Raw genomic sequence first — 125,773 nt, 5'->3', positions numbered from 1 at the left:
AAAATTATGTCAATACCAAAGTTAGCCAAAGGTAGTACAAAGAAAAGAAAATTACAGGTTAATATCTCTCATGAACATAGGAAGCAAAAATTGCAACAAATTATTAGCACATCAAATCCTGCAATACATAAAAAAAGAGTAATATGTAATTACAAAGTAAAACATAAACCTGGAATGCAAAGCTGATCAAATACTTAAAAATCAATGTCATGTGCCATACTAACAATCTAAGAAGTAAAACCACATGATCATGTCAATTGATGCAGGAAGAAGCATTTGACAAAATTCGATATTCATGATACAAACTCTCAGAAAACTAGAACAAAAGGGAACTTCCTGAACTTGATAAAAGATATCTACAAAATCCTACACCAAAAATCATACTTCACAGTAAAAGATTGCTTTCTCCCTAAGATCAGGACAAGGCAAGGATGTCTACTTTCACCACTCCCATTTAACATCAATATGTGAAGTCCTAGCCCTCGCAATAAGGCAAGAAAAAGAAAAAGCATACAGAATGGAAAGAAACTGTCCCTGTTCACAGGAGACATGATAGTCTACACAGAAAATCCCAGAGTCAACAGCAACAAAAACAAAACCTCCTAGAACATAAGTTTAGCAAGGATACAAAAACTGTATTTCTATGTACTAGCAATGAACATCAGAAATTGAAGTTGAAAACACAGTCGCTCTAAAAAGCCATAAAATATTTGTCAGTTTTGCTATGTTAGTTTTTATTTATTGACTTGTTTATTTTGAGACAGGGTCTCACGCTGTTGCCCAGGCTGGAGTGCAGTGGCATGCTCACTGCTCACTGCAGCCTCAACCTCCCCCGGCTCAAATAATCCTCCCACCTCAGCCTCTTGAGTAGCTGGGACTACAGGCACACACCACCATGCTGGATAATTGTATGTTAATTTTTAAATGTCTTTAAAATTGTATCAATTTACATGCTGGCTAGCAGTTACCATATTATAGCCAATTTTGGATATTGTCACTATTTTTTCGTATATCAAGTCATTAAAAAATAAGGTATATAGGCCAGGCATAGTGGCTCATGCCTGTAATCCCAGCACTTTGGGAGGCCAAGGTGGGCAGATCACCTGAAGGTCAAGAGTTTGGGACCAGCCTGGCAACATGGCAAAACCCTGTCTCTACCAAAAATACAAAAATTAGCCAGGGGTGGTGGCACATGTTTGTAGTCCCAGCTACTAGGGAAGCTGAGGCAGGAGAATAGCTTGAACCTGGGAGGTGGAGGTTGCAGTGAACTGAGATTGTGCCACTGCACTCCAGCCTGGGTGACAGAGCAAAACTGTGTCTCAAAAACAAACAACAACAACAAAAACCAAGGTGTATAGTATTTTTTATATACTAAAGAATTTTTATGTGTGTGTATGCAAATTATAAAGCATGACGACGAACAGGTTGAGGAATGTGAACCAATTCCTCACTTGGAAACTAAAATATTTGAATTAACAGAGATAGGCCAGGCGCAGTGGCTCAAGCCTGTAATCCCAGCACTTTGGGAGGCCGAGACGGGCGGATCACGAGGTCAGGAGATCGAGACCATCCTGGCTAACACGGTGAAACCCCATCTCTACTAAAAAATACAAAAAACTAGCTGGGCGAGGTGGTGGGCGCCTGTAGTCCCAGCTACTCGGGAGGCTGAGGCAGGAGAATGGCGTGAACCCGGGAGGCGGAGCTTGCAGTGAGCTGAGATCCAGCCACTGCACTCCAGCCTGGGCGACAGAGCAAGACTCCATCTCAAAAAAAAAAAAAAAAAGAATTAACAGAGATAGAAAGCAAAGCTGTGTTGGCCAGGCATAGTAGCTCACACCTGAATCCCAGCACTTTGGGAGGACAAGGTGGGAGGATGGCTTGAGCCCAAGAGTTGAAACCAGCACTGACAACAAGACCCCCATCTGTACAAAAAATTTAAAAATTAGCTAGGTGTGGTGATACATGTCTGTAGTCCCAACTACTTGGGAGGCTGATGGGAGAGGATCTCTTGAGCCTGGTAGGTCAAGGCTGCAGTGAGCTATGTATGATCCTGCAGTGAGCTATGATCCTGCCACTGCACTCCAGCTTGGGCAGCAGGGCAAGACCCTGTCTCAAAAAAAGATAATGAAAAGAAAGAAAGTAGAACTGTGGTTGCTAGGGTCTGAGGGGAGGGAGAGAGTTACTGTTTAATGGCTACAGAGTTTTAGTTTTGCAAGTTGAAAAGAGTTCTAGAGATAGATGGTGGATAATGGTTGTACATTTATATTGCACAACAATGTGAATGTACTTCATGCCAGTTTAGTTTCACTAAACTGTACACTTAAAAAGGTTAAGATGGTAAAATTTATGTTCTGCGTTATTTTACAATTTAGGAAATATGTGGTATATTTCACTTTTTTCTGCTCAGTATGACATTCATAAAATTTATCCATGTTACATGTACCTGTAATTCTCTTATTTGCACTGGTGAATTTGTACTGGTGAGAACTTGTAGTTCTCTTATTTGCACTAGTATTTCACGTGACTGTAGCATAATTTATGTATTCATTTTTTTTCAACAGACGTTTGGGTTGTTTCCAGTCTTTTTAGGGAGGTGGGTGAACATAAACTATAAATAGTCCTGTGTATGTCTTGGCACTTATATAAGTGGAACAGCTAGATCAGAGGCTATATGAATGTTCAACTTTACAAATAGATCTAATTGTACAAAGTGGTTCAATTAATGTATGCTCCCTCCAGCAATATTTAAAGAGTTTCAGCTGACCTACATCCTTACTGACATGTGATATTATCAAATATCTTATTATTTGGGAATCAGGTAGGTATAAAAGGATATTTTACTGTGGTCTTAATTTGCATTTTCCTGATTACTGTTCATTATTTTCATGTGTTTGTTGGCCATGAGTTTTTTGTGAATTGTTTGTTTGTGCCTTTTACCTACTGTTTTTGGCTTAAAAATTTTTCCAAGTAGATTTGCAGGAGTTTATATATTCTAGATACTAGTCTTCTTTCAAATATTTATCATATGAATAAATATCTTCTCCAAATTATGGCTTGTATTCTTTACTTTGAGATATCTTTGAGCAGAATTCTTGATTTTAATGTGTTAAAAGGTATCAACCTTGTCTTTTATACGTAATGCCTTTTCTGTCTTATTTCAGAAATTCAGCCAAGCACAGTGGATTTGCCAGGTGTTGGGATTACATACCTATAATCCCAACAATTTGGGAGGCCAAGGTAGGAGGATCACTTGAAGCGAGGAGTTCTAGACCAGTCTGGGAAAAATAGCAAGACACCATCTATACAAGAAATTTTTAAAATTAGTCAAGTGTGGTGGCATGTGCCTGTAGTGCCAGCTACTTGGGAGGCTGAGGTGAGAGGTTTGCTTGAGCCTAGGAGTTTGAAGTTACAGTGAGCTGTGATAGCACCACTGCACTCCAGCCTAAGCAACAGAGTGTGACTTCAACTCAAAAAAATGAAAAGATAAAAAAATCCATCCAGGTGCAGTGGCTCACGCCTGTAATCCCAGTACTTTGGGAAGCCAAGGCAGGAGGATCACTTGACCTCCAAAGCTTGAGACCAGCCTGGGTAACAGAGTAAGACCTTGTCTCTACAAAAAAAAAGATTTTTTTTAATTAGCCGGGAATGGTGACTCACACCTCTGGTCCCAGCTACTTGGGAGGCTGCAGTGGGAGGATCTCTTGAGCCTGGGAAGTCAAGGCTGCAGTGAGCCGTGATCATACTACTGCACTCCAGCCTGAGTGGCAGAGTGAGTCCCTGTCTGGAAAAAAAAGAAGAAAAAAAAAAAGAAAAAAAAAAAGAAAACAGAAGAAATTCTTCCCTAATCCACAATTACAAATATAATCTCCTATATTTTCTTCTGGTTATTAAAAAAGTTATCTTTACATATAATTTGGAATTGCTTTTTATGTAAGGTGAGAGGTGTGAATCCAATTTTGTTTTTCCATTCTTCAGTGATTTTTAATGTCACCACTGTCATATGTCAAGTTTCTATAATGTGTGAGTCTGTTTGGCGGCTATTTGGTTTCATTGCTGGATTTGCCTATTTCTGAATCAATATGACATGATCTTAACTATTGTCTTTTTTTTTTAAAGATAGGGCCTCACTCTGTTGCCCAGACTGGAGTGCAGTGGTGCCAGCACAGCTCACTGTGGTCTTTTTGAATATGATGCCTGGATATACTGCAGCTATCTTGTGACCTGAGGTCTCAAGACTTGGGAATAAAGTTAACATGCTGAGGATGGGAGAACAGAAAAACAGAAAGAAGCTGGAATCTTTTTTTTTTAAACTTAAAAATACGTTTTGGAGATTATCCCATAGCATTCCATAAAGAAATTTCCCTTTCTTTTCCCTCATGCAGTAGTTCATTGCACCACACTTTAACACGTTTCCTACTGAAAGCAGATTGTGTGGTGGCTCACACATGTAATCTCAGCACTTTGGGAGGCGAAAGTGGGAGGATCGCTTGAGGCAAGGAGTTCAAGACCAGCCTGGGCAACATAGTGAGCCCCGCCTACCCCCTACAAAAAAACAAGAAAAGAAAAACAGAAAGGACCTAGGCTCTTGACAATACCAACACTTAATGGGTGTTTTATATATATTAACTGTTTTCATTCTTACAAAAACCTTGAGATAGGTGTTCTTTTTTTTTTTTTTTTTTTTTTTTTTTTGAGGCGGAGTCTCGCTCTGTCGCCCAGGCTGGAGTGCTGTGGCCGGATCTCAGCTCACTGCAAGCTCCGCCTCCGGGGTTCCCGCCCTTCTCCTGCCTCAGCCTCCCGAGTAGCCGGGACTACAGGCGCCCGCCACCTCGCCCGGCTAGTTTTTTTTTTTTGTATTTTTTAGTAGAGACGGGGTTTCACCGTGTTAGCCAGGATGGTCTCGATCTCCTGACCTCGTGATCCGCCCGTCTCGGCCTCCCAAAGTGCTGGGATTACAGGCTTGAGCCACCGCGCCCGGCATTTTTGTTGTTTTCTTTTCTTTTCGAGACAGAGTTTTAGTTTTGTCGCCCAGGCTGGAGTGCAATGGTGCAATCTCGGCTCACTGCAACCTCCGCCTGCTGGGTTCAAGTGATTCTCCTGCCTCAGCCTCCGGACTGGCTGGTATTACCGGCCTGAGCCAGTATGCCTGGCTAATTTTTGTATTTTCAGTAGAGATGGGGTTTCACCATGTTGGTCAGGCTGGTCTCAAACTCCTGACCTCAAATGATCCGCCCACCTCGGCCTCCTAAAGTCTGGGATTACAGATGTGAGCCACTGCGCCCAGCCCACAGTAATATTTTTCACTTTATTATTTTTAACACAAAAATCAGAAATAAACCTAAATATTAAAAATTAGGAGATTGGTCTAGAACATTATAGTACAAAAAGCACTTTAAACCTGGCTGTTACCATGCTCACGAGCTATATTACCTTGATAAAAAGTAGTCTAATTAAAATTTGGAGCTAAAATGGTATGGCTTTATTCTCTTTATTCTCTTCTTTATTCTCTTAAACTTGGAAGATGAGCTACTTTCAAGTGAAAGTAATTCTTGTTTTTGAGACTTGAAAGCTGAAAGGTACCTCAGGTACTTTGTAGTTACCATGTATCTTTGTGATTCTTCAAAACTGAAATGGAAATTATGATTGTGTATTTGTAATAATATAATTATTTTCAAAACAAAATAATGTTATAGTACAGTCATACAATGGAATATTTATTTTTGGAATTTTGATATGGTAAATGCTTAACAATAAGGAGAACTGTTGATAACATATTATCAGTTTTGTTTATTTTTTATTTTTTATTTTTATTTTTTTTATTTTTTGAGATGGAGTCTCGCTCTGTTGCCAGGCTGGAGTGCAGTGGCGCAATCTAGGCTCACTATAACCTCTGCCTCTGGGGTTCAAGCGATTCTCCTGCCTCAGCCTCCCGAGTGGCTGGGACTAGAGATGTGCGCCACCACACCCAGCTGATTTTTGTATTTTTCGTAGAGACGAGGTTTCACCGTGTTAACCAGGATGGTCTCCATCTCTTGACCTCCCAAAGTGCTGGGATTACAGGCGTGAGCCACCACGCCCGGCCATATCATCAGTTTTAAAAGGCAAATTGCACACAATCACTCTTGAAAATAGTTGGGCAATCCCTTTCAAAACTGAAAATGAACTTAAAATACAACCCAGCAATTGTATTTTTGGTGATTTATCCCAGAGAAATGAAGAATGTCCACATAGGAACTTGCAGGTGAATGTTCATGGCAGCTTTATTCGTAATAGCCAACAACTGGAAACTACCCAGTGTCTTCCAACTGGTGAATGTTTATACAAACTGTACATCCATACCATGGAATACTGCTTGTAATAGAAAGGAATGAAATATCGATACATGCAACAACTTAGACTACCCTCAAGGAAATTGTGCTGAGTGAAAAATCCCATCTCAAAAGTATAGGCCGAGTGTGGTGGCTCACGCCTGTAATCCCAGCACTTTGGGATGTTGGGACAGGCGGATCACTTGAGCTCAAGAGTTCAAGATCAGCCTGGGCAACATGATGAAACCCCGTTTCTACTAAAAATACAAAAAAAAATTAGCCAGGTGTGGTGGCGCATGTCTGTAATCCCAGCTACTCGGGAGACTGAGGCACAAGAAAAGCTTGAACCTGGGAGGCAGAGGTTACAGTGAGCTGAGATCGCACTACTGTACTTCAGCCTGGGTAGCAGAGCAGGACCCTGTCTCAAAAAAAAAAAAAATGTACATACTGCATAACTTTGCTTATGTAACAATCATGAAATAACATAATTATAGAAATACAGAATAGATTAGTGGCTTCCAGGAGTTACAGATGGGTGGGATGTGTGGCTACAAAGGAGTAACACTAGGAATCTTGTGATGTTAATGGTACACTTGGGTTTCTTGATTGTGGTTCTGGTTATGCAAGGCTACCTGTGATAAAATTGTGCATACACACACACACACACATACACACGGAATGCATGTATGACTAGTGAAATCCGAATAAACTCTATGGATTGTACCAATGTCATTTTCTTGATTTTGGCATTGTGTCATGGTTGTATAAAATGTTAGCACTGCAGTAGTCTGGGGGGAAGGATGCAAGAGAGAGAAGGGGATACATTTCTTTGTAACCTATGAATCTACAATTATTTCAAAATAAATAAATTAAAACCAAGATTTATGAAATAAAAACATCTATTTAAAAGAAAATTATAAAATTATAAAGCATTACATTTGGGGGTTGGTCATTGTTTTTTAAGAGACAGGGTTACTCTGTCACCCAGGCTGGAGTGCAGGGGTCCAATCATAGCTTACTGTAGCCTCAAACTGATCCTCCCACCTCAGCCTCCCAAGTAGTGAGGACTACAGCTACGGGTGTGGGTCACCACATCTGGCTAATTTTTTTTGTTTATTTTTTTTTGTACATACAGGGTCTTGCTATGTTCCCCAGGCTAGTCTTGATCTCCTGGCTTCAAGAGATCCTCCCATCTTAGCCTCCCAGAGCACTGGGATTACAAGCACGAGCCACTGTGCCCAGTGAATGTTTTAAATAACTCTAGCTGTAATTGTTAAATGACACATCGCTAAAATACATCCCAAAAGAGGCTGCTTAAAGTCTCTCTCTATATATTTTTTAAGACAGAGTCTGGCTCTGTCGCCCAGGCTGGAGTGCGGTGGCACGATCTTGGCTCACTGCAATCTCTGCCTCCCGGGTTTAAGCGATTCTCTGCCTCAGCCTCCCGAGTAGCTGGGATTACAGGTGCCTGCCACTACGCCTGGCTAATTTTTGTATTTTTAGTAGAGACGGAGTTTCACCATCTTGGCCAGGCTGTCTTGAACTCCTGACCTCGTGATCCACTCACCTCGGCCTCCCAAAGTGCTGGGATTACAGGCGTGAGCCACTGCACCCGGCCTAAAGTCTATAATTTTTTTAAAGCAGGATGTAAAAATAGTATATTTGGTGGGACCTCCATTTCACTGTAAAAATATATGTTCTTTGTATATATTATTATGTATAAAAATATACACAATACACATACTCTTACATATACATATATATGTATATAGATGTGTGTGTGTGAAGTGTGTATAATGACATATACGATGACATTAACAGTGACTATCTCTGGATAGTATGATTACAGGTTTATCAGAGACAATTGCTCCCAAAGCCACTCTCTCCCACTATGGTAACAGAGTTTTAGCTGGGGCAAATAGCCACCCAGAATAGAAACTACATTTCCCAGTCTCCTTCACAGGTAGATGTGGCCATGTGACTATGTTCTTACCAATGGGAAGGTGTGGAAGTATTAATATTTTGTTGCTGCTTCTGAGAACCTTCCCTAGGAGATAGTTGGGATGGGTCTTTGGCCTCTTCATCACTTTGTCTTTCTTGCTGCATTTCTGCTCTGCCAGCTTAGGTGATGAGGATGCAGGTCCTACTGTAGGGATGGCAGAGGAGTGAGCTAGAAGGAGCCTGGACACTCTGCAGTCTCTGTGGAGTGGAGCTCCCATACCAACCTGGAATATTTACCTTTGGGCTTCATACAGCTGAGAGCTAAATAAACTTCAGTTTTGTTTAACTTCCACAGTTATCTTGGAGTTTCCATCATTTGCAGTAACACCCAACTCTAATAAAATGCAAGAATGATTTTTACTTTTATTTGTGTACTGTTCTGTATTTTCCAAAATTTCTACAATCAACATATGCCATTCATAATGAGAAATATAAGTTATTTGTAAGAAACATAAGAAATCCATCAGGCCCATTCTTTCAGCCAGAAATATGATTATGTTGACCAAATCTTCCAGATTTTCCAGAAATGTCCCAATTCCAAACATTATGGCTGATTGTCTGCATAATTATCAAATAACAGTTTCCTGGACTTAATTTGGAGAATACGGTGATTACAATGATAATTCTCAACTGGGGGCAGGGAGGCTTACTAAAATGTTTGTGTCTTTATCCTCCTGTTCTAAAGAATCTCCTTTAGGCCATAGGATCACTTCCTTTTCCTGAAGGCCTTTGACTCAACACTTGGGCATGTGAATGCACTACTGTTTTTATCCTTCTCTGATTGTTTTGGTGGATAAGTCATGTCTCTATGCAACCTGAGAACAAGTGCTATTGTAGTAGACACCTGTTGTTTTCGTCTGCCCTGCACCCGCTTTCCGTTGGGAACTGCCCTTCCTCATCTCATGTGATTTGGGTGGAACTGTCAATCCCAGCACCTCCTCGTGCCCCAGGTGGCCCCTAACCACAGGCCTGGCCCCCCACACCTGGGACTGGTCCATCATCCAACTTCCACGCTGATTGGTCATGCAAAGTCGTTCAGTCCTTTCCTGTGATTTGCTATATGGACCCTGGAAGAAAGCAGGTTTCTGTCCTCATCTGCTGCAAAGAGTTTGGCTTCGGACTGGCAGTGGCTACCTTTCTTGCCTCATGGGGAGAGCTTGTCTAGTGTAGAAGAAAGTCAGCCAACTGCTCCAGGAGAAGCAAGTAGAGTCCAGTCCTAGACAGAGGGAGAAAGAACAAATGAGCTGATGATCTGAGATGAGCTGATGTGGGCCCTTAGATCTAGCCATGCCTGAAGGTAGGGCCACCCTTGGACTTCTCAACAAATTCCCCTTTGGCTTAATTTTTGAGTTGCTAGAGCCTTGACTAAGCTTCTTATGTCCTCCCAGGAGCCCCATAAGTTCGTTATTTTATTGCTTCTGTTAAACAAGAAACTAATCTTGCTCTAAATATGGATTTATATTTTGTGGCATCTGGTTCTGCTCTTGAGCTTCCCTGACACTTGATCATGGTCAATTGCTAGGAATTGTTTTTTGTGTGTGTGTGTGTGTGTGTGTTTTTGTTTGTTTTTTGTTTTGTTTTGTTTTGTTTTGTTTTTGAGAAAGAGTCTCGCTCTTGTCACCCAGGCTGGAATGAAATGGTGCAATCTCAGCTCACTGCAACCTCTGCCTCCTGGGTTCCAGTGATTCTCCTGCCTCAGCCTCTTGACTACCTGGGATTTACAGGCATGTGCCACCATGTCCGGCTAATTTTTGTATTTTTGGTAGAGATGGGGTTTCACCATGTTGGCCAGGCTATTCTCGAACTTCTGACTTCAGGTGATTCACCGGCCTCAGCCTCCCAAAGTGCTAAGATTATAGGCATGAGCCACTGTGCCTGGCCAATTACTAGGAATTTGAAGGGCAAGTCTAACGACAGACACAGGTAGTGGAACCAGGCTACGTGATTAGAAAAAAAAAACAATCTTACCCTATTGTTAGTAGGATCGTGTATTAACTGTTGCTCTTCATAGATCAACATATCTAACATGTAACAAATATTTATTATGCACCTTTATACCAAGCACCAACACTGCATACTGGAAAACAGGCCCTGTACAAGGAGAAACTCAATACTAATAAACAGATCATCGCTTACACTTTAGAGGATTTTTGCTTTTTGGTTAGAGACTTTCATTTTCCATATCTCTTTTGGTGTCTACAATGGCCCTACGAGATGGGTTGGTTCTGGTCAACAGATAGTTATTCTGCAATTGATAGGGCCCTTCTGCTAAGTGAGAATGTCCAACCATTTAGGTACACAAAACAATATAGTCTGTGATTCTGAAAGAAAAAAAAAGTGGAAATCAAGGCCCAATAGCCAGTTATTCTCTTAGTCACTGAATGTTCAATCATTTAAAAGCTGGGGTTTGGAAGTCACACACATCTCCTAGAGTGTACGCCTCACAAGCCGGGTGATCTTGTCTGTCAGTGGAGATGTTAGTAACAGGGACCTTTGATAAATGGTAAGGATCTCAAATATTTAGAGACATGTACTACTACTGACCTTTTTTTTTTTTTTGAAACAGAATCTCATTCTGTCACCTAGGCTGGAGTGCAGAGGCGCGATCTCATCTCCCCGCAACTTCTGCCTCCTGAGTTCAAGTGATTCTCATGCCTCAGCCTCCTGGGTAACTGGAATTACAGGCGTGGGTCACCATACCTGGCTAAGTTTTGTATTTTTAGTAGAGATGGGATTTCATCATGTTGGCCAGGCTGGTGATCCACTGGCCTTGGCCTCCCAAAGTGCTGGGATTGTGGGTGTGAGCCACAGCGCCTGACCTACTACTGATCTTTAAAGTAGCGGATCTGGATACCCATTACATGAGAGAATTTTTAGAACTCTCCATAAAAGGTGATTCTGGTAGACCTGGTTGTAATTTCAGACGGGATAATTCAGAGAAAAACAACATCGACTTCTATTTTGATAACTCCTCTCTTTGAAGGACTCCCCAGTTATTGTAACTACCTGAGAACATCTCTCTCAAGGACTCCTTGCATGGTGGTGCAGCCCAGTCCAGATGCCTGTGTCCTGGGTCCCAGCAGATTCCTGCCACTCTAGGAGCAGACATGACCCTCAGTGACCAACCTGCAGGCAGTGAACCCCAGAGCCCCGGAACTCCCTCACTGCCATCTGACACCCCTCTGTCCCAGGAATAGTTTCTATCCCTGGTTTGATAGCCATGGCCAGGAATATTCTAACAGTCATGTCTAACTTCAGAGGGTAGTTTGATTAACTGGTTTCTGAGCAGGGTTTTCGGGCGAGAAGGCAAAACTTCTCAAGCTGCTCTCTCCACTGCACAGAATGTGGAGGTGGGGATAACTGAGGTCAGAAAATTATTTCCAATCTCAGGTAATTTCCCTTTCTGGGGCTTGAGGAAGAAGAATCACAGTGGCCTGCACTGATGAAGCACCTGCATTGTGCCAGAGACTTTTTATAATCACCTCGAAGCCTCCCAGGGCTCTGTATGGTAAATGTTAACATCTTCATTTTACAGCAGAGGAAGCTGAGGCTCAAGTTGAGTGGCGTGCCCATACACCTAATGGGGACCAAGTGTAGGTTCTAACCCAGGGTGTCCATCTCCAGAGACTGCCACAGTGCCTCCTAATTCCACCATGGCCACATCCTTCTTGTTAGAATGGGAGGAATGGCCTTGAGAGGGGTCAGACAGGGGCCAGGCTCCCACCAGCCTCTGAAGCCTTCAGGACTTTGGTGATAGAAGCTCTGCGTCCCTCTCCCGGCTCCCTGAGTATGAAGCCGACAGATGAAACTGGAATGGGTGCCGAGGAAGCTGGGCATCAGGCTTCTGAGAGCCAAGCCCCAGCCTTGATAAGATGCCTGGCACACACCTGAGAGCACCGGGGAGTGGACGGGAAGAGTCCTGCTGGGTTCTGAATGCAGGGCCGCCAGTCCCTATCCCCTAAGGGAAGAGAGCACAGAAACTTCCCAAGGCTCATAGGCCCCAGCCTGGGGTGGACGGCTCTGCAGAGCCCAGTGGCCAGTCACACTCCGTGGGAAAGCCTTGGCCCTGGCCCGCCCGGGAGCCACGCTGGTGCCGCCTCCTGCCCACGGCTTGGCTCAGCGGGTTCCCAAGTGGCTTTACTTCCTCCCCCCTCTGGCTCCCACCTCCCACAGTCCCGAGGGAGACAGGGAGGCCGCTGGCAGAGTTGACCCTCAGTCCCTGAGTCCCACAGGTCCCTGCAAGTCCCTTCCCCCACACACCTCAGAGCCAGGCTTCCCCAGGAGGAACAGGAGAGGGAGGACTCTACCCCTCCCCAAGAAGCCCCTGCCCCAGGTCCATTTAGGGCTGGCCGGCCCCATCCCCACTCCTTCCGCTGTCCACTGAGGCTCCACTCTCGGCTGCAATAACAGGGCTTTGGGTATGGGCTGTTGTTTTTGCAGCTGGGATGGGGCGGAGCAGCAGCGGGAAGGCGTCTCGGGCACTGACCGTCTGAGAAAGCCCCGAGCCCACATTCCCACTAGGCCCAGGGCAGCCCCTTCAGGCTAGTGACGGAGCTGTTCCTGGGGAGAGAGGCCCATGGGTGAGGCCCAAGTATAGAGGGCAGGCAGAGAAGGCGGCCAGCCAGCAGGGCTGAGAGAGTTTAGGGGAGCCTAGGAGCCCCAAGCCTCCCTGAGCCGCCCCTCCCCAGCAGACTGTGGCCTCCCTCGTTTCTAACTGCAGCTGGACCCAGCCTCTCCCCGCTCGCCCAGCCCCCGCACACATGTGGGAGATGCTGGAGAAAGCTTCCTTAAAACCAACAACAAACACAACAAAACATCTCATTTACTAAGGGGAAAATGCTGGAAACTAAAAAGAATAAAACCAAGATCACCCCTAGTCCCTTCACTCAAAAATATTCATTATGAACATCTTGACATATTTCCCTATAAGCTATTTTTAAAGTTGTGGTAAAATAGAGATAACATAAAATTTATCATTTTAAAATTTTTATTTATTTCTTTATTTTGAGATGGAGTCTTGCTCTGTTGCCCAGGCTGGAGGGCAGAGGCGCGATCTCAGCTCACTGCAACCTCCACTTCCTGGGTTCAAGCAGTTCTCCTGCCTCAGCCTCCCGAGTAGCTGGGATTACAGGCATGTGCCACCACACCTGGAGAATTTTTTTGCATTTTTAGTAGAGATGGGGTTTCACCATATTGGCCAGGCTGGTCTCGAACTCCTGACCTTATGATCTGCCCACCTCAGCCTCCCAAAGTGCTGGGATTACAGGCATGAGCCACCACACTCGACCCTAAAATTTACCATTTTAACCATTATTTTGTGTACAGTGGCATTCGTACATTCACACTGTTTTACAACCACCATCACCAGCCAGCTCCAGGACTTTTCATCTTCTCAAACTCTATACCCATGAAATACTAACTCCCCATTCCCACCTCCCCCTAGCCCCTGGCAACCACTCTTCTACTTTCTGTCTCTCCAAATTTGGCAACTCCAGGTACCTCGCATAAGCAGATCATACAGTATTTGTCCTTTCCTGTCTGGCTTCTTTCACTGAGCATATAAGCTTCAAGGTGCATCTATGTTGCAGCATGTGTCAGAATTTCCTTCCTTTTAAAGGCTGAGTAATATTCCGTTGTGTGTCACATTTTGTTTATCCATTCATAACCTGTTTTTCAAGATTATACTTTGTCAGATGTTAAATATCCTGATTTTTTTTTTTTTTACTCAGATGTTGCCATGTCATTAAAATTTTTTTCTCAACATGATTTTTTTTTTTTTAAGACAGGGTATCACTCCATTACCCAGACTGAGATCATTGTGGCATAATCACAGCTTACTGCAACCTTGACCTCCCAAGCTCAGGTCATCCTCCCACCTCAGCCTCCCAGGTAGCTGAGACTACAGGTGCATGCCACCACACCGAGCTAACTTTTTGTATTTTTTGTAGAGACAGGGTTTTGCCATATTGCCCAGGCTGGTCTCGAACTCCTGGACTTAAGAGATCCATCCTCTTTAGCCTCCCAAAGTTCTGGGATTACAGGTGTGAGCCACTGTGCCTGGCCCTCAGCATGATTTTCAGTGCTGCGTTTTCACTCCTTGTAGATGGAATAGCGCATAGTTTACCAGTATCCTACTCTTAAATACTGAGATACTTTCTCTGTCTGCTTAGTTTGTTTGTTCGCTATTATAAATGGCCCCAAGAAAAACATCTTGGTAGACATTTTTTGGGGGACCCTCCTGTGGCCCTGCCTGACTTCTGACAGCTCAGGTGATTTCCCAAGGGAGAATCCCAGGAGTAGAATTGCTCATCAAAGTGATTAACACTCCTCAGTCTCTTGATAAATATCCCCCCAAACTTTCCAGAAAAATCATGCCCACTGCTCCTCCATGAGCAGTGTAGGAAATCCAGAGGCTTTTCCTTTGCTCACCACACATGCATCAAATTTCTGAATCCCCATGGGCTTGGCCCTGAGGACCTGGGATGCTATGCTGTGCCTCATCTCTCCCTGGAGAAAGGTGGAGACCTCTACAAACAGGGGTTCAGGGACCCAACCATCTCCTTCCACTGCCCCCCGCGACTCCCTGTCTTAAATCCTTGATACCAGTGCCCCCTGCAGCTCCCTGTCTTAAATCCTTGATGGCCATGGAGCCAAGTGGCTCAGGAGAGAGCCAGCCTGGGCAAGGAAGCAACTAGTGGGGTGGGGGTACAGCATCTTTATCCCAGGTGTGGCTTAAGGTTGGCCTAGTTCCACTCTGCAGACCCCTTAGTGGCTGCCCGGCCAGCTCCACGCAGTGGAGTAGCTATGTAAATGACAGCTGTTGAGGGTTTACTATAGGCCGGGCCCACTGACTCCTCACACAAACCCTGTGCTACAAGTACCTTTATTATCTCCATTTTGCTGACCAAGGGACAGGGTTCCATTTGGTACTGTGTTTAAGGCACACAGCTGGTGTGTAGTAGAGCCGGGATTCATAATCAGGTCTAACTCCAGAGCTTGTACTCTCGGTGGTTGCCACATCTGCTACTTCTCCTAGGGGCTCTCCTGGCATCCCAAGTCTGGGAGAAGAAAAGGAAGCGCTGTGGGCCAGTGATGGTCTGTGGGGTGGGATTGGCTCTGCCCTCTCTGCCCAGCCTTGCTGAGCCCTAGGCCAGAGACCTCTGGCCACAGGGAATGAGGAACACTCCATGTCCCAGAGGGACCTGATTAGGGCAGGAATGGGGCAACTAGGGCAGGGCAGCGGGATCCACGCTGCACACAGAAAGCCTGATTGTGTACAGACTGTGCTCTTTGGAAAAACAAGAATCATGAAGTTGTCTTGTTTTGGACAATCTGATGTCCCAGAGACCCAATGCCAAAAAAAAATTGGGCTGAGGAACTGGAGCCAGTGCCACTGAAGCCTTCAGGTGAAGCTGGCCCTTCAGGGGTCGGGAATGGGAGCTCCTGCAGGCTCCCAAGCTGGAACCCGGTACTGACGACTCCTAGGGGTCCAGGCCTTGGGCTGGGGAAATTATTCCACATACAAATGGGAGCAGATCAGAGGAGCTCAGAGTCCTCCGCCAGACCACAGCCTTGAGGGCCACGTGCAGAGGGGCCTCACCATATCCAGGAAGCACCAAGATCTGCCTGAGCCCGAGGAGCAGGCGCAGAGGCAGCCAGGCTGGGGGCCGGCCAGGCCTCCGGCTGTCAGAGCACCCTACAAGGCAGGGAAGGCTGCTCAGCATGAACCCAGGCGGGGAGGGAGATCTTTTTTCCAGAACAAGACTCCCTGTGGGGCGCAGGGCAGAACTCCGTGGGCTCAAGAGTCTGGGACGTGCCTGCCTGACTCCGCTCAGGTCAAGAGGGCAGCCCACTGGCCTGGCCTCACCAGCCAAAGCCAACACAGGAAATGCCAGCCAGACCTCAACATCCGGGCACCCAATTTGCTCTGGTTGGCAGGGAGCGCTGGCCTTCCCGGGCTCAGTTGTTGGCAGTGCCGGCCGGAGGGAACCATGGTGTTAGTGCTCGCTCAGGGGATGCAGGGTCCCCGGGCTTGTCCTTGTGGGCTCTCAGCGCCAGGACAGGAGGAGCTGGGCAAACACACAGGAGACCAGCAGACAGCAGGAGGGAGCCAGGCGTTTCCCTGGACGGCGGCCATCGGGCTGTTGTTGGGATCCAGTTTCAAGCTCCTTCGAGGAGAGCCGCATGGGGTCATCCCCTCCACGACGCCCCAGGAAGGAGACTGATGAGCAGACAGTTGTTAACGCCGCGCCGCCGCCGCAACCGTGGTGATTAAGGCCGCAGTAATTGGCCTCACAGCCAGGCAGGGGCCGGGCCTGACAGCCGGCAGCCGCCAGGGTCTGCAGAGTAGGGGAGGGGGCAGCCCGTGCTGTAGCTGTGTGCACTGATGGGATTAGGTTGTGAACTGACACTCAATCCTCCTTAGTGATTTCCTTCCTGGGGCCCCAGCCAGGGCCAGGACTGTGGGGATGGGGGTGGGCTGCGGGCAGAGAGCAGACCTCAGCCTTTCCAGGCTCCTTTTAAGCTGGCCACTAGCTGGGGAGGGAGTTCAGGGTCTTCATCCAGGACTAAGCTTGGCCAAAGCCCGCTCTGCAGTCCCTCTGCAACTGCCCAGCCAGCGACGTGTAGAGGATGAGCTTTTCCAGTAGGGATCCTCTTTCCCACATTCCCACTGGTGCCTGGCACTAGTTGAGCCTTGCAGGTGGCCTCCGTACTCCCAGCATGGAGCCTGGCACAGAGTAAGTTTGCTAAGGATATTGGCGAACGGAATGGATGGATGTCCTCTTCCCTGATTGGCCTAAGTGCCTTGTGGGAGAATCTCCATGACCCCCTCCAAGGTCTAGGTGGTACCTGTGGGAGCATTTTTTTGCAATCTCAGGAGTGAAGAGCTCTCCAAAGACCACCAGGTCCCTGGCCCTGCCTCTCTAAGAGCATCCCTCCAGCCCTCTCTGCTGGGCAGCTGTTCTGCCCTTCTGAGTTCTCCCCTCTGCATTCATGCCTGTGTGCATGAGAATGTGTGTGCACGCATGCACCTGGGGACGTGAGCTTACGTCCGCCTAGGAGGGACACTGGATATTTTCTTCCCCATGCCTCCTCTGTGTCCTCTTGGCTTCCCGGGGTCCCTCCCTTGGAGGTCCTAGGCAGGAAGGAAGGAGGAAGGCTAGGTGTCTGGTGTGAAGGCCTCTGGGTCACGAACTTTCCAGAGCCTTCCTTGTTTACACTTCAGGCCGAGGCCCAGGCCAGATCGGCCTCCCACCTGCTTGTCCCCTCAGGCTCTTCCCTGTGGGAGTGCTCCAGGCTCCCTGTGAGTAAGAGCTGGCTCTTGGCTGCTCTGGGCTGTGGCTGGAATAAGGGGCATCCCCTCCACTGCTGGATGTGCTGGAGGCCAGGGCGCTAGAGACTGCAGCAGCCGTGAAGGGAGCACACAGGCCCAGCTGTCAGCCTCAGTAGGCAGCGGCAGAGCCAGCTCCCACTGGTGGTGTTGGGCAAGAAATGCCCCTACGGCCTGGGGAGACATGTGCACATCCCAGGCACGTTCAGGCTGAAATGCAATCCGTCCTGCCTTCTTGCCAGGTTTGCCTTGAAAACCCCTCCACTGCCAGCTGCCCAGCTCTGCCCAGCTCCCAGGCTCCGCTGCCTGAGGAAAACCTGGATCCTTCAGGGAGGAGGGGCACAGCCGCATTCCAAGGAGACCTCACACCCTCCCTCACCTGCCGCTGCTTCCTTCTCATTCTTCGGCCCCTCTCCCCCATCCCAACCCTCCCCCAAGGCTTTTCTCGCCCTCTTCTCGTGACATCCCCCCGCCCCCCAGGGAAGAGGCTGAAAACTGTGGTAGGATGAGCACAGGGCCTGGCTGTGGAGCCCGGGACAGCCATGAAACCTCTCTGAGCCTCAGTTTCCTCATCTTTAAAATGGGAGTGAGGAATGTCCACACCCTAGTTACTGGCCTTGGAAGGATATCAATGATGCATCGCTGAGCAAAAGCAGCAGGATGTAATTCAGAAGGCACTGGAAATGCTCTGGCAAGATAGCCAGTAAGTTGCAGTCAGAGGCTACCCCTGGAGTCTGGGGGTGGTGAGAGAGGGACAGAGGAGTAATGGGTGTGTGGTGGGGAGAGAATTTTCACTTTTTACTTAGCATATCTTGAATGTTGTTTCAGCAAGTGTGTACCCCTTTTGTGATAAGAAAAAAAATAAAGATGTTGTTTTTCAGAGCTGTTGCCAGCTTTAAATGTGAATGTGTATTTGAATGACAGAAGGAGCCCGGGCATGTGTGGCTGGGACAGGCTGCTCTCCTTCCCCGGAGCTAACTGACTCAGGTCTCCTCACTTGTCCACCTCCTTCCCTGAGGGGGTTAAAGCAGCAGCACTTCTGGAACAGAAAGAAGGGAGCCCAGAAGCCCCAACGAGGCCAGAGGCCCACTAGGCCACAGTGGGGTGGCATGGAGGCGGCACCCCCACCCCGCCTTGTCCCTCCTTGTCTCCTGGCTGCGGTGGCCGCCCACTCTGCCCGGCTGGAGACCTGCTTCCAATTATCCATGAAATCTGAGCTGGAAGAGACCTATTAAAGCCCCATTTAGTTTGATCCCCCTGGGGGCCGGGGATCTTTTCCGGCGACATCCCCCTCCTTGTCCGACTGGGACTCCAAGCCCTTTGGATGTTATCTCCTCCTGGGTCAATACTGTGACAACTCCAGCTGTGACCCAGGCCACCCCGGAGCCAGAGCTGGTCTGGGCCTGGCCTGGCGAGGTGCGGGGAGGGGGGTGGGGGAAGAAACCCAGCTCCCTTCCCACCTTGAGATTCCCGCTACCCACTCCCCTCCTTTCTCCTTTTTTTCAAAAGCTGCAGCAGGACCATTCCACCTCCAGCCAGAGCCCAGCCTGGCCTGCGCCCCACGTTCCAGGCTGGTCCACAGGTTGCTCAGTGGCTCCTGGACCTACCTGGTCATCCCGTGGGAAGCTCTTACTGGTAGGGACTATCTTTCCCATATTCCCAGTCGTGCCTGGTACGGGGTTGCATGTTTCATAACACCCCGTTACATAAGAAATAATAAATAACGGTGATTAATGACCTCCTCCCCTTGTCCCTGGACTCGCCTGGGTCAGACTTCCCAAGGAAGGCACAGGGGCTCCTGGCGGAGGAGGAGGAGGGAGGCGCCCGCTCTGCCTCCACATCCTCCCCAAGCACCTCTGCATATCCTCCCCACAGGCCACTCCCTGGAAAGCAAGAGGAAGCCACCAGAGAGGGTAAGCAGAGGCCCCAAAGCCCCCCAAAAAAGGGAGACCCCAGACAGAGGGAGGCCTCAGGGCTCCTATGACCCTGCCCGCAGGGTGCACTCTCTCTGTTCACTTGGCCTGGTCTCCTCGAGACCACCCTGGTGGAGGGATGATGCCTACGAGGTCCCTGGCTCCCGCCTCCCTGCAGCCACACCCGATTTAGGCCTCTAAGCACCTCTCGTGGGTGGGACGGGGCTGGGCCTTTGGGGGTGGTCCGCTGGGGGAATTTGTGGCTTCTTTCCCAAACTCTGGAGCAGCAGGGAGGGAGTGAGGAAGCCACTTTGGGGGCACGGCTGGGGCAGCCACTTGGAGGTGAGAGGAGGGCAGCAGGAAATGGAGGATGAAAAGGTTCTGGAGGAAGTAGAGAAGGGAAGGAGCTTGGGAGCAGTGCCCAGAAGTGTGCCTGGCCAATCCTCCCCACCAGACTCCCCTCTGGGTCCCCATAGAGCTGCAGAGACCCCGAGACAGAGCCGGGACTGTGTCGGGAGGGAGCACTTATAAAGGTCATCCCAGCCAGTCTCCTGCCTCCGACCACCTCCACCAACCCCATGGGTGGATATGGATCTTTTTGTCCGGATCTTTGTGGACACAGATTTGTGGCCTTTGCCACTGAAGGACTCCTTCCTTAAGTCTAGCTAAACCTTCTTTGCTGCACTTTAACCCTGTATTTCCCTGTTCCATCTAACGTGGGTTCACGCAAATGGATCCTCCTGCACCATTAACCTATTGCTTTGTTCCTCCAAAGTTCACTCCCCAGAGGAAAGATCACCATTTGATCTGGCAGCTCCTGGGCACTCTGGCCCCACCACCATCCCCACCACCAGGCACAAACTGGCAGGCCCAGAGAAAGAGCGTGTTGCCTGGGGACCAGGGCAGAGCCATTACCCTTTGCTGAACCTGTCCTGAGTCCTCCTCATCCTGGGTACCACTTCAGTGGGGGACAGGGTGTGCTGAGGGCTGGAGGCCAAGGGCCAGGCCACCCTGGGGCCAGACCCCTGCCACTCACAGCTGCTCCTTGCTTCAGCCTGGCAACCTCACAGGAATTTCATTTATCTCTGTCAAAAGTCAGGATGCAATGTGAAGCCTTCCTCACTTCCTTGGAGGTTGAGGGTGGCGAGGTGCGGAAGGCAGACTGGCCTTGGCCTTCCGCAGTACCCCTGGGCTGGGCAAAAGGAAGCTCACCAGGACACATACACCCACATGCACATACAGATTCACCAGCATGTACAAGCACACACTTGGAATGCACATCTATGCATGCACACATTTTGGCATGTCTTCACAGGCCACAAAAACATTCACATGCACAGGCACGCGCCTACTTTCACACATCCACAGGCACACTCATTTTGCACATAGGTCCTATCTCCATGTACATGCTTGCTCATATCTTCACATGAACATATGTTCATCCACAATGGCACGCTCCGTGTGTGCGCACACAGGAACATTAATGGGAGGCTGTTCGTTACTGCTTCCTTCAAATTTGTGGAATGTATCCTGGAAGTTGTTCAAAAGTCCATAGAGAGCAGGGGCAAGGGGAAGGAAAAGAAGAAGAACACAAGGCCCCTAAGGGGGGTCTCTCCCATGCCCTTTGGGAGCCACTGGCCTCCCAGGACACCAAGAGATACCAGGCCTTGCAGAGTGGAGAGAGCTGAGCATGGTGAGCATGGTGGTAGTGCATTCCGGGACAAGGAAACTTGCAGAGTTTCAAGAGGTGAGCATGGTGGTAGTGAGTTCCAGGACAAGGGGTGGCCTGAGCGGGGGATGGAGTGGGGAAGGTTCAGGCCAAGTTTGGTGGAAGGCTAGGAGACCACTTTATTGGAGCAGAGGGTTCTCTGGCTCAGCCTAGGGAATGATGAAGCCAAAGAGTGTGAAAGGGCTCTTCGTAATGGAGGCCGTGGAACGTTTCTAAGCAGGAGACTGGAAGGATCCGAATGGCCCTTTGGGAAGCTTCATTCACTCTGTGCCTCCTATGTGCTTTGTGCTAAGGGAGCACAGAGGGGAGATGGATGATTCTGCCTGGAGCAGGTGGGAAGGGCAGGAACAGCTCCCCATTTGACATGGGCCTCAAAGGATGGATCAGAGTCATCCAGACAAGGAAGGACAGGAAGGATGACCAAAGCTGGCAATGGAACCTGGCAGCTGTGTGTATGTGTGGTGGGAAGGAGGGCTGTGCTCTTCATTCATGTGTGCCCCACAGAGCCAAGCACAGGTTGTCCTGAGGAGCTGAACACAGTGTCCGTGCCAGAATCCACTAGTCCAGGCAGCTATGACGGTCCCCCAGGACGTGCAAAAAGAAGCAAGTGAACATTGCCTGATGCTACCCTGGGCCAGGCTGACCTGACCCTAGGGAGCAGAGGAACTGAGTGAGTGAGAGTCATTAGGGAGGACGCAAGACAGTTGCCAAGGCCAGCTGGCTGACCCACCAGAGAGACCCATTTAGGTCTCAGGGGTAACAGCCATTTATTTCCCCACCCAGATAGAGAACATGTGGAGGTATGGGAAGCTACCTGGCCCTACTCCTTTGACACCTCCCCTCCCTGGGAAACCTCCACCAAAGACATTCCCACCAGCCCCCCCACCCTACCCCCACCATCCTGCTGTGGTCAAGTGGCCAAGGGCCCAGCACTCCAGGCTCCAGCCCCATCACGGCCCCCTCCAGCCTCTATCTCTTCAGAGCGGGAAACACCACATCCCAGCTGTCTGTCCCAAATCCACCTGGAGGCTGGCCAGCTTGGCCAAAGCCCAGCTTAGTTAGGCCAGACCCAGGAGACACTGCCGGGAAGAGGCAAGGGCTGGAAGGAAGTGGCTGGGCCAGAGACGGGCCCCTCTCCGGGGCTTACCCAGTAGGGTTCCTCCTGGCACACCCATGGGTTTGCCCATTGCCATTCACTTCTGAGCCCCTGGTCCCTTGGGCTGTGGGCTCCAGGCCTCTCCCTACAGCCCTGAAGAGATACAGGTTGCCATGACAGCTGGTAGCTGGACTCCACCCTGATCGCAAAAGGTTTGCGAGGCCTGGCCTTGGGCCCCACTTGGGACAGAAGTGAATCTGGTTAGAAACCCAGAGGTCCTGTCCTGCAGACTTGAAAGCTTGTCAACAGGCTTACACGAGACCCTCACCCTGAGAACAACTCCCTCCTTCCTCCTCGCCCTCCCACCTTCTGCAGCCAACAGCTTGCATCAGCAGCAACAGCTGCTACAGGCCCAGGGGCAGCCTGGGGCCACCACCACCACAGCGGGAGGTGGAAGGAGGCCAGGCACTTGGGGCCCAGGGCTGCTCCACCCTCCCCGTTCTGGGCAGCAGGCAGCGCTCATCCTCTGGACCCCAGTCCCACGGGCCTCCAGCTCCTGAACAGGCTCCTCTCTCCGTTCCCCTCGGCTTTATCTTTTACCCACACCGCTCCCAGCTGGGAGACACTTTTCTGCTTCCCATAGCAACTGGGGGCCACAATTAGAGGCACCTCCAGAAATGCCCTCTGACGGGATGTTTGCCACATTCCATGCAAATTCCTTCTTTCCCCCTTTTGCCTACTAAAAAGAAGAGCCAGAGAAACCCAGGGTCAGGGGTCAAAGAGCAGGACAGGGACAGCCAGAGGAGGAGCGAGACAAGCACCTGAGAGACAGTCCCCAAAGACTGCCTGGTTAGAGGGCAGGAGACACCAGAGACGACTGGAGACAGAGGCCCAGGGTTGGGCGACACACAGTGTGGGGAAACCTGGGCACTCCTGTGGGGGACAGGTGGCCAGTGCCAAGACAATCTAATGAGGGCAGCGAGCTGGCCCCCTCCCCTTCCTCACTGCCACTCTCAGCCAGGCCTGAGGCTCTGGGTCACCTGCTAGTGCGGGAGGCAGTTAAGGGTGTGAGCTTTGGGGCCAGACACTAAGGTCTGCCCCAATAGGCTGTGTGCTGCCACCTCTCTATGCCTGGCTTTCTTCATCTGGAAAATGGGGCTCCTATTGCACCCACTCTTTTTGTGAGGCTTAAATAACTGAACACGTACGAAGTGTGCAGCCGAGTTCCCGGCACCTGGAAGTCATTCTACTCCTGTTTTCTGAGCCTTAATTTCCTTGTTAGTGAAAGGGAGGTGAATAATACTCGTAGTCCCGGAGCTGTGGGGATTGAGTGGAGACCCTCAGGGTGGTGCGTTCAGTAGATGTCAGTGCAGATCCCACCCCAAGCCCACCTGCCCACCTCACACCCCAGCCCCGCTCCTCGCTCTGCTGTGGAGGCCCTGGGGCAGGCCTCATGCCCAGTCAGTAACAGGTGGCAGAGCCGGCAGGGCACAGGTACAGCATTGCAGGGGATGTGGGGTCGGTCCCTCCTATTTCCTTCCCCCAGCTGCTGGCAGAGCAGGCTGTGTCTGGGAGGAAGGCTGGGTGGAGGGAGGCAGCAGGCCCAGCCACGTGCAGCCTGGGCTGAGTAAGCGCCCCACTTCCTGCCGCCACTGTCAGCAGCTTCAGCCACCATGGCCAGCGGGAGGCTCACAATGCTTGCTGCGGTAGGAGCTTGGGGACTGGGCAGGGTCACTTCCCTGAATTGTCCTCACCGATGGCTCCTCCCAGCACACCTGGCCACCCGCCTGCTGCCTGGGGAACCATGGGGGTGCCTGGCCCGGCCTGCAAGCACCATCCTGGGTGGTGGCCGGCACCCAGGCCTCACAGGCCAGGAGGCGAGACCTTGGCTGGGCACTTGCTCTGGGGTCTGGACACAGAACAAGGCTGGGACCACAAGAGAGCCGCCAGGCTGGGTCTGAGTTTTGGCCCAAACTGGCTGTGCCTTCAGCCAGGCAGCAACGTGAGTGACCACTATGTGCAGGACTCTGCATCAGGGCTAGGCTCGGGCCTCACTCCGTGCAGCCCTCCCTGGCAACATCTCCCACTATCTTGGTGGGCTTCGGGCATTAAAGACCCCAGCAGGCACACAGCCAGAAGAAATGCAAATGGCCAACACTCACACAGAGAAATGTTCAACTGGACTAGCCAATAACCGAGGAAATATGTCCAGAGCCAACCCTGAGGCATGACTTTCACGGAACTCATGGGCAAAGATGTCAAAGAATGATAGGACCAGGGACTATCAGGGTGTAGGGATCTCATCACTCTTAGACGTTGCAGGAAGGACTGCACACTAGGACGACATTTTTGTAGGGCAAGTTGACAATAAGTATTGAAAGTCTTTGACCCATAAATTCTACTTCTAGGAATTTAAAGGACATGAGCAGCAACTACATATAGAGATGCCCATCACAGCATTGTTAATAATGGAGAAAACATTAGGTATACCCTAAATGCCCAATTATAGGTGAGTTTGAAAAGAAAAGTTTAGCCGGGTGCAGTGGCTCACACCTGTAATCCCAGCACTTTGGGAGGCCAAGGTGGGTGGATCATTTGAGGTCAGGAGTTCAAGACCAGCCTGGCCAACATGATGAAACCCTGTCTCTACTAAAAATGCAAAAATTAGCTGGGTGTGGTGGTGGGTGTAATCCCAGCTACTCGGGAGGCTGAGGCAGGAGAATCGCTTGAACCTGGGAGGTGGAGGTTGCAGTGAGCCAAGATGGCACCACTGCACTCCAGCCTGGGCAACAGAGCGAGACTCCATCTCAAAAAAAAAAAAAAAAAAGGAAAAGAAAAAGAAAGAAAACAAAAATTTAGCCATGCAGTTGTAAGTATTCCCTGGGTAAGCGATAAGTATTTAATAATATGTAAGTGTTAAGAATGATGCCAAACAGTGCACTCTCAAACTTCAATGTGCACAAGAATTCCCTGGGAATCTTGTTAAGATGCAGATTCTGATTCAATAGGTCTGTGATGAGACCTGAAGTTCTGCATTTCAACAAGCTCCCAGGTGATACCAATGCTGCTGGTACCCAGACCACAGTTTGAGCGGCAAAGCTGCAGAGTTTTCACCATTGATATGAAAAGGCCTTCCCAAAATATGATAAAACGAAGAAAACCATGATGCAAAACAGATGTCATTGTATTTATTTGTTGTTTATTTATTTACTTATTTGAGATGGAGTCTCACTCTGTCACCCAGACCAAAGTGCAGTGGTGAGATCAAAGCTCACTGCAGCCTCAAACTCCTGGGCTTCAGTGGTCTTCCCACCTCAGCCTCCCTAGTAGCTGGGACAACAGGCATGCACTGCCACAACTGACTAATTTTTAAATGTTTTTGTAGAGATGAGGGTCTCGTTATGTTGCCCAGACTGGTCTTGAACTCCCAGCCTGAAGCAATCCTCCCACCCTGACCTCCTAAAGTGCTGGGATTATGGGTGTCAGCTACCACACCTGCCATGATTCCATTTTTACAAGGAAAAAAAATATGCATACACAGAAAATACCCACAAGGATATAACAAAATATTAATAAGGGTTTTCTCTGAGTAATAAGCTTGGATAATGTTTGTTTTATTATTTATGCTAATTTGTATTTTCTACAATTAATATATATTAATTATTTAATTAAGACAAAGTTAGTGTATTTTTACTGCGGGGCCACACTCCTGAATGTAAAGGGTAGTTCTCACTTGAAGGGGAGGCATTGGTGGACCAGTTATGAAAAGTGTGTCACTTGGCGCAGGAGTCAGCCCTGAGCTGGGAAGGCCTGGCTGGGCAGAGGTCTAGGAACAGGATTCTCTTGACCTGGACCATGAAGTTTTGAGGAACTTCCAGGCAGTGGACAATAAGCCGAGCTGTCCACATGGAGGCTGGCACAGGATGGAAACTGAGGCCCCCAGCCCTTGACACAGGAGGGCAGCTGTCTCAGGCTCCAGATGTTGACCCATTCCCAACCCCTTGGCATTTGTTTCCCCTATGATCTTCCTTCCCTTGAGTAAACACTGGGACCAATGAGTTGGTAGCAGCAAGAGTCCGAAAGAGAGAGACCCCCCCCAAGGGAAGGTGAATCTGGTTTTGAGGGCAGATATTGGATTCCCAGGATGGCTGCAGAAGTTCTTTCTCTAGGACCAACCTCTGAAAGTCCACATTTTGCTTCAATGAGGGACAGGTGTCTCTTACAAAGTGGATACTACATGCTCCTGCTTGAGGATGATGTGATTCCAGAGAGGGGCGTCACGCATTTGCTCAGTATTTTGTGGGATAACCTGCTGGATGACCTTGGGTGGTCTTGGTCCCTGGAAACCTCATCTGCTGAAGTTTCTCAGCCATAACAGAAAGTACTATTTTGTGTGCTTCACAGGGCTGTGAGCTTCAAATGGCTTTTTTGTTTGTTTGTTTGGTTGGTTCGTTGGTTGGTTGGGTTTGTTCTGAGACAGGGTCTCGCTCTGTCACCCAGGCTGTAGGGCAGAGGTGTGATCTCAGCCCACTGTAACCTCCGCCTCCTGGGCTCAAGCTATCCTCTCACTGAGCCTCCTGAGTAGCTGGGACCACAGGCACGCACCACCACACCCGACTAATGTTTTCTATTTTTGATAGAGATGGGGTCTCCGTGTGTTGCCCAGGTGGATCTCAAACTCCTGACCTCAAGTGATCCGCCTGCTTCAGCCTCCCAAAGTACTGGGATTACAGGTGTGAGCCACCGCACCTGGCCTCAAATATATTTTTTAAATTTCTGCATGTGGCCAGATGCAGTGGCTGATGCCTGTAATCTCAACACTTTGGGACGCTGAGGCGGGCAGATCACTTGAGGTCAGGAGTTCAAGACCAGCCTGGCCAACTTAGTGAAACCCTGCTTCTACTAAAAATACAAAAACTAGCTGGGCATGGTGGCACATGTCTGTAGTCCCAGCTACTCAGAAGGCTGAGGCAGGAGAGTCACTTGAACCTGGGAGGTGGAGGCTGAAGTGAGCCGAGATCACATCACTGCACTCCAGTCTGGATGGTAGAGTGAGACCCTGTCTTAAAAAAAAAAAAAAAAAAAAAAGAATCAGCCAGGTGCAGTGGCTCATGCCTGTAACCCAGCACTTTGGGAGGCAGAGGAAGGTGGATCATGAGGTTAGGAGATTGAGACCAGCCTGACCAACATGGTAAAACCCCGTCTCTAAAAATATAAAAATTAGCCGGGTGTGATGGCATGCGCCTGTGATCCCAGCTACTGGGGAGGCTGAGGCAAGAGAATCACTTGAACCTGGGAGGCAGAGGTTGCAGTGGCAAGATCACACCATTGCACTCCAGACTGGGAAATAGAGCAAGACTCCATCTCAAAAAAAAAAAAAAAATTAGCCAGGCATGGTGGCACGTGCCTGTAATTCCAACTACTCAGGAGGCTGAGGCATGAGAATCGCTTAAACCTAGGAGGCAGAGGTTGCAGTGAGCCAAGATTGCACCATTGCACTCCAGCCTGGGCGACAGAGCAAGACTTTGCCAAAAAAAAAAAAAAAAAAAAAACTCTGCACATTGTAAAAGGATGTGCCATGGCTGAAAAGTCTCCCTATACTTCTTGTTCTTTTTCAGAGAGAAGATGGCAGGAACCTTCCACATTGCCCTCGGTGGCTTGCCAGCTGAGGTTCTGCTCTCCTAGATATCACCCCTACCCAGACCATGAGCTTAAGATGTTTATTTTTCTATGTCACTGGTTCATCTCAAGCATGAACATATGATATGTTTTGGGGGAGTGTTTAAGATGAATTTAGCTGGACTCAAGCACAGCCTTTAATAACATTGAATCATGGAGTGAGAAAGCTGTCCCATTTCCAATTCTCTTTCCAATCTTTTAATGAGCCAAAAGAAAGCCTTGGTTAGGAGATAATATGTCTATAACACCTCACTAACACTTGCTAATTTTCCTTTTAAACAAAAAGAAAGTGGACTTTGGGCTTAGATTCTCTGCCAGCAAATCCAGCTACAATTTATTTGATTTTTATAGTTACCTTTCTATTTAAGGTAGTGATACAAAGGTTCTTTTAAAAATATTTTTAAGTAAAAAAGAGTCAATTAGCTTAAACAAATACGGTAGTCCCCCTTATCCAGTTTTACTTTCCATGGTTTCCGTTACCTGTAGCACAGTACAGTTTCTTTTTTTCTGAGACGGAGTTTCTCTCTGTTGCCCAGGCTGGAGTGCAGTGGTGCTATCTTGGCTCACTGCAACCTCTGACTCCTGGGTTTAAGTGATTCTCCTGCCTCAGCCTCCCGAGTAGGTAGGATTACAGGTGCGTGCCACCATACTCAGCTAATTTTTGTATTTTCAGTAAAGACAGGGTTTTACCATGTTGTCCAAGCTGGTCTTGAACTCCTGACCTCAAATGATCCACCCACCTTGGCCTCCCACAGTGCTGGGATTACAGGCTTGAGCCACCTCACCTGGTCTTTATTACCCCCCACTCCCCCCCCCTTTTTTTTTTAAACAGATACCGGGTCTTGCTATGTTGCCCAGGCTGGTCTCAAACTCCTGGCCTCAAGCAATCCTCCGACCTCAGTCTCTCAAAGTGCTGAGATTACAGGCATGAGCCACTGAGCCTGGTCTGTTCTATTTTATTATTACTTATTGTTGTTAGTCTCTTACTGTGCCTAAATTTTTTTTTTTTTTTTGAGACAGAGTTTTGCTCTTGTTGCCCAGGCTGGAGTGCAATGGCACGATCTCGGCTCACCGCAACCTCCACCTCCCAGGTTCAAGCGATTCTCCTGCCTCAGCCTCCCTAGAAGTTGGGATTACAGGCATGTGCTGCCACGCGCAGCTAATTTTGTATTTTTAGTAGAGACGAGGTTTCTCCATGTTGGTCAGGTTGGTCTTGAACTCCCGACCTCAGGTGATCTGCCTGCCTCAGCCTCCCAAAGTGCTGGGATTATGGGCGTGAGCCACCGCACCTGGCTACTGTGCCTAATTTATAAATTAAACTTTATCATAGGTATATGTAGGTATAGAAAAAAACAGACTATGTAGGGTTTGGTACTACCCATGATTTCAGGCATCCACGGGGGGGTCTTGGAACATATCCCCCGTAAATAAGGGGGACTACTGTAAATAAGTAATACTATAGATGGTGATATGGTTCAGCTGTGTCCCCACCCAAATCTCATCTTGAATTATAGCTCCCATAATTCCCACATGTCATGAGAGGGACTCAGTGGGAAATAATTGAAGCATGGGGGCAGATCTTTTCCATGCTGTTCTCGTGATAGTGAGTCTCACGAGATCTGACGGTTTTATAAAGGGGAGTTCCCCTACACAAGCTTTCTCTTGCCTGCCGCCATGTAAGATGTCCCTTTGCTCTTCCTTCATCTTCCATCATGATTGTGACACCTCCCCAGCCATGTGGAACTCTAAGTCCGTTAAACCTCTTTCCTTAATAAATGACCCAGTCTCAGGTATGTCTTTATTAGCAGCACGAGAACAGACTAATAGAGATGGTATTTGGATATGGCAAGCATCATGAATGTGGCACATGGTTATTGATAGTTTTGGTCTCCTGAGATGCAGACATCCCTAGGAGGAGTGATACCGCCAATGGACTCTTCTGAGACCCCTGCCAATTGCTGCTTTACTGTCTCTGTGTGATTCCTTGACTTTTTCTCCTTTTACTGCTGAATTTTCAGCTCCTCAAAGGCTGAGAGTGTGTCTTAGGCTTCAGAATCTCTCCCAGTACCCAGCACAGGGCCTAGAACAAGGTAGATATCATTCAAAAAGTGCTAAGTGACCGAGCAAGGTGGTTCACACCCGTAATCTCAAGACTTTGGGAAGCTGAGTCAGGAAGATTGCTAGAGCCCAGGAGCTCAAGACCAGCCTGGGGAGCATGGTGAGACTTCATCTCTTCAAATAAAAAAATTAGCCAGGCATGGTGGTGCACCCCTGTGGTCTCAGCTACTAGAGAGGCTGAGGCGGGAGGATCCCTTGAGCCCCGGAGTTTGAGGCTGCGGTGAGCTGAGCTCATGCCACTGCACTCCAGGCTGGATGACAGAGCAAGACTCTGTTTAAAAAAGAAAAAGTGCTAAGAGGCCTCAGGTCAGAAATCAGACTCCATGCAGCATAAGGAGACTGAGTTCTGGTTCTGACCCCTAACCTTGCTAGCTGTGTGGGCCTGGACAAGTTCTTCAGCTTCTCTGAGTCTCCATCTCCTCATTCATCTGCCTCACAGCGGTGTTTCCAGCACAAAGCATATGAAAGGAGTTTGAAATCATATGTCTCTATAAGGGATTATTAATACTATTATTGGTTGAATCACAAATCTATTGTCACTGAAAATCTTTCCAGTGCAGACAACCAGAAGTAAAAAAGAGGAAAAAAGGGAGGTGCTGAGAGGGGATGAGAGGCAGGAGGCCTGGAAAGGGGAAGCTGAGCCCCTCCTTTACAATCTGATCTGGGTGTGGGACCACCTGCAAACTGCCTGATATGGTTTGGCTGTATCCCCACCCAAATCTCATCTTGAATTGTAGCCTTCATAAGCCCCACATGTTGTGGGAGGGACCCGGTGGGAGGTAATCGAATCATGGGGTGGGTTTTCCCATGCTGTTCTCGTCCTAGTGAATAAGTCTCACGAGATCTGATGGTTTTGTAAAGGGCATTTCCCCTGCACACACTCTCTTGCCTGCTGCCATGTAAGACGTGCCTTTGCTCCTCCTTCCCCTTCTGCCATGATTGTGAGGCCTCCCCAGCCATGTGGAACTCTTGAGTCCATTAAACCTCTTTTTCTTTCTAAATTACCCAGTCTCGGATATTTCTTCCTAGCAGTGTGAAAATGGACTAATATACTGCCGCCTGTGACCTCGGCATAGGCCTTCCCCAACACGGGACCCCAGCAATGCCTAATACAAAAAGCATGGTCTGGCATCATATAACTAGTGTTCAAGTTCCAGCTCAGCCACCTACTGGCTGGGTGACCTGAGGTAAGTTACTCAACCTCTCTGTGCTCATGATTCTCATCATTAAAGTGGGACCAATGCCAACCTCTCAAGCCCGTTGTGAGAAACGAATAAGATCACACATGTATACATGAGCCCTGACACGTAGTAAGTGCTTGGTGAATATGGGTTCCAGGGAATTCTGCAGGCTCCTGGAAGAAAGATACGGAAATGATTCAGGTGCATGATGTCATCTGGAGCATTGAATTCATCATCTGGGAGAACTGGACTCCCAAGAGCTTTCCTGACCTGAAGCTAAAACTGGAAAGCAAGAGAGTAAAATCGCAGATGTCAGTTTCCAACTCCACCTCCATTCTCACCCCACACCCTCCCACCCCCACCTCATTACACCCAATCCTGCCCCTTAGGATCTCTTGGGCTATCAACTCGAGGCCTTGCTCTTTCAGATGAAGGAAGCTGGAGGCAGAGGAGGATCTTTGGAGAAGCAGCCAAGTGTTCTTTGACTCATAGAGGAGCCCAAGGCCCAAGGGGCCAGCTGGAGGTCCACTGTCTGCCTGCTGAAAGCTCTGCTAGACTTTCTGTCTCCTCCACCCCTGGAGATCCAACCATAAGAGGAATTAATCTGGCTCCCCTCTGCACCCCTTGCCCCCAACACAGTTTCCTTCCTGTGCTCCATGGGAGATGAGAGCTGGAAGGGAGGGATGCATCTGGGGAGGCTGGTCTAACCCCGCTGGACCACAACATCTGTATCCTTAACTGTGGCCTCCCCGTTCCTGCTTCAAACTGGGAGGGAATGGGAGAGCCCCAGTTCTTCGCAGGAAACTGATGTGACTCACTTCCCAGGATGATCCATGGAAGAATGCAATCTTTTCTCTATGACACTCATATAGAACCATGGGACTAATTTTCTCACTTTTAGAAGGCAAAAATGGGAAACAGCACATTTTAATAGAAAACTCCAAAATAATAGTGGTTTGAACAAGATAGAAGCTTATTTCTCCAACACATAATAATGATTCTGGATGTAAGCAGGTCAGGGCTGGTACGGCAGTTCCACACAGTTTTCAGGGTACCAGTTTCCTTGAACTAATTCTCATGGCCCAGGATGACTGCAAGAGCTCCTACCACCATCAGGTTTGAGTTCCAGGCAATGTCTGGCAGATAGGGAAGCAGTGGGACATGCTCCTTCCTTTAAAGATACTTCCCAAAGGTCAAGCCTAACACTTTCACTTACACCCAGACCCTAAGAAGTTCTAAGGGGTCAGGGATTAGCCAAAACGTAGTTCCAAGGCCACAGCCAGCTCCAAAGAAGGCTGAGAAACAAATTATTTTATCAGGATGACCCTGAGTTCCATCCCTCTCCTCCCATGGTCACTGTCCTGATTCAGGCTACTCAGCTCTGCAGTAACCACAGGTCTTGTTTTCCTACCTCTGGGCCAAACCCTTCACCTGTCCTCAGTTGTTTCTCCAAAACACACATCTGGCTATATCACTCCCCTGCTCAAGAATCTGTGATGGCTCCCTGGAACCCCTGGAATAAACTGTGAACTCTCAGTGTGGTCTTCAAAGCTCTTCTCAACCTGACCCCAGGCAGCCTCACCTCCAGGCATAGCCCTTCCCCTCCCCTGCACACAGTCTAGCCCCATCAGATTCCTAGATGTTCCTCAAATAACCCATACTGTGTCCAGCTTCACTCCTTGACTATAATACCCTTTCTGCCCTTCTATTCCTCATAAGCTTCAATCCGTCCTGTAAGATGCTACACAAGCATTAGTTTCTCCAGGTGACGACTTTCCTGACCCCTTTCCTGCTCCCTCTGTGGGCCTCCTCAGAAGTCTCTTGAACACTCTGTCTTCCACACACCTGAATGTGCCGGAGGGGACAGGCCATCCGGAACGTGCAGACCTGCTCAGCTGCCTGTAACCACGAGTCTGTATCAGAGCCCCTGCAAGCTCTTTTTTTTTGCACAGACTTGGTATTAAGCCATTGTTAAGCTGTACCTCCTGGACTGGAAGCTGCTTGAGAGCCATCACGGTCTTGGTGTCCCCAGCACTGAGCCAGAGCTGGCACCATGCAGGGTCGAATGCAGGAAGAATCCCCAGAACACTCAGTTTCTTGTCTCCTTCCTCCTTAGCTCAGGCCACTCCTGCCAGGAGCCTCTGCTCTTTGTCAGGAACGAACGCAGAACCTGCCATGCAGATGCTCTGGTCCTGTGGAATCACCCACTCTGGCCTCCCTCTCTGTGAAGCACAGAGGACAACTGACCAAGCTGTAACGCTCCAAGCGATGACAGTAAAATGGATCAGATCTGGCTTTCCCAGAGTCCTCACCCAGATCCATGCTGCTCCAATTATGAGTTTAGTCCATACTGTTTCCACTGACCTCCTATTCCCTAGCAGAGACAGTGTCACTCCCAACAAGCACGTTAGCCCCGTGTCATCCTCCAGGATCCCCAGATCAGGATGAGCACTGGATCTCCCGCCAAGTGGAGACTCCAGACTTTCACCCCACTGCCAGTTCTGGGACACCGAGTGACAGCCTTCGGGGCCAGACTGGCTGCCTCCAGACTCCACAGCCTTTGGACACAGTGTGCGGAGGGTGAGGGGCCGCTTCCTCTGCCTCTGAGACATGGGGGACCCCAAGCCCCTCCCACAGTCCCTCAGGGAAGTCCTTCAGTTACCACCCAGAAAGCAAGCATTGCTTTTTTCCCCCTTTTTGGGGGAGTCCCCTGAAGAAGACTTTAGTCACACTGCCACCTTGAAGACATGCTGGGGCATTAAGACCTCCTTCTCCAAGAAGCCTCAGGCCCTGGTCCTGGGGCCCATCTCCTCTCCCTTTTCACAGAATCTTCTAGCAGGGCTTGGATGCCTTCCTTAAGGGAAGGGCTGGCCAGGATTCACAGGCCAGGGAGATCCAATATTTATTTTGATCCCCCACCTTTATACACACATGCGCACACGCAGCCTAGCATCATCTTCCCCACCGTTTATGCTTCCTTAGCACTCTGCACCTTGGCTGTGTTCATCAGAGGCTGATTCATAATTTTCTGTGGTTGTCTAGGAACTGGGCCCGCCTCTGTCTCCTTATGTACCTGGCACAGAGAACAGGACCCATGGACATGGGTGCCCTCTTCTATCTCATCTTATCCCCAGATCCTTCTCTCCGGAGAAGAAGGGTCTTGGAGGTTGGCTCCTCCCCTTGGAGGGCTGAGAAATAACCCAGAGAGTCTCCTGTTCTGGGATGGCTTCCCTGACAGGTGACCAGGGTGAGGTCTGCTGGAAGCTTGGAGGAAATGTATTTTCTCCCAGAAATAATTAAGATCACTAAAGTTATTAAGCATTTACAACGTACTGTGCTGCATGATTGGCTTCCTCTTTCTTGTTTAAGCCACACAGCCCACCTCTGAGATGGGTTAGGAAGCTGCAAAGACTTGCCCGAAGTCACACAGCCAGTAAGAAGCAGGATCTTAATCCCTCCCCGACACTGTCTCCTTGGTCATCCTCAGCTGATCCTTGTCCATTTCTCTTGCTTCTGTTACTTTTGGGCTGCGGGACCCAGGACCTCGCATAAGTGACTTCACCTCTCTCGACCCATTTTCTCAGCTGAAATGTGGGCACAATAATACTTCCCTTGAAGGTGGTTGAGAGATTTCCAGGTATTGAACATGTTAAGCAGGGAGCCTGCACACAGTAGGTGCAAATGGCAGGAGCTACCACCTGCCAGCGTCCCCCCAGGCCTCCCCAGTGGAGTGGTGGCAGAGGAAGGGGTGATCGACTGCCCCCTCTGAAGAGAACCACCCAGCTGTCAACCTGAGGCAGGACCGCCCCGAGCGATCGCGGGGCTCTCCATTTCTCCAAAGGCTCCATTCCTCATCACAGCCAATTAGTTACAAATAGCTTCCTCTCCTCGTGTATCACTTACACAACAGAGAGAAAGGGGTGATTGTTCCTGAGGAAGAAGGTCTCCCTGGGCCCCTCTCGCCAGAGCAGCTGAGAGCTGCAATGGGGATGGGAAAAGGGCTTAGGAGAAGAGGGGCACAGTCCCGGGAACTAAGATGTGGTGGGTCCCAGGCAGGTGGGAAGGGACTGGCTGAGTGTCCACCCCTGGTGGGCAACAGACAGGCAAGGGTCCAAGGCTTAGAAAGGGCCCTATGTTGTAAGAGCAGAAAACGAAGATAGCTCAGAGGTCTCACTCCTGAATAGCAGCTCACCAAGCCATCCCCAGCTGGGGAGGGATTGTCACCCTATGGGGTACCTGGAACACAGCAGGTGCCCGGCCTCTGGATTTCAGGAGAGCTTTCTACACCACTGGGATACAAACACTATCTCTCAAATCAGCCATCGCTGGCACTCCGGTCCTCCAAGTTTCCTTCTTCTTTCTTTTTCCTTTTTGTTTTTTGTTTTCCAGAGATAGGATCTCGCTCTGTCGCCCAGGCTGGAGAGCAGTGGTGTTATCACAGCTCACTGCAGCCTCAACCTCCTAGGCTCAAGCAACCCTCCTACCTCAGTCTCTTGAGTAGCTGGGACCACAGGAACATGCCACCATGCCTGGCTTTTTTTTTTTTTTTTTCATAGAGATGGGGTCTCACTATGTTGTCCAGACTGGTCTCAAACTCCCCCTAGGTTTCAATAAAGCCCAGGTTACTGAAGCTGGGTCCTGGAAGAGCCTGGGAGGAGACTCAGTGTTGAGGAGGCTGTCTGGACATGAGGTGTGGGCTGTGGCTCCCAGAGCCTCCCTGTGTCCTTGACGGTCCTTGACTTTGCTGCCACCATTAAGCCAGGTCCCTCCATTAAAGCTTAGGGCCAAGCACGCACAGAGTCCCCCTTTGTCACCGCTCTTAGCACAGCTGAGACCAGCTGGCATTTTCACAAAGGGCTTTACTAAATACTAAGGGAGAACAAAAGGGAAATAATTACAGAAAACACGAAAAACCCAGCCCTGGCTGCCAAGTTCCCAAAGTACAGGTTTCCATTCCTTTGGTGACGACACGTCGCCCCAGAAGCCTGGGACAAGGCCGTGGGCACCTCGCCTGGCTTCCCTTGTTCCCAGCTCTTGTGGCAGATGCCATCTTGTTTCCCACCCCTGGGAACACTTGGTCACCCATGGGCTCTTCTCCTGGCCCCCTTCCAACAGGGCCCCACCCCAGGCCTCCCACTGGGTTCTGGTCTCTGGCCTGAGACATAAGCCTTGTCCCTTGGCGGCTGGTGGGGCTGTGGTGACCAACCCAGCGCATGATTACACAGTAACAAAAGGTGGTTCTCCCACACTCCCCATCCCTCACCATCAGAGGGGCCCACCCAAGTTGATGGTTCTTGAGTATGGGGTCTAGGAGTGGGCACCTCTGAAAAGCTGAAGGGCATGTGAGTAAGGAAGGGCCAGACTCAGGACATTTTCCCCATGGGGAAGGACCAGTCTCCGAGGATTGATCCAACTCAAAACATATCAATTTAAGGCCTACTATGTGCCAGGCACTGAGCAAGGTGTGGAGGCTACAAGGGTAAACAAGAGACACAGTACCTGCCCTCTTAGATCTTACCTTCTGTTAGGCAAGACAGATAAGCAACTGGGCAATTATGATACTGAAGGCCAGGTGCCATGATGGAGGGGAATTCAAGGTACTGTGGGAACCTGGACCAGGGTGTCTTACCTAGTGCTGGTGGCCAGGGAAGCCATGGAAGCCTGCCTAGAACAAGTGCATAAAGAGAAGAAGAGCCCAGGATGGAGGTTGGGGTGGATCCACAGGAAATCGCAGCCCAGGAGGCAGGGGGAGAAGGCAAAGGAGCTCAACCAAGCATCTGCTTGCTGGCAGCTTTGAATAGCTGTTGCCTATAATGTAGGTTCAGTCTATAAAATGAAAAGGCTGTTGGCCCAGAGCTGCCCACTGTTGCCCTTTCTACCAGCCAGGATGAGGAAGATTTTAATCCTTGGATGCTACACTTCTCAGCCACCCAAGTCCGGGACTCAGGAACAAGGTCAGAGGCAGAGGGTGTTTACCCAGGACCACTTGAGACACCTCTCCAGAGGCAGGTGCTGAACTGTCATTAGGAGGGGACAAGTCATCACTAGGGAAAAGTTCAGAGGGCCAAGACAACAAAGAGACTAGAAAACGGGAAAATGGCTAGAAAATGGGAAAATGAGTCAGGAAGCTGAAAACCTACAAGCTGGGATGGGTTGGGGCAGGTGTTTCAGGCTAACACCATGACTAATAGTATGGGAAATTGTGTTTGCAGGATGCCTTGGGGGCCAGGGGCTGGCCTGCAGACTGGAAGCCATGACTGCTCAGAGTCCACTACATTGTTGTGGCCCAGTGTTTCTACAGCCAGCCCCCCATGTTTATCTGTATCTGCCCGACTCCCCACATAAGAGTCAGCTCCTGAGATCAGGGCTCCTTCCTTCCACACATCAACCATCCCAAGTTTGTCAAGCATCCATTCTGCTCCAGCATGGGGAAGACCCAGAAACAGCTCAAGACTTCAGCCCTTACCTTCAACGTCCTTGCAGTAAGATTGGGAGCTAGCGCTTAGGTTCACTGGAAAGTCCTTTGGAGAAAGATCTCAGCTTGATCACCATCACTGTTCCTTTTTTAGTAGCTAAACAACTATTGGAAAATTACACAAACTCCCTGGGCCTCCATCTTTCCATCTTCAAAATGGAAATAATTAAAACCTACCACTACAGGGTTGTGATCAGAATTCAGAGTCAAGGTGGTTAGAGCACCAGGCACACTGTTTGGCATATAATAGGTGTTCAATAAATATTACTTCTCTCCCTGAAACAACAGCAAGTGATTGTGGTGATAAACAGTTAAGTGTTGAGCTGGGGGCACTGACTGCCACCCCTAAGCCCCTAGGTCTACTTCCAGGGCCTCAGTGACAGTTGAGGATTGAGAGACTGCACTGTGATGGTGAGAATTAGTGTTTGTGTGCACCTATGCAAATCACTCCATTTTTTTCCTCCACTGCCACAGGCAGAAGCATAAGATTCTTTATTTTCTATCTCATGTCCATGCTACAGGACTCTGCTCTGTAACTGTAGTTGGTTTTTTTGGGGGGCGTTTTTTGAGGGTTTTTTTTTTTTTTGAGATGGAGTCCTGCTTTGTCACACGGACTGGAGTGCAGTGGCACAATCTCGGCCCCCTGAAACCTTTGCCTCCTGAGTTCAAGGGATTCTCCTGCCTCAGCCTGCCGAGTAGCTGGGATTACAGGCACCTCCCACCACGCTCGGCTAATTTTTGTATTTTAAGTAGAGATAGGGTTTTATCATGTTTGCCAGGCTGGTCTCGAACTCCTAACCTCAGGTGATCTGTCCTCCTCGACCTCCCAAAGTGCTGGGATTACAGGCGTGAGCCACTGCATTCAGTCTAACTATAGTATTTTTATTTCTCTAATACAAGTCAAAAATTAAATTAGAAATCATGCCCAATTGCTACCATTTTTTGCACCACAGGTGCTTTCTTAGTCCTCGCACAACCCTATGAGATAAGTACAGTTATTATTCCCACTCTTACAGATGGAGGAAGCTGGGGCTCTGAAAACAAAGGAAGTTGTTTGAGGCAATGTGGCTGGTCAATAGTGGGGCCACTGTACAAAGGAGCACAGCCTAGGCAAGATGGCAAGACCCTGTCTTTACATTAAAAAAAAAGTTTTTAAATTAACTGGGCATGGTAACACACACCTGTAGTCCCAGTTATTCTGGAGGCTGAGGCGGGAGGATCCCTTGAGCCCAGGAGTTGGAGGCTGCATTGAGCTGTGATCACACCAATGCACTGCAGCCTGGGAGAGAGAGCAAGACCTTGTCTCTAAAAATTTAAATTTAAATTTAGAAAATTAAAAAAAAAGGGTGGAGCAGAACTACTAGCACAGCTGCTCTGGACTGGATGTGAGCAAGAACAAACTTTGATTCAATCCATGGAAATGTTAGAGTCTCCTTGGTCTCTGCCACTGAGCCTACCCTAGGCTAATTCATCTCACAACCCAGGAAGCTGGGTTTAGAAGGGTATGGTCCCCAATTTAGTGATGAAGGACTGAGGTGCACTTGTGGGAACCACAGACTTCACCCAAAGTGTGGAGTTCACTCAGGAAAGAGAACTTCGGCATCCCCAGCCATCGGTATCCCCCCACTCCATTAACATAAACTTAGAGAGACCCTCCGTATCATATCCCTAGCACCTAGAACAGTGCCTGGAGCATAGTAGGGCTCAGGCAACACTTGCCAAATGAAAAAACAAATTAATGAATACAGGCTGGGTGCGTCTGGCCAACATGACAAAAACCCGTCTCTACTAAAAATACAGAAATTAGCCAGGCATGGTGGTGTACACCCGGAATCCCAGCTACTTGGGAGGCTGAGGCATAAGAATTGCTTGAACCCATGAGGCAGATGTTGCAGTGAGCCAAGATTGCACCATTGTCCACCAGCCTAGGCAACAGAGCAAGACTCTGCCTCAGAAAAAAAAAATACAAACTCATACACAAAAGACACATCCCATGCATAAGTGCTAGAAACACTCAGTTATAGATAAGCATATATAATGAAGATACTTAAGCACATGCACACACAGTTGTGCACAATACACACCTGTGCCCACATACACAAATCCATACCCAAACTAAAGACACACACAAACACATGCATATGTATACAAAGATGTTATGGGCAACATATACAATACAGATATGCACAAACACACACCTACTCACCTGCATACACATGCACAGTGACCCTCCACAATGACCCCGGGCCCAGGAAGGGGTTTGTCTACCCCAAGAACCCCAGCTTGTTTGAAGCTCATCAGAATATTCCTTGCAGACCCCACTTAGCTGGCTGGTGACTGGCCTCCACCTCCTGAACCTCCAGGCTTAGGGACGGCCAGGCAGGCAGGCTGCATCCTGGCAGCCCCTCGTGGGTGGGCAGGCAGGCAGGCAGCAGACACAGAGGTCACTGGGGTGAGAGCTGGGGCTGCCCTGGCCTCCCTGCTCCTGGCTGGAATGTAAGCTGTAGGGGCCACTTCCCAGGCCTCCCTCCTCCCCCACAGCCACCCACCAGCCCCAGGCCCAGCCCAACTCGTGACTCCCAATCCTGCCAGGTTCCTGCAGCTTGGGAGCTGGACACAGAAGGCAGTGAGAGGGGTGGTGGTAAAGAAAGATCCAGAACCAAGGGAGGGCACACACAAACGCACAGAGAGAGGCACGGTCTTCACCCACAGAGACAGATATACACAGGCAGGCATGCAGACTCACAGTCCCATTGAAAGATACACATTCAGACACTTCCAAACACACCCAGACACACAGTGGATACGTACAAATCACACAAGAATACAGAGATAGAGAGACCTGACCCCCACAGACAAATACAGAGTCATATTTGGATGTACAGTAGTCACACGCACTCAGACCACACAGAGGCTCGGACACACAGCACACGTGGATATTCACAGACCCGCAAATGCCCGTGCACATGTGCAGATACACGCGGACCCCCGCGCAGCGAACAGTTCCTCCTCGACCAGGGACCAGGAGGAGATGCCTGGGTGAGGCCACAGGGAGGGTCTGAGAAGACTGTTTCCCAAGGAGGCAGCAGGCCTGATCCTCCAGTCAGGTGCCCTGAGGGGTTTCCTGTGGGCCGCCCACTGTGTCCATGCCTGGCTAGGAGGATGGTGGGTCGGGTGAGAGACGGTTCTGGAGTCACGTAGGGCTTGGGTTTTGTCTCTGCCAGTTTCTCGGACACACAGATGCGCGCACACACACAACACACACACACACACACTTTCCAAGAATGCCTATGTCCATTCGACATACGCAGGCAGGGGTGCTCTCGGAGCCCCGGTTTCTTCATCTATAAAACGGGGCTAGGAATCCCTTGGCCCCCGAGGTGTGTGGGCATGGCTGCCTTCCCAGGGATCCGGGACGGCCCCTCCTGCAGAGGCCGCTAGGACATGAGCCTTGACGGCTGACGCTGGGCTCCACACCTGGATGGTCCCATCCCAGGTGACGGCCCCGAGAGCCGAAGCGGGGCTGTGGGCTCTGCGGGCGGGCGCGGCGTGGCCCGGGGAGCTGCGGGCTGGGCTCGTCGAGGCGTGCGCATTTGCCGAGCGCCCCTCGCAAGCACTGCGGGCTCCGGCGCTGCGGGCTGGCCGGGCGCTGCGGGAACTCGGCTCGGGAACCTCTTCTGCTGTGGGCGGGGCAGGCCCGGAGCCCCGCCCCAGCTCAGCCCCTGAAACCCAGGCGCGGGCCGGCTGCAGTCCCAGAAGGGAGCTGCTGTCTGCGGAAGAAACTGCATCTTCGGACGGCCGCCCAGCTGCGGGAGGACCTGGGGTGGCACTGGGCGCCCGACGGACCCTCCCTGGGACCCGCCTGCCCCTCGGCGCCCCGCGCCGCCGGACCGCTCCCGGTCGGGCTCCCCAGCCATAGCCTTACCTGCGGGCTCCTGACTCCCCACGGCTTCCAGAAGATGCTCGAACCACCGGCCGGGGCCTCGGGGCAGCAGTGAGGGGGGCGTCCAGCCGCCCACTCAGCTCTTCTGCTCCTGTGCCAGGGGCTCCCCGGGGGATGAGCATGGTGGTTTTCCTTCGGAGCCCCCTGGCTCGGGACGTCTGAGAAGATGCCGGCCATGAGGCTGTTCCCTTGCTTCCTGCAGCTCCTGGCTGGGCTGGCGCTGCCTGCTGTGCCCCCCCAGGTAAGAGCTACCCCCACCTAGCCCGGCTCCCCTGACCTCCCTATCCCAGCACTGGAAGCAGGGGACTCTGAAATCACAGACTCGCTCCAGGGAGCAGCAAATCCAAGGATGTCCACATACTTCCTAAAGGCCAGGCTGGACTTCTTTCGTTTGGGAAGAGACCTCAGGCTGGCTGTCCCCCAGGTCCTGGGGGCTGTCTTAGTGGGGGCAGGGAAGCCACAGGGAGGGAGGGAGGGAGGTTTCCTGTCTGGCCTCTGGAGCCCTGGTGGCTTTGCTAAAAGCATCTGTCCACTAATCCCAGGCGGGTCCCTGGCCTTGTGGTCAGGGTCGAGGCCCCATGGCCAACCAGGCGTCCCCAGGACCTCTGACCTGGCCTGGTGGGGGTGGTGGAGGAGCCAGCTGAAGAGGCTGATGGTGGGAAGGCTGGGCCCTGCCCCCACCAGGGCTCAGGACTGAGCCGTGGGCTCCTGGGTGGGCTGGGGATGAGACAAGGGGTCTCGCTGTGCCTTTTCTCCTGGGTGGGTGGCCGGAGGTCCTGAGTGCAGGGCCTGGGGAAGTGAGCAGGGCCCTTTTCCCAGGAGCCGGGTGAGTCTGGCTGGGAGCCAGCTTGGGCAGTGAAATCCTGACAAAGCCAATGAGCTCCCTTCCCACTGTGTTGTCCCACTGCCCTGGGAGTCCCCAGCCCCAGCCCAAGAGTAGGAGTGGGCTGGGCAGTCCCTGAGGAGCCCGAGCAGCCCAGCCACCCGCCTGCCTGCTGCAGGGTTGGCCAGAGGTGTAACGTTACCGGCTGCACCAGCTCATGGCGCCACCCGCTCCAACCCCTCCGCTCCCACCAGCTGATCACCTCCCCCTGGGCTCTGGCACCCAGCCAAGGCGGGCTGTACAGGGCCCGGCAGGGTTGAACTGGGGGGGCTGGGTAGAAGGGAGACCCACAGGATTGGAAGATCTTTGGGATGGAGCAGGCCAAGGGTCTCCAAGAGCTTCTAGCCTCCCATCCTTTTCCAAATGAGGAAAACTGAGGCCAGAGAGGGGTGGGACCTAACCTATCTAGGGTCCAGTGAGTTTTTAGTTGTGCTCAGGCTGCTCTGAGACAGGGCAGAGCCTGTGCAGCAAGTGGGAAGGAATCCAGAGGGGCCCCTACCTTCCTGCCATCACACTTGGCCCAAGAGTGCAGAGCCCCAAGGTGTCCCAGGCTCATCTCTGTACCTTTCTGTCCACAGCAGTGGGCCTTGTCTCCTGGGAACGGCTCGTCAGAGGTGGAAGGTAAGCTGGCCAGGCTGGGGGTTTGCATGATCCCCAAGCCCCTCTCTTCCTTTCTCCCAAGCCCAGGCGTGGCATAAAGTGTGGGTACAGGTTGATAAAAGTTGGGGAGAGCCTACGAGCTAGATATCCTAGCTGATGACTTTGACAGGGCCTAAGAGATCCCCTCATGGTGACCCAGAGACTAGAGAGGTGTGGGCTGGGGTCATCAGCACACAGAGAGTGGGACTGGGGCCAGTATAGCCAGGGTTCATTGAGCTGGCTCAGAGCCCTTCCCCAGCATGATTTAAGCGTATGGATGGGGTCTTGGAGGACAGAGTGGGGAGTGAGTGCCAGGGGCCAGAATGGGGGTCTGGGAGCTGGATGCAGTGTGCAGTCAAGAGGATCAGGAATGGGTGAGGGGCCCTCCCCAGCAGCCCAGCCCTGGTGGAACTGCCTGGATCTGACCATGCCTTTCCATTGATTATAAACAGACAGAACATGAATCGTGCCCTCCCTGGCTCCTCCACTCCCCACCCTGGTTGCCTCAAGAGGGAATCTTCAAAGGGCAACGAGACGTTTGCCAAAGAGACATACGTGCAGGATGCCAGGCCCCCTACCTCGCTCCTCCCTCCCTGCCTCTCCAAGACGTGCAGAGCGGCCACACGCCACCGCTGAGGCTTCCCCTGCGCCATGGGAGAGGGGGCATGTAGGAACATGCACACGCACACGCGTGATAGCCATCTGCATGCTGGGAACACCCTCTGCTGGCCTTGCCTGCCTGGCAGCCCGCCTCTCCCGGGCCTGGTCATACTCTGACACCTGAGGCTCAGGCCCTAGACCCCTGAGCAGGTAGAGGAGGCAGCTGCCCTTGACTTCATGGATGCCTCCCTTGCTGTGCCTCTGGAACCAGCACAACATTATGCTCCTTGGGATTTGGGGAAGGACCCATCCCCTACCTCCACACTATCCCCTTTTTGGTGCTTTTAGTGTAGGTCAGGCCACAGCTACCAAAGATGCCTTAGCCTCAGTTTCCTCATCTGTAAAATGGGAGCCTTAGGCTATGTGATGTCTATGGTTTCTTCTTTTTCCGAGATTGAAAAAGGGACCTGTTCTCTAACTCCAGGGAGGAGAAATGGGTGTACATATCACCCAGGATTCAAGGTGAGGAGGCCTGGAAGTGTAGGTTCGTTAGGTCAGCTCTCCTGTCACACTTATCAATCAGGGAGTGTGCAATCTGACCAGGAGAAGTACAATGAGCTTTGCACTCCAGCTCTCCAAATCTGAAAATGTCATCCCACCTATTAACACCAGAGCAAGAGGCAGCATGGCCAGCCATGGGCGTTGATTTTTACTATTACTATTCACAGGAACAGTGTTAGGCATTTTCTGTCATTCTGTTTTGACCACAGGCTGTGAAGTAGGAAGGCGATGTACTCCATTTTTACAGATGCAGGACCTGAGGCTCAGAGAGGCCCTGGGGGTCGCCCCAAGCCTCAGGCACTCCTCATGGATCTGGCAGAACCGAGTGCTCCCAATAGCTCCGTGGCTGATCAGGCATGAGCAGGGTGTCCCTTGTGGCAGGCTGTCTGTGTGCTCTGCCAGTGACCATGGAGAGGACACCTGTGGGCTTGGGCTGGTGGCCAGTGGCTCTGCCCAGCCCTGTGGCTCGTCCCCAGTGCCCTCCACAGAAACTTGCTCTCAGGATTAAGCATTTCTCTTCTGGAGTCTCCCCCATCCCAGGTGGTGGCAGGCAGGTGGGAGGCTCACTCTCAGGGCTGGCGAGAGAGCTGAGGGCCCACTCATGGCCTCAGGAGCAGCCCTGGGGACCACCCAGCTCTGGCAGTGCCTGAGGGGGCCACAGCTTCCCGTTGTTCTCACCCCCACCCCCTCCCGGAGCAGGTCTGGGGCCAGCGGAAGTGCTCTCAGGGACAGCTGAGCAGAGCTCTTTCCTGAGGGACATGGCCCACATCTGGGAGTGGTCACTGCACACTCCCTCAGCCTGGCCCCTCACCCAGCCCCTTTTGTTTCTCCCACACACCCATACGGGGGCCTTCAGGGATGAATTGCCCTCTTTCCTGGTGGCTGCCAGGTAAACCAGGCTCCAGCCCACCTCCTTCTCAGCCCTCCCGCAACGTGGTTCGGCCACGGGGCCAAGAAATTGGCAGATTCCAGGGTTTCAGGGACCCGGAGTCTGCATGGTGGGATGTGGGGTGAGGAAAGGAAATCCCTTCTGCCGCTGCCCAGGCCCAGCCAGTTCTGCCAAAGGTGGCCATGGCCCCGCAGCCCAGCTGGGTAGGCGTCTGTTTGCAGGATGGGAGGGGGCTGGGGTGCCCCTTCTCTGCTGCTGTCCCCTCGCTGATGACTGGTTCCAAGGCAGGAACCTAAATCTTCCGTGTTGTTTTGGCAGTTCGTTATTCCTCTGCTGTTATTTATGTTTTCCATAAAGGTGGAGATTAAACGTTCAGAGTCACGTAGTGCTCATGAAGATTTTAAACTAAACACACAGCTCAAGGAGCTGGTGATAGGGAGGTGCTCTCTGACCCTGGACTGCAAAGGCAGGCTTCCCTGCACTGTGGGCACCTTTGAGGAGAGAGGCCTTGTTTCCCACTGGGTTCCGGGGCAGTACCAGGGGCATGGAGTGGTAGAGTCAGGGGAGGCCTATGGATTCCCCCCACCGCCAGCCCCTAGCCCAGCCCTAGTGCCCTCTAAGCAGAGCAGGGTAGAGTGGAGCAGCAAACAAGCAGATAACACTGTTTATTGCCTCTATGACTGCCTAGCCAGCTCCACATGGACACACCGCCTCTGGGTATTTTCCACCAGTTTGCAGCCTTTCCCGAGGGCCTCTGCTAGGACTGAAGTTTATTTTTCTTCTGAGATTACCAGGAGGCGCATGTCCTCATAGGCTCAGTGGAATGGACTTTGGCCCCTTCTGCCTCCTAGGCAGAGGCCTGGAAGAAATGAGGGGTTGCTGGGAGAGGCCATTATTCCATGGCAGAGGCTGCAGGGCCCCGGTGAGCCAGCTCCTGATTCTTTCCAACTAGCTGATGATGACCATCAGATGCAGAGCAGGATGATCCAGACCCGGGGGCGTTTCTCTGTCCATGGTCTCCGGGCTGGGCTGGGTTGCAGGCACTGATTCACAGGTGGTTGGTCAGAAAGGGAAAGACCTTAGCAACCATTTATTCCCAACCTTCTTTTTTCCCACCTGAGGAAACTGATCTACCCAGAAAGGTTAACTGATCTCCCCAAGGTCACACAGCCAGTGTGGGGCTGGGACTGGAAGCCAGGTGTCTGACTCTGGCCACTCTCTGTGAGCCTCTATTTGGGGCCTGGTCCCAGGCCTTCACCCAAAAGAGCGGCATCTTTTGAGGGATTCCAGATCAGCCCTCAAAAGATCCCATCACGATCACCAGGACATCATGGGGGTCAGGGATGTCCCGGACGATCCTCGGTGAACTATCATCTAATCAACCAGGAATGACTTAGCCTGTGTTTACGGGTACATCCATCTCTGCCCTCATAGAGCCTCGGGTTGGTTGTAAAGGAGATAAGAGCCACCAGTGACAGAGATAAGACAACCCCTTGGGGCCAGGCCGTGCTCAAGGGAGGCTCATCTGTGCACACTGGAATTGCTGGGGAAGGCTTCAAAGAGGAGGTGGGGAGGCAGGCCTTGGAAAATGGCGAGTGGGCTTTATTTATTTGGATAGAAATGAGAGGAGGGGGAAGAAGAGCAGCTGTAGGGGCTGCAGAGTGCACAAGCCCAGAGCTGCGAGTGAATGCGGTGCTGCCGTGACTCACTGTGAGTGCTGGTTGGACTCAATGGAGAGGAGGGTCGGGCCACATTGCTGGATGTGGTCTTGGTTGCCAGGCAGAGGAGCTGGCACAGAGTGGAGCAGGAAATGAGGGAGCCGTGGAAGGTGTTTGAGCAGAGGAGTAAGGGAAGGCCAACCCTCCCTGTGTGACTCCAGAAATGACTGTTTTCTGCAAGTTCTCCGAGGTGGAGGAAGCACCGGTCGGGCTTGAGAAAGATCCAGAGGGCCTGGGCAGCTGCGGAGGCTACAATCCGCAAAGCTCCAGGGAGCCAAGGCAGATGTGGGTGCCTGAGTTGAGGACAGAGCAAAGCTTGGGGCCCTGAGAGATTCTGTTCCACGGGGATTTCCATCCAGCAGATGAGCTAAGGGGGCCACAGGCATTTCGGAGGGATCACATTAGGAATTGAGAGTTGAGGGAGCTCGGAAGGGGCTGGGGGCTGAACCTGGAAGGCCAGCGGGGCCTTGGGAGCCAGGTTTAGGGCTTCGAGGGGCAGGTCTCTGCTGGCCTGACCCAGCCCCCTTGCCTCCTCGCAGTGGTGCCCTTCCAGGAAGTGTGGGGCCGCAGCTACTGCCGGGCGCTGGAGAGGCTGGTGGACATCGTGTCCGAGTACCCCAGCGAGGTGGAGCACATGTTCAGCCCATCGTGTGTCTCCCTGCTGCGCTGCACCGGCTGCTGTGGCGATGAGAACCTGCACTGTGTGCCGGTGGAGACGGTCAATGTCACCATGCAGGTAGGTCCACACCCGGCCCAGGGGGCCACCGAATCTGCCCACTAGAAGGGACCTGGAGAGGGAAGAAGATAGGCCCAGGTCCCAGGACTGCAGCCTGATTCCCAGGCCGGTGCTTCTACTACCCCAGCCCAGGGCCCTTCCTTCCTTCCTTCCTGAGCCCCCCGATGGCTCTGAGCCCACTCACCTCCACCCCCACCAGTTTTCTCAGCCTCATGCTGAGCCCTATCCCAAGACTCAGGGTGTCTAGTTAAAGCTGGAAAGAAATCTGCTTGTATTAAAGTCCCTGTTGACACCAGGAGCATTTGGTGCCTTTTCAAGCAAGTGCAGCTTACGTGTCACACACGCAGTGGTTTATTGAGCACTTAGTAATGCCAAGCACTGTCCTAGGCGTGCCACAAGTGGTACATCATTCAGTCCTTCAAGGCTGGTGTCATTCCCATTTCACAGATGGGGAACTCGAGGTTCAGAGATGTTATTTCACTTGTTCAGCAGGTAAAAGAGTCAAGATCTGAACACGGGTCTCTGACTCCAGAACATGGCCCCCTTCATGCACTATTGCTGTGCTAGTGCCCCCTGGGTAAGGAGGGACAGCGGCCTCCCTCAGGTCCCCACGCAGCTGAGAGAGCCGTTTGCCTCACTCTGAGAGTGGAGTGAGGGCCTGTAGTCCACAGGCTACAGGAAACAGAATCGGGTTCTCCTTACAAGGAGAGAGAGAAGAGTACGGGAAACTCATGGACCACTCCCCAATCCAGGCATCAACTCTTTCTTCCTTCAGCTCCTAAAGATCCGCTCTGGGGACCGGCCCTCCTACGTGGAGCTGACGTTCTCTCAGCACGTGCGTTGCGAGTGCCGGTAGGTCTCCGGGGTGGGGCGGGTAGCAGGGAAAGGCCCCCGTGCTCTTGGCACCCTCAGCAAAGATGGGTCCCAGGGCAGAGGCAAAGGCTGCCCCATCCCCGCCGCCGGCTGTACCTTTTTCCAGGCTGAGGGAGACCAAGAGGGCAGGACCAGGCAGGGGTGGCTGCCATTCATTTTGTCCCCCAACCAGCCAGTTTTGCCGAGGGAGCTGGTCCCAGCAGCTGGGGTACAGCTGTTGACATACTGCAAGGGAAGAGAGAGCGTGGGTCCCTCCCAGCCTCGCTGGGGTTTGGTGCGTGTCGTTCCCCTTCTCTGGGACGGGAGGCAGCTGCCACGGGCCTCTGAAAGAGGTCCCTGGAGGCGAAGACATTGCAAGTCTGAACTTAGTTCTGGGCCAAGCTGCATGCCCACAGGAGGGGGCAAACCGGGCTGAGAAGCAGCAAGAAGGACAAGCTCGGGTAGGAGAAAGGGGACAGAAGAAGGGTGACACTGTGGCTTCCCTGATGATACAGCACCCCGCTACGGCCCCTCCCAATCTCTGACCAGCACCAGTCTTGCTGCCTGTGCCGGGGGCACTTGGAACATTGGTTAGCAGGAGCAACAGGCCTGGCACTGCCAACGAGGTTCAGGGAAGAGAAAAATGGGCTGAGCTGTTGCTCCTGGTACCACTGGGCCATGGATGAAGGCACCAGACTAGAAGTCCAGAGCCCTAGCCAGGGGCAGGAGGAGGGAAGACTACCACTTATTGTGTACCCATTTTGTGCCTAGCCCTGCAGGAGGCACTTGATTGTTTCTCATTTAGTCACATACATTTATTGAGCACCTACTGCATGCCGGGCATTGTCCTAGATGGGATGCAGTGGTGGGCAAGGTCCCTGCTCTCATAACAACCCTGGGAGGTAGATCCTATTGTCATCCCCGTTTTATAGATGAGAAAATCAAGGCTCAATACAGTTTCATGATTTATCACAGCTAGTGAGTGTGGGAGGAGGGATTCTGAGCCCTGACCTAAATCCTAAGCCTTCATGCTACCTCTCATGGCCGTGACCACTTTTCTGGTAGCCCCTAGGCTTAGCCTAGCCTCCTGGGCAGGGCTATCGCTGCCCCTTTTGTTGGAGTGTTGGAGGCCCTGCCTCAACTTGTTTCCACCCGTCCCTCCAAGCCAGAGCTTATCCATATAATAGCTCGGTAATGAACCCTCCTGGGTGCAATGCTGGCTGGTGACCCAGAGTCACCTTCTACCTCCCCTTTATCCTGACAGCCACTCTTTTGGGGCAGGCAGATGAAGAGACTGAGGTTCCAAGAGTGTCTCTCACTTGCCCAATATGGAGAGGTACAACCAGACAGTCCCAAGAGGCCCTGGTACCTTGCCGAGGCTCCCAAGGGAGGAACCAGCCGAGGGTAGCATGTCCTGGCCCCAAAGCTGACGGCTACCATGCTGGCCCATGTCTCCACCCACTGTTCCCAGGAAAGACTGAGGCCCTGTCCCCTGCCAGGAGCCAGGCAACAGGGACACCTTTCTTCTGGCTTCTGGGCCAACAGCCATAGCCCTGGGAGGCAGAGCCCAGACATGCCTGGTGACTTCAGGACTGATGCCCCCTCCCTTCCTCCCACCCTGCCGCTCACTCCCCATGTTGTTCCGGGTGGAGTGGGGGCTGTGCCCTGACAGGCAACCAGTCCACTGCCCGGCCATCGTGTCCTGTCCCTGAGGAAATTCCCAGAGTGCACCCTGGAAGGAAGGGAAAAAAGCAGACAAAGAAAGTGAGAAAGAAAAAGCAGCAGAGAACAGACAGAAACGACCCCACATTTGATGCCAAGAGGCTGAGAAGTGCAGAAGCGGGTGGCAGGGGTCCCCAGGAGGTTGATTTGTCCCTCTTGCGGTGAGGTCACCGGAGCCTGGAGTGGGAGCGAAGCCCCGGGCTCTGGCCACCTCTCCCTTGCCAGCTCCATGCTACCCCCTAGTGGCCTCAGTGTCAGCAGCAGGACCAGGACTTGGGATGTCAGAGGGGACCTATCCGGGCGGCAGGGAGCCCCACTTATTGCTTTCCTAACGGTCCTCTGCCCCTCTCTCTGTCTGTTTCCCTAGGCCTCTGCGGGAGAAGATGAAGCCAGAAAGGTAAGTGGTTTGGCTGGGGCTCGGGGCTATTCTCGGGCCTGCCAGCCTCTGTCCTAGCATGGGGGTCCCCAGCCACCTTGTCCTGACGCTTGGCTTATTGCAGGAGGAGACCCAAGGGCAGGGGGAAGAGGAGGAGAGAGAAGCAGAGGCCCACAGACTGCCACCTGTGAGTGCGCGGGGTCCCAGGGATGGCAAGGAGGCTGGGCCCGAGGGGAGCCCCGCCCTGCCGCCAGGGTTAGGCTGGGGAGCGGGAGAGGCAGGACTGAGGCCAGTCTTGGGGGCAGGACAGGGAGCCTCACCTCCTCAAGACTCTAGGGCCCAGGAAGCATCAGTGGACCTTGGTTTTTGTCCCGGCTTAGCCCTAGGTTTCCACTGACCTTGGACAAATCATTTCACCTTCGTGAGCCTAGCTTTTCTCTGTGTAGAATGAGGGGCAGGAGGTCCAGCAAACATTTAGTCACTCTACAAACATTTACTGAGCACTTCCTGTGTGTCAGGTACATCTGTGAGCAAACAAACAGGATTCCTGCACTAGGGAAACTAGAATTTCCCTTTTAGTGATGAGAAGTCTGTCATCAGCTGAGATGTTATCTGGGGCGACTTCCTAGTAGCCCTGGGGAACATGCGCCCCTCGCCACTGGCTCCCGGGAGCATTGCTGCTTCGGGTCCCCTTGCTGCTTCTAACCCACTTCATACCTGGTGGGCAGCAGAATGGAGCCCAGGCCTGAGTGTGGCTGGGAGAGAAGGATGAGAGAAGGGAAAACCCAAATCTGTGACAGTAAATAGAAAAAATAAAATATTTCACATGCACAGTCCATCAGTCACATGGGGGCTGTCCTTTAGGGGCTAAGCCTCCCCCACGCACATGCCTCCAGGAAGTTATTTCGTGCTATGGAGTGGAGTTGACCCAAGTCCTGACCCCATGAGCCCCACTCCATGAAGACAGGGATCCTGGGGAATGTGCCCCCCTAGGGTTTATGCTCTCCTCTCTTTTCTGGGCTCACGCAGCAATTTGGGGAACAAGCTGGCAGTGAAGTCCATCCAGGTCCGCGTTACCAGCCGGCACCCCGAGGCAGAAAGTGTCCCATGGCTCCAATTCCCAAGGCAGCAGTCTTCAGACATTTCACTAGAGAATCTCCTGAAAGAATTTCAAAAGTGGCCAGGCGCGGTGGCTCACGCCTGTAATCCCAGCACGTTGGGAGGCCAAGGTAGGTGGATCACTTGAGGTCAGGAGTTTGAGACCAGCCTGACCAACATGGTGAAACCCCATCTCTACTAAAACTACAAAATTAGCTGGGCGTGTTGGTGCACGTCTGTAATCTCAGCTACTTGGGAGGCTGAGGCAGGAGAATCGCTTGAACCCAGGAGGCGGAGGTTGCAGTGAGCCGAGATCATGCCACTGCACTCCAGGCTGGGTGACAGAGCGAGACTCCATCTCAAAAAAAAAGAATTCCAAAAGCTCATGTGCTCTCTTGCCCATTTTTAAGTTGACATTGAACATTTTCATCAGAATTATAAGTCAAGCCAGGCTCAGTAGCTCATGCCTGTAATTCCAGCAGTTTGGGAGGCTGAGGCAAGTGGATTGCTTGAGGCCAGGAGTTCAAGACCAGCCTGGGCAACATGGTGAAACCTTGTCTCTACAAAAAAATACAAAAACTAGATGGACATGGTGCCATGTGCCTGTAGTCCCAACTACTCAGGAGGCTGAGGTGGGAGGATCACCTGAGCCTGGGAGGTCAAGGCTGCAGTGAGCTGGGATCAATCCACTGCACTTCACCCTAGTGACACAGCAAGAACCTGTCTCAAAAAAAAAAAAAAAGTATAAGTCATTACAAAGGATACACTTTCTGGCATATTATAAATATCAATATTTTAATACAAAGCTATTATATAACACTCTCCAGGTGTATCCTATTAAATACGCCATTTTAATGTTATACTTACCATCATCTACTTTTAAGAAAATGAATAAGCAAAAAAAAAAAAAAAAATACACGAACACCTCCTTTCGTAACCCTTTGTATATTTACATTGTTTCTTTTTTCCTGGAACTTGTATTTCCATTTCACTCCCCACCCCCTAGAATTTCAGCCTAGTGTAATAGTACTTTTAATTTTCAGAAGGCTTTTATTGATTACCTTGTCATATTTATCTGCCACAAAAAAAGATATATGAGTTTGAATTATTTTAAATTTCCTGTGAGCATAAACCTAAATTAAATTTTCTCCTGAAATAAATTATCAAAATAATTCTTAGCAGCACCATTTGGTCAAAACAGCACAAATATGTCCTGTTTTAATAAATGTTCAACGTAAAAATACCATCAATTTGATTGGGAATGCATCTCAATGAGATGGATGTGGCTACCTCGTTTCAATTAGTAAATGAATCCATTAATGAATGTTATTTCCTGCCAGACTGAGACAGACTTCTGCATTAATTTAATTCCTGTTTATCATTTTTTTATTGATGAGAAGGTTGAGAAACCATGTTCACATAAATAAGTAAATGAGACTAGATGTCACTCAAGTACTTGAACTCCTTCCAAGTTATTTGCCAGAAATCTCAAGGTGCTCTGCTAAGAACAGATTACTTCTCATGATATCCTGGCTGACAATTTGGTTAAGCTGTTCTTCAGTTTTGTTGAAAGCCTTGGTTACCCAGTCATTAGCCATATTTTCTTTCTCAAGACCTACACTAATATCTCAAATTGTTCTTTTTTTCATGTCCCCAGAATACTTTTACCTGGCAGCAAAGCACTTTATAAGGATTTAGAATGAGCAAGATGTGTTGTGGCTAGAGAAGCAGATCTCAGCCACTGTCTCACAAAAATAATTTTAAGGCAATGCAGACCTGGAGGCTGAAAATGGATTTCTTTAAATCCATCGGTACTCAGTCCTTACGTGCGTCTAGTGGTACCCGGTCCCCTGTTTGGAGACTGCTGTCTTAGGGTAATCAGAGGCATGATTGCATGGAGTATGATTAGGTTCACATGTGGCTCTGTCACCAACTGGCCATGTGACCACAGGCAAGCTTCTTTACCTCTCTGGGCCTCAGTTTCCTAATCTTCACAAGAATAATCAGGGTGCCTTCCTCATGGAAGGTTGTTGAGGGTTAAGAAGACAGTGCTTGGCACAGGGCTGGGCACCTGGGTAAGTGCTTGGTAAAGGGTAGCTCCCAGCTTCTCCTCAGCTTGGGGCAAGCAGGAACTCAGGAGTGCTGGGCCCTCCCCATGCTCCCTGCCCAAGCTCCTCCTCTGGCCCTGCCCCTCCTCCATAGGAGGAGACTGGGCCCTCCACAGCATGCTGATACCCGCCCCATCTGTGCTTGGTCTCTGGCAGGTGCGGCGATGCTGTTCCCCGGAGGTAACCAGCCCCTTGGAGGAGAGAGACCCCACATCCCCGGCTCGTGTATTTATTACCGTCACACTCTCAGTGACTCCTGCTGGTACCTGCCCTCTATTTATTAGCCAACTGTTTCCCTGCTGAATGCCTCGCTCCCTCCAAGACGAGGGGCAGGGAGGGACAGGACCGTCAGGAATTCAGTGCCTTCAACAACGTGAGAGAAAGAGAGAAGCCAGCCACAGACCCTTGGGAGCTTCTGCTTCGGAAGAAGCAAGACGCGTGGCCTCGCGAGGGGCAAGCTAGGCCCCAGAGGCCCTGGAGGTCTCCAGGGGCCTGGAGAAGGAAAGAAGGGGGCCCTGCTGCCTGTTCTTGGGCCTCAGGCTCTGCACAGACAAGCAGCCCTTGCTTTCGGAGCTCCTGTCCAAAGTAGGGATGAGGAGCCTGCTGGGGGTGCCACGGCCTGGCTGGTGGGAAGGCCAGCAGTGGGCGGAGGGGATGCAGCCACTTCCCTCTCTTCTTCTGAAGATCAGAACGTTCAGCTCTGGAGAACAGTGGTTGTCTGGGGACTTTTGCCACTCCTTGTGCCCCGTGATCTCCCCTCACACTTTGCCATCTGCTTGTGCTGGGACATTGTTCTTTCCGGCCAAGGTTCCACCACCCTGTCCCCTCTAAGAGACACATGCAGAGTGGGCCCCGGGCTGGACGAAGAGCTGCCTGGATGAGAAACAGCTCAGTCAGTGGGGATGAAGTCACCAGGGGAGGAGCCTGTGTGTCCCAGCTGAAGGCAGTGGCAGGGGAGCAGGTTCTCCGAGGGCCCTGGCACCCCCACAAGCTGTCCCTGCGCAGGGCCATCTGACTGCCAAGCCAGATTCTCTTGAATAAAGTATTCTAGTGTGGAAACGCTGATCTAGGGGGTGTGTCTGCTGGGGCAGTGAGCGTCAGCCGGAAACGGAAGCCACACAGACCCAGGGATGGGGGTGTAACAGGAACAGCACAGCACCTTCTCTGAGCCTCAGTTTCCTTATCTCAAAAGCCTCGCTCAGGCGATGAGAGGGCATGTCACAGCTCACGACAACATGTTAGCTTGCTCCTTCCTTCCTCCTTTTGATAGCTGAGGACACTTAGGCCCAAGAAGGTGAAATGGCTGATGGAGAGTTGAGACTGAAGTGGGGTTCAGAGGCCTGGCTTTGTTTGTAACTCACCGAGTGGCACTGGGCTTCCCTCTGCCTTCACGTTTCATCTCTGACCTGAGGGGCCTAACTGGATGGCTCTTCTGGCTTTGACACGTTTCTGTTGAGTCCCAGTCTCAAGTCTTAGTGGCCCTGGGTGGTCACTGGAGACTGTTCCTGTGGAGGCCACTTCAAGGCTGCCCCCGAGGTCACCTAGCCTGCTCCTACAGCACCCTGGGGTAACCCCTCCCCTAACGAGGAGCTCCCAAGATGTAGTTTTGGTTCCAAAGTTGAGGAGAGGGTGGTCCCAGCCATTTTTTAACAGCATCAAGAGCACAATCTCCTCCTCCTCTCCCAGGTCTTAGGGCTGCCCCAGCCCAGTGCTGCAAGGGCTCCCGAACTCCTTTGGCCCTCCTGAGAGGCATCCTGGGCTGGGTCTCAGGGCACTGAACAGCAGCCCCTACAGCCTGCTTGGGCTGCCCGACAGACGCAGGGACCAGCAGATGCTGCCTGGATTTAAATAAATCTTCTTTTTTTTTTTTTATTTTATTCATTTTTTTTTTTTTTTTTGAGGCGGAGTCTCCTTCTATCGCTCAGGCTGGAGTGCAGTGCCACAATCTCAGCTCACTGCAACCTCCACCTCCCAGGTTCAAGTGATTCTCCTGCCTCAGCCTTCTGAGTAGCTGGGATTATAGGCATGTACTACCATTCCCAGCTACTTTTTTGTATTTTTAGTAAAGACAGGGTTTCACCATGTTGACCAAGCTGGTCTTGAACTCCTGACCTCAAGTGATCCGCCTGCCTCAGCCTCTCAAAGTGCTAGGATGACAGGCATGAGCCACCATGCCAGGCCTATTTTTTTTAATCCAAACCACTTACTATCAAACTCCCCTCTGCTTCTGACCTGCAAGGGGTGTGTGTGTGTATGTGTGTGTGTGTATTGTGTGTGTGTGTGTGTATGTAGTGTGTAGGTGTGTGTGTGTGTGTTTGATCTTATATGTTGTTATATGTACTGGGGGAAGAGAAGTTCCCCCATTCTCTCCTCAGCCTCACTTCCTCATCTGAGGCTGCTGAGGAGAAACCCACAGGGACCCAGGGGGACAGGGGCCTGCCTGGGGCTTGGAGGGGAGCTGGGATGTCCAGCAGAGTGGGGTGGCCCTGCTGAGGCAGCTGTCCTTGGTGCCCTCTTCACCAAGGCCTGGGAACCCTGCAGGACACGCTGGTCAGAATGCGCTTCTGGCTGTGGTCATAGACGGGTGTGAGTCAGCCCCAAGAGACATACTTCGCCAAAGAAATGCACTTCCTCTCCTCTCCTCTCTTTGGCTGCAGCTGTTCTAAGCTATTGCCTTTGACCTACTGTGAACTGAGAAGAGCACCTATCGCCTCCCACTGGCCAGGCCTCTAGCTCAGCCCTGAGGACCCCAACCCAGGCCTGGTAGCATCTTCAAGGCTTTTGACTCCATGAGGTCACCCATGTAGCGGGCAGCCTCCCAACCCAGGCCAGTGACCCCTGTAGAGAGCAAGACAGAAACCAGAAAAGCTCCTGGAAACCTGAAGCAAAACTCCACATCTGCGGGCAGGAGCCTCGCAGCAGGAACGGGTAGGAAGGAGCCAGCTGGCCCACTTGGCTGTATTGGCAGCCATTCCAGCCATTTAGGTCCTAGAGGGATTTGCTTGTCATCTGTTTGTGGAGCACCCTCTATGTCCTAGACACTGACTAGGCATTGAGGATCCAGTGGGGACAGACACACAGGACCCTACTCTCGTGGACCACACATGCAAGGGGAGAGACAGTCCATGTTCTAGTGCCAGAGGGTACTGGGTGGGCCTTTTCTGCTCCTCAAATTGGTGGCCGGACTCAGAGCTAAGGAAAAAGGGCCTTGAGTACCCCATATTCTAAAACAAAGGAACCATTTGGGACTAGGCACATTTGCCTACAGGATTTATTAAGAGATGGTTAAAGCAATTCTGCCATGCCCCCAGATCTCCAAGCGCCCCTTTCCTCAGTCTCCGTAAGCAGAAGACTGGGAAAGGGGAAGGAAGAGAGAGGGAGATGGGGTCACTGGAGTCCTGGGGTGCTGGCTCCCTCCCCTCCTCTCCCTGGATCTGGATTTGCTGTTGAGATCAGCCCGCACGCTGTCTGGACAGGGAGGCTGGCGGAGGGCAAGATGGAAGAGGCAGAGACGGACAGGGCAGGGACTCCTTGGGGCACCCAGCAGTCATTGCCCATGGGTCAGGTGGACATGGCGGAAGGTGAATGTCCTTGAGCTGTCTTGTCCAGGTCTTCCCAAGAGGGAGGCCTGCAGCTGTGCACACCCACAGTGGGTAGGCTGTGGGGTGGAGGTTGGGGCAGTAGCTGAGTGGTGGGGTGAGAGATAAAGAGCAATAGAGCAGAAGGGACCTCTCATATCAGGGAGCAGTGGTGCGGGGTGGCCCTGTGGTGAACCCACAAGAGAGTTAGCATCTGAACACCATCATGTCAGGAACATTCATAGCCAGAGAAGAAATGGCCACAGCTGACAGGGACTTTCCTAAAAGCTCTCCCTCCCCATCTGTGTGAAAGAAGAGAAAAGGGGAGAGAAAAGGAGGAGGAGGAGAGAGGAGTGGTGGTACAGGGGCAAACTACACCCCTCCCCACTTCCCTGGGCCAAATCCAGACCCTGCCTGGGGAAGGGAAAGGGTTAGTCTTGGTTAGAGGGACCAGCCTAGATGGGGCTGGGCCTTTAATAAGCTAAAGCAACAGGAACACGAGAAGATCTGCCCAAGATACTGTTACGGGACAGAAAAAGGAGAACCAACATAGTTCATCCAGAAGCAATGATGGAAGGGGGAAAAAAACTTGCTCAATAAGCAAGTCACCCATATAAACAAATACATTAATAAGAAAATGTCTTGCTGCCAAAATGTGTTCTCTCATATTAGAGATGCTCTTGGATTATTTTACATTTTTCCTCTTAAGAGGTGAAGTCTCTTCCTTCTCTTTGAATCTGAATCGGCCTGGGTCTGCTTTGATCAGTAGACTATAGCAGAAGAGACCCTATACTTGCTTCAAGTCTGGCTTTCAAGAGGACTGGCAGCTTCTGCCTTGGTCTGTTGGAGCCCTACGCTATCATGTAAGAAGTCCAACTACCCTGAGGTCACCATGTTGGAAGGAAGCTCAAGCTGGTCATATAGAGATGTGGAAGAAGAGAGAGAGAGCAAGCGAGAGAGAGAGACTCAGCCAACCCCAAGCTATTCCAACTCCCAGTCATTACAGTTATCTTACAGAGCAAAGACAAGCTGTATCCACTGTGCCATTTGATTTCCTTGACGCACAGAATCATGAAATACTGTAATAACAAATTGTTTTGAGGTAGTTTGTTGTGCAGCGATAGGAAACCAGAACAGAAAATAAGGAAAGGTGAATGCAGGGGCCTTTGAAAACAGTATGCTGAGAACAGATAGGGCTCAAGGACAGTATCTCCAACTGAACTTTTAATGAACTCCCGTAGGCGCCAAGAAGGCGGGTAGATAAGAAAGAATATAGAAACAAGGTACTGAGTAGAAGGTTACATGTGGGAAAAGAAAGTTTGTTTTGCATTGCATTCTTTCTGCTGACGTGAGGTTTATGGAGTATAAATAAAGTGAGGCGGAGGCTCTGAGTGCGGCCGCCATGTTCTCTGTGTGTCTTTGTCTTTGTGTGTGTTCTTTCATTCTCCACCACCCCCGGTGCGGCCCCCAACAGGTGAAGAGAGAGCATTGGGGGGAAGGTACTCCAGGTCAGGAGGTTGTGGATGGTATATCTGTAGAGATGACATTGATGGTAAAGTTTGAAGGACAAGAAGGAGTTGATCATGTGAAGATCAGGGATAAGAGCACTCCAGAGGGCACAGCTGGTGGAAAGTGCTGGAAGGAACCCCAATGTGACTGGAGCATGATGGGCAGGGAGCAGGGATATGGGATGTGATGTTGGAAGTAACCAGGGGCCAGACCATAAAGGGCTTTTGCAAGTCAGGGTAAGGAGTTCAAATGTTGTTATAATGTGAGATAAACCACTGCAGAGTTTCAAACAGGGGAATTAAATGACATTAGGTACACTTTTTTCTTTTTGAGACAGGGTCCCACTCTGTCACCCATGCTGGAGTGCAGTGGCACAATCTCTGCTCACTGCAGCCTCCACCTGCTGGGTTCAAGCAATTCTCATGCCTCAGCCTCCTGAGTAGCTGGGACTAAAGGTGCACACCACCACATCCGGCTAATTTTTGTATTATTAGTAGAGACGGGGTTTTGCCATGTTGGCCAGGCTGGTCTCGAACTCCTGACCTCAAGTGATTTGCCCATCTCAGCCTCCCAAAGTATTGGGATTACAGGTATGAGCCACCACACCCAGTTATTTAGGTACATTTTTGAACAATCACTCTGCCCATTATGTGGAAAATGGTCTCTAAGAGTGCAAAACTCAGAGTACAAATACCACTTCGAAGGCTGTGGAGAAGCCAGGCAACCAATTATGGTGGTTTGGTCTAGGGAGAAGTAATGAGGATAGAGAGAAGTAGATTGTTTGGTCTTAATTATGCATGTGGGCTGGTAACCCTGATCATTTATTCACTCATGAGCATTTTTTGACTCTACAAGGCCTGGGTATTTTGTAGAAAACACATGTATGACAGGGGAAAGTATATTAGCATGCAAAAGTCTTCTCTACCTACTAAAGAAAATTCTATTCTGCAATAAATAAGGAGAATAAGGAGAGAGATCATAGCTGGAGAGGCTAAGTTGGTCTACCTCAGAGCTAGGAAAGAGAAAGGCCTTGGGGCTGGGACTAGAGAAGGAGTTTGGGGTTTTGCTGTGGAGTCTATATAAGACAGTTTGGGGAGTGGAAGAAGGGCTTTGAGGATGCGCTGTCATGCTCCCTAACATTGCAGGCCCGAATGTTCTTTGAGATATGCCCACTCAGTGAGACACTAGGCAGAGACTGAACCCAGGGGAGCGCCTCAATTAGCTAGGGTTACACAGAGAGAAATAAGACATTGTAGCTGACCTTAAAAAGTTCATCAGCAGAATCGGATATACACGGGTGATTAGAATAGAAGGAAAGCAGGCCATGTAGTTAAATGAATGCAGCTGAAGCGCTGCTAAAGACACCTGAGACGACCTGCAGCTGGGGAAAATCAGAACTGGCTTTGCAAAGCTGGTGGCATTTAAGCTGTGACTTGAAGAGTAGGCAAGATTTGGGTCTGGGAAGATGACTGGGGAAGCCATTCTAGGTGGAGGCAACCCGTTAGCAAAGACCCCAGAGCTGGCAAAACCCCAACCTGTACAGGGACTCTCCCACGGTTCAGTTTGGCTGATGCTTAAGGCAGGCGAAGCAGAGGGTGACGGCTAAGGCTGGGAGGCAGGCTGGGCCCCAGGTGCCATGCTGGGGAGTTAGGGCTGTGCTAGGCTGCAAGAGGCATATTTTTTAAACAATGATGTGGCCGGGCACAGTGGCTCACGCCTGTAATCTCAACACTTTGGGAGGCCAAAGCAAGAGGATTGCTTTGGCAATTGAGGTCTTTACAAAAAAATTTAAAATTTTGGCTGAGCATGGTGGCTCACACCTGTAATCCCAGCACTTTGGGAGGCCGAGGCAGGTGAATCGATTGAGCCCCGGAGTTTTAGACCAGCCTGGGGAACATGGTGAAATTCCTTCTCTACAAGAAATACAAAAATTAGCTAGGCGTGGTGGCACAGGCCTGTAGTCCCAGCTACTCAGGAGGCTGAGGCTGGAGAATCTCTTGAGCCTGGGAGGTGGAGGTTGCACTGAGCTGAGATCGCACCACTACACTCTGGTTTGGGTGACAGAGTGAGACTCCATCTTAAAATAAAAAAAAAAAAAAAATTAGCCAGGTATGGTGGTGCACACTTGTGGTCCCAGCTGCTTGGGAGACTGAGGCAGGAGGATTGCTTGATCCCAGGAATTTGAGGCTGCAGAGAGCTATGATCATGCCACTGCACTCCAGCCTGGGGAACAGAGTAAGACCCTGTCTCTCAAAAAAAAAAAAAAAAAGAAATTAAACAATAATGTGATATGATCATGGAATTTAGGGTTGAAAGAAAATTTACAAATAATCCATTTCCACCTCCTTATCTTACAAATGAAGGAGCTGAGGCCCAGGCTGGTCCAAAGTCATGTAAGTTAAGTGAGTCAGAATTTTAAAATGTACCATAAGTGACTGGGGTGGAATTGAATCCGAAGCCTGTGCTCACTGCCCATCACCACCTCACCTCCTCCTGAGGATGGAGGGCGAGAAGGGGAGTTGGGGCGGTAGGGAAGTGAGCTGGGTCCGGTCCCAGTCTGAGAGGCAGGCCAGACCATCTGCGGGTGGATTGGGTGGGTCAGCAGAAGAGGCCCCTCTGAAAACTCCGGTGGGAACTCGAGGCTCCAGACAGGGCGGTGACAGGCCAGAGCCTTGGTGTGGAAAGATGGCCGTCTGTCAGCACCAGATCCCAGCAGCTGTTTCCCTAAAGAAGCCGGACCCTTCCTTTTCCTGAGGGAAGCCTGGGGCGCTCTCCTTCCCCCGACCTTGGCTGTGACTGAGGCTGAGGATGCCCCACCTCAGAGGCTCCACCTCAGAGGCTCCAGGCCAAAAAGATGGTTCTTTTCTAGTCCCTGAGGTAACCTTGTGACCTTGGAAACCCTCAGGCAGGCAGGTCAGGCCGGGAGGAAGTTGAGGGCTCCCTCGCAGAGGTGGGTTCCCCGAGAGGTGTCGCCTGGGTGGCGGGAGAGAGTGCTGCCATTCTAGTAACCTCCCTGCACTGCTCTCTGCAAGATTGTTCCACTCCCTGTCCTCAGTGGCCTCTCCACTGCCACCCTGAGCCCTCGGTCTTCCCCTTCTCTCTTCTCTGAGGCCCTGCCCCCGCACGCCCAGCCTGGGCCACCCAGGAGTCACCACGTGGGCCACAGCGCTGGGTGTTTCCAGACATGGGCCACCTAACGCCCACAGCGGGGGGCCTGAGGCTTAGGCTGGAACAGCGATCTCCTCCCTCCTCCTCTCCCTTTCAAAGCCCTCTCTGCCACAAGCCTCTCCCGGGGCCTGCGAAGCCCTCTCACTTGCCAGACACGCTGGAAGGAAGTCCTGCGAGGGTGAGAAATCTGCCCGAGGAATTCCAGAGTCTGGGAGGAGGTGGCGGCTGACAGCTGGCCACGGCTGCCGGCTGCCGTGCAGAGAAGCCAAAGTTGACATCTTGGGTTCACAAGTGGTGCCAGGCACATCAAGGTCCGACCCAGGGGTCATGCAGGTCCCCAAGTCAGAACCTGGGGTGCACCCTGGAGCTGTCGCTCCTGGATTAGCTGGAAATACAGCTTCTCTCCAGACATGGGGGAGGAAAAGGAGGTCACAGGACTTTCCTCACATCCAAACCCAGGAGGCTCTGGGTGCCTGTGGGATCCTTCCTAGGAACCAGCGCTGGCCAGTCAAGATGAGCTCCAGCAGCGGAGGAGACACACGGGCTGATTTACTGAGACCCTCCTCTTTGTGTGTGTGTAGAGCTGACCTCCCCTTCTTCCCCCTAGAATGAAACATGCCCACCCTCTTAGGAAAAGACTAATTGGTATGTGGCTGTGATACCAAGTGACTCTTAGAACCAATTATAAACCTGGTTGATATGGCCACGTGTTTCAGTAACTGTGCTGCTGAAACCATGCACTCAGTCAGGACTAGCCCCACGCTTCTGAAAATAACCAGTCGGCAACAGCCGCGTGCCAATGACCGTGCCGAAGATCAACCAGCACACGTTGACCCATCCTTGAACCCCACACTTCCCAAACCTATATGGGATCAATCCTCTGCTTTGCTCAGAGATGCTGTGCCTTGCAAGTACAGCTGTCCCTTGCTTAAGCATGCAATAAATTCAGCCTCTTGTTTCAGATAATGAGTGGTGACACCTTTCTTCAATACCCCCCAGAAAACTTTCTTACAATCTATCACAAATTTTCCAAAATCCAAAGAATGAGCAACACTTTTTTCCAGCTTTGGTACAAAATTGGGGCCGGAAACTCCTGCCCCTGGTCTCCCTGTCTGATCCCTCTGCCTTCTTCCCAGGACCCAGCTCCCTCCTGGGAGATTGTGGTGGACCCTCGTGTGTCCCCACGTGGAGCACCTACAAAACAATACAATTCCCTTTTGATAAAGTGGATGACGTCTCTTGGCATAATTTTTATTATGGTGCATTATTTCCAAAGACCCCACTACCACCATCACCACCAGGGATAAGGTCAGGGAACAAAGCAAGAGGTGAAGGAGACACCCTGTCACATATACTCAGCTTCCCATACCAAAATGAGATCGTAATAGATTTGTTATTTTATAACTTGCTTTCTAAACTTAATATATGGTACACTGGCCGGGTACGGTGGCTCATGCCTGTAATCCTAGCACTTTGGGAGGCCGAGGTGGGTGGATCACCTGAGGTCAGGAGTTCAAGACCAGCCTGGCCAACGTGGTGAGACGCCCCCCATCTCTACTAAAAAAAAAAAAATTAGCTGGGCATGGTGGCAGGTGCCTGTAATCCCAGCTACTCAGGAGGCTGAGGCAGGAGAGTTGCTTGAACCTGGGAGGCGGAGGTTGCAGTGAGTTGAAATTGCGCCACTGCACTCCACCCTGGGCAAGAAGAGCAAAATTGTGTCTCATACATATGGAGTTGTGTTTCCCTTCTGCTACAATATGATTTTTAAGTCTTGAGTTGTATTGCATCATTTGGATATTCCATAATTTGATTAAAGGATCTATTGTTGGATATGTAGGTCCTCTTTTTTTGTGTTGTTTTAATAAATAATGCTGTGATAAACATCCTTGTGGATATGTCTCTGGGTGAAGAGGTTTTTCCCATCACAGAAATAGAAACGATAGCAAAAAAATCAAACCCATCCTTCGATTGCACATTCTCCCTCCAGGTGCCTCTCTATCCTGGGCTTGTGCTTAGAGCAAGACACGTTTTGAAAGAAATGTGTACACCTTCAGTCTCTTTGTTGGCAGCTCCAGTCCCTCCTGTAACACAGTCCCTGCTAAAGTGACTCTAGGGACCTCCCTGGTGCCGATCAGCACTTTCCGTTTTCATCTTACTCAGCAGCACGTGTGGCTCTTAGAATATGCTCCCAGTCCTTTCCTCAGCCTGGAAGACTCCATGAAGTCTGGTCCCTGTCCTCCTTTGCAGCCCCGTCTCTTGCCATGCCCCCTCTTTCACTAGGGCCAATACACTTGTCTTTTTCTCAGTTTCTGGAATCTGTAGTGCCGCGCAGGACCTTTGCTCACACTGTTTCCTCTGCCCGGAAATCCCTTCCCCCTCCCACACCCTATCCCTCAACTCTGTTGACTAACAGACACACATCATCTGGAACTCAACTAAAAGGTGCTTCCTCAGGAAAGCCTCCCAAACACTCCTCCGCATCACGGTGGGTCTGCTCCACCACTAGAGACTTAGGGAACTCTGTCTACTCCCTTACAGCTCTCCTCACTATATTATGAAAAATAAGTATATAATCCCAAAAATATATTCAATTTTTTTAAAAAAAGAGAACAAGGTTTTTACAGGCTGGGCACGGTGGCTCACGCCTGTAAACCCAGCACTTTGGGAGGCCGAGGCGGGTGGATCACTTGAGATCAGGAGTTCGAGACCAGCCTGGCCAACATGGCGAAATCCTGTCTCTACTAAAAATACAAAAATCAGCCAGGCATGGTGTCACGTACCTGTAATCCCAGCTGCTGGGGAGGCTGAGGCAGGAGAATTGCTTGAACTCAGGGAGCAGAGGTTCCAGTGAGCCGAGATCACACCACTGCACTCCAGCCTGGGTGACAGAGTGAGATTCTGTCAAAAAGAAAGAAAGAAAAAGAAATAAAGAAAGAAAGAGAAAGAGAAAGAGAGAGAGAAAGAAAGAAGAGAGAGAGAGAGAAAGGAGGGAGGGAGAGAGAGAGAAAGAAAGAAAGAAAGAAAGAAAGAAAGAAAGAAAGAAAGAAAGAAAGAAAGAAAGAAAGAGAAAGAAAGAAAGAAAGAAAGAAAGAAAGAAAGAAAGAAAGAAAGAAAGAAAGAAAGAAAGAAAGAAAGAAAGAAAGAAAGACAAGAGCTTGCTACATTGCCCAAGCTGAATTCAAACTCCTGGACTCAAGAGATCCTCCCACCTCAGCCTCCCACCTCAGCCTCCCACCTCAGCCTCTTGCCTCATCCTGCCGCCTCAGCCTCTTGCCTCAGCCTCTCAAGTAGCTGGGACTACAGGTTTGAGCCACCATACCTAGCTACTCCATGTATAATTTTTTAAAGTAATTTTAACATTACGAATTTCATGCCAATATATTTCTTGTTTAAAAGCATAGAACAACTGCAGGTGTTATAAAGCTCTATTTGACCGCTGCCCACTCTCTTCCCCAAGAGGTCCCTTCCCCTACTCCCTGCAGAACTCCACGGTTAGGGGCTTAATGTAATCAGTATAGCGGTCCGAACTTGGGTTCTGCAGCCAAACTGCCAGGGTTGGATTCCTAGCGCTCCCAATTCCTAGCTGTGTAAGCTTAAGCAAGTTACTTAACCTCCCAGTGCCTCAGTTTTATCATTTGTAAAGATTAATAATAATAACTAATAGTGTGGTTTTAGGATTTCAGTAAAGCCAGGCACCGTGGCTCACGTCTGTAACCCAGCACTTTAGGAGGCTGAGGCGGGTGGATTGCTTGAGGCCAGGAGCTTGAGACCAGCCTGGGCAACATGGCAAAACCCTGTCTCTACTAAAAATATAAAAATTAGCCGGGCGTGGTAGCACATGCCTGTAGTCCCAGCTACTCAGGAGGCTGAGGCAGGAGAATCTCTTAAACCTGGGAGGCAGAGGTTACAGTGAGCCGAGATCATGCCACTGCACTCCAGCCTGGGCAAACAAAGACTCCAGACTCTGTCTCAAACAAAGCAAAACAAAATACACACCCAGAATGTCTGAAGTGGCTGTTAAAATACTCCTCCCTTATCCAGCCGCATCTCTGTGTCAGGCCAGATTTTCTTCACCTACTTCAACCAGAACAGCTCATCATAGCAGATTGAACGCAGAAGCAGATATGAGAGCACAGCAGTCTTTTATCCCTAAGGTCAGCATTAAAGAGGTTTTCAAAAAGGAAAATAATTCTGCTCCTGTCACCAAATACTTTAAAAATATTTTCATAAAACATTTACGTTACCATATGTTGGATTTCTTGTTATTTTTTAATAATGAAATATTCTTAAGTGTCTTTTATAATTTCTAATACGGTAAATATCAATACTAAAAATACAAAATTTAGCAGGGTGTGGTGGCCCACGCCTGTAGTCCCAGCTGCTCAGGAGACTGAGGCAGGAGAATTGCTTGAATCCGGGAGGCGGAGGTTGCAGTGAGTCGAGATCGCGCCACTGCACTCCAGCCTGGGCGACAGAGCAAGACTGTCTCAAAAAAAAAAAAAAAAAAAAAAAAAGAGTGGTAAACATCTCAGAATCTTACTAGGTGGGACCACGGTTTTCTGCCAGTCCCTGTCACAAAGCTCTCTGTGACATGGGGAAGGAAATTCCTCGTGAGTTCTTGGAGTTGTGCCGTGGTGCCCACAGTGTGCGATGGCTCACTGAGTCTTAGGCCAGTTAGGCTCTGAATTTGTAGATCCTTTTAGGTTGTCCTTCAAATTTAATTATTAGATTTTTTAAACATTCTGCCTTCCTTTCATGAAGTATTTTCTAAAAACCATGAAGCATTTTAAACTTCATTTGATTTTGACAATTCTTCTATTACCTATTCTGAATTACCCGGACACTAAGAAAGGGGGCCATGGAATGTTTAAGATCACTTAGTCAGAAAGTCTGTTTAAAATTCTGGTGTCAAGCAAGTACTTTGTAAAGAAAATAGAAATGGTGAAATTTTTTCAGCTGTTCTAGTAGGATGCAAATGCAGCTGCAACACAGCTGCATGAACATTAGTACTGCATTGTCCTGATAGCCAGTCTAACCAGCAGATCAGAAACACGAAAATGTGAATGGCGGCCAGGTACAGTGGCTCACGCCTGTCATCTCACCACTTTAGGAGGTTGAGTGAGGAGGATCACTTGAGCCCGGGAGGATGAGACCAGCTTGGGTACATCAAGAGACCCCCATCTCTACTAAGAAGTTTAAAAACTAGCTGAGCATAGTCCTAGCTACTCTGGAGGCTGACGTGGGAGGATGACTTGAGCCCAGGAAGTTGAGGCTGCAATGAACTGAGATTGCGCCACTGCACTCCAGCCCGGACGACAAAGCAAGAACTTGTCTCAAAAAAACAAAACAAAACCAAAACCCACAAATCCTGCATTTCTGGACCTAACACCCACACGCTCACACACGCTTCCTGCACCCACAGACACGGGGCACTTGCTCTTCCTGCTACTTCCACGCCCTGCAGTTGTGCTGGGGCATGAGATGTAGCTTTATTTCCTGTCATTTCTGTGTTTGGTTTCCTGGGTTTTCAACACACATCGTATGTTTCACTGACACAGTTTGGATTTGTTGCCATTGAGCATACAAGTTTCCTTTGGGTAGATATATTGTTTAATGAGAAAAAGCAAGGTTCAACACAGTGTATAATATGCCCAGGAAAAACGGGAAGAATTCATTGACTGAGCCCCAGTAAACTGATAACCGCACCTGGTAGTGGGTCCTGAAGGCACAGAATAGGATACAGACTTCCCTGCACACCCTTTAGAGGGTCTGGATATTTTTAACTTACATTTATTCTCCCTTTTAGTTTGTTTTGTTATGAAATATTTCATATATATGAAATAATACAGGCCGGGTGCGGTGGCTCAGGTCTGTAATCCCAGCACTTTGGGAGGCCGAGGCGGATGGATCACCTGAGGTCAGGAGTTCGAGACCAGCCTGGCCAATATGGTGAAACCCCATCTCTACTAAAAATAATACAAAACTTAGCTGGGCATGGTGGTGGGAGCCTGTAATCCCAGCTACTTGGGAGGCTGAGGCAGGAGAATCGCTTGAACCCGGGAGGCAGAGGTTGTAGTGAGCTGAGATCACGCCATTGCACTCTAGCCTGGGCGACAAGAGCAAGACTCTGTCTCAATAATAATAATAATAATAATAATAATAATAATAATACGATGTTTACATCGGCATAAAGATTAATAAAAGAATAAAGCAATTTAAAATATATAGATATAAATATAAATGGCATCATATTGTAGGTGGCACTTAGGAGCAGACTGTTTTTACTCGGGAATATGCTTTTGAGATCTGTACATATTCATGCACATAGATTTGGTTCAGTTTCATTCTTTTAAAATGCTGAAAATAATAATTTAATACATGAATATCCCACATTATTCATTTCATATTGATATTACTTATGGCATTGTATTAGGAATTTATTCCATTTCTTAATATTGCTAGCACTGCTGCCATAAATATCAACATATATTCTTACGTATCTGGGCAAGCATTTTCCTAGATTAAATATCTAGAAATAGAATTGATAGATTATGTGTACAGGTTGAGTATCCCTAATCTGAAAATCCAAAACCCAAAATGCTCAAAAATCTGAAATATTTTGAGCATAGACATGACACCACCAGTGAAAAATTCCACACTTAACCTTATGTGATGGGTTGCAGTCAAAACACTCAAGGATCACCTGTAATCCCAGCACTTTGGGAGGCCAAGGCAGGAGAATCGCTGGCCTCACCAATTGTTGCTATTGAGTTTTCCAGGTGGATGATCACATCACCAGAAGCTATGACAATTTGGCCTCTTCCTTTCCAATTATTAAACCTCTTGCTTGTCTTTAAATTTTTATTGCATTAGTTGTAACTTCCAGTATATTGCAGAAGAGTAGAAGCATTGGTTCATTTCTGACTACATTGGATGTAACATTCAGGATAGGTCAAGGTATATTACAGTAACAAACGATCCCAAAATCTAGTGGCTTAACACAATAGAAATTTATTTCTCATTCACATTTCATGTCCAACATAAGTTATAGGGCCGAGGAGGAGTCCCCTTATTGTTGTTTCTCAGGGATCCAGGCTGATTGAGGCTCTGCATCTCCACGGCCAGCTGCTTCCAGGATCACTAAGGCAGGAGGAAGGAGTGAGATGAATTATGCACTGGCTTTGGAAGCTTCCACCCTAAAGCAACACATATTCTTCTGTTCACTAGCATTTCAAAGCAAGGGCCATGGCCAAGCCTAACTTCTAAAGGGGTAGAGGAGCAGGATCCTTCCAGACACCAGAAAAATAGTTGGACTGTGTCAATGTTTCCAATGCTGCACCATTACATATGGTGTTTGCTTTAAGTTTCTGGTAGATAACACTTCATCAAGTTAAGAAGTACATTCATGAGTTTGTTTAGTTTGTTAAGCAAGTTAAGAGGTTGTCTTTATCACGAATTTTATCAAATGACTTTATGCCATCTGTTTGATGAGCAAATGTTATTTTTTTTCTCCTTTAGTTTGTTAAAACATTTATACATATTGTTTCACCTCCCCGAACATTTCCTTCCACTGCCCTCTGTAACCACTTTTCCTGGTTAATTCCTTCTCATTCTTTAGTGTTCACTCACTCATTCAGCAAATATTTATTGAATAATACTATGTGCCAGATGCTGTTCCAGGCACTTGGGATACAGTGATGAACAAAGCAGACAAAAAAACCCCTTGCCCATGTGGATCTTACACTGGGGGTAGGAAATGAAAGAAATATAAAAACAGGCCGGGCGTGGTGGATCATTCCTGTCATCCTAGCACCATGGGAGGCCAAAGCAGGAGGATTGCTTGAGCCCAGGAGTTCAAGACCAGCCTGGGCAACACAGTGAGACTCCCATCTCTACTAAAAAAATAAAAATAAAGAAATAAAAATAAGTTAGCTGACACGATGGCATGTGCCCATACTCCCAGCTACTCAAGAGGCTGAGGTGGAAGGATTGCTTGAGCCCAGGAGGTTGAGACTGCAGTGAGCTGTGATTGTACCACCGTACTCCAGCTGGGTAAAAGAGTGAGACACCATGTCAAAGAAAAAAACAAGTAAGTTATATAGCATCAATAGTAAGTTATGTAGCTAACAGTGTTAAGTACAATGGAAAAGAAGCTGAGCAGAGGGCATGAGGGGGAATGAAGGTGTTGTGGGTGATGTATGGTCAGAGTAGGTCTCACAAGAAAGTCACATCAGGGCAACGCCTCAGAACGGGGGCAGGGGCCAGGCGTGGTGGCTCATGCCCGTAATCCCAGTACTTTGGGATGCCTACACAGGTGGATCACTTGAGGTCAGGAGTTTGAGACCAGCCTGGCCAACGTGGTGAAACTCCATCTCTACTAAAAATACAAGAATTAGCCAGGCGTGATGGTGGGCGCCTGTAATACCAGCTACTTGGGATGCTGAGGCAGGAGAATCGCTTGAACCCGTCAGGTGAAGGTTGCAGTGAGCTGATATCGCACCATTGCACTCCAGTCTGGGCAAAAGAGCGAGACTTGGTCTCGAAAAAAGAACAACATAAAAAAAAGCCAGGAGCGGGGAAAACCAGACAGATACCTGGTGGCAGATGATTTCAGCCAGAAGGCAGCTGCTGGGCAAAGCCCCTGGGGTGAGAGTTGCCTGGTGTATCCCAGGAGTTGCAGCTGAGTGAGTGAGGTTGGTGAAAAAGAATGGAGAGGGGCAAGGGGCTGTGCGAGAAAATAAGAGAAATCGGGATGGTTCCAAAATGTTTGGCCTGAGCAACAACAGGATGGGCAGATCATCAGAATGGGCTGGGAAAGGCTTCAGGTGGAAAAGGTTTCGGGGCAGGATCAAGAGTTCAGGCATTGTTTTTTCTTTCTTTTTTATTGTAATTTTTTTTATTGAGATATAATTCACATACCATAAAATTTACCATTTTATTTTTATTTTTATTTTTTTGTTTTTGAGACGGAGTTTCACTCTTGTTGCCCAGGCTGGAGTGCAATGGGCACGATCTCAGCTCACTGCAACCTCCGCCTCCCGGGTTCAAGCACTTCTCCTGCCTCAGCCTCCTGTGTAGCTGGGATTATAGGCATGCACCACCACACCCAGGTAATTTTTTTGTATTTTTAGTAGAGACAGGATTTCTCCATGTTGGTCAGGTTGGTCTCCAGCTCCGGAGACTTCAGGTGATCCACCCGCCTCAGCCTCCCAAAGTGCTGGGATTACAGGAGTGAGCCACCGCACCGGGCCAAAATTTACTTTTTTAAAATATACAATTTAGTGGTCCTTAGTATTATTCACTAGGTTGTACAACTCTTACCACTGTCTAATTCTAGAACATTTGATGACCCCAAAAAGAAACCCCATACACATTGTCCCCTCCCTGACGTGAACTTTCTGTCTCTGGAAACTTCATATAAATGGAAGTATACAATATGTGTCCTTTTGTGACTGGCTTCTTTCATTTAGTATAATGTTTTAAAGGTTCATCTGCATTGTAGCATGTATCAGCACGTCACTCTTTTTTATGGCTGAATAATATTCCATTACACGGATACATCACATTTTATGCATGCAACAGGTGATGGACATTGGGTTGTTGCCACTTTTTGGCTATTATGAATAATGCTGCTATCAACATTCATGTGCAAGTTTTTATGTGAACATATGTGTTCAATACTCTTAAGTATACACCTAGAAGTAGGTTGCTGGGTTATACGGTAACTCTATGTTTAACTTTTTGAGGAACTGCCAAATTGCTTTCCAAAGCATCTGTTCCATTTTACATTCTCATCAGCAATATGCAGTTTTCTCCAGATCCTTGCCAACACTTGTTATTATTGTCTTTTTTGTTGTGGTCATCCCAGTGGGTGAGAAGTGGTCTCTCCTTGTGATTTTAATTTGCATTCCTGTAATGACTAATGATGTAGAGCATCTTCTCGTGTGCTTATGGCATGCATTTGCATATCTTCTTTGGAGAAATATCTATTGAAATTACTTGCCCATTTTTAAAATGGGTTGTCATTTTATTGTTGAATTTAAGAGTCCTTTATATATTCTAGATACTAGACCCTTATCAGATATATGATTTCCAAGTATTTTCTCCCATTCTATAGGATGTATTTTAAAAGTTTACTTTTGGGCCAGGCGTTGTGGCTCACGTTTGTAATCTCAACATTTTGAGAGGCTAAGGTGGGTGGATCACCTGAGCTCGGGAGTTTGAGACCAGCCTGGGCGATATGGTGAAACCCCATCTCTACTAAAAAAAAAAAAAAGAAAGAAAGAAAATTAGGCATACTGCAAACATAGGGTGGTAGATAAAGGAAGAAGTGAGGCCTAGAGTGTATTTTGATTTGTTTTCTTGTTTTGTTTTTAAGAGGGGAGAAACAGCATTATGTTTGTATCAGATAATGATCTGGTGGGAGAGAGGGGAGAATCGCTGGAGTGGTGTCGCCAAGGTGATGGCACGGGACTGATGCCCACCTGGAAGGGTGGCCTTCGATGGGGCACAGACAGTCACCTGTGGAAAAAGGTTGGAAGCAGAGTGTGGGCACAGCCCCGCCCGCGAGCCAAGAGCAAGCCTGTGGGAGTCTGTGCGCCACTATTGTCAAGGGAAGGATGAAGCAACAGCGCTGGCTGAGAGTGAGGATGGGGGCACGGGTGGGAGTCAGAGGGGGAAAGTATGAAAGGGTGTCTGGGGTAGAGCAAGTGCATCCGGGGGACAGGGTGAAACCAGTCAGCACCAAACCTGCAGGTGAGATCTGTGTCACAGGATCTTGCCCCATCACCCAGCCTGGAGTGCAGTGGCATGATCTCGGCTCACTGCAGCCTCAACCTCCTGAACTCAATCCATCCTCCCACCTCAGCCTCCTGAGTAACTGAGAACACAGGCAGACGCCACCATGCCCGGCTAAATTTTGTAATTTGTATAGCGATTGGGTCTACCTATGTTGCCCAGGCTGGTCTTGAACTCCTGGGTTCAAATGATCCTCTCACCTCAGCCTTCCATAGTGCAGAGATTACAGGCATGAGCCACCGCACCCGGCCTATGTCTTGAATTTTAAGCTCGGTTCCGACATCAAAAGCCTTCTATTGCTGGGTTCTTTACTCTCGGTAGCCCTCACTACACTGTAAGCCCCATGCAGATGTGAACAGCGCTGGCTAGTTCACGGCTGTATCTCAACACCCAGCTCCTCATGCATGGTAGACTCTCAATACATTGCATTGAATCGTTGAATAAAGGAATGAAGTAACGAATGAGAAAAGTACTAGAAGTGGCATGGTCTAGATTTCTGAAGCAGCCCCTTCCGCATCCCTGGATGATTCTAGACCTGCTCTCCCCACCCACCCTACATCCCATCCCACCCTCCCCTCTCTAAGCCGCCCACCCCCCGCCCCCTCCCCTCCCCCTCCCCGCCCCCGACAGCGCCGCAGTGCAGACCCTGTGGCTTTAAGGCCGGCAGGAGCCGAACCGGGCGGTGATTGGTGGTTTATTCTAAGGATCAAGGATGAGCTAATCCGCAGCCAATGGCCGCGCTGCACCGGCTGGCCCCGCACGCTAGATGCCGGAAAGCCTCGGCGGCGGCGCGCTCTGGCGTGAAGGGCCGGTGGCGTCAGCGGGAGGCCTGGCCCGCGGACCGGGCTCCCAGCTCGGGCAGGTACGGTGTTTTGTCCGGCGCCTCCTCCACCCTCCCAGGCGAGGGGCCCCCTCGGCCTTCCCTCCACCCTGGGACCGTGCACCTTGCGGCTGAGGCCCCGCGGGTTGCACGCGCCGCTTTCTGTGTCCAGGCGGGGCCAGCGGCTCTGCCCGGCAGGACCCGGCCCGGCGGGGTGGCCCCTGAAGCCAGTCCCACCCGGGCACCCCCGAGAGCAAGGCCTCAGAGCCTCAAGTTCCCCCTGGGCTTGGCCGAGCAGGGATGGTGCGGCCTCCCTCCGCCTCCTGGCCCGGGTTCAGCTCCCCGCCGGCTGAGGCTGTGGGTCTCCCTCCCCGCCCCACCGCCCATCCTTCTCTCTCTCTCTCCGAATGACCTCGGGTTGTAAGTTCCGGGCCCTGCCCATTCCCAGTGAGACCTGGGAGAGCAAAGGCGGGACAGCTCCGCGGGCCTCTCTCTGAGCCCATTCCTTTCCCGCAGCCACGGCTCTCATCCCTTTGGCCGCCTGGGTCACACACTGCTCAGGGAGAAGCTGCTGTCAGGTCCTTGGAGGCCACATGGCCTTCTCAAAAGTACAGCCGGGAGGACAGAGACCCTCCCTGGGGCTGGGTCACCCTGCCCTCTTCTATCCCCATCCAACGTGGCACCGAGTCTGCCATTCAGTCATTCCGTCTGCCAACAAGTCTTACAGGCCAGCTCTGTGCTTAGCTCTCTGCTGGCTCCAGGAGGGGTCCTCACTCGCTGACCACACCGACCTCAGGACCAAGGGAACAAACACAGCAGGGGCAATCCGTCCCGTCCACGGAGAAGTCTAAACCCCAAAGGGTAAATTAGATTCCCACAGGAGGAGCAGGGAGGGGAGAACAGGCAGGGTGGAGGGAACAGCATGAGGAACAGCATTTGAGATCAGCGTGTGTGGCCTCCATGTGCTGAATGCGTACTAGATATCAAGCGTGCTCCATGGAGGCCCTGTGAAGGTGGCTGTGGATCACAGATATCCTCAGCTCTCTCCAGAGCTCAACACAGTACCAGATACTCCAGAAATGTTTGCTGAACTGAATTTGTTTGGAAAGGAAAACAGAACCCCAGTCCGGCGCAGTGGCTCACGCCTGTAATCCCAGGACTGTGGGAGGCGGAGGCAGGCAGAGATCACCTGAGGTCAGGAGTTCAAGAGCAGCCTGGCCAACATGGTGAAACCCTGTCTCTACTAAAAATACAAAAAATAGCCAGGTGTGGTAGGCGAGTGCCTGTAATCCCAGCTACTTAGGATGCTGAGGCAGGAGAATTGCTTGAACCCGGGAAGTGGAGGTTGCAGTGAGCCAAGATCACACCACTGCAATCCAGCCTGGGTGACAGAGCAAGACTCCGTCTCAAAAAAAAAAAAAGGAAGAAAACAGAGTCCCAAGCTGGTGATGATTCTATCATTACCACCACTTATGAAGGACCTGGATCCATGAAAAGACCTTACCCACTTTAGCTCTGACTCCCTTCAGTCTTTGGAGGTGAATATTAGTCTCCCTGATATTCAGTGGAGGAAACTGGGGAGTGGATAGGGGTGTTGCACCCAGCTAGGTCCTCCCTAATACATTTGCCCATTCCAGGTCCCAGCTGCAGGGCAGCCATGAGCCTGGTGGCCTGCGAGTGCCTGCCCAGCCCCGGCCTGGAGCCTGAGCCTTGCTCACGAGCACGGTCCCAGGCTCGCGTGTACCTGGAGCAGATTCGCAACAGGGTGGCTCTGGGGGCGTCTGACGTGACAAAGCGTGACTATCTGGTGGATGCGGCCACGCAGATCCGGCTGGCCCTGGAGCGCGACGTTGGTGAAGACTATGAGGCGGCCTTCAACCACTATCAGAATGGCGTGGACGTGCTGCTCCGTGGCATACATGGTGAGGACCGGGGCTGGGCAGGGCTGGGGTGAGTGGGGAAGGGCCAGTGCAGGACTCCTCCTGTCATCCATCTGTCCTGTCCTCTGTCCATTTGTACTGGGTGAACAGGGCACTATGCTGGCCTGCAGGTCCTCCGTGAAGGACAATGATAGCTGGCACTTATTAAGCTGTTCCTACATGCCAGGCACCATTCTAAGGGGCTTCATGTAGATTCATTCATCTGAGCGTCACAGTAATAGAAATTACTGTATATACTGTAAATTCTCGTGTTCCAGATGAGGAAGCTGAGGCCTGGGGCAGTTCAATAGCTCGCTCGAGGTTCCACAGCTATCAAGTGGCAGAGCTGGGGTTTGACTTCACAGGCTGTGTACTTGGCCTTCCACACCTGACTGCCTGTCCCTGGAGCTGGGCTGGGCTCCTGCCCTCTGGGAGTTTGCATTCTAGTGGGGGGAGACTGATGAGTTGATTTGGACCATTATAGTCTCAGGTAGGAAGAGGATTAGGGGGGAAGTGAAGAGAGGAAAGAGGGAAACTGAGGTCAGACTGGGCTGGCCTAGAGCATTTTCTAGATGTTAGATCTCTAATCTGAGCACTGGAGAATGGTAGGTGCATTATCCAGCTGAAGGACTGGCTAGAGTCCCAGAGAGAGAACAGTCAAGGCCTAGAGGTGAGAGGGGAGGTCCCTCCAGGGCAGCATGAGGAACTTCCATGCCAGGGGAGAGGCTGGTGGCCAGGCTTGGGGTGGCCACTGGGCCTTTCCTGCCCTCCGGCTGAAGAGACCCCTCAAGCCTGGGCTTCCAGTCTGTCCAGTCAATTCCTTTATCCTGGTCCCCACCCTAGCCTTCTTCACACTGGGCATCAGAGATGGAAGAAGCAATGTTCTCTGGAATCTTCTGTCCCCTCCTCTGAAAAAAATGGATGGGGAAATCCCCACCCTGTCCCTTTCCAGGGTGTGACAGCTGCCAGCAAGGCGGTGGGTGCTAACGGTGAAGTGTTGTCTGCTGAGGAGTGACCCTGGTTCCTAACCTCCTCCTGCCATTTCCCTTCCTCCTCCTTCCTGGCTGGTCCCCCGCCCCAGAGGAGGGGCTCACGAAGCAATCTGGGGGCAGAATCTGCCTAACCAGGCTTAGAAACAGGAGCTCCCTACTCGGGAGAGCAGAGGGCAGGCAATGGGAGCTGGAACTCCAGTTCTCCGAGGCTGTGGCTGGGGACCCTGGTGACCCTCGTCCCCCACAGTTGACCCCAACAAGGAGCGACGTGAGGCTGTGAAGCTGAAAATTACCAAGTACCTGCGGCGGGCAGAGGAGATCTTCAACTGCCACCTGCAGCGGCCGCTGGGCAGTGGAGCCAGCCCCAGCACGGTGAGGAGACCCCCCGCCCAAAGGCCTGAGCAGGAGAAAGGCTCTGAGGGGAGACTGCGGAGGCCCCGACACCCACAGGCCGGCCCTGGGCTGCAGGGCAGAGGCCGGCAGTGGAGATCGTTAGTTGGGCTGGAGTGTGCCAGGGAGGCCCATCATCTTCTCCTCCTGGCTTCCTCTCTCTCCCATGCCTCATGGCTCATTCATTTTCAAACAACTCACTGAGTCATCTCCAGTCCAGTCTGCCTCCCTCACAGAGCACTTGCGATGCGTGCACATATACATCTGCCAGCCTTGCACACAGTTCAGTTTACACGCTTACGTGTGTCCACACTCAGAGTCTCCTGATTCTGTCTCTGTTGTGAACTGGCGTGCAATTTGGAACAGACCCTGATACCCACATGTGCACACACACTCTCCCCATATGGCTTTCTCTAAACCAGTAAGTGCTTAGTGAGGGTGGAAAATGCATGCGTGCTTCTTACCCCATGGATGCTTGCACTCACACAACCCTCCTTGGCTCACTGCATCTCGTACGGCTGCGTTTCCCCAGAGTACGTGCTTGGTCTACAAAGCATGTTCTGTGAGACTCACAGGTTCCCAGGTTATTTCCCTACCCCCACCTTGGGAGCTTCTGCATTTTTTGAGATGGAGTCTCGCTTTGTCACCCAGGCTGGAGTACCGTGGCATGATCTTAGCTCACTGCAACCCGCCACCTCCCGGGTTCAAGCGATTCTCCTGCCTCAGCCTTCCAAGTAGCTGAGATTACAGGCAGGCGCCACCACGCCCGGCTAACTTTTGTATTTTAGTAGAGATGGGGTTTCACCATGTTGGCCAGGCTGGTCTCAAACTCCTGACCTCAAGTGATCTGCCCGCCTCGGCCTCCCAAAGTGTTAGGATTACAGTTGTGAGCCACTGCGCCTGGCCTAGATGGGGCTTTTGAGAGGGGACTTCTGAAGCCCAGAGAACATGGGCCTTGGGTGGGCTGAGCAGGGAAGTTGGCTTGACCACCCTGGACCAGTATGGGTACCTGTCAGTCGAGGCCAGCTTTTCCACCCAGCCTGCCCCTGTGGGGTGGGGCCTGCCTGTACCCCTGCCCTCCCTACTGCTCTCCTTGCATCCAGAAGCTCCTGCCTGATGCCTGGTGAGAAGGCCATGGCCAAGGAGGGCTTGGCTCTGAGGCTGCTTGTGGCCTGTCTCCCTCCTCTGCAGGGTTTCAGCAGCCTGAGGCTCCGGCCCATCCGCACGCTGAGCTCTGCTGTGGAGCAGCTGAGGGGCTGCAGGGTGGTCGGGGTCATCGAGAAGGTGAGTGAGTGGACACTTGCCCTGCAGGAGGGAAACAGGGTATGCAATTTGGGGTGGTACTGGGGAGAGAGATGTGATGTGCTGAAAGCAGGTTGTAGCAGTGGCCCCCACTCCTCCAGAGGAGGTGGGCAGGGTCAGAGGGGAGTGCAGTTGTGTCCAGCAGTTCCCACCTCTCCCCCATCCCCAACACGCATGACTGTGGTCCTAGGTCCTGGAGAGGAAAATACAGGGAACGAGAAGAGGCCAATTGGCCAGGCACAGTGGGTCACACCTTGAATCCCAGCACTTTGGGAGGCCAAGGCAAGAGGATTGCTTGAGCCCAGGAGTTAGAGGCCAGCCAGGGCAACGTAACAAGACCCCATCTCAAATAAAATAAAATATAAAATTAAAATAAAATAAAATATAAAAAGAAGAGGCAGACAGGCTCTTTCCACAGCCCTGCAGCTCAGACCCAGAAAACCTGCTCCTTGGGAGAGTTGGGACAGAAACTGCAGGAGGAGTGAGGAGCTGTGCCCAGGGCGCTCTGCCAGCCCTCGAGGCCGTGCTCACGCCCACTTCCCGCTTCCCACAGCACCCCCGCCACACTCACCCTGAACCCCAGGGCTGCAGCCAAGGCACTCCACCGAGCACAGCTGGGGACTTCCTGCGGCTGGGACGTGCTCAACTCCAGAAACCTGTCCAGAGAGGGCCCGCGCTGGCCCTTCCTTGCCCAGGCCCTTGGCAAGTCTACCCTTTTTTACTCTCCTGACCTAACTATAACTTTACCCTGTCTCAATCCCATCTCGCGTGCTTTGCCTTAGTCAGGGCAGACAAGAAGATAGGAGGCGACGTCTCAACCCTTACTCAGGACACTCGTTGTTAGAGTGAGGAAATCAGAAGGATAGAGAATGAGGTCAAATGAGAGTCCAGCCAGTATGAGGTTCCCCTCTTCCCCGAACCCTGGAATAGTCACCCAAGAAGTTCTTTACCAAGCTGGCTAAATGGAGAGCTTCCTAAAAATACAGATGCCCAAGAATCTGTTATTTAACATACTCGCTGGGTGATTTTGGTGGATCTAGGGGCCCGCAGAGAAAAGGAGACAGTCCTGTGCTTCCCACAGGCAAGAGGATGACATGCTGCCTGCGGGAAGGCCCTGTGCTGGGCACCACCCCAGGTGGCCACAGGCAAGCCCCCTGCTCTCTGAGCTGTGGTTTCATCCTCTGGAAAGTGAGATGAGAATTCTCTGTCTATGGGGTGATCTGGGAGGTAAAACAATTTTGGGGAAAGACCTGGCACATGCTATGACACTGATTACATGTTTGATGGCTCTAAATACAAGTGACAGGAGTGAGCTGGGAGGCACGCACGCCCCTGTTCCCGGGCCTTACTCTGGCTGCTTCTCCTGGGTCCCTGGGGCAGGCCCCAGACTGTCAGCGCAGGCCCTGCCAGCTTCCATCTGCCATGGTCCCCTCCCCAGTGCTCGAGTGTCAGTGGCCACGACCCAACCTTGGCTGAGCACAGCTGCTCCCAGGGACTGGCTGGGAGGTGACTGACACCGTGCCTCCCAGTAAGATCCTGCTGAACCATACGTGTTATGGCAAGAGGGGTTCTGAGCTGAGTATGACAGGAAAACAGTGAGTTAAAGTTATGTTGCTTTGTTTTTTTAATGATAGGAGTTCTTAGAGTTTGTAGATGCAGACGTACGCTATGACACAGAATTCCCCAAACTTGTTTAGCCTCAGGAAAGTGGTTTAGGAATCTGGTGTATCGAGGCCCCTGCAGATGGAAAGCACAAATTAAGGCCAAGCCCAACCATTCTTTTTTTTTTTTTTTTTTTTTTTTTGACAGAGAGTCTCGCTCTGTAGCTCAGGCTGGAGTACAGTGGCGTGATCTCAGCTCACTGCAGCCTCGACCTACCAGGCTCAAGCAATCCTCCCAGCTCAGCCTCCTGAGTAGCTGGGACCACAGTCTCAAGCCCTGCTAATTTCTTCTATTTTTTGTAGAGCGATCTCGCTGTGTTGCCCAGACTGGTCTCAAACTCCTTGCCTCAGGTGATCCTCCACCTCCGTTTAGGCCTCCCAAAGCGCTCGGGATTACAGGCATGAGGCACTGGCCCGCCCCATTCTATTTCAGGGCTGCCCTTCTGTTTTTTGTTTTTTATCCTGTCTGGGATACTCAACTTAAGGACTTCACCTCCCTCCTGAGATTCTACTTCCTTTCCCTGTGTCATGCCCAAGCCATCACTTTCCCCAAATTAGGAAAGGTGTTACTACCCTGGGCCTGGCTCCCTGCAGCCAGACTTGGATATACTGTCACCCTTGTTCCATTCCACAGCTCTGCCCAGACAGATCCGGGGAGGTGGGCAGTGCCAGCCTGCAGCAACCCCTTCCAGGGAGGAAGCAAAGGGCTTGCTCGGGATGATGCTTGAGTGATCCCTAACGTGTCTGGCTGTTGGGATAACTATAGGGGCTGAAGAGATGGTGGCAGGGAGCAGTGAGGTGGGTGGATTGGGACTTGGGAAACAGCCAGAATACCCGAGGGCCTGGCCTCAGAGCCTGGGGGCCAGGGAGACGTCACCGGTGTTTGCTGAGCCTCGTGCAGGAGCCAGGCTCTGAGATGGGGTGGAGGAAGAAAAAGAAGGTCATCCAAGTCACTTGTTTTATTTGGCTTAAACACAGGGTGTTGTTTGTTTGTTTGTTTGTTTTTTAGTTGTTACCAACATTTAAAAATGTGCAGATTCTTATAAAAGTCCAGATTTCCTGCTTCTCTTGAAAAAATCAGATCTGGAAACGCTGGGCTCCCATTCCCCTGTGGCAGCAGGGAATGAAGGAGGATATGCCTGCTTTAGATAGGGCACCAGCCCTCCCGTCTGCGCCTCCACCCTGCCCCTTTGCTCACATGCCTGGCCCCGTGGGCCTTTGAGTTTAAGAACTTGTTTGAAATCTTTAGGCTTGTTTGTTCCATGGGAGATTCCTCCTGGGATTTTGGTACTTTGTGCATCTTTAAAGAAGAGGTTTACCATGTTTCACCAAACTTTAATGGTCCCTCTGTCCCAAGAATTCAGTGGGTCTCTTTATTTACAACAATCGCTCTTTTTGCCTTCCATCTTCCCAAATGGAAAGCTCACCCAACAGTTGTACGGAACCTTCTCATTTACAGAGCTGTGGCAGTAAGTCCTCACAGTCACCATGGGGGAGCAAAGGCTTATATGGTGCTGTTCAACATGGTAGTCACTAGCCACATAAGCCCCTCTGCATTCATATTCATTCCCAATGAAGTCATCTGTGTCTCAGTTCATCAGTCACATTTCAAGTGTTCAATGGCCCCATGTGGCTACTGGCTTCCATATTGGACAGTGCAGACGTATAATCCTGCCATCGTGATAAGAAGTTCAGTTGGACAGTGCTGCATTTTAATAATTGTTCTACAGAGAATTAAACTGAGGTTCAAAGAATTCAACGGGGCTGGGCTCGGTGGCACACACCTGTAATCCCAACACTTTGGGGAGCTGAGGTGGGTGGATCACCGGAGGTCAGGAGTTCGAGACCAGCCTGACCAACATGGTGAAACCCCGTCTCTACTGAAAATACAAAATTAGCCAGGTGTGGTGGCGCATGCCTGTAATCCCAGCTACTCGGGAGGCTGAGGCAGGAGAATCGCTTGAACCTGGGAGGCGTAGATTGCAATGAGCTGAGATCACACCACTGCACTCTAGCCTGGGCAACGACAGTAAAACTCCGTCTCAAAAATAAATAAACAAAGAAGTAGACTGGGCGCGGTGGCTCACGCCTATAATCCCAGTACTTTGGGAGGCCGAGGCAGGTAGATCACCTGAGGTCAGGAGTTCAAGACCAGCCTGGCCAACATGGCGAAACCCCATCTCTACTAAAAATACAAAATTTAGCTGGGCATGGTGGCGCATGCCTGTAAGCCCAGCTACTAGGGGGCCGAGGCAGGAGGATTGCTTGAACCTGGGAGGTGGAGGTTACAGTGACCTGAGATCACGCCACTGTACTCCAACCTGGGCAACAGAGTGAGACTCCATCTCAAAATAAATAAATAAAAATAAATAAATAAATAAAGAAGTCAAGGGACTAGACAGTCCTCCATCTCCCAAACCACTGAGTAAAAGGGGTTTCTTGTTTGGTTGAATGAATGGGAAAATGCCCCCTACTTTGCTGCCCTTTTGAAATATAATGAAAGAAAAAGGAGAAGAAAAAAAAATCCCCTGAATCCTACCTAACTCCAAGATAATCACTGTTAATGTTTTAGTCTAATTCTTTCTGGATACTGAGGGTGGTTTTAGTATGTTTTTAGCAGAAATCTTTCAGTGTATGGATCAAGGTTTATTTCTGGCTTCCTCAGCCTTCCCTCCTTCACTGGTTTTTTTGGACTCTGTCAATCAGAGGCCCTTGCCCGGGACAAGGTGGCGGGGAATCCCACTTGGCAAGGGACGGTGGGGAATTATCCGGGGTGTCAGGATTTGTGGGAAACTCTGTTCTCCTAAATGACTCCAGAGTTTTCTTCCTTGCTTTTTCAAATATTGCACAAGTTTGGTCAGGGAGCCAAGCCCAGGCTGGACTCAGTCTCTGGCTGTTGGAGGAGAGACCTCTGGTGGTCGGAGAGGACTCCTTGCTCCTGCTGCGAAAAGGATCCTGGGCGCTCGTGTAGCCCACTGCCTTCCTTTCACTGGTGGTGGAGAAACAGGCTCAGGAGGGAAGGCCCGTGCCAAGGTCACCTGGTTGTGCTCTCAGTTCCAGTAAAGTCTGCAGGGTTCTGGAATCAACCTGCCTGGGTTCAAGTCCTGACTTGACCACTTTTTAGCAGTGGGACAGTAGGCCACATAACTTCTCTGAGGCTCAGGCCTGAATTTTGGCAGGATTGTGGGAATAAAGTTAAACAACCTATGTAAAGTGCTTGGCACAGAGTAAGCACTTTATAGCCAGGGTGGGCTTCCCCTCAGATGACACTGGTAATAATCACGACAGGTTGTCAAAGGTGTGCTCTGCGGCAGGTGCAGGCTGCTGCTGTGCCTGAATCGCCTGCTTTAAGAGAATCCTCTTCATGACCCCCTGAAGGAAGTGCTGCTATGACCCCATTTTGTACTTAAAAGGAGCAAGGTTCAGAGAGGCCATGTGACTTGGCACATGTGATCCCTGACATTCTCACAGCCTTTCCATTCACCAAGGGCTTTCTTGGTTTTTTGTTTTTTGTTTTGTTTTGTTTTGTTTTGTTTTTCAGATGGAGTCTCTCTCCGTTGCCCAGACTAGAGTGTAGTGGCATGATCTAGGCTCACTGCAACTCCGCCTCCCGAGTTCAAGTGATTCTCCTACTTCAGCTTCCCAGGTAGCTGGGATTACAGGCGGGCACCACCACGCCCAGCTAATTTTTGTATTTTTAGTAGAGATGGGGTTTCACCATGTTGGCCAGACTGGTTTTGAACTCCTGACCTCAGGTGATCCACCCGCCTTGGCCTCCGAAATTGCGGGGATTACAGGCCTGAGCCACCACACCCGGCCCTCACCAAGGGCTTTCTGTATGGCTTCAACAATCCAGAGATGTAGGGAAGGTGGGCATTTGGAATTCCTGGTTGGTAGATGAGAAAATCAATTCAGTTTGCCCAAGATCGAAGCCCAGTGCCCCTTCCCCTACCCTGATCCCAAGCTGTGGCCTTCCTCACTGCCCGGTAGCCTGGCCTCAGGGCCCAGTTCCCACCCCCCACCATGGCTGGCCACGGCCTCCCTGGGGAATGTCCACAGGGCAGGCCAGCAGCCAAGGAGTCACAACCCCAGGGTGTGGGCCTTGCCTCCACATGCCCTCACTTGGGCTGAATCCTGTTCCCGCCCTCGACGTACCTGTGTGCCCGCTCCTCCTGCTGGGGCCCGCCCCTGCCCACCACGCAGATGAGAAAAGGGCCCTACTCCAAACACGACCCTGACCTTGCAATTGACAGCCTCTGCCTCTAGTGGAAACCAACACAAGAAGAGGCTGCTCTCCAAGGAAAGCCTCCGAGAGGACTTTACTTATTTGTTTGTAATTTTTATTTGCAGTCAGGAGTACATATGCAGGTTTTTCACATAGATAAACTTGCGTCGTGGAGGTCTGTGTAAATGAAGGGGGTGGAGTGGAGTGGGGAAGAGGCCTGAACGCAGCATGCCAAGCCCACACAACGTGGCTGCGCTGGGGAGACCTGGAGTCAGCTCAGAGCTGTGGCTTCCTCAATTGTAAAGCAAGAGATCAGAGGCCGGGCGCAGTGGCTCATGTCTGTAATCCCAACACTTTGGGAGGCCGAGGCCAGCGGATCACAAGGTGAGGAGATCGAGACCATCCTGGCTAACACAGTGAAACCCCATCTCTACTAAAAAATACGAAAAATTAGCTGGGCGTGGTGGCAGGCACCTGTAGTCCCAGCTGCTTGGGAGGCTGAGGCAGGAGAATGGCATGAACCCAGGAGGCGGAGCTTGCAGTGAGACGAGATCGCACCACTGCACTCCAGCCTAGGCGACAGAGCGAGACTCTGTCTCAAAAAAAAAAAAGAGATCAGGGGAAGTGACTGGCTCTGAGGTCCCTTCCAGCCGTGACACCTCAGACCCTGCAGGATGGTGGGGCTCTGGCCAAGGCCTTGGGTGAGGGGTTGATCTCTGGGGGTCCAGGTGGAACAGGGCTTCTCAGTTGATCTCTGGGGGTCCAGGTGGAACAGGGCTTCTCAGCCCTCCCCTTAGGCGATGTGAGGCTTGGCCCAGCATGGGCAGGGCGTTCTTCTCGCACCCCACACACAGTGAGCCGAGGCTCGGGCTGCTCGCAGTGTGTGTGTCCAGCACCAACTACATCCCTGCACTGTGCAGGGCTCCGGGAATACAGAGCTCACAGTCCAGTAGGGAGACAGATTAGACAGTGTGAAGAGGCTCTCCTGAGGGTGAACTAAGAGAGCACTGGAGACAGATTAGGGACCCCAGCCCCCGTAATCTTGGGAAGGCTTCCTGGAGGAGGCAGCATCTGAGACCACAGGTCTAGCAGGGGTGGATGAGCAGGATAGGATTGATGTCCGCTTCAGGAGTGCCACCAAAGCCCGCTCTCCCTGCCCTGCCACTGGAGTGAGCCAGCCTCAGTGGAGGAACCTGGGAGGGGGTCAGGCTGGGGTCACGGAGCCCCAGGAGCTAGCACATGCCTTAACCAGTGCCTCTTGGACTTTGGCAGGTGCAGCTGGTCCAGGACCCGGCAACAGGAGGGACCTTCGTGGTGAAGGCAGGTGCCACCCTGCCCCTGCCACTCTGCATTCCCCTTGCATCTTTCTCAGGGCTCTTGGAAACTCCTACCCAGAACCTGCATTAGAAGCCTACACTCCCTCCCCCAAAAGCTGCCTGTTCTACCCGAACATGCCCCGCTTTCCAGATGGACACACATGCACATACACACACACAAATACACAAACACACAAATACACACATGCACACACACTGCCCCCTCTTTGGCTAGAGGGTGGAGGACCCGGATTCTACAGGGGCAATGGGGGTAAGGACAGGTCGGGAACTGAGGGAGGCATTTGCTCCACCCTCATTTGGGTGCCCCTGAAGCCAGGGCTAGGAGGTCCCCTAACAGCAGCAGTCTCTGGCCTGTCACCGGCTGATCTGCCTGCCCTGCCCCTCCCAGAGCCTACCCAGGTGCCACATGGTGAGCCGGGAGCGGCTGACCATCATCCCACACGGAGTCCCCTACATGACAAAGCTGCTCAGGTACTTCGTGAGCGAGGACTCCATCTTCCTGCACCTGGAGCATGTGCAAGGTGAGCAGGCCTGGGGGCCCCTGTCAGCTCCCCAGGACTTTGGGATATGTTGTCAACTCTTAAAATGCTGAGCCCTGGCAGGGCGTGGTGGCTCATGCCTATAATCCCAGCACTTTGGGAGGCCGAGGCAGGCGGATCAACTGAGGTCAGGAGTTCCAAACCAGCCTGGCCAACATGGTGAAACCCTGTCTTTACTAAAAATACAAAAACTAGCCAGGGGTGCTTGTGCATGCCTGTAATCCCAGCTACTTGGGAGACGGAGGCAGGAGAATGACTTGAACCTAAGAGGTGGAGGTTGCAGTGAGCCAAGATCATGCCACTGCACTCTAGCCTGGGCAACAAAGCAAGACTCTGCCTCAAAAAAAAAAAAAAAAAAAAGCTGAGACCTGGGGAGGGGCGGAACTTGCACCAGATGTACAGCACAGACCAGGGGACCCGGCCTTCCTGGAGGCCAGTCAGGCTGTTGTGGGCCTGTGTGTGGTGCCAAGGGGGCAGGGGACATCCTGGGGAGGATGCCCACATCGTGGGTGGGCATGAGAATCGCAGCTGTCTCCTCTGTCGCTGTTTCCTCCTGCGTTGGCTCTTTTCATTTTTCTGGACTGTGCCGATCCCTTGGGAGTGGCCAGACAGGGTGGTGGTGACTGAAGTTATGATTGTATTGATGACTTTTTAAAGTGAGGTCCACATCTGGGGTCATGACACATAGTCATCATCAGTCTGTGCCTGGCCTTCTTTAAATTTCTTTATATCAGTCTCCCTAAAAACAGTGTTCACGTTAGTGAACCCACCACCCAAACCACAGACACTGGCAGTGCTGGACGTCTGTCGGTGGTGTGCCAGTTTGTGAGGCTGGGCCCGCTTTAGGTGGGTCAAGAGGAGGGCAGAGGGCATTCTAAGCTGAGGGGTGGGAGGGAGCAGAGGTGAGGGGCTGAACTAGGCCTGGACACCCAGAGGCAAAAAAGTCTGTGCCCAAGACAGGGGAGGCAGGAGTGGGAGCGGGCCCTGGCATCCATGCTCTTTTTCTCCCTGTCCCCACGCTCACCGCTCCCTCTGCATGGCCCAGGAGGCACTCTCTGGTCCCACCTGCTCTCCCAGGCGCACCCCCGACATTCTGGGCTCAGCTCTGGCTCTACCCAGGAGAGGATGAAGGCTCAGCTCAACCCCCACCTCAACCTCCTGACCCCAGCGAGGCTCCCCTCAGGCCACACCCCTGACCAGGACAGAATCGCCCTGGAGCCTCCTAGGACTTCTCCGAGCCTTCCCCTAGCCGGGGAGGCCCCATCCACCAGACCCCAGAGGGAGGCTGAAGGTGAACCCACAGCCAGGACCAGCACCTCTGGCTCCTCGGACCTTCCAAAGGCCCCAGGTGGCCACCTGCACCGTCAAGCTAGGCGGGCTGGCCAGAACTCAGACGCTGGGCCCCCTCAGGGACTCACTTGGGTTCCCGAGGGGGCCTGCCTGGTGCTAGGGGGCTGTGGCCGAGGCACGGATCAGAGCTGCCTGTCAGCAGATGGGGCCGGCCGGGGCTGTGGCAGGGCCACCTGGAGTGTGAGAGAGGAGCAGGTGAAGCAGTGGGCGGCGGAGATGCTGGTGGCACTGGAGGCACTGCATGAGCAGGGGGTGCTGTGCCGGGACCTCCACCCCGGGAACCTGCTCCTGGACCAGGCAGGTAGGTGCCCTCCCCACCCCTCAGGGGGGCAGCCCCCAAAGCCTCCTCAGGCAGAGGACGAGAGAGCCCCAAAGTCGAGGGGACCTCCGAGGTTGTCTTCTCCTCCCTGGCCCCAGCCGGCCTTTCAGCGGGCCTAGGCCGGAGTCTGTTGGCTGAGGCTCCTGGGAGTACCCTGTGGGCTCTGTGGGCCTCAGGGTGCTGTGCCCCTGCAGAGGTTCTGCCCAGCAAGGCCATTGGCTCCTACCACATGACTGTTGGGGGAAGCCCTGGAACCCCCTCCCCTATGTCAGCTGTCCTCAATCTTTGTCCCCTCCTTTTTCCTCCTACACACTGGAGGTCACATCCGGCTCACATATTTTGGCCAGTGGTCAGAGGTGGAGCCCCACTGCTGCGGGGAGGCCGTGGACAATCTCTACAGCGCCCCAGGCAAGAAGGGGGAGGCCGGGGTGGGCCTTAGCACCTGGGTGCCTTTGTGGGGGTTGCGCCCAGAGTCTGAGAATGACAGAGGGGGTGGGTGGTGTCTGGGTAGGCTGAGGAGAACGGAAGAGGCCCTCTTGGGTGAGGCTGGGACCCGTGTTCTTGTTCCCACAGAGGTGGGTGGGATTTCTGAGCTGACAGAAGCCTGTGACTGGTGGAGCTTTGGGTCTCTACTGTATGAACTGCTTACAGGAATGGTGAGTGGCTGGGCTGGGTGTAGTGCTCTGGTGGGTGCCACTGAGTGTGGGATGGGCCAGGCTTAGTCCAGTCACTCAGTCTGGGCAGAGACTGCCTGGCTGTCCTGCCAGCACAGCTGCCCCCAAAGCCAGGGACACACTTAGCACTCCCAACACATTAGTTGGCTATAGCTAAGGAGACTGTCAACTTCTGTGAATGAGAGTAGAGTGGGGTGGTCAGCGAAGGTTTCTGCCAGAGAGAGCCTGGGCCCAGGTGGTGTCAGATTTGGAGGAAGCGCAAAATGTGACACAGCCCTTCTTCCCTGGAATTCTGTTCGATCCTCCTGAGCCCACTGTTCACTCCTCCCACCCATGCCCTCGTGGGCTGCCACTCCCAGACCTTCGCTGGAGGATGGGAGAGAGGGGCTTTCACCCAGGCAAGCAGCTGCCCTGTCCAGCCTGGGTCAGCCAAGAGCTCAAAAGATCCCCCGCAAACACTCCAGGAACCTGTGTTTGCAGGTTGCAGTCAGGGCAGGCACTCTTGGGAACAGTAGATGGCTCTGCCTTCTATCCTCCTCACTCATGAGCTCAGCACCACAACTGAGACCAGTTTTGTAGGCAACAAGGGAGAGGCCAAAGTGCATTTGAGCAGGAAATAGCCAGAATGGATGCAGCGTGAACTGAAGTCCAGATCTGACCAGTCCATCCGGGCTCCCTCCTGCTTTCGTCCCATGGCACAGGGCCCCTGAGAGTCCTGGTTGCAATTTCCCGCAGAGTGGCTCTCTCCTTCCTGTCTCCTCTCACCTCTCCAGCCCAGAGCTCCTGGCCTTCCTCCTAGGGGTTCCTGGAAGTTCATACTTCCCTCCAGACAGACCCTCTGCTCCCCAAAGCTGTGCCTTTCTGGGGTGTGGAGAGGTCCTATTTTATTTTATTGCCACGCCCCTGCCTTGGCCCCGATGGTAGCATGCCGTGGCCTGCTGCCAAATGAATAGCCAATGTGGATTTTTTAAATAAGGAGAAAAGTTCCATCACTGTTCTCAAGAGTGCCTGCCCTGATTGCAACCCAAGATAGTTGCTTCTAGCAAGCTTGGAGCCAAGACCTAGGTTCAAACCCTGAACTCGGCACAAGTCCCTTTACCTCTCTGGGCCTGTTTCTTGCCTTTCGTGGATAACGTAAAGGCACTGCTTAGCCATCAGGCAGTGTCTGGCCCTAGCAACTATAATTATTGTCATCATCCTCATGGGATGTGACATGGGAAAAAAAAATCCTGGCTGCCACTGTAATGTAGACAGTCCTGGGGTCGCCTCCTCAGAGGCCCTTCCCTGTGTCCTCCCAGGCACTGTCCCAGAGCCACCCTTCAGGAATCCAGGCCCACACCCAGCTCCAGCTGCCTGAGTGGCTCAGTCGTCCGGCGGCCTCTCTGCTGACTGAGGTGAGGTGTAGCCCAGCCAGAGGAAGCAGCTGCCTAGCCTGAGAAAGGTGCTGGGAGGGGCACAGAACTGTGTCTGCACCACATGTGCTTCGTGCTCAGTGTCTGATGTGGATGCAGAGGACAGTAGGGTCAACACATTTCTACATGTTGGTGGCCAACCACCACTAATGTCCCCAGGGTAAAATGTGGGTTCCACGGGCCAGGTTGCCAGGGAGCAGGCCCCCTAGGGGCCATAGTGGTTGGAGCCCCTGGAGGTCACCCCATGCCTTCACAGCTGGAGTGGGGCAGGCCAGCTGACTGGGCCTCTCTCTGCAGCTGCTGCAGTTCGAGCCTACCCGGCGCCTGGGCGTGGGAGAAGGTGGTGTCAGCAAACTCAAGTCCCATCCCTTTTTCAGTACCATCCAGTGGAGCAAACTGGTGGGGTAAGAAAGAGGGTAGAGCGGGTGACGGAAGCAGCTGGCCTGGTCTGGATCGCCTCTCCTCCTTGCCTGACACCCAGGGCTGGCCCTCTATCCGCGGGCTTCGGGCGAGGAATGGAGGGCACTGCCTGTCCTACTGGGCTCCCACTGGGACCTCAGAATTATGGCCACCACCCAGGAAGGGTCAGCTCCTGGAAAAGCTGGAGGTGGGGGCAGTCAAGGCCTGCCCTGCTAAGCAGCTTGAACCTTCCACCCATGAGTCAACAGACCCATTGAGCATGTGGACTCACCATGTTAAAAGCTGCCCTCTGTGGCATTGGCGCTGAGCTCTTGACCACCTGCTGCACCCTACTGTGAGGTGCTGTGACTGACTTACTGCCATGTTGTGCCCTACTCAGGACATCTCTGGAGACTCTTCTCAGGACACTGATCCACTGGCTCAGTGGACCCAAACCAGACTGTCCTGGCTAGTCCTCTTAGTCACACAGTGAGTGGGCCTCTTCCACCAGAAGCTGTTACTGCAGCTAGAGAGGCTCAGAAGCAAGGATGCCATCTGTAGTGTGGGGAGGGATGAGGTAGGGGACAGGAAGACCCCCCCATTCCTGACCATGCCCCCTGTCTTGCAATTTCAGACTTGGGAGAGCAAAAGGGAGGGGAAGAAAATAAGAGGAATGGGGGGAGGAAGGAATGCACAGCTCTGCCCCTTAGAGCAAGTCTGAAACCAGAATCAAGAGCCCTCCTCCCCAGTGGGGCCAGCTGTGTGGGGGGAGGGGGGCAGCCTGCCCCAGGGGTGCAAAAGGACAGCAATTCATTCAGCCTCCAGGCCAAAGCAGCTGAGACAAAGTGTGCCCATCAGGATCCCCTCTCAGGCTTTGGCTGTTTACCATGTCACTGCCTACTGTGACTTCATGTCCTTTTGGGATAAGAAACCACAAAATGTATGGAACAACTATCCATGGCTCTTAGCCAGAAACGTCTTGCTTCTGGTCTCTGAAAAACTGGGGTGAGTGGTTGTCCCAAAGACAATCGCCCCCAGTTTGGGGGCTCCTCTCAGGGTTCACCCTGTCACCGGGGTGTGGGACCTGGGAAACTTCCACTAGACTGTTGCCCCCAGCTCCTCCCCGCCAGCATCCCAGTCACCACCAGGTGGCGCTTCCTACATGGTCCACATGTCTGGCTCTGAAGGCCCAACTCTGTCAGGCCAGACTCCTGTCACTCATGGTGGGGAGACCTGACTTCCTCGGGCTCTTCAGGAGACTGAGACAGAGAGGACAAGCGAAAGCGCAGCCTGTGTATGACTCTCCGCGGTTCACATCCTGCCTCTCCCTGGGGTTTACCTAGCCCCAATAAAGCCTGCTCTGGTCTCTGGTGTTCTTGCTTCTTCCATGCAATGACCACGGCTCACTGGGGCAGGTTGGAAGGCTCCCCCATAGACGCTCCAGAGTGAAGTCAAGAGTGAGCTTGGGGGCTGCCAGGAAGTAGGATGCAGGGCTGGTGGTGAGCAGCATGCCACCTGTGCCCTGGGCCTCAGGGGAAGTGGTGAGGTCAAGAGGAGGACCAGGCTCTGTGGGGAAGAGGATGAAGAAGCCTTGGAAGAGGCTCATGGTGCCTGGGGGAATGCCAGTTGCATCCTCACAGTGACCCCTTGCAACAGAAGGTAGCTTCTGAGAAAACTGAAGCTTAAAGAGGTTAAGGACACAACCTAGCCAGAGTTGCAAGTTAGTGTTCCTTCTGCTACTCTCCCTAAGTCAGGCTGGACCACTTCCAACCACTGCTTCATGAAACACAAGTCACTTCTGGAACTTCTGTGCTTCATTCACCCAACGCTACATGTCTGGTACCTTGTTGGGCCCTGAATTTAGAATACTGTGGGTCCCAGCTCTTACAGTCGACCTCCTTTCGATAGAATGGGGCAAGCAATGCCTATTTTGCAGGTTTACCAGATAAATTAAAGCTTCTAACACCAAGTCCTGTTCTTCCTTTCATTCAACCTAATTTGTTTTTCTATCTACTAGAGCTCTAGTTCTACCCTCTGGGACCCACTTCCCTCCCGTGAGACCTTCACAGAGGGATGGCCTCACTGCAAGAGAGCTCAGCAGACAGGGACTGTGGAAAGGCAAGGCTGTGTTTAAGCCTGGAATCCATCACACCTGCCACCTACAGTCTAGGTTAGCTACCAACCCTGTATACTCACCCTCACTGACCACTGCTCCTAGGAGGTCATCAACTCTCACCTGTTCATGTGTATTGACCTTGAGCATCTTGGTACATGAGGTAATCAAATCCAAATGAAATGAGATGCTCCCACCCCTCCCAAATCCATCACTGAAATAATGTAAGCCCCCACAAAAAATGCAAGTCTACTGGTGTTTTGAAAGGGCTTCATCAAGATGGTGACCCCAAATTCTCTAGAGTATGGCTTGACGGGCTGAAGGAAGCTGGGGCACTAAAAGACTATGATGCTTTTGAAAACTTAAAAAAAAAAATCCTAAGCCCCCCATCCATCTGTATGGACCCCTCCTCTCAGTCAAGGGCACTCCAAAGTTAACCTGAAAAGCTAGTTTGGGCCACGGTGGGAAGAGGAAGCCAGCCATGGCTCATTATACCCTAAAACAGGCTCCTTAAGTCTGATGAGAAGCATTTACAATCTATTTTCTCTGAAGCCTGCCGGCTGGAGGCTTCATCTGCGTAAAACCTTGGTCTCCACAACTCCTTACTGTAACCCAGACATTACTTTCTATTGATTCCAGGTCTTTAGATAGTAACTCTTTCAATAAATTGCCAATCAGAAAATCTTTGATTCTGCCTATGACAACACCCCTAGGCCTTGAGCTGTCCTCCCTCTATAGACCAAACCACTGTACATCTTACAGGTATTGACTGGTGTCTTATGTCTCACTAAAATGTATTAAATGTGTAAAACTAAGTTGGAACCAGACCACCTTGAACACATGTTCTCAGGATCTCCTAAAGGTGGTGTCACAGACCATCAGTCACTCACATTTGGCTCAGAATAAATCTCTTCAAATATTTTACAGAGGTTGACTCTTTTTGGCAACACTTTCCTGGCTGGCAGTCAGGATTCTACCTTCTGTCAAATTAGGACAGTGTTAACTTCCACATAAGGGATTTCTGATTCCACAAGATAAGCAACAGGACCTTAAGTGGTTTTCAATGATGTCAGTGCAACAGTGCTGGGGACTTGTACCACCTCGGTAGCCAAAAGGAACACAGATACAGGAACCCTGTTTGAGAACATCTGCCCTTTAATTTGCATTTAAAATCAGTTTCTTTAAATACTTTAGTTACAAGTTCTGAATAGTGAAGACAGAGTAGTAGATGCTGCAGGCACTCAGTATTGGCTCCCACCCCTTCCCCCCTCCCCCACCCCCAGGCCTCACTTCTTGGCTCAAGATACAAAAGGGCACTCTCTACTGGCCCTGGTGTCAAATGTCAGCAGCCTCAGGCCTGGATGCGGTTGGATACAAAGCCATGAATCCCAGTAGCTTTCATTTGCCTTTAACCATGCTCCAAGGAATTCCAATGATTGTGCCCAGATCCACGGGCAACACACCTTAGAAATGACCTCATCCATTTCACTACTATGTACTAACACCCTCAGGGTGGTTTCCTACCCCAGTCCATGTCCTCCAGATCTGTGTCCTGCAGAGGAAGAGACAAGGCCCCACTATAACGCAGGAAGGAATAAGAACTGCCTCCTCAGCCCACGTGCTTAAAGCAACTTAACTGAAAAGCTCAAGTCAATCTGAGTCAGTCAAGAGGAGACCTCCCCTCCCTAGTCTCTACCAGGCTACGGCCCTTCCTCGGGACCATGCTCCGTCCCACTGCCATGATGTGCTAGAATCTGCTCTAAGAACAAGGTGCTAGAATGAGGCCCAGCAACCAGGAAAGGGTTTGGAAAGGGTTGCTACAGCCCCAGCTGTGTGAGATTGTGCCAAGACGAGTCTTCCTGGTGTAAGCCTATGATGGAGAGCGTCGGCGCGGGCTCTCCTATGGTGATTACAACACGTGACCTCAGGGGACCTCTGCCCTCTCCTCCCACTCACACGCCCAGATCCCCTGGCCTGTGCTTCCTGGAAGAGGTAGAAGAGGCATCTTGAAGTCAATGACAACGGAGAATGAAGGTGCCACTGAAGAAGCAAAGCAGCACCTCTTTGCCTGTGTTCAATCCCTCCACACAAGTGGAATCAAGGGAGAATGTGAACAGCCAGGACAGAGGCTGCTCTGAGCTTGGGAGGCACAGCATCCTCCTAAACATCTCTGCAGAACAAACTTTCAAAAGATAGGAACTTGATAACATGGTCCCCGGGGGTTTCTCTATAGTATACCAGCACTAGGGAGAAGCAAAATCATCTCTGCGGAGGGTTGATGGAAGAAAGGCAGGAATATGGATGAGCATCCATTAAGGCGCTCTCTCTCAAGCCTAAGGAATTAAGATATTCGAGGGTATGAGACAGGTGCAGAGAGGGAGAGAGCCTGGCAGGAACACCAAGAAAAGACCTGTGACTGCTGGTTACATAGTGCTCTGCTTCCTTGCTTGAGGCCAACAGCATGTGCCTGCCTGTCACCAGGCTAACCCGGGACCCATGACGGGACAGGGAGAAGACTGATTTTCAGTTCCTGCATGATCAATTTATAGGGTGTGTGGGTTCCTCCTAAAGATCCAGGAGGAGGACTCTGGGATCCTCTACCGCTGCCTTGATTTTGCGGAGGAAAGTCACAGCCTCTCTGCCGTCAATCAGCCGGTGGTCGTAGGTCAGTGCCACATACATCATGGGCCGCACCTCCACCTACAGAGAGGAAAGGTCAAGAGGTTTGTCCCCAGCAAGCCACAGCCAGCCTTGCTGAAGGAGGAGATTTAGCACGGCCCATAAGAAAGTTCCTATTTCCAGAGCCTTTCCTATTGATGTTGCCTCTGCATATTTACAGTATTTTCAAAGACCAGGCCTTACCCTCAGTGCAAAGCTTCCCCACTCAGAAACAAAGTTTGCCAAGAAAACTGTCCTCTCACAACTGTCTTTTATTTTTTAAAAACATACTCTGCCCTCTAATGCATCTGCTGCCTACGAGGAAAGTCTTCCCTTCAGTTCTGGCTGCCTGTACTTGCTTCTCTGGTGTTAGAATTTAAAAAAAAAAAAAAAAATTAAGCTGGGGTCTACAAATTCTGGAATTGTATGTGTAGTTGGGTGTGTGGGCATTTTCCAGGAAGATCTACGGATTTTGGTTTCACACAGGAGTCAGTAACCCAAAAAGATTTTAAACACAGGAGTTCCCAGAAAGCTTTTGATATCAACATATCTTCTAAGGGCCAGCTCAAGCCCCTTTAATACTTAATTCTCTGAACTCCTGGGAAACTTCCAAGCTTTATCATACAACTTGCCAGCTCGTAGACTGACATGCATAAATGTCATCTGTTTCCCAGGGGCAAGGGACCATGTCTCCAACTATATCCCCCACTCCATAGAAGCAAACAAGCCTTCTCAGCTCAGTGGTTCTCAAACTTGAATATGCATCAGGATCATCTGCACTTCTTCTTTAAGTCTGGGATGGGGTCTAAGAATATGCATCTCTAACAAGGTCCCAGATGATGTTGATCCAGACCACAATTTGATAATCAGTGCCTTAGCTATTAGAAACTAAGAAATGGAACTTAGGCCTAGAATTATAGTTAATGTTTTGCAATTAGCATTTAGTTGGATTTCCCCTTCATCAAGACCTAGCCACTAGGACCTTAGAAGGGAGTTCCTACCTTGCCTCCTACAGCCACTGGCCTGTCAAAGATGCCATGCATCCCCAGGATGGCAGACTGAGGGGGGTTGATAATGGGTGTTCCAAAGAGCGAGCCAAAAACGCCTCCATTGCTAATGGTGAAGGTACCGCCATCCATATCTTCAATGGCAAGTTCATTCTTTCGGGCCTAAAAACAGATTTCGTCATTGAAATATTAAGCCAACCCAGCTTCCTTCATCTAAAGTCAGTCCATAATCCCAGCGCTTTGGGAGGCTGAGGCAGGAGGACTGCTTGAGGCCAGTTCAAGGTCAACCTGGGCAACACAGTGAGACCCCACCTCTACAAAAAACTTTATTAGCTAGGCATGGTGGTGCACACCTGTAGTCCCAGCTACTCAGGAAGCTGGGGCAGGAGAATCGCTTGAGCCCAGGAGTGCAAGGCTGCAGTAAGCTATGACTCTACCACTCTACTCCAGCCTGGGCAACACAGCGAGACCCTGCCTCTAAAAACAAAAAAGCAAAGGAAGTCCAGAAAGCTTGTATCATGAGATTGATGGCACAAGCGCCAGCCTCCGTGTGACAGTTGTCCGGCTGAGGTGTCTATGACCAGGGCTCCACCAGAGAAAAGGCACAACTTCATAGAGCTGAAGACTTCAAAGAAGATCTTTTCTAGCAGGTCTCATCTGATGAGATTTCAGTTACCAGAGCGCGGTGAACTCCACCAGATAGATAAAATACTTAGCTCTCATGGGCCACTGCTTTTCTCAGGGGCTATGCACTTGACGTTCCATGAGCACTGCTCGCTGGCGAGCCCAGCCTTCCGAAGGCTCTTTTCCCTCGCCTGCTCAGCAGCTTGTATACATCTTTCTACTTTACCTTCTCTCCCAGTTCAGTGATGGTCCGTTCAATATCTGCATAATTCATAGCTTCCACATTCCTGATGACTGGAACCACCAGACCCTGAAGAGGGTGAAGAGCTGTTTTCAGTTGCAAATTAACATTACCTTTTATAGTTACAATTCCCTTGATTCAACCAGTGGTATCCCCTCCCTAGAATACCTTCATTACTCAATGTGATTAACAGAAAGTCTTAAGATAAAAGAATGTGGCATGGTTTAAAGAAAAAAAGTTACTAACTCCTTCCTAAAAACACAGAATTAAAGAAATGATTTCTCTTGTGTGATCTCCTTCTTCACACAGATAAGGTGAGGGTCTAAGACCAGCGCTCCCCATCTCCTGCCCCAACATACCCGTGGGGTGGCCACTGCAACACTGATGTCAATATAATCCCTATACACCACCTCTTTGGTTGTATCGTCAATCACTATGAGAGAGAAAATACATGTTACACACAACTCCCCAGGCAGGCCAAGGCTAATGAGGTAATATCTGCATTAACAGAGTAAAAATCTGCAGAGCTTGATACAGTGTGGGCGGACCAACCACCATGAACACCATTGCATTATGCAAGGCAGCTGGCATTCCACTTACTCCATCCCAACCAAGCATAGTATCTCCCAAGTCCCCTGACTGCGCCTGGGCAGAGGAGCATCCATTTCTTTGGCAGCCCTAGAAGGGCTCAACACACTGGCTTACATAGGATAGGTATGCACTAAATTCTCGTTAAGTAGCTCTATTCAAGCTCTGCCTTTGCAGAGAATGACTAACGTTAACAAATGTTCCAAAAAAGGGCAAATTCGGAAAGGAAAAGGGGTACAGAGATGCTACACATTCTCTGCTTCTGACTCTCAACAAGAGTAAGAGGGGAGATCCAAGAGTAAGCGGGGTGATCTGGCTTTGAAATATGCTACCTTGAGAGATGGCAAACCAGCATCTGAAAATGTACACCTAGCACTAATGGGAAAATAAAGGCTTGGGAATCATTTCCACAGAAAGTCCACGTTGTATTGTTAGATAAGACATCCGGAGGAAGCATGTAACATGAAAAAAGAGGCCATGAGAACTTTTGAGAGCCGCCTACATGTGTGGGCAAGCAGAAGGGGGCCACTGAAAAAGACAGTCAGTCAGGGAGGCATAAGAAGAATGGGAAAAACAAGAAGAGGTATACATATGGGCAAAACAAAGTTGGCCTTCTACCTCCTTAGAGCACACTATTCAACAGGAGGGACTAGGGCTTCTGCTTCTAGACCTTTAGGGCCCCTGACATTGCTGAGGATGGCCCCCTCTCCAATCTCCCAAGGAACAGAGAAGTGTGTCAACAGGAAAGCAAAGTGCTTGTTAGGTCCACACTACAATGACATAGGTGAGTAAAAAGGAAAGAAAATGAGCACCAAGTCCATCAAAGAGAGGCCAAGCCCAAGCTCCCAGTGAGGCCCATCGACCTGAGATAGATGGTCAGCCAGGAGCCTACACCAAGTGTGGAAGTCAGGCCCCAAGGTAACAGGGCCTGTGGAGCTGGGGAAGGGGAGGAAGCCAGAACACGAGCTTCCACCTTGATAGGAGACAGCCTGGAGAACTGGGCTATCCCACAACTGCTTGCTGCCTGAGCAGTTGCCAAGCAGTACACTGGGAAGAGAAACTGTTCTGCCCAGCTGGTGGGGAGAAAGTAATCATGATGCTGCTTCAAGGAAGTGAACCAAGAAATCCCTGGGGAAGATACCCATATTTCTACAGGTAGCAAATAAAAAGCCTTGGTCTGTTGATCCTCTGCATGTGGGAGCAGGTCTGTGCTCATACACCTACCTTCCAGGACCTCTCTGATTCTGGCCACAAGCAACTCACCTGCATTTACAACAGGCTGTTCCTGCAAGGCAAAGGCTGAGGCCTTCACAAATGCCGACATGAAGCCTAGTTTGAGGTTATGTTTCTTCAAAAAAGCCTCTTTGTGCCGAGCCCTCATCTCCTGGATGTTACTGTGAAAACATTACAAAACAAACTGACCACAAAGCCTGTATTTTGACTTTCACACAGGTTTCTCACTCCATATACACAATCAGGTGAGAGCTTTTCCCTCACTCTGGACCATTACCTTAGTTCAAGTTTTGAAATAGTCTACCTGAGGTTAACACAGTAACTCTGTTCTTTTACAAAGAAATATAAAGGAATCAGGCCCAATCTGTCTTTAAGGTGGGTTAAGCTCTTTACAGCGCTCCTTCATGGTCTAGAAGTCAGATTTCAGTGACACATCATATGAACAAGAGATCACACAGCACACCAACATCCTTCCCCTGAATAACTGAGCTATCCATCTTGAAAAAAAAAATTGTTTTAAAGTATAAACAAAATCTACAAAATAAGCAATATTATTTATTGTTAGAATACAAAAAAAAAAAAATCCCACTAAATCTGAGTATAACTCCCATGTGATACTCCTCGTATCTCTTGATTAGTGGAGACTAAAATAAACACTTCACAGGTACATGAGGCTCCATGTGGGAAAAAGCAGTCATGACTATGCACGGAAGGGTATAACCCAGTGTTCTTTCAGACTCATAGAAAGTCATATTCATTCTTCATCTTTCCAGAGTTAGCAGTTCCATCCACTTATTCTTTCAAACAGGCACTAACACCTACTACATGTGAGGGTCAGGGCCAGGCACCAAGATACAAAGCTAATTAAGACATAGCTCTTGCCCTTAAGATTAGTTTAATGGCTGTGATTTCTTGGTATTCAGAAAAGTGGCCACCTGTGGTTTAGGCTGCTCCCCTTCAGATGAAGCAGCAAGTCTTCTGAAAAGCCTTTACAACATGAACAGCCTTTATTCTCTTGGGACTGGTTTTTTTCAAAGACACATTGCAGAGTTAGTGGGAAATGGCTTTCCCATCACTTTGCTGCAGAAACCTCAGTATTTATCGGAATGTAATAATGCAGTTCTACGATGAAAATTGAATTTAACTTTATCTCAGGGCCAAATGCTCGGTTCTCCCTTTCTCCCTCTAATGGCCTAATTAGACATTAGCATGAAAGGTAAGATGTGGTACAATTTTAACAGCCCCCTTCAAATCTTTTGTTTTTGAAAAAGGAAGTTTTTCCAAGGGGGACTGATTGGGTTTAAAATGCTTGTTTTCCTGATTCTAACCTTATTTAGTGCTAGGATTACCACCCTAAAGACATTACTGGTTCCCAAGACACAAGAGCTGCAGAAGAGGGAAAGAGATGTGATAAACATCTCTGCTCTCAAACCTGCCCAAATGTCATTGTCTGGTCATTAAGTAGTTTCTATTTCAGAGCTCTGCCCTTGGAGGCAAAGGCTGGGACAACAGGGAAAGGGAGAAGGTCTCAGAAAGGTCCCTTATGGGTTAGCTGATCAGCACAAGACCCAAAGGGCACTCGATCTAAACCAAATTAGGCTGCAGCAAGACTGCAAGCCATTGTTAAGTGACACCTTGATTAGCTGCTGAAAGGAGATCCAGCTATTATGCTTACTTTCCAATCAAAGCTGTTGGGCCAACTGCATCTTTCAGGGACACAAATATTTACATGTTTTGTCTTAAGAAATTGGGTAGAATTTCAAAGTCCAATTCAATTTGTGTACAATTTGGCCCTAATGCACTGAAACATAAGCTGCAGCCTTTGTGATTCATTAGTCAAGGTCCTTCCCCTACATCCTATGAACAAGAGAGAAATCTTTGGCTTGAATGTCATCCAGTCTCTTCAGAAAGTTTCCCAATAGAATGGATGACATCCAGTAAAACAGGTCGCAGAGCCCTACTCTAAACAATACCACAGCACACTACCAAGAAAGCTTCCCTTCTCCCTATTTTCAAAGCCTTCCCAAAGAAAAGCAAATTTCTCTAATGAAAAGTAGATATGCAGACTAAACCCTCAGGACAAAAAGAAACAAAGAGATGACCTGAGACTTGATTTGCTTCCTGACTTAAATATAAACTCCTACCCTGGCATTCAAAACATTCTCAAGTAAGGATCCAACCTTCTTTACCATTCTTTGCTATACATAATCCTCACAACAGTAATGATTTTTGACAATTTCTCAAATGTGTCTTCTACTTTCCCATCTCATGGTCTACACTGTTAACATCGTCTGGAATGACCTTTCTCCACAAGGCTGACAAAATGCTAGCCATTCTTGAAGACCTGTTTAAAAATTCTTTTCTGGCCAGGCCTGGTGGTTCATGCCTATAATTCCAGTGGGAGACCAAGGCAGGAGGATGGCCTGACCCTAGAAGTTCAGGAGACCAGCCTGGGCAACACAGCAAGACCTTGTCTCTACAAAAACTAAAAAAATTGGCCAAGCCTGGTGGCACATGCCTGTGTTCCCAGTGGTCCCAGTCATTTGGGAGGCTGAGGCAGGAGGATCACTTGAGCCTCCCAAGTAGCTGAGACTATAGGTCCACACCACCGTACCTGATTTTATTTTATTTTTTTTGAGATAGAGTCTCATTCTGTTGCCCAGGCTGGAGTGCAGTGGCACAATCTCTGCCACTGCAACCTCCTCCTGGGTTCAAGCAATTCTCGTGCCTCAGCCTTCCCATTAGCTGGGATTATAGGCACGCGCCACCATGCCTGGGTAATTTCTGTATTTTTACTAGAGGCAGAGTTTCACCATGTTGGCCAGGCTGGTCTCGAACTCCTGGCCTGGCCTCATGTGATCCAACCACCTCAGCCTCCCAAAGTGTTGGGATTACAAGTGCGAGCCACTGCACCCAGCCCTCACTTGGCTAATTTTTAAATTTTATGTAGAGACAGTCTCGCTATGTTGCCCAGGGTGGTTTCCAACTCCTAAGCTCAAGCGATCCTCCTTCCTTGTCCTCCCAAAGCTCTGGGATTACAGGCACGAGCCATGGCGCCCAGTCTATAACCCCACTGAATTCCACAGTACAGTACTCTGTACACGGTACACACTCAAAACATGTTTGTCAAATTTCTCTTCCTGACAGTGCTGATACCTGAACACATCAAAATCTTGAAGAAAACAGGTGAGTCAACAATTAGCTCACTACAGAAATGGGCATACCCAGTGAATTAGTACCTTTGGTTAACATTCTAAGGTTAGTTAAAAACACAACTTGTTTTCCATTTCACTATCAAAGCTGGGTAAAATGAAAGACAAGCCTAGCCTATCTTTGCCTTTTCATCTACCCGATTCTGAATCACTTAGGAAAACATGTAAGGAGCAACCCCTGTGTAAAAGAAGTAGGATGTGGTGCCCAGGCTCTCGGCATGCTGTCACGGCTTCTCCATCCCGAGTGGGAGACCTTTGCATAAACCACGTTGGCCTGGTTGTCCCATCTCTGGCAACCTGACACTAGTCAGAGTGTACAACTATGACTACTCTCATTTATCAGAAATCGCAAGATTCAGGTTTAAAAGTCTAAAATGCTAAGTTGTTGGGTTTTTCTTGAGACAGGGTGTCTCAGTCTGTCACCCAGGCTGGGGTGCAGTGACATGATCTCAGCTCACTGTACCCTCAACCTCCTGGGCTCAAACGATCCTCCCATCTCAGCCCCCCAAGTAGCTGGGGCTACAGGTGTGCACCACCACACTTGGCTAATTTTTGTATTTTTTGTCGAGGTGGGGTTTCACCTTGTTACCCAGCTGGTCTTGAACTCCTGGACTCAAGCAATCTGCCTGCCTCGGCCTCCCAAAGTGCCAGGATTATAGGTGTGAACCACTACACCTAGCCAAGGCTAAGGTTAAGGTCATGGAGAAGGCAGGCATAGTATCAGGAAAGCCAATTAGAGAAGAAGCCAGTGGGTCGCTCTGTGAAAGTTAACAATAAACAGGCCGGGCGCAGTGGCTCACGACTGTAATCCCAGCACTTTGGGAGGCTGAGGCGGATGGATCACGAGGTTAGGAGATCGAGACCATCCTGGCTAACATGGTGAAACCCCATCTCTACTAAAAAAATACAAAAAATTAGCCGGGCGTGGTGGCAGGCGCCTGTAGTCCCAGCTACTCAGGAGGCTGAGGCAGGACAATGGCGTGAACCCAGACAATGGCGTGAACCTGGGAGGTGGAGCTTGCAGTGAGACGAGATCGCCCCACTGCACTCTAGCCTGGGAGACAGTGAGACTCCGTCTCAAAAAACAAAACAACAACAAAAAAAACAATAAACAAAGCAAAGAAATACCTCTTCTCTGACAAGTTAAGTTTTAGAATCAGCACTAGATAAGGAGATAAGGACAGGGGCAAGTTCGAGTGTTCTCTAAGAAAAAAGGGCCTAGGGGATAACAGGGGCTAGAAACACTACCTCATGTCAATCTCATTAAAAGTTGTCAGCATTGCACATGTATTCTGGGCCTCCTTCAGACGCTGAGCAATGCGCTGCCGCATCCTGTTCATTTTCTCCTGAAAGCGAGAGTGGAACAAGCATTGATAATCTGATCTCTCTGGGTCAAGCATTCCCCGTGTAGTCAGAAAGAACATGGCCTGCCACGAGTGGATGGCCAAGGGCTATAGTACCTAAGTAAAACAAGAGCTCCAGGCTTCCCTTTCCTGTAGTGGTCCTTTCTCCTCCAAGCAAAAACATGCAAACACAGGCCAAAACTACTCACTCAGATGTGCCTGAAGCTTGACCAAGAATGAAGGCTCAGAAACGGTGATTTAAAAACCAAAACCAATTTATGAAAGAATGTAGTGTAGTGTAGTCTAGCCAACATAAGAATCATAAGAAAAAGGGCACTTTCTATTGCTAAAGACTTGCATGACAATAGCTATTTGTGGAACGGAACCTCATAAGCAACAAACTTTTGAGGCTATCATATTTTTAGGAAGTATTCTCAGGCAGAAGAACCACACTCTTGACCATACTTCCTTGAGGTTTTATGTCTGCACCTGACAGCTACTGCTACTGAGTATTATCCCTTAGCTACAGCTAAGTATCCCGGAAGTATAGGAATAGAGCTCACTAAACCACCTCTCTGAAGTGTGTGACATCGTGGGAGGAAGGGGGTGAGTTACTAAGCTACCATCCCCTACAAATATTTAACTTACCCAAGGCTTTCACTGAGCATAATATAGCAGGAAAGCCACTGAACAAGTGTTCAGAAGACCTCGGGTTCTAGTTCTATCATTTGATGGTGATGTGACTATGAAGAAGTTATATTCTAAACTCCCTTTGTCAAGGTTGAGGGAATGAGCTGCCAGCCATTCAAAGGTAGGCACCACCACACCCATACTCCACTAATCTCAACACTGCCCCCTGCCTCTTTCCTGGAAGTGGTCCGCAGAGGCTTACCCGATGTTCTGAACGCAGACCTTTGCCAGCTCCTGGCTCAGCTAGTGGTGGGGCAGCAGTGGGTTTCACTGCAGACACTGAAAATGAAGAGAGGATAAAGTGGCATCAGACAAAGAAAGAAACATCTACTGAGTTTGTGCCAGTGCTTTCATATGTCCTGTTACTTAACCTTCAAGATATTCTGAGGTGTATTAGTATCACTCCAACTTCACAGATGAATAATCCGTTCAGATAAATTAAGTGACTAGCCTAAAGACACACAGCTAGTAACAGAAAGCTGAGATGCAAAACAGAACTTCAGATACAAAGTCGAGAATTCTTTCTACAAGGCAGTCAACCTGGCCTGTTCAGAACCATGATTAGTCTTAGAGTTTACCCTGAGGCAACATATTAGACGAGATGTTCCCCCACATGACACGTGGGAGTTGGAAGCCTACCAGGTTTGCTAGAAGAAGGTTGTGAGGGTGAGGGCACTGGTGGCATCTGAGTGGGTATGGGTGCTGCAGGGGGAGGAACTGGCACTGCTGTAGGTTCTGCCTTTGGGGCTGCAGCAGCAGGAGCTTCGGCCGGTTTGGCCTTAGCAGGAGCAGCTGAAAAACAAGAAAAGTAGATGCCACTGGCACTATCTGAAATGGAAAGCAACCAAATCACAGCTACTAAGCCAAATTTAGTGGCAAAAACTCTAGCTCCAATCAAGTAACAAATGTCTACTGGGTATTGGCAATATGCAAGGCACTATGAGACACACACACAATGACATAAGGCACTATTCTCTATTCCTCAGGGTCCCTGAATGTCCATCAGATAACTGGCTCAATTTAGCTCCCTCCTCGATTTCACAGGTTTCTACTGAATAAATTCAGCAAGTACTTTCAAAGCACCTACCAAGCCCAAGAAAATGTAAACTTCCAAGAGAAAAAAAAAAGTCTAGGCAATTTAAAATATTGAAATGCATACATAAACGTATTTCTAATTACTGATACTCTCCATCCTCTATTCTAACATTATATATGCAAGAATACTACTAAAAAATAGGCTGGGTGCAGTTGCTCACGTCTGTAATCCCAGCACTTTGGGAGGCCAAGGCAGGCGGATCACGAGGTCAACAGATCAAAACCATCCTGGCCAACATGGTGAAACCCCGTCCCTACTAATACAAAAATTAGCTGTGCATGGTGGCATGCACCTGTAGTCCCAGCTACTCAACAGGCTGAGGCAAGAGAATCACTTGAACTCTGGAGGCAGATGTTGCAGTGAGTCAAGATCAGGCCACTGCACTCCTGCCTGGGCAACAGAGCAAGACTCCATCTCAAAAAAAAAAAAAAAAAAAAAATTAAAAAAAAAAAAATTCATCGAGGGCTGACTTAGGCTTAAAAAAGCGCTTCATCCAGGATGACTCATAAATCACTGAGGTGGCCAAGTAATAATCTCACAACTTTAAATGAAATGTTTGTTTCTATTTTTCACCCATCTGGACATTACATCCAGGGTTAGTGCTAAGACAAACTTCTGCAACAGGAGGACTACCCTTATTTCCTAGCCTTCTACCATACATGTTTTCTACTCTGAGCTTCTGGTCTTGCCTGATTAACCTCAATCATGTGGTCGATCTGCATTATTAGTGTAACAATGAAAAAGAAATAGACATTTGTGACTCGTTGGTCTACGAGTATGATTCTCGCTTAGGAAAAAGAAATAGACATTTTAGTGGTTATAAAATTTCACTAAGAGTCAGATAAACAGTTATTAATCTCTAATCCTATCAGGTCTAGTACAAATTATTTTGTTTCTCATTTCTTCCCAAAAGAAATACCAACCCTTCCTAGAGATATGAGAGAATAGATGTGATAAGAAACAACACTGAATTCCCCATAATAGACAACGAGCATTTCCTTTGAGCATTACGTCAGTGCTCAGAAAGTTCTGAAGCATTTCAGATTTTGGATTTTCAGTTGTGGAGCATTTTAGATTTTGGATTTTCAGTTGTGGAGCATTTCAGATTTTGGATTTTCAGTTTTGGAGCATTTCAGATTTTGGATTTTCAGTTTTGGAGCATTTCAGATTTTGAGTTTTCAGATTAGGTATGCTCAATCTGTGTATCTATAAGAAAAGGTTCAGTTTCTCAGCTCCTGCTAAGAAACACCCATGGAAAGAACAGAGTATGAGGTTTATTTTTTTAAAAATAAACTTTTCTTCTAGAATTTGACATTTAAAGTTCACACTATATATAAATTTACCCCTTATTCCCTCAACTAAGGGCAGCTGGAATGACAGAGTCTTTGACATATCAGGGAATTAGCACATTATGCTCAGTCCCAATCCCAAGAGGGAACACTGGAGACCTTGAGCACCAGGAGAACTTCTTTACCACCAGTTTTCCTGAGTGTGAAAAGCGGAGTGCCTCCTTCGACTTTTCCCCCATCAGGTACCAAAAGAGCTTCAATCACGCCATTTGCTGGTGATGGAACCTGCACAGATGTCTGGAAGAGGAAGACAGATGGAGGAAGTCCAAATGTTTATCCAGCATTAGAAAATAAGCTGTATAGAATATCCAACGAAGCCGGGCACGGTGGTTCATGCCTGTAGTCCCAGTACACTGGGAGGCCAAGGCAGGTGGATCACTTGAGGTCAGGAGTTCAAGACCAGCCTGGCCAACATGGTGAAACCCTATCTCTACTAAAAACTACAAAAATGTAATCCCAGCTACTTGGGAGGCTGAGGCAGGAAAATCGTTTGAACCTGGCAGGTGAAGCCAGTATCGCACCATTATACTCCAGCCTGGGTGACAGAGCGAAACGCCGTCTCAAAACAACAACAACAAAAACCTCCAATGAGTCACAAGAGTGGTAACACAATATATAAGGCCCTGCACACAAACACCTAAGGCCACAATTTCAGAGCAAAGGTGATGACAAGTCAACGCTATTGTGAAGATTCACTCTTTCTGTCCTTTCTCAGAAACATTCAGGCAATATTCAGTTAATAGGTTTCCAAGTGATACAGGAAAAACTGGAAACAGCTTACTTACCCTCCTCACCCCATCACCACACACTACAAGACTAAAGCTACTAAATGAAGTACATAGTACACACACAGCAAACAATTTAAAGTTAAATGCAGGTCAGGTGCGGTGGCTCACGCCTGTAATCCCAACACTTTGGGAGGCAGAGGCAGGCAGATCACCTGAGGTCAGGAGTTTGAGACCAGCCTGGCGAAACCCTGTCTCTATAAGAAGTACAAAAATTAGCCAGGTGTGGTGGCATGCGCCTATAATCCCAGCTACTAGGGAGGCTGAGGCAGGAGAATCGCTTGAACCCGGGAGGTGGAGGTTGCAGTGAGCTGAAATCAGGCCACTGCACTCCAGTCTGGGCAACAGAGCAAGACTCCGTCTCAGAAAAAAAAAAAAAAAAGGAAGTTGGCCGGGCGCGGTGGCTCAAGCCTGTAATCCCAGCACTTTGGGAGGCCGAGACGGGCGGATCACGAGGTCAGGAGATCGAGACCAGCCTGGCTAACACGGTGAAACCCCGTCTCTACCAAAAAAACACAAAAAAAAACTAGCCGGGCAAGGTGGCGGGCGCCTGTAGTCCCAGCTACTCAGGAGGCTGAGGCAGGAGAATGGCATAGACTCGGGAGGCAGAGCTTGCAGTGAGCTGAGATCCGGCCACTGCACTCCAGCCTGGGCGACAGAGCACGACTCCGTCTCAAAAAAAAAAAAAAAAAAAAAAAGGAAGTTAAATGTAAAAAGTTTTTTTTTAAATTGAACAAATCCAATAATTTTACAACTGAGGTTAGAGCTAGTTAAAAATTATCTCTAAACAATGGTTAAGTCCCTGTTTCATTAGGTTAACTAAGGGAAGCCCATGAAAAACTGGTAATATAAGATAAGCCTACCTTGTCAGTTTCAATCTCACAAACCACTTCATCTTCTGCAACGGTGTCTCCAACAGCTGAAAAGACAATCAAAGGCTACCTGTTAGCGGGGAGCCTCCAGTATGTTACAAGAACCGTTTCCTACAGGGCCAGCGGAAAGTACATATGTAAAGAAAAGGGCAGAGCTATAAATTCTACAACTATCCTTGGCGGAGGGGAGAATTTTAGAAAGCACTTAAACTTAAGAAGTGAGAGGAGCCAGGCACAGTGGCTCACGCCAACACTTTGTGGCAGGCCAAGGCGGGCAGATCACCTGAGGTCAGGAGTTTGAGACCAGCCTGACCAACATGGTGAAACCCCATCTCTACTAAAAATACAAAAAACTTGGCCATGCGTGGTGGTGGGCACCTGTAATCCCAGCTACTCAGGAGGCTGAGGCAAGAGAATCACTTGAACCTGGGAGGTGGAGGCTGCAGTGAGCCGAGATCATACCACTGCACTCCAGGCTGGGAACAGAGTGAGACTCTGTCTCCAAAAAAAAAAAAAAAAAAAAAAACCAAAAACAAAAAGAAAAACAAGAAGAGAGGAAACTAAATCTTACCTTTCTCCCACCTGACATCTCCCTCTGTGACAGATTCTGCAAATGCTGGGGTTTTGACTGTAACCAAGTCATCCTCTAGGAAAAATGCAAAAAAGAAAATCACAAGTAGTTCATTTTTCATTATTTTTCTTTAATTAAACTCAATCACTTGTTGCTCTTCCCATAAAATTCCATTCCCAAGAAGGCAGGTACTTACTGCATACAGCTGTAGTTCTGAAGAAGCGAACACTGAAGACACTGTTGTTGTTAATGCTATAAAAGAAACACACGTTAACTCCTTTAGCAGGTGAACCACTCACACTTTAGTTAAGGCCCCATGGGTCACCTTTCCCTTAAACAGTGACTCCTGACCAGGGGTGTACATCAGTGTCACTTGGGGAGGAACCTTTTCAAAGTTCACATGTCTAGGCCTCTCCCCCAGGGATTCTGACTCAGCAGGTCTGGAGTAGAGCCTAATGACCCAGGTACCTTAGACGGTGAGCTCCCCAAGTACGCCCAGGCCCCTGTGTTGCAATGCAATGCTGGCTCTCACAAAACAGACTTACATTTGGTTCTTTAAAGAAAAAATAAGCACCTTGGTCCTTTGTAGACTGAAAGGACCTAGAATCTTGATTTGTTTTTTTTTTTTTTTTTGAGACGGAGTCTCACGCTGTTGCCCAGGCTGGAGTGCAGTGGCGCGATCTCGGCTCACTGCAAGCTCCGCCTCCCGGGTTCCCGCCATTCTCCTGCCTCAGCCTCCTGAGTAGCTGGGACTACAGGTGCCCGCCACCGCGCCCGGCTAATTTTTTGTATTTTTAGTAGAGACGGGGTTTCACTGTGGTCTCAATCTCCTGACCTTGTGATCCGCCCGCCTCGGCCTCCCAAAGTGCTGGGATTACAGGCTTGAGCCACCGCGCCCGGCCGGTTTTTTGTTTTTTAAGAGACAGAGACTTGCTCTGTCACCCAGGCTGCAGTACAGTGGCATGATAATAGTTCACTGTAACCTCGAACTCCTGGACTTAAGGGATCCTCCCACCTCTGCCTCCCAAGTAACTGGGACTACAGGCACATGCCACCCAGCTAATTTTTTTAAATTACTCTTTGTAGACTACGGACTTCATTGCCCAGATGGGTCTCCAAGATCCTGCCCAAAGCGCTGGGATTACGAGAGTGAGTCACCATGTCCAGCCAGGTCTCTTTCTTAACTAAATCCAGAATAGATATATGGCTTGCCCAGGGTACAAGCCATTGTGCAAGGTATAATGGAATTTCTGCCCTCAAGATAACAGATTCAGATCAGATAAGGCAGCAAGATTAACAAGACTAACTCGGAAGTAAAACAAGGTGTTATGCCAAAAAAAACAAAACAAAAACCCCAAAACAAAAAAACCACACACAAACTCCATATGGTATCTCCTACTCGGTTCTCCTGCTAGAAAGCAGCACATCAATACATTCTGGACTCGTTCAAAATGAACCTCAAAGACCAAGGCATTTACAAATATGGCCTTTACAGTAATAACAGAAACTGGAGAATGAACTCACCCTGTATGCACAAAGTCATTAACAGTGGTTACCTCTGAGGGGTGAGAGATATAGACATACACGGTATCTCTGGTTATGTGTTGCACACTTACACCATTTGGGAGAAAGATTTGGATTGATGGGGACTTTAACTTTTTACACTTCAGGATTGTTTGAATATTCTACAACAAGCATTTTTATAATAGAAAAGTAAAATAGATTTAAGTTGCCTTTAGGTATTTTTACTTTTATAACGTCAAAATAACTGTAAGGTCTATGTATAACCAAGAAAAAAATGAAGATATTTAAAAACTACAGAATACAAAATGTTCTTCATATAGTTTGTAACCATGTAAAGTACATGCCTACAGGCAAGAACTAACAGGCAACATGCAAGTGCAGAGACTGCTCTGCAAGTCATCCAGGAACCCAGAGCGGTGGCCACCACTACCAAGAGGCATTCGGGGGGGCTAGAGGACAAGGATAAAAAAGTCTTCTCATGGACACCCTTTTTACTTTTTGAATTTTTAACCATGTAAATATAATACTATTAAGTAAAAACATAAAACCAAAAATTGTTTTACAATAAAAGATTTCTTAAATAAAGTGGGTACCTTATTCACAGAAAAGGCACAACACACACAAAGATACTGGAATAGAGTGACATGATCAGGGGTGATCCCACACACAGTTTACTTTTTCCTCATTATTTACTTTCAAATATTTAGTGTATTTATGGTAGAGATTCATGATTGTCCCAATTTTCATTTAATTGCAGATGAGTAATACATTTTGAATATCTAAATAACTAGATGTTCACTGCAGGATATTATAAATAGCAAAAAGAATACTTACAATGGGATCATACCACACAGTAGAAAATGAAATCATTTTGTAACCTGCTTTTTCCCACTTTTCATAGTGTGAACATCTGAACGTGCTACAGTTTAGCCAATCCCTTGCTCTTTGCCATTTTGAGATAAATCTGGTTATACCAGTTCTTTAGTATAGATTCCTAGAGATGGAACTGCTAGACGAAAAGGTACACACAGGCCAGGCCATGGCTCACGCCTGTAATCCCAGCACTTTGGGAGGCTGAGGAGGGCGGATCACCTGATGTCAGGAGTTAGAGATCGGCCTGGCCAACATGGTGAAACCCCATCTCTAGTAAAAATACAAAAATTAGCCAGGTGTGGTGGCGTGCACCTGTAATCCCAGCTACCCAGGAGGCTGAGGCAGGAGAATTGCTGGAATCCGAGAGGCAGAGGCTGCAGTGAGCCGAGATCGCACCACTGCACTCCAGCCTGGGCGATAGAGCAAGACTCCGTCTCAAAAAAAAAAAAAAAAAGAAAAAAAGGTACACACATTCAAAGACTTATAACTATCAAATTGCCCTCCAAAATAACACAGGAATTCATATTTCTAGTACTGAGTGCAACATTTACTCAATTTAAAAAAACCAGCCAGGCACCGCAGCTCACGCCTGTATCCTCCACTTTGGGAGGCTAAAGCAAGTGGATGGATTGCTTGAGCCCAGGAGTTTGACACCAGCCCGGGTATCATGGCAAAACAATCCCACCTCTACAAAACATACAAAAATCAGCCGGGCATGGTGGCACGTGCCTGTAGTCTCAGCTACTCAGGAGGCTGAGGTGAAAGGATCTCTTGAGCCCAGGAGGCTGAGGATGCAGTGAGCCAAGATCAGGCTACTGCACTCCAGCCAAAGTGGCAGAGCAAGATCCTGTCTCAAAACAAACAACAACAACTCTCATTGTGATGTACAGTAAGCAGCTCATCCGCTGACCCCTTCACTTTGAGGATTCTCCCTGTAGAGAAAGCAACCTGACAGCTGTTGAACAGATAAGTAGGGAGCATTCTCTTAGCATCACCACGGAAACATTTGGAATGCAAAGCAGCATTTAAGCAACATTCATACGCAGAAGTTAATCTGAAACACACATGGGTGGCCTTTCTCCAAACTCTGCATTAGGCAGCAACAGCATTCCCTCCAAACTAGTCAGTCCCAGGACTCAACCAGTTTTAAGCTTTTACTGTTTTTAAAAATGAGTAACTATGCTACTGAGAGGATGCTCTCAATCTCCACAATAAATGTAACCTTGAGCCTTTCAGCTGCACTTACATCCAAATAGAGTGTCTAGGAGCACCCTTCTATATCCCATAGAAAGAGGGTTCCAACTTAACTTTCATTACAATCTAAACACCTGTGGAGAGCGGGCACACTCCTAGTTCAACACCTGACATGGAGCTGATGCTCAAGGAACATCACATGGGAAAAGTGAACATCGAGGTTAGTCTAAGGACTCAACATAATCACCTCAATTTCTAGGTCTGGAGCCAGTGAAGAATTCAGATGGTCAAATTTAGAACTTTATGTCTTAATAACCCGTGGCCACATGTCTGTACTCCCCAATGATACTTACACAACCTTCCTGCTGTTAGGGTAACCTGGTCCCTGGCATAAGGAGACCCCTGCAAGAAACAAAATAACTCTTAACCAACAACGCTTATCTCACAAAGGATACATGCTGGGAATGGAAAAGAGGTCTGCTCACCCCCAACCCTGAGACAGAGCCGTTATATCAACGGCAACAGATATAATCTTTATCATAGAGTCCTGCTTCTCAAACTTTTCCAAAGTAGCCTTAGTGGCAGAGAGCAACTGGGTATGTGAGATTGAGTGGGAATGTGTTTGGCCGGGGAGGAAAGAGAAAAAATTTGATGGCACAGCCCAAAGTGATTATATAATCTCATTTTCCTTAAAAAGTCAGAACTTTTCATTATTCCTGTATGTTTTCATAATAAAATGTCTCTCGCCAAGTCTCCAAATACAACTGAAGCCTGAGAAAAGACAGGGGATGGCTTATACTGTGACTATACATAACCCAATTTGAGAAGCAAGGAGGATATTTGGTCCGGGTTTGAAAAGCCTGGGTTGGAAATCTTATCACCCGAACCCTAGTGGTAAAGATTTGGCTACTTTAGGTTCAGGGTCTCCAGCTTGTCCTAGGGCTGAGAAAATCATGTCCCCATCTTTCAGTGTATTGACTTCCCATGCCATTCTGAAGTCTTCCGCCCTGGTCACTCTCAACAAGGTGAAAGCCCCTTTCTGCCCACCAGCTGTCCTTATCAGAGTCAACTGCATTTCCCCAACTGATGACTAGTAACTACAGCTGCCTCTTCTGAATTCTTTCTTATGTCTTTTTTCTTTCAGATTAACAATTCTTTCTGAACCATAGGCTCAAGAGACACCAAATGAGAGCTAGCTCTCTCTTATGCCCACCTCCTCACAAACATCCCAACACAGGTAAGCCAGTCACCTCTATGTCCAGCAGCCAATGACTATGCAGTGCAAATTCTAAGCATGGTATGTTCTTGAACTAGAATAGCTGGTGCCCCACATTGATTTTGGAAACCTGGAGTCTAATTCAGAGTTCATCCTACAGCACATTTCATTTGTACAGCGCTTTAGGGTTTATAAAAAGCTTTCCCATAATGACTTCACTTTGATTTTACAGTCTCACAACTCTCTGAAGTGGAACGACTATCTGCCATCATTCCCATTTCATATAAGCAGGGCTTCTGGAGGTTAAGTGAGTAGCCTAAAGTGAATCCCTGAGCCCAAATGCAAATCCCCAAATGCAAGGTTCTTTCCATTGTCCTGCCCACCTATAAAGTGGAGAAAATGTTCACTTACATTGTTCAGGGTTCCCACTTGAAAAATACATTTGTTATTGAGAGTCCACTACAAGCTGACATTGTGCTAGGTGCCTTATGTTCTCATAACTCAGGATAAAGTCCACACACTTTACATGATCCTGTACCGTCCAGCCCACTCTATCTTTCCTGCCAGACAGGCTTCTTCCCATGTCTATCACTGGTCAAGTCCTTTCCTGTCTGAAAACCTTTGCACAAGCAATTCCCTTTGCCTGGAATACATTTTCTTGGCTCTTTTATATTCAGGTCTCAGTTAAATGTCACTTCTTCAGGGAAGCCTTTACTGACATTTCCAACCTTCCCAAGCTGGGCTACATCATTCCACCCTTTCATCAAACCCTTTATTCCTCTCTCCTAGTAACCACAATTTAATTATGCCCTTGTCGGAGCATAACTGTATACCTGCTCTCTCTCTCCAGCTAGCCCATAAAATCTCGAGGCTAGAGTCCATCTGTATCCCTGTTACCCAGAACAGTGGCTGGCATATAGTAAACACTCAATAAATGATCTGTTGAGTCTATGAGTAAATGAGAGCATGGTGGGTTAAGAGTTCAGGCTGGGTCAGGTAGACCTGGCTGAATCAACAGCTGGGTGTGTGACCATGGCCAAGGCTTTTAAGCTCTCTTGTCTTGGGTTATGCATTTGTAAAATAGAAAAAATACTTTTTACTGTTTTGTGATGATTACAAAATTCACAGAAAGCAGTCATATAAATGCTTGGCACAAAGAAAGCCCACAAGATCAACTCATTCAACAAATACTTAGGCTAGGCATGTAACAGAAAATAAGCTATGGATGACACTTTTTTTTTTAACTAGTGGGATAAAATCTAAACTCCTTCAAGTCTCTATACCATCTTCTATCTCATGCCACTCTCTCCGTTAACCAAAATACTCTGGCCAAATCACCTTTTTTCCAGTTCTTAAGTTCTGCCAACCTCTTTTCTTCCTCAGGGTCTTTGTGCATGCCATTCTCTTTCTCCTGGGCTTCACTGGGTTAGCTCCGTCACATCCTGCTGGCCATAACTTTTTTTTTTTTTTTTAAGACAGAGTATCCTGTCGCCCAGGCTGGAGTGCAATGGTGCGATCTCGGTTCACTGCAAGCTCCGCCCCCCCGGGGTTCACACCATTCTCCTGCCTCAGCCTCCCGAGGAGCTGGGACTACAGGCGCCCACCACAATGCCGGGCTAATTTTTTGTATTTTTTAGTAGAGATGGGGTTTCACCGTGTAAGCCAAGATGTCTCGATCTCCTGACCTCGTGATCCGCCCGCCTCGGCCTCCCAGAGTGCTGGTACTACAGGCGTGAGCCACCGCGCCCGGCCATGGCCATAACTTTTAAGTCACCTCAGAAATTTCTGGGCTCTTCTGTCCACCCTCACATGTTTCCTTCTCAGCAGTTACAAAAATTTGCCTTTGTTCGCTTTTTTAGCAATTGACACTATCCAACTAGCCAAGGAGCTCCACGAGGGCAAGAACTGTACACTTCTGTATCCACTCCTGTATCCCTAGTGTCTAGCACATTGCCTGACACAGTAGAAACTCAACAACTACGAGCTAAATGAATAAACGATAGCTCATGATTATGTAGCACTGTGTCTCACTACTCTCTGAACCGAACTGTCTTTAGGTATTATGAGAAACACAGGCACCCCCGAGTTCCTCACATACTGCTCTGTCCAGGAGCAGAGCATTTTAGGTGACGGCAAGGGCAGAACTTACCAGGCAGGGAACGTCTCCCTAGAGGGCAGTTCCCCTGTTGAGAAAGAAGACATTATCGACGTCACCCAAGACGGAAAAAAAAAAAAAAAAAAAGAACACCCAGCTTTTTCTTCTAAGTACACGCTCAAAGCTGTACCAGTGGTGGTGACAGGTGAATCTCGTAACTCCAAAGGTGAATGTAACACACCGTGCTGGCAGTCCCAATCAACACGCTGGGCCTGCCAAACTATCTCAACTTCCCACCGGGACTCACTAATACCCACTGATTTTAGCAGAGCAAGAAGAGACGGGCGCCGAATCCCGCCAGAGGACTCCGCCGCGCCTCCTCCCTAACTCTGAGTCTAGTAACTGGACGGGCGCGGCTCCCCAGCTCCAGCGCGGAGGGTGGGGTACAGCAGGAAACGTTTCCCGCGGGCTGCCTGAAGAAGGCAGGGGGCCACTGGGCTCCGCAAAACGGTCCCGTGGGCAACCACGGCCCCCGGCCGCCCAGCCCGCGCGGCCTCCGCGTCCCAGTGCCCTTGGTGCCCGGTCTGGCCGGCGCGCCGCGCCCCTGCCTTCCAGGCCTCCTGTCCGCCCGCCAACAGACTCCTCACCCGTCGAGGCCCCGGCTCGGCCAGACCGTACCTTCTGGAAGGCAGAGAGCGAGCGGCTGAATGCCCGGGACACACAGCGGGACCGCGACAGCATCGCGGCGGCGGAGCCGAGGGCGGGCGGACACCGGATATAGGGCCCGGCAACAACCGGAAGTGGGGCGGGCCGCAGTACCCGCCGCCCGACGAGGGGTGTTCGGAGCGAACCACTGGCAGGGGGTGGGCGCACGGCTGCGCCCAGTCGCCGGCGCGGCAGCCCAGGAGTTCTGCTCTCTGGAGCAGGCAACCCTAAGGCGCTCTCGGGGCCCTCTGCACTGCCTGTCACCCTGAGCTGGTTCTCCTGAAGGTGTCTACGACTGTCCCGCCACCAGATTGCCCCCGGGGTCAGGCCTCCCCCTACCCTTCCACAGAACTGGCTCTGAGCTTGGCGCCCTTCTCTTTCGGGACCCAATGGCACCGCGCTGTTCCTCCGCTGTACCTTGGGAAGAGAGCGAAAGAGGGGCACGGACTTTGAATTGAAACCTTGGCAGACATGCATGCCTGATCTTACACTTGTGTGGCCTTGGGCAGATGACATTGCCCCCCACCTCCAGCCTCAGGTTCCTTAACTATTAAAAAAAACAAAAACACAAAAAAGCACTTGTTACTTCCCTGTCTTCCTAACCCCGAGTCAAAGAAACAGAATCCCAGGAATTTCTAAAGGGCTCCCATTGCCTTTTTACGAGCCACATATCTTCACCAACTATAGCCTTACTTCTCAACAGCTTCTGATTTTCCCCCTACGCAAATTCCAGCCAAACTAATTGTTCCCCATACATCTTGCGCATTTTGGAAGTTGTTCGTTTGTCACCCTATCCTTAGAATATAAACTCCCAGCTTTTTTTTTTTTTTTTTTTTTTTTTTAAAGAAAACAGGTCGGCCGGGCGCGGTGGCTCAAGCCTGTAATCCCAGCACTTTGGGAGGCCCAGACGGGCGGATCACGAGGCCAGGAGATCGAGAGACGATCCCGGCTAACACGGTGAAACCCCGTCTCTACTAAAAAATACAAAAAAACTAGCCGGGCGAGGTGGCGGGCGCCTGTAGTCCCAGCTACTCGGGAGGCTGAGGCAGGAGAACGGCGTAAACCCGGGAGGCGGAGCTTGCAGTGAGCTGAGATCCGGCCACTGCACTCCAGCCTGGGTGACAGAGCAAGACTCCGTCTCAAAAAAAAAAAAAAAAAAGAAAGAAAACAGGTCATAGTTCACTGGAGCCTTGACACACTGGGCTCAAGCGATCCCTCTGCCTCAGCCTCTGGAGTAGCTGGGACTACAGGTGCCACCATGCCAGGGTAACCTCCCCACACTAAGAGTGCCATTCTTCCCGCTGACTTGAAGTGAAAGCACATAGCATGAGTATTCACCTTTAAGGCTCACTTCCTAATAAAAAAAGATGCTCTTTAAACCCCTGGCTGAATTAGTAACACATAAATGTACGAATGAAAAAATTAACCACTTGGTGCCTGTTCATGATGGTTTCTTTATCGGAGGCATTTTGCCTGGTCCTCAGGACCTTTATTTTTCTAATTAATTTGTTTTAATATAAATTGAGAGAGGATCTCACTATGTTGCCTCAAACTCCATCAGGACCTTTACAGTGCCTTCACTCACCTGAACCCTGAAAGCACTGCCACTAGAATTCTGGAAGGATGGGCCAAAGTCCTAACTAGAAATAGAGAAAACAGCTCTGCCCTGCTGCTACTCACAATCGACTCCTCAGTAGCTTTCACCTGAATTATTTGAAAAGCTCCCTAAGCAGTTCTAAGCCTCCACTCTCGCTTTCTCTAGCCCATCATCCTTTATATCTGTGTCAAAGATCCTTCTGAGCCTGGTGCGGTGGCTCACACCTGTAATCCCAGCACTTTGGGAGGCTGAGGCAGGTGGATCACTTGAGATCAGGAGTTCGAGACCTGCCTGGCCAACATGGTGAAACCCCGTCTCTACTAAAAATGCCAAAATTAGCTGGGTGTGGTAGCGAATGCCTGTAATCCCAGCTACTCAGGAGGCTGAGGCAAGAGAATTGCACAAGGATATTGCACTGAGGATAAAGTACAAACTCCTCAACTTGACCAGGCACCTGGTAATCAGGCTTCTGATTATGTTCTGATTCTCTCCCCACATTCTCACAGATTGTGAGCTTTAGTCAAACCACACTACTGGCCATAGCCTCACTGAGCTCTTTGCATGGGTTGTTCCCTCCTCCTATTTGCCTAGGGACTCCTAGTCATCCTTTGAATCTCCTTCTGAATTCCTTCCTAACCCCTCTGGCAGAGTTAACGGATAAATTTTCTATGCTTTCAAGGCCCTGTGTCTGGGTCTCTACATTGCATTGTATTATTATGGCCTGTTTGCCTGTCTGTCTCCCATGCTGCATAGAGCAGCAGGTGGAAAGAGACGACTCTCTCTTTTCCTGAATCCTCCAAACACAACACCTGGGACACCAGAGTTCCTGGGACTCTGTAGGTACTCAATAAATATTTGTGAAATGACTAAATACTTCCATGTTTATACAGCATTGGTGGACACAGCTGAAGAATCCAAGAATAGTAGTCAGGGGCTACGGCAATTTCTTGCCCGCATTGCTGTTAATGTTTTTTTAGATAGCTACTCAGTTCTTTCACAGTCTTTATTTATTTTTTTTTTTTTTTGAGACGGAGTCTTGCTCAGCTGCCCAGGCTGGAGTGCAGTGGTGTGATCTCGTCTCGGCTCACTGCAACCTCCGCCACCCGGGTTCAAGTAATTCTCCTGCCCCAGCCTCCCGAGTAGCTGGGACTACAGACACGTGCTACCATGCCCAGCTAATTTCTGTATTTTTAGTAGAGATGGGGTTTCACCATGTTGGCTGGGATGGTCTCCATATCTTGACCTCATGATCCGCCCGCCTTGGCCTCCCAAAGGGCTGGGATTACAGGCTTTCACAGTCTTTAACAATTTTTGAGATTCTTATAGAAGGTGTAGAGGCTTCAGGCCGGGCGCGGTGGCTCATGCCTGTAATCCCAGCACTTTGGGAGGCCAAGGCGGGCGGACCACGAGGTCAAGAGATCAAGACAATCCTGGCTAACACGGTGAAACCCCGTCTCTACTAAAAATACAAAAAATTAGCCGGGCATGGTGGCGGGTGCCTGTAGTCCCAGCTACTCCGGAGGCTGAGGCAGGAGAATGGCATGAACCTGGGAGGTGGAGCTTGCAGTGAGCCGAGATCGTGTCACTGCACTCCAGCCTGGACAACAGAGCGAGACTCCATCTCAAAAAAAAAAAAAAAAGATGTAGAGGCTTCAAGGCTTCAAGCCTGCTTATAATGTGGCAAAGCACTTCTGGAGTTTTAGTGATCACCCAAGTTAATCTTAGATATTACTTAGATATTACTTAGTATTACTTATACTTAGTATACTTAGATATTACTGTCTTAAGACACCACACGCACACACACACTCGAGCATGGTTTCATACAAAATCCCTTTCAGAGGGTAAGAGTTGAAATTGATTTCCTTGAGATTAACATATGAGCTTCTATGGACTCCAAGCTGCAACCCAATAAGCTAGTGCACTCTTCTTCATTTAGAGCCTTCCAAGACACAGCACCATCTACTAGGGCCAGAGTTTATGAATATAAATTGTGGCAGGGCTCAAAAGATAATTTTTTTTTTTTTTTTTTTTTTGAGATGGAGTCTCACTCTATCGCCAGGCTGGAGTGCAGTGGTGCCATCTTGGCTCACTGCAACCTCCGCCTCCCGGGTTCAAGAGACTCTCCTGCCTCAGCCTCACGAGTAGCTGGGACTACAGGCACACACCACCATGCCTGGCTAATTTCTGTATTTTTAGTAGAGATGGGGTTTCACCATGTTGGCCAGGATGGTCTTGATCTCTTGACTTTGTGATCCCCCCACCTTGGCCTCCCAAAGCGTTAGGCTTACAGGCGTGAGCCGCCACACCTGGCCCAAAAGATATTTTAAAAAACATTTTCATTATAAAATGCATACTAAAAAGGATATAAAAATCTATGTGTTCAGTTTAAAAGAAAAATAATAAAAGGAATTCCCATACTTGCTGCCCAGCTGAAGAAATGGGAAAGTTCCCTGTGGCCTCCTCCATCATCACACCCAGTTAGCCACTACCATACTGAACTATATATTAACCAACCCCTTGTTTCATTATAGCTTCAGTATGCTTATGTCCATCATCACACCCAGTTAGCCACTACCATACTGAACTATATATTAACCAACCCCTTGTTTCATTATAGCTTCAGTATGCTTATGTCCATCATCACACCCAGTTAGCCACTACTATACTGAACTATATATTACCCATCCCCTTGTTTCATTATAGCTTCAGTATGCTTATGTCCATCATCACACCCAGTTAGCCACTACTATACTGAACTATATATTAACCATCCCCTTGTTTCATTATAGCTTCAGTATGCTTATGTTCTAAACTATACACGTTTTTGCCTATGTTTTTAAATTTAGAAAAAGATGTCTCCAGCCACTGTGGCCTGATATAGAAAAAAATAAAAAATGAAAATGAAAGATGTATTTACTTTCAAATTAAATAAGAAAAAAGGTGTGTTTAGAAAGGATTAAGTAGCTCATTTACCTCAAATCCCCCGGTTTTCTTATATGTGTTTGGAACCATACATTCACATCCTTACCTACATATTTATGAATATTATTGGCCAAAGAGTAGATGGCCAAATAGCCTATGCTTCCATCTTTGGGCTCCTTAAAATAGGGACTATGCCCTATATTCACTCCATATTACCTATGATACCTCGATTCCATCTATCTATCTCTTCTTTCAGTTGTAATTCAAAATAATGGACAGATGAATACACAATGAAAATCTAGACATGTTTTTGTGCGGGCATTTTTTTTGGTCTTTTTTTTTTTTTTGAGACAGAGTCTCGCTGTGTTGGCTCACTGCAACTTCTGCCTCTCAGGTTCAAGCAGTTCTCCTGAGTAGCTGGGATCACAGGCACCCACCACCACGTCCAGCTAATTTTTGTATTTTTAGTAGAGACAGGGTTTCACCATGTTGGTCAGGCTGGTCTCGAACCCCTGACCTTGTGATCCACCCACCTTGGCCTCCCAAAGTGCTGGGATTACAGGCGTGAGCCACCGCGCCTGGCCCTGGTCTATTTTTTAACTTAGTATAAATGGAATCACAGTGCCTGTATCATTCTATAACTTACTTTTTTTTTTTTTTTTTGAGATGGAGTCTCGCTCTGTTGCCCAGGCTGGAGTGCAGTGGCATGATCTCGGCTCACTGCAAGCTCTGCCTCCCGGGTTCACGCCATTCTCCTGCCTCAGCCTCCGGAGTAGCTGGGACTACAGGCTCCCGTCACCACACCCGGCTAATTTTTTGCATTTTTTAGTAGAGACGGGGGCGGGGGTTTCACCGTGTTAGCCAGGATGGTCTCAATCTCCTGACCTTGTGACCCACCCGCCTCGGCCTCCCAAAGTGCTGGGATTACAGGCGTGAGCCATCGCGCCCGGCCTTGTTTTTTTTTTGTTTTTTTGTTTTTTTGTTTTTTAATGGGGTCTCACTCTGTCACCCAGGCTGGAGTGCAGTGGTGCAATCTCAGCTCACTGCAACCTCCACCTCCCAGGCTCAAGCAATCCTCATCCTCCCACCTCAGCCTCCCGAGTAGCTAGGACCAAAAGCGCATGCCACTACACCTGGCTAATTTTTTTTTTCTTTTTTTCTTCTTTCTTTTTTTTTAAATATATTTTTGGTAGAGATGTGATCTCTCTAGGTTGCCCAGGTTGGTCTTGAACACTGGGCTCAAGTGATCTGCCGCCTCAGCCTCCCAAAGTGCTGGAATGACAGGCGTGAGTCACCGAGCCCAGCCTCTGTGACTTACTTCTTTCGGTCAACACTGTATTTTCAGGATTTATCCATGTTGATGACTTGAGCTGTAGTTTACTAATTTTCATTGCTGTATTTCACAACATCCCCTCCACATCCCAAGCTGAAGGAGGAGGGGATGGCAAAATTTGGGTTACATTTGGGAGTAGGTGGGTTTGGCCAGTGAGTTCTCCCAGATCTGTCAGGGATGGGTGTTTTGGCCCAGCGACAGCTTCCTCAGCAGTGTTCAGGCCTCTGCGGGAGGGAGGGACCACGCGGCCTCTCCTTCCTGCAGATCTGAGATACCATGGTTTGCTGTTGGGCTGATTCCAGTCTTCTCAGGATGCTTGAGGGACAGGGAGAAAGATGTTCATGTTGGAGCTGCCTCTCTAGGGAATTTGAAAGCAGAAGTGAGGAGCTTCCCGCTGGAGGCCAAAGCAATGAGAGAAGCTGGGTGATTCAGTCCCCAAGTTTTCAAAGGGCTCTGTGGTCCATAGGCAAGGACAGAAGAGATGGAATTTCAGGAAGGTCCTCTCTGAGTTGGCTTTTCTGGGCACCTGAGTTGGGGTGGAGATGAGAAATGGCATGGGGAGCAGCCAACCAGCTGGCCTCTATTTGCATATTCATAAGCCCCCCATGCTGGTTGGCTGCGCTAAGCAGTCCCCACTGTCCCCAGAGTCAGCGGCTGCAGCAAGACTGGGTCTGTCAGACAGTGCCCTGTGCTAAGAAGGGGCCAGAGGCTCCCCTTACCCAGCCACGGGCACCCGGCCTGCCTGGAGAGGAAGCAGGGAAACCAGAAGCATTTCCTGACCATGGCTCTGTCTGCCCAAGGCTGGTGAAGAGTGGGCTGCTCCGTCTTCTAGGGTGGTTGGCCCCACCCGGCCACAGAGCCCAAGACAAGGACCTCCCGGAGGACCTCTTCCCTGTGAGTAACATCATCCTTTCCGTTTACCTTGCCAGAGTACTTTTTACAAAATTGTGGAAGATTATGAAAATTGTCAAATATGCAGAGGAGTAGACAGAGTAGCATAGCAATACCCACCCCTGTATTCATCACCTAGATTTAACAATTGTTCATATGTATTTGCTTATTTTTGTTGGCTGAAATACTTTCAGGCAAATTATAGACATGGAGACATTTCACTCCCTAATTCCTCACTCCATAATACCGTGTATGCATCTCCGGAGCCCTTTCGAAGCTCTTCTTTCATTAGATTTTCACCCAAGTTCTGAATGAAGGGGTGATTATCATCTCCGTTTTATAAAAGCTGGAATGCAGAAAGTGCGACTTTAGGGCCAATCGCTGGGAGTAGAGCCCAGACCTCCTAACTGCCAGCCCAAGTGCTTGGACAGCCACATGAAAGGATCTCTGATGCCCAGGGGTGTTTTCCTAGAGAGCAAGGAGGCATTGCAGCTGCTGTGTGACCTTGGGCTTGTCACTTTACCTCTCTGGGCTCCCGGTTCCTCACCCATAAAGTAAAGGCATGTCATGAAGATCCCAGGATCCCTAACCCTAGTCTGTGATATTTCCCTTGGTATTTAGAAAAATGAGAAAAGACATTGTAAAGAGTTTTTCACAAAGCTAAACTTATTTGTATATTATGCCTTTCCCCCTTTTATTCTTTTAAAAACAAGGTGGTTAAGATTCTTTTTTTTTTTTTTTTTTTTTTTTTGAGATGGAGTCTTGCTCTGTCACCCAGGCTGGAGTGCAGTGGCATGTCTTAGCTCACTGCAACCTCAATCTCCCGGGTTCAAGCAAGTCTCCCCGCCTCAGCCTCCTAAGTAGCTGGGATTACCGGCACATGCCACCACGCCCAGCTAATTTTTGTACTTTTAGTAGAGACGGGGTTTCACCATGTTGGCCAGGATGGTCTCGAACTCCTGACCTCAGGTGATCCGCCTGCCTCAGCCTCCCAAAGTGCTGGGATAACAGGCGTGAGCCACCCCACCCGGCCAAGATTCTTTAAGAAATAAAAATCATGTGTCAGTGAAGGGAGATGAAAACATTTTAAAAAGGAAATAAAAGTGATGGTAGATAGAGTCTTTTGTATACTAACTTTTTGTGCCTTTACCTGCAAAATAAAATGTCAGTAACTCTCAAACTGGTCCAATATCTTTCCTCTTTGTTTTATTTTTTATTTTTCGTAAACCAATTTTTTATTCATTTTAAATAAGTTTTAAACTACTTTTGTTTTGGGGGGGCTTTTACAATGAAAACTGAATTAGGTCCACTCCAATGTCCACTGATTTATTTTTATGAAATTTGTATGGGCTGGGCGCAGTGGCTCATGCCTGTAATCCCAGCACTTTGGGAGGCCGAGGCAGGTAAATTACGAGGTCAGGAGTTCGAGACCAGCCTTGCCAAGATGGTGAAATCCCGTCCCTACTACAAATACAAAAATTAGCCCGGTGCGGTAGTGGGCGCCTGTAATGCCAGCTACTTGGGAGGCTGAGTCAGAAGAATCGCTTGAACCCGGGAGGCAGAGGTTGCAGTGAGCCAAGATCATGCCACTGCACTGCAGCCTGGCAATAGAGTGAGACTGCATCTCAAAAAAAAAAAAAAAAAAAAAAGAAGAAGAAACTCGTATGATGCTGGCAGGTCATCCTGAAGCTCTGAAATCGTATCTATCTTGATTTCCCATTCTGCAGCTTTCTTTTCAACATGTTCTCTGAGGATTTGTGTAAAGAATATACTGCTGTTCTTGCCATTTCCAAAGCAGTCTTTAGAAAAGCCGTATCTATCCCTTTATTATTTTTGGTCCCAAAAGGAGGATTCATAATTACTGTATCAAATGACTTGACATCCTGTTAGGTAACAGGCACACATCACATTGAACCATGTCAATATTTGTTAACTCAAACTCTTCCACATTCCTGTTAAATATTTCCAATACGTCTTCATCTCTGTCAAATCCAACGCACAACCCTGCTCCTAACACTGCAGTTCCGATGCTAAGCATTCCACAACTACAGCCTAGGTCTGCAAAAACTTCATTTTCAATGTCATCGTAAGGGTTATAGATTGCATAGAGCATACATGCTGCAATGTGAAGCTTGGTGGGATACTGTTTTAGAAGTAGCTTGGCCTTTTCGAATCTATCCACTTATTGCAGGCAACTCTCTAGTTCCTTAAGCCTTAATTCCTTCATTCTGTTTTTTTAAAAATATAGACTCTCAGGGTTTGAAGGCACAGGATCTCAGGAGGCGACTGGCACCTTGGCCAGGGCCAGAAGACCTCTTCATTTAATGAATGGTTGAAATCTAAAAATATAAAAATCTGGAGACCAGCCACTGTACCAGATGCTTCTAAGCCCTTTCCAGCTCTAGAGTTCTATGGCTGTGGGGGCTCCTAAACCCACCCTAGGAGGAAAGGAAACCAGTTTAAGGAGTGCCTATTTCCAGCACCAGAGAATGCAGGGCCCATCACATGAGATCCTCCCCACCACAATCCTAGGAGAGTGACTGTTATCAACTCCATTTTACAGGCAGAGAAACTGAAGGGAAAAAGGCAAAGTTAATTTGTGTAAGTTCACATAAGAGCTAACAACGGGCTGGACGCGGTGGCTCACGACTATAATCCCAGCATTTTGGGAGGCCGAGGCGGGCAGATCAT

General features: G+C 49.7%; 3 protein-coding genes and 2 pseudogenes across 39 annotated transcripts; 3 read left to right on the top strand and 2 right to left on the bottom strand.

The window, feature by feature from the left end:
- Window positions 1-41,297: 41,297 nt before the first annotated feature.
- On the top strand, window positions 41,298-41,936 carry LOC141407311 (uncharacterized; annotated as a pseudogene).
- On the top strand, window positions 41,586-55,015 carry PGF (placental growth factor). 10 transcript variants are annotated; one of them, XM_045396762.2, is made up of 7 exons: window positions 41,586-42,015; window positions 43,239-43,278; window positions 47,604-47,800; window positions 48,576-48,652; window positions 50,742-50,771; window positions 50,875-50,937; window positions 54,113-55,015. In XM_045396762.2, exons 1-7 carry the CDS (start codon window positions 41,941-41,943, stop codon window positions 54,138-54,140), a joined length of 510 nt encoding a protein of 169 aa, XP_045252697.1. In that variant the 5' UTR covers window positions 41,586-41,940; the 3' UTR covers window positions 54,141-55,015. The 10 variants fall into 10 exon arrangements, with proteins under 10 accessions (XP_045252697.1, XP_005561844.1, XP_065405153.1 ...); XM_005561787.4 differs by having other exon boundaries at window positions 43,236-43,278; XM_065549081.2 differs by lacking the exon at window positions 54,113-55,015 and adding an exon at window positions 51,780-52,131.
- An 18,774-nt stretch (window positions 55,016-73,789) lies between these two features.
- On the top strand, window positions 73,790-92,316 carry RPS6KL1 (ribosomal protein S6 kinase like 1). 28 transcript variants are annotated; one of them, XR_012415979.1, is made up of 12 exons: window positions 73,790-73,870; window positions 74,573-74,689; window positions 75,466-75,750; window positions 76,987-77,111; window positions 78,321-78,413; window positions 85,590-85,637; window positions 86,043-86,175; window positions 87,686-87,844; window positions 88,210-88,270; window positions 88,436-88,518; window positions 89,835-89,930; window positions 90,246-92,316. XR_012415979.1 is itself a non-coding variant. In XM_073997846.1 (12 exons), the coding sequence occupies exons 3-12, from the start codon at window positions 75,486-75,488 to the stop codon at window positions 90,354-90,356; spliced, it is 1,203 nt and encodes a 400-aa protein (XP_073853947.1). In that variant the 5' UTR covers window positions 73,790-73,870; window positions 74,573-74,689; window positions 75,466-75,485; the 3' UTR covers window positions 90,357-92,316. The 28 variants fall into 28 exon arrangements, 15 of the variants coding, with proteins under 15 accessions (XP_073853947.1, XP_015309490.3, XP_073853942.1 ...); XR_012415977.1 differs by having other exon boundaries at window positions 87,239-87,844; XR_012415985.1 differs by having other exon boundaries at window positions 87,271-87,844; window positions 90,246-91,713.
- A 1,281-nt stretch (window positions 92,317-93,597) lies between these two features.
- On the bottom strand, window positions 93,598-116,404 carry DLST (dihydrolipoamide S-succinyltransferase). The gene is made up of 15 exons (XM_005561782.4): window positions 116,310-116,404; window positions 115,686-115,719; window positions 112,674-112,722; window positions 108,926-108,981; window positions 108,730-108,804; window positions 108,150-108,205; window positions 106,627-106,738; window positions 104,696-104,848; window positions 104,259-104,335; window positions 103,272-103,369; window positions 98,842-98,972; window positions 97,350-97,423; window positions 96,976-97,059; window positions 96,120-96,287; window positions 93,598-95,160 (listed from the first exon to the last, which is right to left on the bottom strand). The coding sequence occupies exons 1-15, from the start codon at window positions 116,370-116,372 to the stop codon at window positions 95,026-95,028; spliced, it is 1,365 nt and encodes a 454-aa protein (XP_005561839.3). The 5' UTR covers window positions 116,373-116,404; the 3' UTR covers window positions 93,598-95,025.
- Window positions 116,405-124,156: 7,752 nt separating this feature from the next.
- On the bottom strand, window positions 124,157-125,309 carry LOC102129882 (rRNA N(6)-adenosine-methyltransferase METTL5-like; annotated as a pseudogene).
- Window positions 125,310-125,773: the final 464 nt, after the last annotated feature.

This window comes from Macaca fascicularis, chromosome 7 (assembly GCF_037993035.2).
Source record: "Macaca fascicularis isolate 582-1 chromosome 7, T2T-MFA8v1.1".
Classification (NCBI taxonomy): Eukaryota; Metazoa; Chordata; class Mammalia; order Primates; family Cercopithecidae; genus Macaca; species Macaca fascicularis.
The sequence above is the reverse complement of the archived record's forward strand: the minus strand, read 5'-3'. Positions and strand labels throughout refer to the sequence as shown.

Excerpts from the sequence above, each read along its gene's own strand:
- PGF (XM_065549080.2), top strand. The coding sequence starts at position 41,941 with ATGCCGGCCATGAGGCTGTTCCCTTGCTTCCTGCAGCTCCTGGCTGGG. Across the intron at positions 42,016-43,235 it reads TGCCTGCTGTGCCCCCCCAG|CAGTGGGCCTTGTCTCCTGG; the intron begins GTAAGAGCTACC and ends TTCTGTCCACAG. Across the intron at positions 48,653-50,741 it reads CACGTGCGTTGCGAGTGCCG|GCCTCTGCGGGAGAAGATGA; the intron begins GTAGGTCTCCGG and ends CTGTTTCCCTAG.
- RPS6KL1 (XM_045396756.2), top strand. The coding sequence starts at position 75,486 with ATGAGCCTGGTGGCCTGCGAGTGCCTGCCCAGCCCCGGCCTGGAGCCT. Across the intron at positions 85,638-86,042 it reads GAGGGACCTTCGTGGTGAAG|AGCCTACCCAGGTGCCACAT; the intron begins GCAGGTGCCACC and ends TGCCCCTCCCAG. Across the intron at positions 88,271-88,435 it reads CAATCTCTACAGCGCCCCAG|AGGTGGGTGGGATTTCTGAG; the intron begins GCAAGAAGGGGG and ends TTGTTCCCACAG.
- DLST (XM_005561782.4), bottom strand. The coding sequence starts at position 116,372 with ATGCTGTCGCGGTCCCGCTGTGTGTCCCGGGCATTCAGCCGCTCGCTC. Across the intron at positions 115,720-116,309 it reads CGCTCTCTGCCTTCCAGAAG|GGGAACTGCCCTCTAGGGAG; the intron begins GTACGGTCTGGC and ends CTTTCTCAACAG. Across the intron at positions 97,060-97,349 it reads TTGCAGTGGCCACCCCACGG|GGTCTGGTGGTTCCAGTCAT; the intron begins GTATGTTGGGGC and ends CACCCTCTTCAG.